Genomic DNA, 144,179 nt, shown 5'->3' on the forward strand with positions numbered 1-144,179 from the left:
AGAAACCTGAAGATAACTTTGATGTGCTGTGGGAAGGACACATAGAAAGGCCAGTGGAATGTAGTGAAGGGAGGTTGGTCTCACAATAGAGAGTCAGGGCAGGCTTCAAGAACTGATCATGTATAAGCTGAATCTCAATAAGAAAATGTAAAGTTCACTAGGCAGAAAAACATGTGCTTTCTTACCAGTGGGAATGATAAACAGAGGCGCAGAGGCTTGATGGAGTGTGGCATGTTCAGGAAATAGCCACTGACCTTTTATAACTAAATAAAAAACATCAGAGGTGAGGAAAGAAGTTGAAGATTAATATTGAAAAATATATTGGGGTCAGATTTTAAAGAGATTTGTATGAAGAGGTTGAACATAATGCTGTAGGCAAGAAGTAACCACTGAACATTTGAAATAGGCAAGTCACATGATCAAGCGCGTAGTTCAGAAAATAACTGATGTCAGGTTGATGGATGAAACAGAAAGGCAGACTAAGCCTCACCAATGTTTATTTTCATAGAAATAAACAAGAAATGGATTTCTAGATTTTGGTAATAAACTCTTCACTGGTCTTCTATCTTTGCCTCCTGTAACATAATCACAACACAGCAGCCAGAGCCGTTCTTTTGAAAACGAAATCACCTCATGTCACTTTTCTGCTCAACTCCTGTAATTGATTCTCCAAATCATTGAATCAATAGCGTACATGTTCCTATCACCTGCCTGACCTCTTTTACTACTCTTCCCCTAGTTCTCTCCATTCCAACCCCACTGACCTCCTACCTGAGCCTCATATGCACTCATTTTAGGACCTTTGCCTCCTTCCCTGCTTGCATTTAAATCTCGGCTCAAGTGTTATCTTATTGAGGACATTCCTGGCCACTCTGAAAATTGCAACCATTTATCACCACTTCAAAATCCCTTATATCCTGCCCTACTTTTATCCCCCAGAACATTTGTCACTCCTTAACATCTATAATAATAAAAGCACAATATGCTAATTAGACCAGATGTCCTTCTGGACGACCTTCCCGACGAAGTTGGGGCTGTGAGGGGAGTCCGAGTCCCAGATGCCAGAGGGAAGCTGGTGCTGGCAGCTGGGGGAAGGAAGGCCTACTCTTGCACAAATTTCGTGCATAGGGCCTCTAGTATTATATAATTTACTATTTCATTATGCTTATTGTCATTCTCCCTTGCTAGAATTTAAAGTAGGGTTCTTCTGTTTTGTTCAGTAGTGTACCCCCAAGTGCCTAGAGCATTGCCACATAGCAGGTTCTCAGTAATTAAATGTTGAAATGAATGAACCTTAAGACAGTAAGATACTGACAGAAGGATAGTTAGCTAAACAGTTTTAAGCTAAATTTCATTGGCGTTGCAGATGAGACTGGTTTAATATGGTCGCTGAGAGAGATGAAGGACTAGAATCTTACTTCTATGTCTCTAGCTCGGTTTAATCAGTGAATTTTAATATTATTAGTGTTTCTTCTCTTATTTTTAGTATGACTTTTAAAACCATGTGGAGATTATATAGATAAATTAAGCAGAAGTTTATTTTTTTAAATTCTCTTATAATCTCTAGTTATGCAAATACACATCACTATTTTAATGTCTAATAAATATTTCATAGTTTTAGCTTGTTGTGGGGGAGAGAGACTTTCAAATTTTCAACTACCTCCTTCAGCTATAATTTTATAGTTTAATTTCCCTGTTTCCCTTTCTTCTCTATGAGACCATTGTCCACTTGTTTCTGGTTACATTGAATTTCAGCTCTTGAATGACTTGCTCTGGCCATTGTCTGGTGTCCTCCAAGGGCATAAGATCATGAATGTTGTACTTTGAATAGTGTGTACCAAAGGGGAGAAAAAGAAAAAAAAATAGTAAAAACTTTTTCAGGCTTTGGCTTAATAGAGCTGTTTTTAAGTTCTAGTTTTGTTAATTTATACACAATGTCCCCTAAAACAAATTTTTTATCTCATCAATTGCTTCACTTGTAAAATGATACTGTCATACAACATTGTTGGGAGCAAAAAATAGAATGTTTTTGAAAACTGTGACGTGCAAGAGAATTGTAAGTTATAATCATCATTCTGAAGAGCATGATGGGGTCATAGACAAGGTATCAAGTAGAGAAATTCGTTAGTTGGTCTTTAGAAAGCTAGTTGGTGAAAGAAAAACTAGTTCTATATTTATTTTTCTTAGCCAAACTTGCTGCTGGGTTCTAATGTTTTTTCCTATTAGACAGTTACAGACTGAGTTGTTGCCTTTATAGTTTTGCTCCACAACTTGTTTTGGAGTATTATCTCTCAGGGACCTCTCTAAACTTCATGCTAGCACATACCAGGATATTTCCTGAGTAGAAACACTGCCAAATTAGCATCTCTGAGGGAGGTAAGTGTTTTAAAAATTAACCATTGACAAATGTTACCTTCAGAGTATTTGTCAGAATCTGATAATGTATAGTCACTAATATAGCTTTATACTATTTCTTATCAAATCTAATATTTGAGTTTTCCATCTTAATTTCATGTTTGGACATATCCATAATTGGTAATCCTTTACTTTTCTCTCATAGTTTCCATTGCTAAGGTTCTTCTGACATTACATAAGTTAAAGTCAATGACAATTTTTTTTTTCCTTTTTGTACTTAGATATTTCAATAATGGGAGAAATAAAACAGTATAGGCAAGATAGTATTTTAATCTTCAAAGAACAAAGGAATTAATGCAACACAGTCTAATGTAGTATATAGTAGGGCATTGAATTAGGTTATCAAATATTTGAATTTGGTTCTGAACTTGCCATTAGCTAATCCTAGGGTGATCATTTTACTTTGGTATGCATCAACTTGTTTATCTGAAAAATAAGAAAATAAACCACAACATTTTTCAGAATCTTTTATCTACAAGATTCTATGACTATTGCCTGATGCTGCCCTATTATTAAATGACAATTAGTGGGAAAGGGATTTAAAAAAATGCTCATCATTGAAAAAGCCAAAGATTCAGATATCATCCTGAAATGTTACAGTCATTGGAGAAGGCCATTTCCTGATTGTAACAGAATTCAAAAATATCAGCTTAGAATGGCAACTCAATTACGTTTACAGAATTCCCTTTCTAGTGAGTATAAAATCTAGTGCTAGCAATATCCAACAGCATTTCCATTGGTTTCCTTGTGAAACTACTTTAGATGAGATGTGTTGTGCTTTATATCCTTTATTTCTAATTACTTTGCCCATTCCAGTACCCCTGAATAACTCTTGACAAAACTGCAGTGCCAGTTTCACAAAACTTCAATATCTATTCCTCAAGGCTCTTCTGTTAATTCAAAACCAAAGGAAAAAAATCTGATCTCCCACTCCAGAATAACAATGCATCATATATTGATTATTTATCTGAACACCAGAGAGTTTTGAGCAAACAGGCAGTAAAAGCAATATGCTAGAGGGAGATGAGAAAAGTAACAGCCATTTTGTTTTGATGCAGATGTTATTATTTTCTCTGGAAGTGCTCCCTCACCAAAGAATGCACATGAAAGCCTTCTGGCAGAGCCCAGCTAGAGTTGACGGCAGGTACAGTAAAAAGTTTCTATGCTTATTTCCTCTTCGAAATCAAAGCAATCCACACACTAATAGCTATCAGTGTGGCTTGTGAATAAAAACATGAAGAATAACTGAGAGTGATTGTTTTCTTTTCTTTTATAAGGCCGTTATTCATTCAGGAAACAACCATGGACAATTTGCTACATGCTAGGCACAGCACTCTCTCTTGGATCTGCTCATGTGTTAGACCTGGTTTATTACTTTGCACGTTGTTCATTACGCTTACCTGAGGAGAATTACATTCCTTTGGCATCTTCACTTCAACAACTTCTGCTCTCTGTTGCTTTTGTCCCCTGGATGGTCACTCTTTATAATGTCACACTATATTGTGCTTTTTAACTTTCTTAAAACATTTATTAATTCAATCTTCCTTATTACCAACATATAAACTCTCCATGTATTTTACTAGCCTTTCTATGTGTCCTTCCCATCAAAGTTAATATCTTCAGGCATATACCCCCTGGATGACTATGAGCTTTGTGAGGGTAGCAGATAAGATCTGGCTGTTTCTACACCCATGTCTTCAGTTATAGCCCAACACATACTAGTATTAAATAATTGTGTTATTTTGTTAAATCAGTAAGTAAATAGAAATCATTTTTAACCTAAGGTATACTGCATAACAGATTACATCCTTAATAGTTATTCAAACATGAAATTGCAGACATAAACCCTTGAGAAATGCAGGATGTTGTAGTGGAAAAGATTGTTTCTGCATTGTCCAGAGCTTTACAATTAAGATGATATAATCACTTGTCCATTCCAAGAATTGATTGTAGGTTATTTCATCTCAACAAATGGCATCAATTAGAACTCACAGTTGGCAGTGAAGTCATTGCTCAGAAAGTGTATATGCTCAGTAAAACCTCCTTGATAAAAATATTTGGATTTTAAAGGTGAGTTGACCCCACAATTTATAATGAAAAATATTTTCTTCCCCCCAACATTCTGTTTAGATACATTTCAAACCAACAGCAAAGTTGAAAGAAATGTATAATACAAACACCCATCTAGCTTAATCTACTAATTATTAATATTTTACCACTTTGTCTCTCTTAATACACACACACATTTTTGCTGGACCATTTTTAAGTGAGTTTCATTAACCATGACTCTAAATACTTCTCTGTATGGTCGTAAAAAATTAGAAATAAAATAAAATGCCTAAGGATATTTTCCATATAATTATGATAACTGCATAATTATAATTCTAAAAGATTTTTAAATTGATAAAACAGTCTTATACACATCCATTAACAAGTGGACTAATGCATTTAGGGTTGATTTGTTGTTGTGTTGAGCCAGGATTTAATCAAGGATCACATGTTATAGTTAACTGTGAAAGCTCTAGTCCCTTTGTATCTAAAAATAGTGTCCTGTCTTTTTTTAATCTCCTATAATACTGAAACTGGATAATCTAAATCAACTGCTTTTATGATATAATATTTGTATCTGTTTCATGATTTAATTCAAATTAAACATTTATGGTAAGAATGCTGCATAGTTGCCATTGGATGGTGCTCAGTATATCTCACTAAGACTCTTAAAATGGAGGTTCAATCTATTTTTGGTGATGCTTGCTTTCTCCATTGTAAAGGGACATTTTGCCCATTGTAATTATTTTTTAAACTCAATTTTAAATAAAGTCTATATGACTTTACCTAGTATTTTTTTCCATTTGAGAATTTACTAATGGTTTGGAGAATTGATTAGTGAATTCTTTGTGATCTTGAGAATATAAGTATCTGGAAATATCCATTAGTCCTCTTGCACTGAGTAGATTAGTTAGTACAGTGTTCTTATTTTTCCATGATTCTATCTAGACTCCATGAATTCTTGAAGATGAAATTGTGGAATCACTTTTACCTTTTGATCAAATGTTGATCTATTGAGTTTTCATACAGTGATTATGTAGAGCTGGTTAAAAAAAAGGGGGGCCAGGATTAATTATTCATAATTCAGCAACAAAGAATAGGAAATAAATTGATATTAATACAATATTACTAATTTTAAATATACCCACTACACGATACAGAATTTTAGCATACATTTAATTCATCTGGGGAACTAAATCTCAGTAACCAGCAAATCCAGGAATTGTGTTCCAAAAATTTAGTGGTAGTAAATAGGGAATATGATTATGTTTTTTCCTGAAATACCTCTGTTTATGACTTGCTATTATTGTAATTTCTAAGTTGTTGAACTCAGACAACTTTTTAGAAAAAAAGGACATAGTTATTCCATAGGTTCTATATATGTCTTATTTCTTAAAGTATTAGGGATTAGAGGGAAATTAAAATTATTTTTTTCAAAATTATTTTGTTTGCTTGTTTGTTTTTGACTTTCTGGGTTTCATGGAGTTGTTACACATTCTTTTTCTAGGTCTACTTTAAAAGTCTGATGAGTATGTCAACATAACTGGGAAACTTACCATAATTTACCCCTCTGACCTAAAGAACAACATTTAAAAGTAGGACACAGTATTACAAATAAAGTAATACAAATACAATATTATATTTTCTGTGAACATTCAGTGCTAGGAGAAAGTGAAATGAGAATATTGCAAATAATATTTGTTCCTTAGGGGATTCTCTTTTTGGCCACAAAGATGATGAACTATTTCGATTTTCTAATTTGTGAAGACTCCCAAATGCTCCTGGGTTTGATCTTCCCTATTCCAGAGAATTATTTGGATTGGACAGGCCAAATTGACCATATATATGTCTTCATTTGATTAGCAGAATATGATTGTGGATTATAAAATTTACTTCTCCTGCTTTAAGATGGGGAATCTATTTTATTTAAATAAGAACGGAAATACTCTTTTCAACCACCTGTATTTAACCATGTTCTACAGCGGAATAATTTTCCTAGGGGACAGGGGTTATGAATGAGAAATAGCACAATGCCTATAAATCAATGTGAGGTCTGTGCTTTAATTTCATTTCTCACTATTTGACATGTGTTGATTTTAAACTAATAATTTCCAGAAATAACTAATTTGACCAAGTTTTGAGACTCTCAAGTAATCAAGGCACAACCAGAGTTTAATTTCTATAACAATTCATTATCTTGAAACAAAATGAAATGCAAAACATATTTCAGTTGCACTCGGGTGATATCTAGAGTTGACAGACCAGAAGCCCGATTTCTATTTTGTGCCTCTTCTGCATCAGTGATTTATGAGCTTGACCAAATGACCTGCCAGTCTTGGTATAAACATAAAAAAAACCTTCTAAACACTTTGTTTTCTGGAGTTTAATAAAAATAGTCAGTTGTTTGTTTGTTTTTTTGTGTTTGTTTTTTTTTTGGGGGGGGGGTTATCATATATCTTCAGTATTAGTAAGAGTAATAATAATATACATCAGCTCTACGTGTCTGTCATGCAGGGCATGGAAGGCCCAAATAGAAAACCAGCCTGGTGATAGGGTAGACTGAGAAATGAAACTCATCTGTACCAGAGAAATTGTTGGCTCCTACCCGCTATTGTATCATTCAGGTGTACATCATAAAGGTAATTCATGACTGAGCACAGATAAGTGTCATTACGTCCTGTTCTGGTAAAATTATACAGTGTAGACCTGCCTTGAGAGTTTTATCTTTTGCTCAAGTATTTTTTCTTTGAGAACCCTATTCTTGATCACTTTTCTGTGTTAAATCCTTCACTTCTTTAAGGAGCACTTTTCTTCGCTTAATGAAAATGACTTGTCGGCGGGGGCACTATAGTGTTCAGTATAAATGGGAAATTCCTCTTTAAAATTTTAAAGCTTAACATTTTAGGATCTCTATCCTATATTTATTTCCCTCAACTATACAGTTAACATCACTCATTTGTTTTTGTGCTACTAATGGGCTTTCTTTCTGAAATGTCCTTTCCTTTTTTCCTTTTTTTTCTTGCTCAAAAATACAATGTCTCTAGCTAAAGGAGAAATGGGAACATCACAAATCTGAAATATATTCCCTGGTCTTGAACTTATTCACAGGCACCTAAAATTCTCTGCAGAGGCTGAAGTTTATATATATATATATATATGTGTATATATATATATATATATATATATATATATATATATATGCATTTTAAGTGAATGAAATTTGAGCAGCTCTAGATAATTTGAACTAGTTTTTCCCAATTGTTTAATGTCCCATAAATGGACTATTACTAAAAACAATGCCATGTTCACTTATAATCTTTAAATAATGTTTGCATGAATGTTGCTTTTAATTTAAACAATGTGATATAAATTAACAATCTGGGGTCTGTACAACTTTCCACCCCTTTTGTAACATCTTTGCTATAGACATTAAAATATTTTTATGTTTTTTAGATTAGCCTTAGATAGCAATAAGGGGGCATAATTTTATTTCTCATTAAGAGAGCATGCTGATAGATTTACAATATACTTTGTGACTATGGTCCAAAACTATGAGTATTTATACTTTTCAAAGGAAATGATAGTAACTCTTTTCTGGTTCATAAGCATTAAGTTATTCAACATAGGACCAAGGACATTTTTAAAAAGTAAAAAGAATCCTCTCAATTTACCAATTGTTCTGTCATTAAAGGTCCAAACTGTTGCACACTTTTCTTGGATCATTAGGCAACCTTGTAATAATAAGCGGGGGAAAATTAAATGTCTGGAACAATTTGTTCCTTGCTGTAAGCCTACAACCATGGTATTTAAAGCTCCCCAGTGGCCAGGGTAGTTTCACAATTCCCATGTGATGTTGAGCATGCAGATGAAGGAATATGAACATATCTACAGATGGTTGCTTAGTGTATAAATTTTTCTGACTCAGTCAGGATCATGGCAGTCATTGGTAGCTATAATTATAGATCAGAATAAAATCATGCTCTACAAATTTGTTCAACCACACAACTAGAGCACATACACAGTTTTATTTAAATACTTTATTTACTGTCAGAATTTGTGATACATGTGTACTTTAACTTGCAAACACTCATAGAAATTATATATCACCATGATACTAGCACAAAACAAACAAGGGAATTTTTTAAAAATACAGAAAAGAAACACCACAAAGCAACAAAGCCGAACATTCATCTTCAAATACAATGGATTTTCAAATAAATGGATCAAATCACAAACTAGTCAGCATGGGCCTAGTGAAGGGTCCAATTAAAAATGAAGTTGATTCTTCTTTACATTTTTATAACTTTAAAATTAAAATTAACATCTAAGTTACCCTAATCAAGCCCTTATGAACCAGTTGCACTCAAAGATCTACTTCAACTTCAAGGTAACAGCTGAAAGTGTATTTGAGACAAGCGCATTTATACTTAATGAGATTCATATGAATTTTCAGCTTTTATTTGAAGAGTTTAGGAAAGCACCAACCTTGAATGCACATCTGTTCCTGTTACTACTCCTAGAAAACAATCCCTTCCTCCTATTAACTATGAGGAAGAATTATCTGGAGGGGAAAAATCATGGTAATTTACAGAGAACTCTTTATTTTTTTCTTTCCAAGGTAAGCTTTAATCCATCCTTACTCAATTAAAGTACATCCTAATAAAAATAAACTAATCTGAAGCTCTCATTCATTTACAATAAAGAGGAGGAGAGTAAGATGAGATCTGTTATTATAATTTCAAAGCCACTGGTATTCCCTTTGACAGCAAAAATACTTTGTAAAAGATTAGCCAATCTTGCTGCCCAATGTGGAGAAATGCAGGCTTCTCTCTTTCCATAATGCCTGTCTATCAATAGAGAGAGGATTGCACTATACGTCTTTCCTCACATTAGAAGCTCTACAGCATAATGTAGGCACACAAGCTGGAAGTCAGGTGGTTTCTGCAAGAATAAGTGATTGTCAGCAAAGCACTTCACCTTCTTGATTCTCAGTTATCTCATCTTTACAGTGAGAGGCTTAGGCCAGAGACAACTAAAGTGTCTGGTTCAGTTCTACTAGTTACTTGTTCTATAAAACAAGAACTGACTCCTTTTTCCATATTATTCTATCCCTTCAAACAAGCCTTACCTTAATGTTATGGATGTTTCATGCAAACTATTGTGCTGACTTTTCCACTGCACCTTTTTTAAAACCTGTTCACAATTTAATTCTTTATTTTTTTAATCTTTGTTGCTGAAAGTATTACATAGGTCCTCCTTTTTCTTCCATTAACCTCTTCCACCCCTCTCCTGTCCTACCCCTCCTACCCTCCTGCCCAGGCCCTCACCACCCCATTGTCTGTTTTAAGGCACCTGGGAAACCTCTGTAACTCACTAAAGGCTCGAAAATGTTTAGCTTTAGAGTCACTCTCTCATGTTTAGAAAGCAGCATTTTTCTGTAGGCTTTGAACTTGAAGTTGGTTTACTGTTGGGTTTGTCAAATTGGCAATGTGAACGTTTATTGTGAAGGTCATTACTAAAGTGCAAATACATTTTTCAAATAATCTGACAGGGAACTCTGTTCTGGGATTCAGTGCAGAAGGATTTGGATGAAGAGAACAGGGGATATTGCCCTCGGAGGTAAGATGCAAAGGGACACTGTTTTAGGGATAAGCAGATATCAGTGATAGCCAGAAAAGTAAGAATAGGAACACCATGTTTCAAGGTGTTGGAGGTACACACAAAATGATGATATTCCAATGGCATATATATTATCAACCTACTCTGAGGAAAACACTTTTACCTCTAGAATCAGACTAGTAAGCTTGTAGCAGGGTTTGATGGCACTACATTCTTTAGTCTGCTCATTAGAGTAGAAAACTGAAAAGTAACCCATGTACGTAAATGATTTAGCAGTCTGGATTTTCTTTCTTTCTTCCTCCCTCCCTCCTTCCCCCCCCTCCCTCCCTCCCTCCCTCCCTCTCTTCCTTCCTTCCTTCCTTCCTTCCTTCCTTCCTTCCTTCCTTCCTTCCTTCCTTCCTTCCTTCCTTCCTTCCTTCCTTCCTTCCTTTTTCTCCCTTTCTCTCTCTCTCTCTCTCTCTCTCTCTCTCTCTCTCTCTCTCTCTGTCTCTCTCTCTCTCTCTTCCTCTCTTCCTTTCTTTCTTTCCTTGGAATAAACAAAGGAAAAAGTGGTTTGATGATTGTTACCTGGCACTTGGGTTTGGTATCAGGAGTGAAACAGAGATTAGTGGAGATGATGGCAAATTACCCACCCAAAAGGGAGCTACTCGGGTCCTCAGTTTCAGTTAATGACTGCATAGGACTGCTGGCTCAGTTCTGCCATGTCTCTGAGTTTTTTACAGAAGTCTTAAATACAAACTTTTATATGCAAACCTCATTTTAAAAAGAAGAAATTAATAGATTTTAAAATACTGTGCAGGTGAAACAAACACATTTTCAGGCTGAGTTGGCCCCAAGTTCATCAGTTTTCAATTTTTCAGCTACAACTCCATCAAACTTAGTATCTATCCTTAAGTAGCCTACACTTCTCAATAAAAAGCAAGCAAAAAATATCTAATGTATAACTCATAATTTTGCCTGAAGTCACATAGTAGGCTATCTTAGCCTGATTCCCTGCATATTAGGCTACTACTCAATTTATTGTGACAGGTTTTTACTAGTTAATGTTTCTTTCAAGTAATATGTATGTGAAATTATCCTATAGAATGGAAGTTCATTTATTAATATAAATAAATGCCATACCCTCAAAAATTTAAATGTGGGTGTTTGAATATTTTGAAAAGTCTCATGGTATGTGCCTTGCCCATGTGTTGTATAACTGCTAAATCCTTAAATATGTTTGGAGGTGAATAAGTGGTGTCTTTCTAAGCCAGAGATTAGAAAGATTTAATTTTTGCTCATTTTTTTTTTCTCATCAGCCATAACTGGGAGGTATCCAGTGTGTTTGTTCCTTTGCAGATTATAAGGAAACAGCTAACTTTGAATCCAATTATGCATCTCTTTGTAGCTCTTTAAAATAAAATCACGAGAGGAAAGAAAATAGAATTTAATTAACTCATAACCCATTAATGCCATCAATGGCATGAAAAAATTCGTTACTCTTAAAACACCCCTAAACCAAGTTATTTGATTAAGAAATATTACCCTTTATTATTTATGTCCTTTCATCTCTTTTATAGAATGAATGTTACTTAAACTAACACTATAAGGCAATGATGCCCAAATGTTTTTGGTCTAGTTCTCCGTAACTGCCAGAGGCCAATTCCAGCATGTCAGCAAGGGCTGATTCATCTGGGAATGGCTAAAAGGCATTTCCCCAAACCTGAAAAGGATACATAAATTGATTGCTTGCTGCCAGACAGCTCAGGGCATCTTAATCTACATGTTATTGCCTCCTGTTGGCCAAACACTTGAACAGCTGAAGGCAATTCCCCAATCTGACAATGCTTCTGTACAAAACCCTACCCTTTGAAGTGTATATCTCCACTTTGACTTAGGACAGTTTGTGTTAATAAAAAGCAAAGGGTCCTGAGACCAGGAGAACTTGGTTTCTTCAGCCAAGCTCCTCTGCCGCCCCCCCCCCCCCCCCCCCCCCCCCCCCCGCCCAATGCCTTTCAAAATTATGTTCTGTCTCTGGACTCTTATTTAATTTACACACAGCCCCTTCTCCAGGTTTCCTGAACCCTTCTAGATGCCAGATCAAGACCACCAGTGTTAAATGGTGCCCAACGTCTGGCATTACATAACTAAAAAAAAAAAAAAAAACATACTCTTCTAGCATGTTTTTTAGTAGTTGGTGATTGATATAAGCATTAAACAATAATTATTAAAGGAGTTGTTTAATTGTAAAAAGTGCTAATTGGGAAAGATAAAGAGATTGTGATACAGATATTAACCATATCCTGGTGGAGATGGGGCTGGGAGTTGGGGTAATGAGAGGCTTCTCTGAGAAAGGGGCATTTATGTTAAACCTGGAAGAGAGGAATGCTAACCAGACTAGGCATTGGTGACAGCGCATACCTAACAACCAGGAACTAGAGGTTGCACAGGCTGAACACTTGTTCCCTAATGTGGCCCTATTCAGTATATACTCAGCCCTATCAACAGGATCCCAGTCCATTGTTACTCTGAGATTGAAAGACAAGGCCTTGAGTTACATAGATTGGGTTCAATTTTCTCATTGTGCAAACATTCAGATTGTGTAAACTCTCTGAATCCTAGTTTTCTTTTTGTAAGAAGAAAAGATAAAACCTAATTTCTTCTCCAAACTTTTTTTTCAGATTAAATTAAGTAAAATATATCAGGTGGCTCAAATATTATACACAGCAGTGTTAGTATCTCCTATTTTATTTCTCTGTAAAGATGGAAAACTGAAAAGTAAGAGATATGTTGAAATATAGCTGACAGAGTTCATAAAGTAGAGTTAGAAACTTATTAGTAGAAGGGATTTTAATCAAATATAGAGTGTGGAGATTAGATCTTTATTTAGACAATCAGACAAGTAGACAAGCAAAGTGAAAAAGAAATTTGAACTAGTTATTTGATATTAAAAAATTGTTAACTTTTATTGTGATAACTGTAATATAATTTGTTTTTTTATTTGTTCTTATTTAGAGTTGCATGCAGTCATATTTATGGATGACTTGATGTCTTGGTTGTTGGGAGAAGAGTAAGAGGTATACATGGAACAAGATTAATCATAACCTCATACCTGTTGAAGCTGGGTGATGGGTATGCAGGACTATTCTTTGCTTTTATGTAGGTTGGAAATATTTCTAATTAAATGTTTTAAAACAAAATTTTAAAATAATTCAAAATAAAATTTCTAGAAAACTAGCTTAGTAAGGAGTCATTGATTAATCCATCCAATGTACTTTCTAATAAACTGGCTGATAAAACACTTTGTTTTGTTCATGATGAGTTACTACATTTCTATTTGATAATTACAATTTTTAATGATTTAGAGCACTTAAGAAGAGTGCAGACTACATAGTAAGTGTATGCAAATGAATATGTAAGTGTTAAACAATCACTAGTCTTAATATTATAAATTCCTCTTCCTGGGTGGAAGAACTAATACTTTGATTTCTTTGATAGTCAATTATTTGCTGCTTATCTGCCTCTCTTAAGCACTTAGAGTTTATTCCAAAGATTCCCCAAGGGCTTCCTGTAGGAAAGTCATGCCTGGAGTACAATGTAGAGTTAATTAGGTGAGCCAAACAGAACACAGAAATTATATAAAGTGTAGTTAACCATGTCTACCATATGGCTAATTGTGTTTTCTTACCACATATGAAGAAATATCATATAGTAAATTTATGTTTCCATTTTACTATAATTTACAAAAGAGCCACTATGCAAATTGTTGTTAGCCTCTGTGATGTTTTATTTTATGTGTCAGCTTGACTAGGCCACAGTGCCCAAAAATGTGGTCAGACATTATTCTGGATATTTCTGTGAGGCATTCTGATTAGAATAAGGAAGTAAGAGTAAAAAAAAAAAAAAAAAAAAAAAAAAAAAAGGTATTGCCCTAGCCAGTTTTCTCAGTGGTTAGAGCATTAGCTTGCAGATTGAAGGATCACAGGTTCCATTCTAGTCAAGGGCACATACCTGGCTTGCAGGCTCAATACCCAGGCCTAGTGGGGGCATATGCAGAGGCAACCAATCAATGTGTCTCTCTCACATTGATGTTCCTCTCTCTCTGTCTCTCCCCTTCCCTTCCACTATCTCTAAAAATCAATGGAAATACATATCCTCGGGTGAGGATTAACAACCATAACAAAAAAGGTATTACTGAGTGATATTATATATTCTAAAAAGAAATCTAAATAGGAATTTATGTGGATAGTCCTAGTCACTCCGAGGAACATGATATGAGAAAGATATAATATCTACTTTGGGAAATGATACTACAAGGATCCTTTTAGATATGTCATCAGGATGAATTTTGGCAAGTGAAGACAAAAGTTTCAGTTGAAAAAATGGTCAAAACAATGTCATTGAAATAATTTTAAAAATACTTGTAGTTGATTTTAGATACTTAATGTTCCAATTGGCTGGTGAATAAAGTATATAAAAGAGAGAAGTGAGAAATAATATTGAATCAGCAGGTTCCTAAGGAGAAAGTTAACTAAGGGGTTTCAATTTTATTTTGTAAACGAGAGGCAGTAAGTTGAGTGGATGGGTAGTGGTATTTGACATTATTTGAGAAGAAAATTACATGATCAATGCTCTTCAGAATTTGGATAGGATTTTTAGAAGATTATAGGTAAATAGAGAGATGGGGTGAAGAAAATAGTTAAGTAGCCATATCATTCTAGAAGTATCTAATAATTGAAGGGTTATTTCAACATGGTAGCAATTGGTTAAAGTCAGGGTTTTGTCAGAAAAACAGAAACCTTCCTAGGTTTTACTAGGGGGAATTAAGTACAGTGGAATAGAAGCTAATAAAACTGTTGGTATGGTTGGAAAACATTTCTAAAGTTCAGAATTTCAGACAATATGATAATCACAAAGAACCCTCACCAACGATCTCAGCAACCTGGAGAACTGAAGAAGATAATTCACTAAAATGGATGGTAAATTTTCTTGTAAAACTGCAGGAAGTCATCTGCCACAGCCTTTCTGTTAGCCAGCTATTGTCAGGACAAAAATGGCTTTTCATTCTCTTCTTCTTTCCAAATATCACTCAGAGTCTGTCATTGTTAACCCTGGAATAGAACTTTGATGGCAGGGGAGCCTAAGAGACATTGGTTTCCAGCCTATGAGATGCTTGGGGGGGTTGGACATTGGAGGTGGGGGGGGGAACTGTTGTTGAGAGACCAACAGAATTATCAGCATACTGTTTCAAATTTGTTATATAGCTCTCGATATTTAGCTCAGTACACAAAGTATTAAAAAATGTAGAATGCTTGGAATGTTTACTGATTAGTCATTTTGGCACAGAAAAAACTAAGCAAAAGTTTAAAAAATAATCCATATCTGAAGGTACTTTTATTTTCTTAAAAATCCTAGATATACCAATGAAGATCATTAAGAATGGGAAGTAATGTTTTGGTAACTCAGGTTTTGTTCCATTTCTGAGCATTCATCAGAGTTTAGATACCATATTACAGGTTATTAAAAGAAACCATTCTGGATTTTGCTAACTGTAAGTAATATTTCAATTCCATCAGGATGGACCCTCTTCCAACAACTTTAGTAAAATATGTAGGAAATTAAGACTATACAAATATACTAGCAAATCTTATTCACTAACATAACAAAAATCTGACAGCTCAATCCATACCTAACTGGAATGCAAATGCAAAAACTCCTTAGACAGCAATCTAAGTTTTCAAAAAGCAAAATTGTTAAATATTTGTTTTTCATTGCCAAGATCACATTGGTCTTTAAAGCCACCTGTTGTCCATTTTCATTCAGTGTGACCTGTTCTTGGGAGTCTCCTTTAAAATGATTGACTAAGAATTATAAATACAAGAGACCTTGGGAAAAAAAGTAGTCAGGGTTTTGAACAACCATGCTTTATAATAAACACTAAATTATAATTTAGTGTTTATTATAAAGCATGGTTGTTCAAAACCAAAAATTTAATATATATAATTTATATATATTAAATTTTTGGTTTGCATACAGTATTAACTCATTTACTATGCTAAACAACGTATAATAATTTCCATTTTATACTACTATTTGTTATAGCCTTTTTAAACATTATAAACAAAACTCATTAAGTAACAGTTACAGTTGAAAAATAACTTGAATATTAACTAGACATCTATGAATGTTAGCATCAGAAAATATCTTTTTTAGTTTTAGAATATTTTCCAAATGTCTGTTTAAATTTGATCGTTACATAGCTGAATTATATAATCAAGTGACTATTCTATATCTAAATCTCAACCCTTTGAATTCATCTCTTAATGTCTATTGGATTTTATGTAGATATAATTGGATGTAAAGTAATTGAGAGGGGGGAAAAAGTAAAATAAATAATAAGTAAATAGTAAGAAGCCTGCGTACTGGAGACTGTAGTCTATACCATCACTTGACTTCTTTCTCTCTCCTCTCTCTATTTTCAATAATTCCTGCAATCTCAAGTAAGTGCAAAATGATAATATCCATTTCATTATCTATCTGAGTACATGACCCCAATTTATAACAGCATCCAAATTTGCCATCCATGTGACATTTTAAAGAGATGCAAGCCAAACATTCCTCTTCATAGGTTAATGCCAGTAGTCCATTTATACAAAGGAAGCTTTACAAATCCTCAAAGAAAACCATTAAATAAGTTCAAGGATATTACTTTGCAGCCTCCTTCAAACACTGAATTTCAATTGGCACTATTACCCCGACAATAGTTTTAAAAATGTCTTATGCAGCCCCAGAGACCTTCCAACATACTTCATAAATGAGTTAAATAATGGTTAGAATGTTTTAACTAAATAAATACCTGAGAGGTGCTTCACCCATTGGCAAGAATCCACAACCCCAGTAGCCCAGTGCAAATAAAGCCCATTCTCTCATCAATCCCCAACACTCCCTTGCTTTTCTCAGATTTTCATTAAAATGAGCACTCTTAAAATTTAAACCCTGCAGCTCTCTCCTCTAAGGTTTGCAGAAATGATTTTTTATTTATAGGAGATCAAAGAAGGTTATATTACCCCAGTCATGCTGTCACAGGGCTTTTGAAGTTTAGTTATATTTTTATGCTCCTGTTTCTGTTCTTAAAAATACTAAGTTCCCAATAACATTTTGAAACTATAGCAGAGTATATTTCTTAGGACTAAATGAATTGTTTTTCTTTTACAAAGTATAATGCCCTCATTATAGCTGCTCTCTTCCATAAATAGTCACTGAAATTATATATTTTAAGAGCACACTTAAAGTGAGTGACAATGAGAGAAAACAGAGATTCCTCCAAAGTTCTCAATGTTTCAATATTTCATTTTTCAAAGTTTGTTCAGTGATACCCAGGAACAGTCTTTCCTTATATTAGTGTGTGCATGTGTGTATGAAATAAAAGAATAAAAATATATCAATTATTATCTTCAGAAAGAATTGATCTAGTATTCATCAACACAATAAGGAACATAAGATAAATAAATAAGTTATTTCATTTAATTCTTGGGCAGAAACCCATGTGCCTGGCATCTCTAACTGATTAAAACATGTTCACATGTTGAATTGTGAAGGACAGTGCACAGTCAGTACTGACCATAGCTGTGAGGTAAGCATCTTAGTTATAGTCCTGGGGGATTCTAGTGTACTTTCTAGAAGAATGATACCTTGGTATTACTTTGACTTTCTCTTATATAAATGACAGATGTCTTGCCAAGTGGTTATCAGTCCCTGTAAGATGCACTAGAGGCAGAGGCAAAAGTTAATATCAATTGAAAATCAATGCAGTTAGCTTTTCAGAACACAGAGAAAAAACAGGCTCATTGCTTGCCTAGGTTCACTTATAAACAGTGGTTAGGAGCCAGAGGCAAAAGTTCCCGGCCTTCTCCTCAAGAATAATTTCAAAGACTTCACATTTCATTTTCTTGAAGGTGAAAAGAAGCTCCAAAAATTCAGGTATTCTTTTTAAATATAAATTTTAATTGCTATCTTCTTTCATCCAAAGAATTCGAAGAAAGAGAAAGCAAAATAAAAATCACTTACCTTCATTTGAGCCCAGTGTCAGGGAATGTTTGATAAGATTTGTGAGTAGATGGTATAGCAGCAAATTGAAATAAAAATGAAACAATCATTTCTGATTAAGGTATTAGAAACAAATTTTTAAACAACCCCATAAATCCAGCTTTTAAAAAAAGTATCCCAGTATATAAAAAAGAGGTGGTAATAATGTCTTTGTAGCTGACATAGGACTATGGACAGATCATAAAGACACATTTCCTTTCAACATAATTCTTATCACATTGGATATCTCAACATTCAACAATATACTTTAGGTAAATATATCACAGACTCATGTTTTCTATTCTATTTTTGTTTCCTCTTAGATACAACTCTATATGTCAACAGTGCTGGTAATTTCATGTTTGATGATTGAAACACAGAGTTCCCAATCTCTAAAAATCTTTCTTTGTGATCTGAAACTCATACTATGTGAGTTGATTCCTTGGATTGATATCTTGGGTCATTGACCATAAACTCCAATGCCTATAGAAGTCAGAAAGGGAATTATGATCACTGAGCACACATGTTCTGTACTAGTTATCAATTTATTGTCTCAACTCCAAATCTACCCTTCTTTAAGCTGCCTTGGCTTACTGGGCTGGTTCTCATTCACATCTCCTTGTTGCTCTGCCATCTGTGCCAGACAGCAGTGTGCAGGACACTCAATGGAAGGTATTCTCCAGCACAGCTTTTTCATGGCCTCCCATAGGGTGGCTTCCTAGTGAGTCTTGCTGGCAATCCAACAGATGACTTTCTGTTTCCAGCCCTGTTTTTAGTGCTTTGCTGAACTTCTCTCCCATACAATATGTCATAGCCACGCCCTCCTCTATAAGAAATCTAGGGGTAGAAGTGAGGGTGCTCTCTTTCAAATTTGTTTCATCCTTGGGCATTCTGTCTCAGCCATAGGGTGAGTGGCTGCTTCATATAGATGTTACCCATGTATCCTGTGGGGTTCTCTTCACCCCTTAGTAGTTTATCCCTTCTTACTAACAATTTTTATATTTAAAACTAGAGGCCCAGTGCATGAAATTCGTGCATGGGGGGGGGATGTCTCTAAGCCCAGCCTGCACCCTCTCCAATCTGGGACCCCTCGAGGGATGTCCGACTGCCCATTTAGGCCCAATTCCAGTGGGATCGGGCCTAAACAAGCAGTCGGACATCCCTATCACAATCCAGGACTGCTGGCTCCCAACTGCTCGCCTGCTTGCCTTCCTGATTGCCCCTAACTGCTTCTGCCTGCCAGCCTGATCACCCTCTAACCACTCCCCTGCCAGCCTGATTGATGCCTAACTTCTCCCCTGCCAGCCTGATGGCCCCTAACTGCCTTCCCCTACAGGCCTGGTCACCCCTAACTGCCCTCCCTTGCAGGGCTGGTCCCTCCCAACTGTCCTCCCCTGCTGGCCATTTTGTGGTGGCCATCTTGTGCCCACATGGGGGCAGCCATCTTGTGTGTTGGAGTGATGGTCAATCTGCATATTACTCTTTTATTAGATAGGATAGAGGCCTGGTACATGGGTGGGGGCCAGCTGGTTTGCCCTGAAGGGTGTCCCGGATCAGGGTGGGGGTTCCCTTGGGGCGTGGGGCAGCCTGGGCGAGGGGCCTGTGGTGGTTTGCAGGCTGGCCATGCCCCCCGGCGACCTAAGCAGAGGCCCTGGGATCTGGGATTTATTTATCTTCTATAATTGAAACTTTGTAGCATTGAGTGGAGGCCTGGGCCAGCAAGGGCAGGTGGAAAGCTTGAATTCCTCCATTGCCAGGGAAACCCAAGTCTCCCTCCTGCTCTCTGTGGCTGCAGCCATCTTGGTTGGGTTTATTTGCACATTCCCTCCTGATTGACTGGTGGGCGTGGCTGGTGGGTATATGGGAGGTATGGTCAATTTGCATATTACTCTTTTATAAGGTAACTAGTGTGGTTTCTCTCTCCTGATTTAACCCTGAATGAACAAACCTATAGCCTCCATGTAACTCTTACTTGCTAGAATATATGTCATTAGATGTTCAGAATTTCACAGAAGCTGGGATGTTGTCTGCAAAATATTTTAATCATGTATATTAGTAAATCAGTTAAAAGTCTCCATGTGGACAAACTATTCTGTAGATTTGATATTTTCCTAATCCAACTACAGGTAAATGGGGAAGCAGATAGGTGGAGGTAGAGTCATGGGATAGGAAAAGCTTTGGTAATGGTTTCAGAGAATCAAAATAATACCCCATAAGAACAGTCCATTAAAGTAGAGAGTCTGGGAAGATTGGACTTTTAAGATGGTTTTGGGATCAAGTTAGAGAGAAAGAAGATTTCCTACACACACGCACATGCACACGTGTACACACACACACACACACAATTATTACCATTTAAAATATCAGGAAGGAGTTTTACAAAATGTGTACATGCACACACATACACACACTAGTAAAACATATAAAGAATTGAAGTTAAGTTACTTGGGGCCTGAATTACCCTTGGAAATGGAAATTTCTCATTTCTCTTTAAATATGACAAAAATCTTAAGGCTACTTACTTTTTAAAGGGCAAATTGGCACCTTTTTTTGCGATTGGGAAAGTCTGTAAGGCAGAAAAAGTACAAGCAATTTAAAAAGTATATGAATTATTTTTGAACTATTTCAAATAAATGTGATACGATTTGCCACTTTACGGTGATCTAATTGTGTATTCAGGAATGCAAGCCAATTTCAGGGGATTGTTCTATCTTTAGAACTCTCCTCCTTCACATGAAAAACTGAGAACAAAAGGGACAGCCAGGTGAAGAGTGTCTGCTAATCTAGATACTGGCTACTCAACCTTGGCATAAGGGTTAACTAAGGAAGACAATGTTTGAACACTTTAGCTTACAGAAGCAAAGGGTCAGTGTATCTTTATTTTTCATCGATAAGCAGCTGGGCAGAAAATTAGCTAATTGAACTCCAACTGTCTCTATCTTTTCTCATTAGGTTTTTGAGGAAACATAACATTTTTGCAACATATATATGCTCCTTTGGCCTTTTAAAAGTGCATCAATTATCATAATGCAGAGGTATGATGAAAAATATTGTATGTCATGTCTGGAGGTTTGGGTATTTTCTCCTAACGCTTGATTTATATTGATCTCGCCCAAACATAACCTAGCTAAGCTTCTAAGAAAAATGCTATTTTTATGATATAATATGAACATCATCAATAGTCATTTGTAAAACAGTTTTAAAAAGGTTAAGCACGTGTCTAAGCCTTATTATAGAAAAGGCAACATGAAGCATATAACCTTTAAAAAGACAAGGTCCCTGCATTCAAAGAGTCTCTGCTGACTGGGGTTGCCTAATACATATCTGACAAATTTTAATTCTTATAAGATTGTGGTAGGTATTATAATAGAGGAATAATCAAACCGTTAAGCACCTGGGTGGCAAAGATGATTAATTCTTCTCAAGGATGCAAAGGAAATGAATTGTGATGTGAAAAGTGATTAGGTTTTCCCCTCAATATGTAGTTGGTAGCAACAATTACCCAGTCAAAGAAAATTGTCTGAGAAAAATGTACAATATTTGGAGATAAGCCAATAGTGTAGTTGAGTTAGAACATGAGGTATTGGGGCAGGGGGTGGGGGGGATGGGGGATGCTACAAAAAAAGTGAAGGGATTGATTCTTTGCTAAAGAATTCAAATTTTATTGTCTGTAAAGTGTTACTGCCAAAATGTTTCCAGTATGGTTACATATTCATGTCTGTGTTTTAAAAGAATTATACCAGCCATATAAGGAGGGTATTTTGGAAAATGCACTAGTTTCTGGGAGTTTAATGGTGGGCCTTTGGTGTAACTTAGGGCCTGAACCATAACATGAATGGTGAGGAGGAAGCATAAGAGACAATTTCCAAAGACATTTCAAAGATACATTTGAAAGGACTTAGCTGATTAGATTTAAAGGGTCAGGAGAGGTCAGAGTCAAAGATGATGGAAGGTGCTTGCCTGTGTGACTGGGAGGAGAGTGGCCCCATTACGGGAGCAAGGGAACACAGAGGAGCAGCAGTTTTAGGCCGGGGGTGGAGAGATAATGAGTCCAATTTGGAGCATCTTGGGTTTTGAGTGTCTGTGGGCCAAGCAGGCTTCATATTTTCTAAAAATAAAAGGGCTTTAGGGGCAATCATCAAAAATAATTGTAATATTAAAATATAATTTATAAATGTCACACTAATGTAAAAATATTTAGCGATGCATATCATTAGCTCACAAACCATGCTATTTCCAAGAGGCCTATGTATGCGCATTAGGTCTAAGGTGTAAAAGTCTCTCCATTAGAGAATGAGGCCCAGACAATTACATTTGATTTGACCTACCTCCTTGTACATTTTGGAGACACAAATTAAAGAAAGAAAATATTTTTGTTCTTATTTTACTAACAAATATTTGGGATCTCTTTTATCTATAGATAATTGGATTTTTTTAAAGTAGGAGTTAGACATTAAGTTATTGTGCAGATAATCAAGTGGCTTGGCTTTAACTAACGGAAATAGAATAATATATATTATTTTTAGTAAAGAATATGTCTTTTGAAATGCCTGAAATCAAACAAGGGTTCTCAGGCATTTAGTTAAATTGCTATGTTAAACCTTCTCGAATTTAGACTGTTAAATATTTGGATTAGATTGCAGGACAAAACAAACAAGACTGGTACTAAGTTTCAAATCTATTGTATATAACACTATTGAATTTTATTAAATAAAAGATACTTTAGCAATTAGAATCACATATAAGATGCTACTACGGAAGTCTGTAAGGCATACTGTCAGACTCTTAAATGTTTGGGAGTTAGATACTAGCTGTTAGTATTTTAAAGTCTGTTTTCTCACATGTTCTTAACTTCACCAAGTACAAAAATCTCTAGAATATTCTGCTAATTTTATAGAAATAGTAATCAGCAAATCATCCCAACTGATTAGTACTTTTTTCTCGTCATTAAAATTTTTTGACTCAAATTGAATGCTTGGGGAGCACCACACATCAGCATTGCTGTTACGTGCCCTCTCTTTTGACATTTCTAATGCCCTAGTTTTACCAATGCTGACTTTTAGGGCTTACCCCTTAGCTTTAGCACAATAAGCTTATCCCAGGAAATTATTTTGCTCATCCCACCACATAAGATTTATAAGAATCTAAAACTTGAACCTAAATTGGCTATGTGTAGCAATTTTCCCCTTCTTTACAAATCCAGGGATTCCTAATATGCCATCACAATTTTTATACATATTTTGGGTGGCAAATAGCAATGCACATTTCATATGCATCATCATAGTTCAGAAAGATTTTCACATATTTTTGTCATTTGATATGTTCTATGGCCACAAATGGTTACCTGAGAGGTATTATTTGACCACATCTACAGAAGAGAAAAATATATCATGATTTACTTAAAGTGATGTTGCTAGCAAATGACAGAAATAACACTGGAATTCAGAACCTTAAATTATGTTTCTTTTTCTAAAATATACTCCTCAGACTTGCAGACTTTGTAGAGTCCCCGAGTGAGGGAATAGCCTAGGAATGGTGGTAGTAGAGAAAGCTTTCTCACTGAAGGTTTGTTGTTTGTCCTTGATACTGTACTTTGAATGCTTCTCTGTCCAGTAAACTTAAGGCAAGAATTCCCAGTAAAATAGCTAAAAGATGCTGAACTCTTGGGACACACCAAAATAATATTATTTATAATATTCTTCTTGTATAAATAAGCACAGCTTCTCTGTGTAGATTGTATGGTTTACAGTCAATGCTTAAACTCATTACAAAAGAGTCTTGAACTCATTAAGAAGCCATTTCTGTCAGCAAAGAAAGTTTATCTCCGTGTCAAAGGGAAAGGGAATAATTGCTCCAGATGCATGAGATAGAGCAACTACAGGAGCACCATAGGGTGCAGAGCAGAAACTTAAAAGCTGCAAAGAAACAGGTGCATGTGGATAGCTAAGCCAGCTCCATTTGTGTGTACTAGGGTCCTGGGAATTTACGTGGGCAGAAAACTACTATCTCTCTCATTTTTTTTAATTGTTGACAATATGACAGATGCCTCCCATTTCTCTCCCCAGTTGGCTCAGCCTCCTCGCCCCGACCCTCCCCTTCACAACCATCTATTTATTTATTTATTTATTTATTCATTCATTCATTCATTCATTCATTTTTGTTCTGTTTTCCTATGTGCTCTCACTTATAATGAGAAACTACCAGGGAAAAGAAAGAGGAAACATTCTTCCTTATCAGTAGTGTTTAGTGTAAACAGACAAAGCATACTGAATAAATATTGCAGCTTAATTAAAAGGCTTTATGATAAACTCTAAAATTCCCCATGGAAGGTAGTGACAAAACTAACTTCCTTAGAAAGCTTTTAACTGGAGGAGATATGCTGCTATAAACCAAAGAATTGTGGTCTTTGCTCTTCCTTTGGTGACAGATTAGGGTCTCGCCGAGGTAAAAATGGACATGACATCCAGGGTACTACCTCTGTTGTAATTATTACCAAATCTCAGAGGCCCTTCTATATCCATGTTTGTTTTCTTTTAGTTTGTTAGAAAAACATATGTGGAGCCACATAGCCTATATTTCTGGTTTGAATTCAAATATTACCTTCATTCCTTTCTAGTTGTAAAATTTGGTCTAGTCATTTAACCTCCCTCAACTTGGTTTATTTATTTCTAAAATATCACTATAAGTGCACACACCTCATAGGGCTGTGGTGAGTATTCCATGAGATAATGAATGTAAAGCATTTACCATGGTTAGATAGTGTTGTTATTTTTAATATCATTCATTTTATTAATATCAATTTCATTCTTATTCTGTGACATCTTGGTACTAGCATAGACAATTTTTAAAAATATGTAAATTCTAATCTCTGATCTCCATGGTCATGTACTTAAAATAACACAGAATATGTGTTTTCTTGTGGCATTTCAGTTTTGTATACCAAAGTTTGCAATGCTATACAATGACTTCATGACCAAATGGTCTATTGTACTTTTATAATTCATAAACCAAATTAAAACTGATTATGGATCAATGAATGAATTCATTTATGCCTATTAATGTGTTTTGTTCACTGCTGTTTGCCTAGAGCCTAAGACAGTTCATGACATATATAGTAGACACTATAAATATTTCTTAATGATTGTATGAAATTCCAAGTGTCTTTATCTTGTACATGTGTCTTATAATACCTGTTTTACACATATAGAAACAGGTTTAATGAGGTTTATTTATTGTTTCAAGAAATTCCATCAAGTGAAAGTGAAAAGTGAATATGATACTTCTAGATTCTAAATCTATGGATTTTTCTGACATATACTTACTAGTTTGTAATACTAGGCTAGTTTAGTATTTTTAACTTCTTAATCATATATCCAAACTAAGAGTGGTTCCCAACGTCATAGATTCCTATGTGTTATACAGCAATGGTTCCATATTCATATATTATTGATGAAATAACTGAATTTAAATATTTGAGTAGAGAAAACTAAGGTTGTTAGCACCAGAGTTTGGATCTTTTCACCATATCATATTACTATCTGAGTAATATGCATTCTGTGGTTTGATGAGTATAAGTATCAAGTGGATTTAGGTTTTTAGACATGTCCACATCCAGCCTTGTTAACTGTCGTACATTTGTTCATTATTTTAGCACTTCACATCTTCAAAGACTCATGCTCTTTCCATCACCTGACCCTGCCACCCTAGGGGAGTCACTTCCCTTCATACAGTCACAGGATGGCTGTAGCAAAACCATCACATGAGTGTCACAAGAATATCCCCTGAAAAGAAGACTGTGCCATGCTCTATGTCTCTTTTAAAGAATAAAGAAATGTTTTCCTAAAGACCCCCAGAAGACTTCTTTTAATAGATTATTGCCAGAATTATGTCACACAAAGCAATAAATGGCAAGGAGAATGGGATTATCATGCTTGACTAACATCATCAGTATTTACTCCCAAGGAACACTAACTGAGATAATATAAGCAGCTTGCTCAACACTGTCCCTTAGCAGAGAATGTCAGCATGCAGCAAATGTGCAGGATTACCACTATTAGTCAAGAAACAGGATTAGGAGCATATTCTGTGGAATTAGGAAGGTATCCACCAGAAGAAATAAAACTGGTCTTGATAAAACATGGTTTTCTCTGTGGATTGTGACTAGGATAGAAGAGAAAAGAGGAGATCATTTATTTTTAATTTTATTTAATTGTACTATTGTAATTGTTTTTGTATTTCTAGGTATTAATTTTATCATATTGAAGCCATTATTCTATTATATTTAAGTACTACTGTAAATATCAGAGCCATTAATTTTAAACTTGGATATATTGTTTTATTACTGAGTCCTCTTTGTGTGCCATATTTAAAGATATTTTTATCATTTACTCAATCAAAGTATTTATTAAGGATCTCTGATGAACTAAGTATAAATAGAGACTCATAACTTCTCAAATGGGCTGCCTGTACTGTGGTGCCCATAAAGTGTGGTTTTCTAATAAACACCTACACATTTTTGTTGGAGAAAATGGCAATTTATTATACATTGTTTTATTTTACCATTGTAACACTACTTTTTGAAAAATTGACTATAGATTTCATGAAATAAACTATAAACATAAGCAATATGGAAGATTCAAATTTATCTACTTGTCCATTTGGTCTTCTTTTTGTGGCAAAAATGAATTATGTGATTTGATAAAATAATTAAAAAAGTAACCTTCAGAATTGTATTCCCAATAAAAGAAATTTTCTTAAGAATTCAAGGTGTTTTATCTATGGATATATAACTTTATACATAAATAAACTCTCTCAAGTTCACCTGTTAATGTAGCACAATGATAAAGAGCACCAGCTTGGAAGTCAGATAGGTCTATGTTCTCATTCTTATACTCTTGGCTTTTCCACTTAGACTTTACATGGTTTTGAATATGGGGCTAAATGATCTAAATCTCATTTTCCTCATCTGTAGAAAGGAATCCTAATAATCCCTTCCGAAGTAGGATTGTTGTGAGAATCAGATGGGATAATGCAGTAAATAGTTTAGTACTGAGCTTGACACTTAGTGAGAAGTCACTAAATATTAACTGTTATTATTAGTGTAGGCATTTCCTAGAAAGTAAATGATAGCTAGTGTGGTTGTTTTCATCTATATTTCAAACTGTATATTCTCATAGAAACAAAGTTCCATTGGTAGCTAGTTGTTTGGGGTTGTCCTTAAACACCAATTGTTCTAAAAAATGGACATCAGGATCATATTGGTACTATATGCCTTCATTCTTGACCCTGAAAATTACCTCATTTGGGGGAAAGGAGGAGGAAGAGGGATAACAGGAAATGGAGAAGGGTGGGGAAAAGAAAAGTTTTCCATTCCTTCCTGGTACACTATTATATAATTCTGGAGAATAGGTTGCAGTAAGTGAAACTTACTTTGCCATCCTTATACATCCTCCTTTCGTGAAGGCTCACAAAAGAAGTTTTCACATCTGCAGCATAGACATTCTCTAAAAGAATTAACATAAAGCAATTCCATAACAGCAATAGAAACCTTGGGGAGTGATAAAATAGGGAAATAGAAAGGCTTATTTATTTATTTATTTTTGCTTTATTTATCTCTAACTTGAATGTTAGCTTTCATGTGGGATATTTTTACATTGGAGACTTTCTATACCTAAATTTATAAAGTTGTATGCATGGAGTGTATTTGTATATGTTCTTATATTTCAAAAGCATTTCAAGTCCCTTGTGAGAAAGGTATCCTGAAGTCATTTTCATCCACATAGGTTATAATAGAGCTATCTTGAATATACTTAAATGGAGAAAATATATTTGCTTAGGTAGATGTTCAATTATTTTTATAAAAATTTCATGTGGAGCCTTTTCCTCTCTTAATCTGCTGGCACACAAAGGAGAAAAAAAAGAAGCATGTGACTTACAAATTGAATGCAGAGAAGAATCCATGCAAAGTAAGAATAGATATTGCAGTCTCACACAGTAACTTCCTACGTATGGAATAAATGCTGTCCTGAACCTGAATTTCTCCAGATTGAACCTTTTGGCTTTCATTCTATTTATTGGACTGAATGTTCATTTGCCAGGAGGTGGGGGAAAGACCATAAAGAAAACAGATATTTGCTGAAGTTGTCAGTTCCTTGTTCGTTACTCAATCTACTTCCTATTGTTCTTCCTCCCCAGATGGATACCTTTGCCATAATGCTCCATAAGGAGACTGCAGACTCTTCTCAAGGAGGCTCTATAAGAGGACCCAGCCAATTTAGGATGAAGATTATGTCTTGCCCTGGCCCTGTATTCCTCTTTTTAACCATCAACCCAATTCCCATCTGCTGCTGTATTTCCAGAGATCAAGAGACACTTTTTTCCTTCCCCTTCCCCATGCATGCCTTCATTTACTTCATATATTGTCAGGGATGGAGGTGGGTATAATACTCACCCAGCTGAAAATTACCTAGAAACTGCTAATTGAGGATCAGAAAGAGGACAAAGCATATTGTGCTAGTGGGCATCTTAGAGTCTTTCTGTTTCCTCTGAAGATTGTTCATTTGGCCCTAGGAACTATTCCACAAAGCAGAGTAATGCATGCCCTAAACTACAGTCTTGATTTATAAATCCAAAATATTATACACAAGGTCATGGAACAAAAATCCTGCATGGACATATAAAATACTTTGGCTTTATCTATTTTAAAAAAATAACCTTTCTCTCATAGACAGCTGGAATTTCTATCAGTTATACTTAACGAAGGTATTTTGTATGCAATTGCCACATTACCCCACTCAAGTAAGAGACACCATCAATTCATTCTGTAGCCTCCAGTTGTTTCTGTCTCAAAAATAGGACCCTAGGCTGCTTTCCTCCCTTTTAACAAGTATTTGTTAATTTTTATAATTTGCACAGTTTAAAGAACAGCAGTTCTGTTTGTGTAAATCACAAGATTTAATTAGAGAAGAAGAATCCAAATGGTGCAAATAAAAGTCTGTGCCTAATAAAATATTAATTGCCTCTAAAAATACAACGGTGCTCTAGTATTCTATTACACTCCAGCGGAAAGTGCTGCCAGCCACAGAGCTCAGTGCCACAGCTCGCCTGCGCTCCTGGCAGCCTCGGAGAATAGTTTGTGACCCTGAAAGGCTGGGGGGACAACTGCCTTTGTTGCATCACTGATGAGGGTGCCTTTAGTCTTGTTTCTGCTGGGGTGTGGGACACGTGCTGTATGCTCATCGTACAGCCTTCTCATCTTTGTACTCTTTTGCCCCTTTTCCTACAAATTTCTGAAATCTGAGAGACTGTGAAGAATTTCATGTCTCAGGTTTTTTTGCTAGGTAAGAATCTATTTTGGGGAAAGTGAATTAAAGGGAATGAAACGTTTGATTAGGAGTTGTTTTAGTCTTGCCATTAAGGGTCTGTGCCACTCACGGGTCCTGTGACCTCAGGTACATAGCTTCTCCTCATGGGACCTCTGATCCTTAATCTATAGGATAAAGAAGGGGAAGAGCTCAAGGTCCCTTTGATTTTTAATCATTCTATTATTCTAGTTAGTATCTTTTTGCAAATCAATTTTTTAAGAGAAGGTCAGTGTAGAACAAAATAAATGATACATTATTTGTTAATTACATGTATTTCCTAGAGTGTAAGATAATATATGTAAGATCTAAAGTAATATTTTATAATTTTCAATAGGGTTTTATAGTTTCAAAGGTCTGTATCATGTATATTATTATTTGATTATAAAACTTGTTCTAAGAATGTCTTAAGACCAAGTAGTATTCTGTAGGAATTTATAAATCTTGATGCTGAACATGTATTGTTAGGATTGTTATTAGTATGAGTAGATTTACTTTTCATAAAGAGAGAAAATAAACATAGAATTTAAATTAAAAATTGAAGTCCATATTAGATTCCTATGTCATATAATGTTTATTTTAATTTCTACCATCTTGGGGAAGGTTAGACTTATATGGTGACCAGTGGTGCCTTGAAATAAATGCCTTCTCGTGTTGACATGGCGTGTGTAGGGGGGATGGGGATCCATTTGACCTCAGTCTCTGCTTGAGCTCCTCAAAGTGAAGCTGACTGATTCATCCCCAGGCCCCACTGCATCCTCCCACTTAGAGTGCTAGGGGAGAACTCCCACTCAGGGAAGAGACCTACCAGAAGTAAAAGCAGAGGAAACTCACACCAGATTCTTGTCCTTCTGTCTTCAAGAAGAACTTAAAAGCAAAGATCACCAGTATGTGAGGAAAACAAGCAACATGGAAGAGAAATACCAAATGATCAAACAAAAATTTTTTCTGTAACTGTTTATAACACTAACAGTTTTAGAGATTTCTTAGTTATATTCTCAGAGATATCTAAGAAGTTATCAGGCTACTGAAAAGGATAAAAGAACACAAAAAGCTCTTACATTAAAAATATAAAATGAGAAATGAAAATAAACCAACAGAACAAGAAAACATTAATAGTGAATATTCATATAGCACGTGTGCAGGCCCCATTTCATATAACTTATGTGTATCTTATTATCCAATTCTCACAACAGCACTAGGAAGGGTATACTTTTATTGCCTTTTATAGATGAGAAACCTGAAGTACACATTGACTAAGTAACTAACACATATTTCTCAGAGACTAAGTGGCAGAACTGAGATATAAGCCTAAGTAATCTGCCTCCAAAGGCCTGGCAATTATGCATTCAACTCTATTTCTTCCCCAAAGACAAGAAAATAAAGAAAACATGATTTTAAATTGTTACAGAGGGAGGGAAAAGCAAAATGTCATCTAAAGGTTAGTAAAAACCAGAAAGGCATCAGCCTTCCTTTCAACTATATTATACTCCAGAAAGCAATAAGGTACTTACATTCTGAGATTAAATAATTTTTAATCAAGATTTTATATTAAACCTAGCAATCAACCATCAGTGAGGACAGATTAAAGGCCTTTTATGACATTCAAGGACTAGGGAAATTGATGTCTCCAAAAACCTCACTCAGGAAGTATCTGGAGGTGTGCACCTTCAAAATGGAGAAGGAAAACCAAAAAAATGCACAGGTTCAAGGAGACATCTAACACAACTCAGGGGGAGGAGAGGAAGAAAGAAAGGAATTCCTGGGAGGCTACTATGCAGCAGTCTATGAAATAAATTAGTTCCAATGGGAGTAGGAAGTAAGAGGCTCTGGATAGTGATATGCAGGAAAGATAAAAACTGGAGAGAACAAAAAGTTGGAGTTGTTCTGGAAAAAGTGAAAGTATCTACACTAATAAAAGAGAAAAGTGCTAATTGACTGTACCTCTGCTACGCCCACAGCCAATCAGGAGTGACATGCAAATTAAGTCAAAAAAGATGGAGGGTAAATTTGCATATTCAGGAGGGATGGGCTGCGCCTGACACTGCCTGCGGGGTCCAGGCCACCATCGAGGCCCAGGCAGGCCAGGCTGGCAGCGTCTGAGGCCACCCGCAGGGTCCAGTCCACTATGGGGGACTGGGCAGGCCAGGCAGGCTGCATCCACCCACTGGGTGGAGGCCGCCATCAGTAACCGGGCAGGCAGGTCGGGAGAGCAGCGCCTGACGCTGCCCATGGGGTCCAGGCAGCCATTGGGGTCGGGCAGGCCTGGCGGGCAGTGCCTGACGCCATCTGTGGGGTCCAGACAGCCATCGGGGACCGGGCATGCTGGGCAGGCTGCACCTGACCCCTTTTTGAGGTCCAGGCTGCCATTGGTAAACAGGCAGGTGGGGATGCAGCGCCTGACGCCTCCCACGGGGTTCAGGCCACCATTGATAAACGAGCAGGCCTGGCGGGCAGCACCTGGCGGGCAGCACCTGCCGCTGCCTGCAGGGTCCAGGCAGCCATCGGGCTGGGGCAGTCCTGGCGGGCTGTAGCTGATGCTGCCACGGGGTCCAGGCCGCCATTGGTAAACGGGCAGGCCTGGCGGGCAGCACCTGACGCCGCCTGCAGGGTCCAGGCTGCCATCTGGGACCTGGGTAGGTGGGCGTGGCCAGGGTCTCTGGGATCACTGTCTGCCCCCGGGCTGCCTGTGGACACAGCTGGCGCAGGCTGGGGTTGAACATTTTAATGAAAATGGGATGCCTGTGCCCTGGCCCACCGCGCCCCATCCCTGGCGAGGAGAGGGCAGTGGGCAGTTAGCAGGCACCAGGGCTTGGAAGGGACTGGGAGTAACCTGCAGGCGCGCTACCAGGAAGAGGTGTTGAACCATGATGACACAGAGGGCTGGCTGATGGAGGCGCGCAAAGGTGCAGATGAGTCGGCTCCCGCTGGCGCTGAGCTTGAAAAGCGCATCGACAGCCTGATGGACTAAATCGCCTTTCTGAAGGTGCATGAAAAGGAGATCGCTGAGCTGCAGGCGCAGATCCAGTATGCTCAGATCTCCGTGGAGATGGACATGTTATCCAAGTCCGACCTCTCTGCCATGCTCAAGGACATCCGCGCCCAGTACGAGAAGCTGGCTGCCAAGAACATGCAGAATGCAGAAGAATGGTACAAGAGCTGCTTCACCATGCTGACCGAGAGCAATGCCAAGAACACCTACAGGGTGTGTGCCGCCAAAGAGGAGGTGTCTGAAAGCCGCTGCCTGCTCAAGGCCAAGACCCTGGAGATCAAAGCAAGCCGGGCATGAACTAAGCTCTGGGAAAGCAGCTGCGAGAGCTGGAGGATAAGCAGAACTCCGATGTTAGTGCTATGCAGGACAAAATCAACAAATCAGAAAATGAGTTGACAACTACAAAGAGTGAAATGGCATGATATTTAAAAGAATACCAGGACCTCCTCAATGTGGCTTTGGACATTGACTTTGCAGCTTACAGGAAACTCTTGGAAGGTGAGGAGACCCAGCTCAGTTTCACCAGCATGGGAAGCATAGCCAGCAGCTACTCCCAGAGATCCCAAGTCTTTGGTCAATCTGCCTACGATGGTTTACAGACCAGCTCCTACTTGATGTCTGCTCACTCCTTCCCTTCTTAATACACCAGACACGTTCAAGAGGAGCAGATTGAGGTGGAGGAGACCATTGAGGCTGCAAAAGCCGAGGAACCTAAGGATAAACTCCCCTCTGAAGGAGAAGCTGAAGAGGAGGAGGAGAAGGAAGTGGCTGAGGAAGAAGGAGAGGAAGAGGAAGAAGGTGCCAAGGAAGAATTTGAGGATGCAAAGGAGGAAGAAGAAGGAGATGAAGGTGAAGGAGAAGATGCCCAAGAAGCTGAGGATGAGAAGAAAGATGAAGGTGCTGGGGAGGAGCAAGCAACCAAGAAAAGATTGAGCCCCCCTTTCCTTAATTATTTCGGGAATAATCCTCCTGAAACCAGGTGGTCAACCCCGTCACCAACAAAGCAGTTGAGTTCCCGATACTATATGAATTAAGTCAATATATATAACATTCTGAGGTGACTCAGGTTGGACATTAAATGTTGTGCTATGACTTTTCTCCTTATGCAGAGTATCTGTTTGCTTGCAGAGTGGCTTCCTGGCTTGCTGCCAGCCTGTGCATGGTCCATGCTTATGAGTTCAGGATCTATGACAATGTGAATAATTCAGATGTTTACAATAAAAACACATGAATACATGAATTCACTGATGTTAATGTTAAACTTCATGGAAAAAATAGTCCTTTGAATCTTTGGTGGTTAGAAATTAAAGACCTCAACTCATGTGCAATAAACAGTAAATAAAGTTACACTGAATGACAAAAAAAAAAAAAAAATACATTAGGGGCCAGGAAACGTTCAAAGAACTGGGGAACCATTCCCAAATCAGAAAGGGAAGTCACAGGGTGTATATCAGGGGTGGGCAAACTTTTTGACTCGAGGGCTACAATGGGTTCTTAAACTGGACCGGAGGGCCGGAGCAAAAGTGTGGATGGAGTGTTTGTGTGAACTAATATAAATTCAAAGTAAACATCATTACATAAAAGGGTACGGTCTTTTTTTTTATTTCAATAGTTTTATTCATTTCAAACATTTTAACAAGAAGAATGTAAACACTAATTATTATAATTTGAAACTTCAAAAAAATGGAGGAATCATAGCACAATAACATACCTTATATTGAAGATGGCAAAGGCAAAATAAAATTGCCTAACAAAGGAAAGGTACAAAAGCCTTTCAAATTAAACTTAAATATAATAAAATAATTTAAAACTAAAAGAAATAGAAAAGAACAAAATGTGTAAACAGTAAATTAAACATTTTCTTTAGTGCCACTTCCAAATTATGCCCGGGACGTAGATGTAGATGGCAATGTAGATTGGGTTGAAAGATTTTTGGTCTTTAAAACATCAATTTCAGTGGGAACAGTGTTGTTGGTCTCCTTTTTAGCTAATGCTCTGATACTGTGCTCTCCAGGGGCGTGTCTCCCTACATCATCACGATAACATGTCTATGCATTCCCAGGGTGATGTTGGGGGATGCGTCCGTGGGCATTACAAGGAGCCTCTGGAAGACTGAGAGGTTGTTCCTTCTACTGAATGGGCAGATATAAATCCGCCCACTCAGAAGAAGGAGCTGCGGCCGTGTTTCCCCGACTTTGCCATGTTAACACTGCTGCTGGTGAAGGAGCGGAGGGGAGAGCAAGAGAACCCTCCGCTCTTTTGGCTCCGCAGGCCAGATAGAACAGCCGAATGGGCCGGATCCGGCCCGCGGGCCATAGTTTTCCCAAGGCTGTTGTATATTATTGCTATGAATACAGTATTTCCTATTACTTACAACATATACAATGTAATGTATTAGATGCCTTCCTATTGCATGAAGTATGTATTCTCATAGAGTAATACTGGTACATATGTTATAGTTATGGCAATATGTCATATCCTATCCATATTAATAAAAGGGTAATATGCTAATTAGACCATGAGACCTTCCAGAAGTCCTTCCAGCCAAAGCCATGGTGGCGGGGCTGAGGCAGAGGCGGTTAGGGGTGATCAGGCCAGGAGGAGAGGGCATTGGGGGTGATCAGGCTAGCGGGGGGGGGCAGTTGGGGGAGAGCAGGCCAGCAGAGGGGACCAGTTGGGGGCAATCAGGCCAGCAGGCAGAGTGATTAGGGGAGATCAAGCAGGCTGGCAGGTGAGCGGTTAAGAGTCAGCAGTCCCAGATTGTGAGGGGGTTGTCTGACTGCCAGTTTAGGCCTGATCCCATAGGGGTCTCAGATTGGAGAGGATGCAGGCTGGGCTGAGAGACACTTCCCCACCCCCCTGTGCACGAATTTCATGCACCGGGCCACTAGTGATGGTATAAAATGCTATAGAGTAAAAATCATTGTAGCAGTTGTCAGAATAGCAGAAATAAGTCCACTGTGTCTGAAAGATAAACTAAATTCTTAGAAATAGAAGGAGTATAAGATAACACAATACATTTGATGATATTCAGAACATTTGATTTAGAACCACCCAGGAGTGATGGAACTGGGCCCACTCATCCCAGCACCACTGCTGAGGCCAGCACTGGGAAACATATACAGAGTTATCACTGAGTTATCATTCATACTGATTCTCAAATGTAGTGTCAATTGGTATCCACAGAAGACTTCCACCTGGTTACAGTTTAGATTGTAAATATGACCTGCATTGATGGCATGGATATTGCCATGTAGCTGAGAAAGGATGAAATAAAACAGAGGATTAGGAAAAGCTGAGGAAAATGTAGAAGTAGACACTTACCTGACAAAATGGAAACTCAAGATACTTTTCAAAGTTATTAAAAGTAGAAACTGGGGTTTAAAAGTTAACTAATCAGAGAATTTAAAATAAAACTGATTCTGTGTTAATCACAAAAGGAAGAGGAAGAGGAAAGTGCGAGTGAACTAAATCTTCATGTGTCACAAGAGCAAGTAGATACTGTCCAGTTTGGTGTTTACAGATATAAGTGCTATAAGGTCAAAAAAACATTCCCTGAAAGACTAAAGGGAGTGGAACTAAAGGTGGTAAGGGAGGTAATTGGAATCATTACTTTTCACCATAGTTTCTGTACTCTCTGTTACCCTGTAGATATATTATTTTAAAGTATTATAATATTTTGAGAAAAACTATGCTAATTTTAATTTTCTAGCTTTCCAAATTTAAGGACTTTTTAGTGGGTCAATATGTTATCAAGGTTAAAAATAGGACAGGAAGTATGTTTGCATCAATATAACCTTAGAAGGTCCTGTTCCTTTAAGAGTTGTCACCAAACCCCAAGGATAAATTCCCAAAGTGACCAATGATGAAGGGACAAGCATTTATTTATGATTTGAGTCAATACGTTATCATTTTTATAATATTTGAATAATCACAGTAAGAAGATCCATGTATATTAGAATAAATGAAAAGGCGAGGTTTTTTTTTAATCTTTTAAAAATTACCAGGTATAAATAAAAGGCTAAACGTTTACAATTGAAGGCATTTATTTCTTTTAGTCTTGAGTGTGTGCTAACAAAGAATTAGAAGACACAGATCTTGACTAATTATAGTGTGATATTGGCCAAAGTACTCTACCATTTTTGTGATTCATTTTTCTCATTCATATAAAACAAAAACAAAAATAAAGAAAAGGAAGGAAGAGGAAAAAGAAGAGGGAAAAAGAGAAGGAGAAAAGGCAGGCAGGAAGGAAAGAGTGAAAGAAGGAAGGATTTTGACTGGTTGATTCTAAAAAAGATGTTTTACTTTGAACGGAGGGGATAGTATAGTTGTAGAGATAGGTGGAAAACTTAGAAAGTTTCGAGCCTGAGGGTGTGTGTGTATGTATATATATATATATATATATATATATATATATATATATATAGTCATAGATCTTTAGGAAATAGGGAGTCCCTAAAGGCTCAAGGAGTAGATGGAAGGATTAAACCAGTTACTAATTGCAGCCAAGAGAAACAAAGCGAAGAATGCTTGAATGCACTGGTAATTTACTGATTCATCAAAACTCTACTAAACTCCAAGCTACAACCAAAGTACTTTGCTGGAAGCTTTATGGATTCTAAAAGACATATAAGATATAAGTCCTGATTTAAAGACATTTACACCTAGATAAGGAGATAAGGCATGCTTCCTGCAAGTTTAAACTTATGAGAATACAAATACATCTGCCAAATATATTGCAGGCTGTACAGTTGTGGCTTTCAGAACAAAGACCACTTTCATCTGCTGTAATGAGAGTAGATTTTACAGGGTGTAAGGAGCTTGAGAAAAAGTTTACGATGAGGCAAAAGAGAAGTTAGGTAGAGATAATAATTTATCCTACCTTCAGAATTTCAAAATTTCACATGAGGTTGACTGAGACACTATTGAAACTTTATAGTAACCAGCCTCTCTCTCTCTCTCTCTCTCTCTCTCTCTCTCTCTCTCTCTCTCTCTCTCTCTCTCTCTCTCTCTGGCTAACTAAGACAATGAACTTGAGTGGGAAGGTAATGGCCTTAATGTTATATTTCAGGAAAAGCTGAGTCACTTTGTTTAACTGGGAAGTAGTACTGGATTTTCGTCACTGGAGACTTTTTTTCAGTCTTATGACCTACTGCTAGTGTCCAGAAGTGGTTGGGTTTTCCAAATCTATAAGGCTCTTCTAGACCTCTGGCCCTCCCTTTTCACCATCTCCTTCCTGGATAGCTTGTTAAAGCTAGGCACTAGTGACCCACACCCTGGCTCTTTTCAATACTTCTTCTAGAGCTACTTGCTCAACAGGTAAAATATGCTTTTAAGTTATCATAGACAGATATTGTTACTGCACAACAAGTATCTGTAGTCTTCCAGTCTCGAATATCAGTTGTAGTACAACTCGCTGCTGACTGCTCTTTTGTTTTGGCAGCTCTACCTTGCAATGACACTCTCTGTAATAAATTTGTCCACATTGGGCATATCTCTTTTCCAACCGTCAGGAAGAATCGCATGTGGTCATGTCTAAATATACTGCATATCCTTTCTGCTACATTGCTAGGGTTAGAACGATCACATAGTCATCCCTAAGGATGAGGAGGTTGGGAAGCCAAGCCTAGCTGTGTGCCCAGGAGGAAGGGAATCCACTTAATGATCCACCCGCCAATACCTGGCATAAAGGAAGACAGTGCTGTGATGGACTGACATTGCCTGTCACAGGTGAAGGTTTGGCATGGGAGTTTTTGTGTTGTGTATTTTCCATCCTGTCATCATCTATGCCATTAGAGATCATTGTTAGCTAATATTTTTAAAGGTTTATAAATAGTTCTATTTTTTTCTTCAAATATATGTTTGTTTCAATAGATTAGTCTCCATCTGTTCTTAATAACCTTCCTTAATAACACATTCCAAAAACTTTTGGCTCAAAATGACAGTTTAAAATTTAAAACAGGCACAAGAGCATCTTCTATTAAAAAAAAAAAAAAAGCCATTTCAGACTATCCCTCACTTTAATATTCTGCTGTCTGTTCTCTAATTCCACAGTGCCCAAATATTTCAGAAGCAATATAATCTTCAGTTTATTTCAAATTTCTAAGCTTTCCCTAGGGCTTCTGTGTCTCCAGGGGGCAGGGGTAACTAGGAACTTTGGTTTGATGCTCTCCACTTGGTTAGAGTTCACAGAGGGGAGAAATTGCCCTGTGTAGGGACTGCACTCCCAATACTTGTCGTTGACTATAAAATAACTCGGGCCTCCAGGGCTAATGGTAACATTAGAATCACTTGAGTCTCAGGTAAGAACATTGTAATTAAAAAGGAAATAGAGTTTGAAATATAGCTGAACTTTATTATATAAAAGCACAGCATAGCATTTCCCTCTTAACCTTGGAGCCAAGTCTCTGAAGGTGCTGGAGTTCTTGCTACTCAGAAAATACCTTGATGAGGAAAGGGAGTGAAGCGGGGAGGGGGTTGTTAAATAGACCACTGTCAGAGTTCTGCCCTGAATTCTATTAGATAATTAAAGTTTGCTTGACACCTATTTCAAGTTTCTCTACTTTTGTTTCGTCTTAGCTCGATTTTCCTCTCATCAATTCCTGGGTGAGAAGATATTGGCCTCAGTTCCTTCAGGGATGCGAAGTCATCCTTCCTCTAACCTACTGAATTCTCCCCAGTTCCCTCATCTGAAGTGGAGCCAAGTTGGCAGAGCCAGCATCTTTAGTTTCTGTTTTATTTTTATACCTAAAATGGCCTGGCCTAGTAGCCGTGTTTCCTTATCCCTTCTTTGTGACAGATTAAAATAAACACACTGCATCTGATAAAGGTCACAGAGCAGGCCACAGTGCACCCCAAACCTTTCCGACTACCCATGCAGTTAAAAATCCAGTTAAGACCCTTAGCCTCCTCCTTAAATCCTGAAGGGCTTAGGGGCCCAGCCTCCTCAGAAAGAGCCTCCCTTTCTATTTTCATTCCCTGCTTGCTCTCAGCAGTTGTTTATTTCTAAGATTAAATTGAAAAGACCTCAACAAAGTCAGTTTGGAAATGAAAACCCAAGAGTATAGACCTCTCACTTCTCACCTGAGTCTTGCTATAATAATTCACACCATGACACACAAAGCTTTCTTATCAACAGGCTCACTAGCTTGGCATCCCAAGTCTGCCAGTGCCTGCTCCCACCCCCCACCTCCACATTCACATGATTTAAATAGAGTAGAGCCCAGGAAAAATTCATTGACCCTTGTTGCATTATACTTACATGTTTCTCTGATCTCAGAGCTATGCTGAGTGTTGAGCAATATCATCATTTTAATAAACACCACACAGTTCCCTGTAGGATGCGTGCAATTGGAAATGGCAGGGACCTTCAATGTATCTGCCTATTAGCCCCTTTGACAAGAGAGATCGCACACCTGCCACAGGTGCTCAGGTGCTCAGGTGCTCAGTAAGGATGAGTGCTCACCTGAGATCTCCTTTGCATTGGTGGTTTGCATTTCTCTTTGTGGAACTTCTGTCCCTCTAGTTACCTCACCTCTATGCCAAAACTCACTGGGCCAGAACCACTTGTTCTTTGTTTTTATGCACATGGTGTTAAGGGAGTAAGAAACAGGGAGGCATATTTACACTTTAGGGAGTCAATCTTGGAAGAGTACACTGCTGCTGAATGCCTGTGACTGCTAATGGAGGGTTTCCTTTCACTCAGATGGTCTGGGAGCTGGTGAATCACAGATGTGGCTCAGACCCTTGACTCTATTGTGGCATCTATCCTCTCCATGCTATTATTTGGTGGCTAATACATAGAGCAATCCCTTTGCAGAACATGTACATGTAGGGAAATTTTATGAAGCACTGAAAGGAGTTTCAAGTCTTCTCGGGAAGTCCACAGGGTTCAGTGAAAATAGAATCTAATCAACCTGTAAAAATTGAAATCCCATACCTATTGCATGACTTGATTTGATTTGAGGTATCTTCTTTTTTATCCCCAAGCAATAAAATGAGTTGACTGTATCTCCAGTTGCATTCTCTGCATCTGTGCCTGCTTTTCTCAGGCTCCTCCTCTCCATCCTTTGCCTTCTTCTTCCAGGCTTCTGGTTCTGAAAACTTCCTAACGTCTCGTTGACTCCCGTATCATGACTGTGGCGATCAGGGCTTTTCTGCTAACTGAAAATGGAAGGAAAGCAGTTCTTTTTGCTTCTCTCCTATTTATGAGAGGCACTTCTTTGCCCATCCTTTTTCATATTCTTTTTATCCTGAGTCTCATAATTTCCCTCCTCATCCTCAGGGTTTTATGAGGACTTTGTGAATAACCATTTCTTAATCAATCAAAATTGAATCAGAGCAATTTCAGAATTCCATATGGTGTTTGTGCAACAGCCCCCTGTGCTCACAACACACCAGACTATATGGAAATTTATGTTTAAGTAAATTTTCTTCCATTAAATGTTTCAAGATAGGAACACCTGTAATATGGAGAATTGACTGTGGTTGGTTGATTAAGGGAAGTAACCAAAGCCACATGGATTTCATCTTGAGAAGAGTGTTTTGAAGAAGAGAGTGACACTATATACTAAGAATACAGAAGACACCGAGTTTGGAGGGGTGACGTATATCATGATTCAAATGTGGAAGTAGCTGTTAAAGATACTGTGGAGGAAATATAAGCTTTTTTATAATATTCATCTCAGTTTCTAATGCAAAAAAAATATAATGCTTGCATACATTATGTTAACCCAACTTTGCAATAATTTGTAAAAATAATTATGTCATCTTCTGTAGTGTTAAACATATTCTCCCCAATACCTTTTTCTACTCCAGCACCCAAAGCATATATTTAGTATAATGTATTACAACATGTGCCTTTATGCATTAATACAAACAGTCCTTTTTTTTCAGAGAAACTCTAAGGTTGTGCATAATGCACTAGCTCATTGTAGGAATAAAATGAGAAAAAATTTTATCAGCCAACAATATATGACTACAACATGACGTTCATCAGAATTTAACCATGGGGGATCCAGACTCCCTTAACTACTCTAAAAAATTGCATGGGGATTCTAGGAAACATAGTTTAATGTCACTTTCCAGAGACAGCATGTGAATCAAGGGTGGCTTCCAGCACCATGCCTGTACACAAGTTCAATTATGAATGAGAGAACATCAGTGAACTGGCTCAGCTTCTTCTTTGCCTAGCTTCTAACGCCATCTCCCATCTGTACACTGACAATGAGCTCTGTGCTTTGTGCTGTTCAACTTTTGAGCACTAATGAGCTCACAGCCTAGGGTGGGAAAGCTGTTTTTAGTTTGATCCACTCATTCAGCAATAGAAGGATAGGTGGGGAGGGGGGTGCTTCACCCAACTCCAGAAGCATTCCTGGAGAAGAAACGTTGTTGAAGCCAGCGGACCTGACTTGATTGACATTCAGCTTTCATCTGACTTAAAATTAAGCTTTATTTTTATTCTTTCTCCTTCCCCCCTCCCTTTTTTTCTGTTTTTGTTTTCATAACCAGTAGTGGTAACTAAAAAGGGAATAGTCAAAGTGGGTTTCAGACTATGTATAGCAGAAAAGTGTATTTAGCTGTTGTTGGGTGTGTGTGTGTGTGTGTGTGTGTTGTGTGTGTCTGGCATTACATCAATAAAGAGATCCCATTTTGGAATTCTAAAATTTAAGATTACTCCTTTAAACAATTTTCCAATTTTTTACTGATCTGGTGCTTATATATCCTCACATACTTCATTGCTCCTATAATATGAGGAGAGATATTAAGAGGCAATTTCAACATTGCATATCTCTGTTTTAATTACAACATATTGCATGGGAGACATTAATTTCAAATGATTTCCTTTTTTGCTCAGTCCTGACTGTTTCTCATCCCTCAGCAAATATTCACTTAAATGGTGTAAGCCATCTGTAGTTTATAAAACACCTTTAAGCTATTGTTTTAAAGTTTCATACCTTTTAATGTTTTCCTATTTCTTTCCAGCTGATATCAACATATACCCTGCCAAAACCAATCTTTGGAGTATACTCACATACTCATATTGAACATGGGATCCAGAAAGTTTGCAGATAATAAGCAGAGTGAACATCTGTGAGGGCTAATTTTTAATATTTAGGGAGAGTTCATTTTTGTGTTGTAATCCTTATGAGTTTAGTCGTTGAAGACACTCTGCAGTGTGAGTCCTTGCGGTGGATTCCATCATGGGAGAGGTTTGAGGCTTGAGAACTAAACTTTTTATTAATTGGGATTTCAGTTGTGTAAAAGAATATTACTTGTAAGAATTTGATTACAGTACAATGTATCTATGGAAAAGAATTGATCACATAGATTTTTAAGTTGTCACATGTCAAAAGCATTAACGAAAAATTTTTCTCCCTTGGAGAGAAATGTCCAAAAACAAAACAAATTTATTTTTAGTTTTAAAGCAATTAATTTTGTTACTATGAATGAGATGTCTTAATGCTTGGCTAACCCTTTGGAAAGAGAAAAAAATATTTAATAACTGTGAAATTAGACAGTATCTTTACTGGTGTATTCTACTCTTTGTAAAGTGTTATTGCCTGGAAACAATTAGTCACAGGCTCAAGATTCATATCAATGCATTTTGTGGCCAAAAACCTGGTCTGAGATTTTGTTTTTAAAGAAAGTATTTTAATATAGTTTCTAACCCCTTTCTCCAAGGAGTTAGTTCTCTTAAAGTCACATAGGTTGAAATGGCTGCCACAGGAAGATGACAACATTATACACATTGTTACAATGGACTGACAAATAAATTAGCAATAAAGCTTAGATATAGAAACCTGAAAAATATCTTAGTGATCATGTATGTTCACTGTTTATTAAACTAAACCCTGAATAAGTTAATTTTTAGAAAGCTTTCCTGTTGATGCAAACTAGTTTGGAGCAGATTCAGGATTAAAATCCAGCCCTCATTTAGTACCCAGAGATATGTAGATCTCGAAAGTAATCTTGAAAAATGGTCCAAATGGGTAGAAATATTAATCTGCAATGACTCTTCATACCGCCAAGGAATCTTCATTTTTTCCAGGCCTCTCATGCACATAATTACTTTTGAGAGATCCATCATGCATGAGTTGTTTAAATTGGTAGGCAGAATCACTTTGTGCCTGGGAACAATATTTCTAGAAAGAGGGGCTTCAGGCTTTTTATTATGTTATTCCCTTCTACTATTCTTTTATGCCTCACAATTTTCTTTTAGATCCTGAAATCTGGTACTGAAAATAATTTATCTTAAAGCAGAAGCAGCAGCCATCTCCTTTTATCTAGTAGCAGTGGGAAAATAATTGAAAGGAATTGGAAGATGGCCATAGTGCCATAATTTTGTTTTGTGCGCGTTAAGCTTTCTAAATATATTTGACCGATTCTTAATTGATCAGAATGATGATATAAATTTCCAGTGCAAATTTTTCTTTGTGACACATACAAAAACTAAAGTTTATTTCTTGTTAAATTTGGAGGTAATGCTTCTGCTGAAAGTATTAATGAAACATAGATAACAGAATTCCTCAGCACAGAAGCGCTGTGTTGTCCAGAAAATTCTCTAGAAAAATAAATTTGACAAGCAAATAAGTATCTTACCTCATGGGATTGTAGGTTTCCTGAAAACCACAATGAAAAGTAATTTTAAGTGTTTATATGTACAGGTTTGATGTAAACAAGAGTGTGCAAAGAATAGTTCTGTCAAATAAAGAAATCTAGGTGAATAAAAATCAATGTTATAAACTCTAATGTAATCAAGTAACCCGAGGCTACCTGTGGATCTAGGAAGTAGGGACCATTGTCTCTGCATTGCCAATAGCCTCTCAATGGTTGCCTCATGCCCCTAGTTAATAAACTACTGTTGAAGTAATGAATTGATTAGCTAGTTAGTTATTCAGTAAAAGGAGGCTGCTTTTTATTAAAATTCTGGGGTCTGGGAACAAGCCTGGAACTGAGGTATGTGCCCTTGACCAGACTTGAACCTGGGACCCTTCAGTCTGTGCACCAACCACTAAGCCAAACCAGCTAGGGCAGTGGCTTAAATTTGCATTTTAGTTTATCTCTATCATTTTTGTCCCAATGTGTTTCAATTCTGTAACTCCTCAACAACTCTTTTCTAAATGTCCATATTATAAAGATGTCAAAACAGCCATTGTATTGAGTCTTTATAAATGCAATCTGACCACAACAAACAGAGAAAATAGAAAGTGTTGTGTATAGACACATTTAGAACATCTATTTAATTAGTGACAAGGAAACATACAATTAACTTCAAAGGGAAGCAGCCACATAGCACACTTTGGAGGATAAAGCCCTCATAACATCTTCTGTCCTCACTGAATGCAGAGTTAAACACCCACCCACACGTACACAGCAATAGCTGTCTGTAAAATGCCATATGTGATGCTGGAAGTTTTGATGTGGGGGTGGTGGGGGAGGTGTAAGGTAAACCAACATGTGGTAGACATCAGCAAAAGCTGAGGCAGTCAGAAATGCATGTCTTATCCGCAAGTCCTATGGTATAAACAGCAATAACATTAACAATTACTTGAAGAAACATAAAAGAATCTTTCCATAGACACAGAACAAAAGTGTGTTCAACCAAATGTATTTCTGTGATGTCTGGAAAGGCAAGGCTGTTTAGTAGTACTGTAATTATCACAAGTATCATTTTCCTGGGAGTAAGAAGGCTTTGTTTTCTTAGGTTATTGTAAAGTGCACATTAGTGAGTAAAGACGGTCCCCTTGGGTAAACACCAATCTCATCTTGTGTGTGTAAACATAGACTTAGGCATTTTAAAAAGTTCATTTATTATCCAGTTAAATAGGGAGTTTGTTGTTCCTGTGAGTACAGCAAAGAGAAGTATGCATTTGTTATCAGGGAAGTTCTGGATAAATAGAAAGAGCAGTATAGAAATGCTCAATTTGCCACATCTATTTAGTAGCAGCTTCTGAAAAGCATGCCTAGTATAAGTCAGACTAGAAGTGTCATGGTTGTCTTATGAAGAAACTGCATTTGATCTTTGGCTTCAAGACTTTTGCCTACACAAAAAAAAAGAGAAGCATCAATACTGCATTAGAAGTGGGGTTTGACCTTGAAAAAGTGTAATGCTTTGGAGCAATTCATCTAACTTACTTATATTTAAAAAGAATGAGCTATAGAACTTTATTACAATCATCTTGTGTCAAAAGGTCATGACCTGGATGGCTAGAGATAGCTCCTGAGGAAATAGGATCAGAAGAAGGGGAAAACAGGAAAAGACTATTTATGCCAGAAAATGGTATATGAACTTGAAAGGAAAAGTGAAGAATGAGAGAAAAAGAATTGAAATACCATACTAAAGTCATGAAAGACAAACTTTCAGATGAAAGAAATGTAGAGTTGAAAATAAAAATAAAATTCTCACTTTCTATTCTTTGCATTTCTTTGAAATTCAGAGCACTACTCTGGTGGACAAGAATATTAACAATTGGAATGCAAATTGAGTTGGTATAATAAGTATCAAAACTCTCATTTTAGTAATCAGAGCTGGAGTCACAGAGGAGAGCCCTGCTTGAAGCCCATTAACACATCATAATAACAACCACCTGATGTAATGAAAACAAATGAATTCCAAAGAAATAGAAAATGTAAGATTGGGTCATTATCTCACAAGCTAATGAGGAACAGACTTTACCTGATGTCTTGAGTTCCAAGGGAAATTTTCAGTCCACTGAGAGCACTTTACACCAGGAAATATTTCATTCTGTTTTGGAATTTCTCCTTGAAACATGTTACAGGACTATTTTCTTGCCTTCAGCCTTCTAGTTTTAGTTTAGCTAAACTGAAATCTCTGTCTGTTGCTCATTACTTGTGATTTTACAGAAAATGAGAATGTGAGGGAGCTGGGAGGGAAAGTTTAAGATGTTAGTGTTCTAACTCAAAATTCTCAAGTGATAAAGAGAAAGAGAAATACTAAAAGGGGCCCATTTAAGCTTATTGATCACATTCCCACCTTTTATTTTAGAGTTTAATCATTGCTACTGACAACCATTCCCAGCACAGTGTTTTGGAAAGGGATGCATGCATGCTTTAAAATGTATGTGACTTTTGATAACTTGGGATTCTAATCCCTAATATGGGGTAATAGCAATAATTCATGCTGTAATTCCACATTTGTTGTAAAGATAGAATTGTGTGACTTCCTATACATGTTTTTGTCTAGGTCCCAGCACCATAGGTAGCTTAGCTCATTCACATCATGATACGGGATTTGGGACTGGAACACGCGGCATTCCCCTGGGCAGGATGGCTTCTCCAGATTCTTTGTCTGTTGGAGTCGAAGAATGAAACCACGGATGGAAGATGGTATAGCAAAGGTGGAAATTTACTGAAGAACAAGTACAGACTCCCACATGGGGAGGGGAAAAGAATCTCACATCACAGACTCCCTCATGGGGAGGGGGAAAGAGTCCCACCAAGTTCCTCCTTCCATGGTTTATAAAGGCTACATACAAGTCTCTGTGTACTGATATCCCCTCTGATTGGTCAATATTCCCTTTGATTTGGTCACTATAGCAACTCCTGAACTCAAAGGTCAAACTTCACAAGGAACATGTGAGGCCCTCCTTCATTGTTCTCCTATTCCCTTTGGGCTTTCTTCCTCCTTCTTTATTTTATAAATATGGTCCTTTTGTTACTTCCTGTTCCCTTGTCTTATGGAAATGTAACTGCTCCCTCTCCCAACTTCTCTGTTTTAGGGAAATGTAACTTCTGCCTCTCCCTTGTCTTATGGAAATGTACCTTTTTGCAACTCTGTGACCCTGTGTTTTACCAATGGACCCCCTCAATTTAAAAAAATTCCCTAAACCTGCCTTCTTCACCCCCCAAAATTCCCATTTCAATAGCAACCACTTCAAAGGGCCCCCTACCTTCTCTCCTGGCTTCCTTCTTCCTTTCAATCCAGCCCACCCTCACTACCATGGTGACGATATCTTCCTCTTATTGCAATTTAGAGTTTGTCTTCTTTCCTCCTCTTCATTTTTCTCAACCATTTCTCAGCTAAAGGAAAATTCTCAAATATATCACATATTCTCATTATTTTTTAATCTGAAATATAGGCAAAACAGACTACATGTAATACAGATTTTCTTCCCATCCAGTTGCAATTCCACTCTTTTCTTCTGTATAATTAATTTTGTTTTAACATTCCCAGTGCCTAGATTAGTGCCTGGAATCTAGTAGATGTGCAAAAGTTTGGATAATAAATTGAAAATAAATAAACTTAGAAGCTCTCAAATACTGTATGGTTGTTAGCTATCTTATTCAAATAGCAGATCTTCTTTTGGTTCATTAGTATTTCTATCCAATCCTGACACCCTGGAATGTCACAAGCTCATAGTTCTGACTGATATGAAGTCAAATTCTAAATATTCCATTTATTTAGTTTATGCCATTGGACTACTTATGCAACCTCTCTCAAGCTTAGTTTTCTAGTCTATAAAATGGAGATAGCAATACCTACACAACAAGTGATAATGCCCATCTCACAGAGATACTGTCAGAACTGCTAGTGAAGTAGTTGGCTCACAGTTGGCACTCAACCCACCTTCTTTGTCTTCCTAGATTAGCCTAGGGATAAATTGGGAGACCATAAAATCTTTTCACATGGCTTGCTAAATATATACTGTTCGGTCAGAGGAATTCCAGAAGCCAATGCATGCAACCGATGGTGACGCAGCTCATGGTCCTCTGCCCTCACTGAACACCTGTATAAAAAAAGTGCCTCAGCTCCTGCCCAATGCCCCTTCTCTGGCCCTACCCTCAGGACCAGTGAACCTCGCCTGGGAGTGCAAGATTAAACTTCCTTTTGACTGGCCTGGACTCTCTGTCTTTGTTCCCTGCACCACGAACTTCACATATACTATGTATTGAAAGGTAAAGAATTTTGTTTACTTTATCTGGGCAAATCCTGAACTTCTCCAGAGATTAAAAAGCAACAATAGAAAATGGAGCTTCAGGAAAAAAAGCAAACCCTAACTGAAAGAGTAAAGTTTTTTTTTTTTTTTTTTTTACAGCTGTCCGTTTTATCTTAACTCTCCAAGGTCTTCCCCCTCCGCCAGTGATGGGAACAAGACCCTTAAACCTGTCCCAGGAAACAGCCCCAAGCTAAGAGCAGACAGAGCAAATAGTGCTCTGACAGATAAGAAAAGCAGGACATGAGATTACGGGATGGGACTGTTGACTGAAAACTTAGGCCCTGTCATTAAACATGTTATTAAGGAGCCCTGTTGGAATTTCCTGGCGGCTTTGTCCTCTCTTCTTCCTCACATGTGTAACCCCCCTGATGTATGGTTTTTGCCTATATATACTTGTAAGACTTTCTGCTCGGGGTTCGACTCCTCTGCTCCCGTGTGAGTTATGAGTTGAGCCCCAGCGTGCTGGAATAAAGCCTCTTGCTGTTTGCATCAAGTGACGCCTCCTGCGGATGATTGGGGTTGCCGTCGATCCGTGGGATAGAGTAAGGGTCTCCCTCTGGGGGTCTTACAGTATTTTGTTGTATGGTTGTATTCTGGACTAACCTTCCTGTACCAAATCCTACATGAAGGCAACTGCAAAATGAGACTTAAAGCTACAAAACAAAGATGCCAACCTATTTCAAAGCATTCCATATTAGCTTACCACAATGTAATATATATATATATGTGTGTGTGTGTGTGTGTGTGTGTGTGTGTGTGTGTGTGTGTGTGTATCCTGACCATTGACTGTTCAGAAATCCTTTGTTTTTCAAATGCACCAAAAATAATTTGTTAAAGAGCTATTGATATTTTAATGTTAATAAATAACACAAAATAATCTCAGAGTTTGAAGATACCTTAAATGTAGGAAGACCATACATCCCTCTTTGCTTGGGATTGATGCAGTTTATGCCTGTTTTTCTGGCACAATTGTTAATAACACCCCTTATTACTCTGGTCCCAGCTTGGATGATAAATTATAGGGTCATCCTACCTAAATATATTTGTTCAAACTCTATCTCATGCTTGAGATCTTTCTGCAGTATTCCTATCACATGGTTATCAGTTGGCTTGAACTATTTTTTTCTGACAGGGAACTTACTACCTCCTGAGGCAGCCTAATACTTTGTGGTTTAGTTTGATAGATCTTCCTTAAAATAAGCCAAATTAAGTCTGTTTTTTGCTTCTACCCACTGGTTCTCACTATACCCTAGGGTTCTACAGAACAAGTCTAACACTTCTCCCACATGACAGTCCCTCAGATACTTGAAGACAGCAATCATGTTCTGCCTGAGGGTGTTCATTTCCTGGCTATGCATCCCCATTTCTTAATTCAAGTGTTGCTCATATAACTTGGGGTAGGATTTTCTCACCATTCTGATTGCTCTTCTCTGAATGCATTACATTTTATCTTTGTCCCTTAGTGAATTGACCAGAACACAAAATACCACTGTGGTTTGACCAATACCAAGAAGAACAGAGACTGCTGTTTTTGGGTACTATGTGTCTAGTAACAAAATCAAAAATTCAGTAGCTGTTCTTCTTACTACATGGAATTCTATGTATTTCTTATAAACGTATTTTTTAATAGCAAAGTCATGTTTTCTCCATTCCAGTTGTTGTGCAGTTGGATTTTGGCATTCAAAAACAGTGTGAATAGTGACCTTCAAGGAAATGGTGCCTTGAACAGAAATGATTGCTTGGGAGAGTACAGTTGTCAGTTCAAGTACTAATCCAGGAAGGGAAAGACTACATATTTTCTTTAAAGGTGAGAGCAGAGGAGAAGAGCCAAAGTCAATAGAAGATAAAAACAAACAAACTTTGTTTTGTAGACATTTTTAATACATGCCAATACTTATGAGTCTCTTTCCTTTTCTGGATTAATGGAAGATTAAATTTTGCAGCTCCCTGTGCCATTGAGCAGGGTTATATGACTAGTGGTGGCCAATGGGCTTTGACAAATGATGATGAGTATCACTTATAAGTTAAAACACTGAAGTAGAAGAAGAGGTATATAAATGTCCATGTTTTTGTCCACTGCCAAAAAGAATTCTGAAGCTTCATGAAGTAGAAGTGACATAATATTAACACAGCCTGAAATACTGTTACCACATGGAGGCAGCTGCCATAGAGTGTCATCAACTTTTACATTTACTAAGATCTACAATGACTGTGTACCTGTTATCAAAGGAAGTCTGAGTCTATAAACATTGAAGAACAGATTAACATGATTCATGGCTTTCATTTAATAATCACTAAGTAGGGTGCACTGTGCTGAGTACTATCCATAGATATTTTTTTCATTCCATCTTTTTTTAAAAAATAATTAAATCTTTATTGTTGGAAATATTACATATGTCTCCTTTTTCCCACCACTGACCCCTTTTAGCCTGCCTACCCCAGGCCTTCACCATCTCTTGTCTGTGTCCATGGGTTATACATATATGCATACAAGTTCTTTGGTTGATCTCTTCCCACCTACCCACCTTCCCCAACCTTCCCTCTGAGATTATGCAGTCTGTTCTTTTAACTTTCCACTGACCCCATGAGTAAGTATTGGCTCTAATACTATGCAAATGAAGAATTAAGATACTTTTCAAGGTGTTAACTTGTTTGTTTTTTAACAGGGGTATTTATGATTTCAAGCTCTGTTTTCTTACTATTTTATTTTGCTTCTCTTAGTAGTTATGTGAGTATATAATTTTGATGTCCCTATAGTCAAGTGAAATGTGATTATTTTAAGTTTAAAAGAAAAGATATTACTCATTACACTTTTCTTTTAATAAGCTTTTATGGAGCAATGATTTTAAACCAAGCAAGGTATTAGATATTAAGAGCATTAAGACAGGGCCCCTGTGCTCCCACTTCTCTCTTTACTCCCATCCTCTTTCTTTCTTTTTACTGTGGGATAATTCTCTTCCACTCTTAATATTACCTTCCAGTTAAATGAGCCCAATTAGTGTGAAGGTCTTGATTACTAATATTTTATTTGCTCTGACTCTGGGGAAGTGGAATAAGGTAACTGATTGGTCAATTGGAGAGAAATAAAATTTTCAAACTAACTTCTTCTTGGGAGGGAACCTGACTTCCACCAGCTCACTTTTCCCTCTGCTTCAAACAAGAATGCTGGGTAGAAAGTGTGTGTGTGTGTGTGTGTGTGTGTGTGTGTGTGTGTGTGTGTGTGTTTGTATAATATGCATCATCTCACATAGTTATAATTGTTTTCTTTCTGATAAAAACTTTTCAGTCTTTAATACTTACTTCTTCCTCTAATTTCAGTTGTGTGTGTCTCCCTTTTTTGATGATAGAAAACAAAAGATAAGATAAATTGGACATGCATATATAAAATATGCACACATACACACAATATACACGCAAACATTTCTACCTAGCATTGACGTTTGAAGGAGGAAAAATTCCAATGATTAATAAATATTGAAGCAACTGGTAGAAATGAAGAGCAATTGTTTTACCATAGTGTCTGCTTTCCCCTTTCTTTCTTCTTGGAATCCGAATCAAATGGTTGTCTAAGAAGCATTAGCCAGGGTTTCTGGCTCCTCCCTTCAGCCTGAAGACTCATTTCACAGTTGCTTAATAGATTCCTTACCACAATGTTTACTGCAATTCTCTCTTTCTCAGCCTTCAAAAATTTTTTCAAACAGTTTTCTAAAAATTAAATTCCTGGAATTTAAGGAACTTGAAAATCAGTCACTTCACATTATCTCTATATTTATTATGTTAAATTCCCTGAATAAAAATATACATATGTATATATACTAGGCTATGTAAAACTTAAAACTTCAGCTCTGGCAGGTAGTTGAGAAAGGGCCATGATTTATTTTACCAACAAGCTATATAATAGATGTGGCTAGACAGAAGTAAGAAAAGACACTGATAAATAGGTTTACATTTTTTATAATGACTTTCCTGTTCATTGGAAGAAGGTAGCATTTTAATAACTGAATTGAATATGAATACCAAGTTTTTGTATGAGATGTTCACGCTGAAGAATTTAAATAAGAACAGAATCATCTTTGTTTATGAAATGCAAGCTATCCATTTATCTAAATAAGTGCAATCAAAGAGTTACTATAAAAAATATTCACTATATATAAGGTGGGTATTGCTGGCCGGAGACAAATGAATAGCCAACTTAATTCTGCTCTATCATTTAAACCCATAGTATAATAAATGATAGCATTAAAGGATCGAAATAAAATATTTTTCTATAAAAGCTTTCATTTAAAAAATAATTAAATGATTCTGGAAAAGCAACTGCATGTATACTAATGGAGCTCATGGTCATTTCAGAAACCTCATGCCTCAGGCCTGGAGAAGCACCGCCCCTGATTACTAAGTTGCATCCTCGTACCAAGAGGCAAGTTGGTAAGTCATCTTCTAGGCTGAGTGGCACATGTGATAACTGAAGAGCATGCAGTCATAGAATCAAAGCAAACGTTCAAGCCCTTTCCTGCCAGACTTGCTGAAAAGAAATGGAGACTTGCTCTCTTTCTCATGTGCTCTAGGCTGACGGTTAAGGATTGCAATCATTTCAGCCAACAGAATCTTGTCAACATCCCTGAATTGATTCTTCATGGCTGTGACTCCTCTTGCTGTGTAATAGCGGGCATGCTGCAGGGCGGAGCATGGCGTGCTTGCCTCTGACAGCCGGTGTTAGAGCGCTGGCTTTCCTTCAGGAGCGGCATGACCGTCGCCGGCGCCGCGGGGAAACTGCGCTACCTCTTTATACTGGATGAAGTGTCTCAAACAGGCATTTAACGTATTCAGTATAACCGTTGCTTTTGTTGAATAGATACCAACTGCTCATTAGAAACCTATTTATTGAAGATGAGCAGCTATCTCAGAGACACGTATCATATTTATGGCTACTAAATCTCACTTCATAAGCTTCGAATATTCCATTGGGCTTTAACATGCTGTACTGAGATGACTGCATTTATTCTATTTCTTCAAATAAAAATAGTTGCTATTGAATAAGTAGAGATAATATTTTTTCCCTTTCAGGCTTACTTACACAATGTTAAAGACTACATAATAGTTAACTACTTTAATTTGTAGTGGTTAAAATTTTCAATAAATGTGTTTGTAATATTTGATGATTAATAATAAAGAGAGATTAAGTATCTTATTAAAATCAAATTAAAATCTGAGATATTTATGACATTCATTATCAAGTGTTACCCCAAATTCCTCTTAGTTCTTCACTAGCTCTCCACTGGGAAGAAGCTGAAACTCAGTTACCAGGAAAAGAATTATTTAATTTGCACCAGAACAAAGTCTATTTGATCAGTCATTCAGCTGGCAAATTGGCAGCTAGGATTCTCACACAAAAAACAATGACTGAGAAAGTTTTTGTCTTTTTTAAATATGCTTTACTTTCTTGTTCAAGAAGCTGACAGTAATTGTACATGCCTCCACTATACTGCTGAATAATTGAATGAGGTCTTTTCTAGGATGCAGCACTGGTATTTTATTATTATTATTACTAGAGGCTCGGTGCATGAAATTTGTGCATGGGTAGGGTCCCTAGGCCCGGCCGGCAATCAGGGCCGATTTGTGGGGCAACCGGCAGGGCAATTGGAGGGGCCCTCGCTGGCACCCGCCTTGGCTGGCCTGACACTGCCTGCTAGCTGGCCCTGCCCCCCACTGCCACTGCCGGTTGGGGCCTGTGGGCTGGGGGCAGCTCCTGCATTGAGTATCTGCCCCATAGTGGTCCGTACGCGTCATAGCAACAGGTCACTCTGCTGGTTGGTTGATTTGCATATTAGGCTTTTATTATATAGGATTATTTTGCACTGCTGCTTATGAGATGAGGATAGCCTCTCTGTACTAAGGTTGATGGGGATTTTAATATGGCAGCTGACATTTCCAGGTCTTACATCATGAAAAGAGGCTACCTAAAATGTGGCATTTCCTATACCTACCTGAAGGCTATACATTGAGACATCTATGATTTGTTTTCTAATGATTCTTGCATTTACTGATTGGAAAGAAAAATGTCAGAGTTATATTTCCATGTGTGTGTTTTTTTACCTATCTTGCTGGCTTCTGATTTAGAGATTTAGAACAGAGTTGAAAAATAAGTAATACAATTTATAAACATAGAATATATAAATCCCGGCCATTGAAAACCATGTCATTCTTTGAATATGTGACTTGACTGATTACATCCACTTGCTTTATTAGTGTGTATAAAAAATAGTGAAAAATATTTTAACATAAAAATAAGTTACTGTCTCATGCCAAATGCATCTTTGATACTGCCAGAGAAACACATTAAGAGAGCTAATTTCTTTTAATTGAATATTTATTCCCTACTTGGCACAAATCCATCTACTAATAGGTTCAATAATTACATGAATACATGTGTTAAATTTACATGAACAGCTCCATTGTTGGGGGAAAAATTGAACAAGTATCCACAAGATTCTGTCTCATTTAATACTTTATGGTAATTTTGAAGAAATATCAGTAAGAGATAGTGAAACAATAACATACCTATCTATTAACGATGAGATTTTATACAAATGGATTTAAGATTTTGAGTAAATGAAGGGCGTGAATGAGGTTAGAAGTCCTTTTTATGTTTGGGGCAAATGTAAGTTCTGAAATAAAGAGATGGAAAATATAGAGGGTGAAAATTTACTAGAGAAGTGCATGTGTAACTCAAAGTTTGACATGTCATCTGATAAAATGGATCATATTTTCTCTCTCTATCTGAACCAGATGGCCCCTCCTTAATTAAAATGAATGCATGGTTCCAAAGAGTTCATTGCAGTCTCCCAAGGCCCAGCTGTGCCACAAATGATTCTCACTTCTGGGAGAATATGTTGTCCTCCTGCTATTACAGGAACCTTCAGAAAACCTTCACAGTAACTCTGTCTCCTTCTTCTTCTTAGTCTAATTATCTTTCAGAAATAATCAGAATTGTAATTTAAAGATTACACTACATAATTAACCACACCCGTTGGCAGAGAGTGAGAAATAGTGGCTCTAGGCAAGCATCAAAATTAATACGTGCAATCGGGAATACATCTTGTTGCGTAGGATTGTCATCTGGCTAGTATGCAGACAGGAGCCGAGCTGAGCAGCCGGGGCCTCCTCTGACCAAGCTGCTGCCTTGGGTAAGGTTTAGGAAATCTCAGGTACAGTCAGCTTTCTCTTGCTTTCTTTCTGACGCTTTGTTTTTCTGTTTCTCTAGGTGAAATTTTACTGCAGCTCCCCAATGACCACCTCTTTCATTCTCTTGCAAGTCTCTAGTTCCTTTTAAGTGTGAACTGTTGTAGGTATTTCATTGCTCTTATTGTTTCTGTCTCAGCTTCATGGCCAGTTGGGAAGGGTTCTCAGTCTGGCTGTCTCCCAGGCATAGTCTAGAAAGGTGGCTTAACGGTGAACTCTGGGCCTTCAAGCACTGGAGAGGAGAAAAGAAGGAGGAGGGAATGACACATAAACTGTAATTAGGCCTCCATGGGCCACAGGACCAAGAGTCGTCTTACTACTGCTAAGTTGTGAGATGGAGTTGAACAGAAAAGAACAGGTACCCCAGCACAGCAAGGAGCCTCTCTCTGGTTTTCAGCAAAAATTGGACTTAAGATTTCTGTGATAGTGTTGGTCTTCAATATCATTCAGGTGAAAGGAATTTATTAGGGTTAAGCCAAAACGATGCCTCCCAATCAGTCATCACCAGTGGGATGAGCCCTCTGAAATCAATGCTGAAGGGGGAGACACGTCATTCCTTCTTAATCTCTTAAGAGAGCAAAATGTAATGTCAGGCTCCAGCCCAGTTTTCTAGAAGAAGCAAAAGAAATCAGCTGAAGTATATATAAGCTGAATAAAATAGGAAAATAAAGCCAGAAAAGAAACCAAAAATTAGTGATGCTTTGACAATCAAGTGAAAACTCTGGTTGGCTACATTGTTAAATTTGTGAACTTTATAATAACCTTTGCCCACATTTCCAGTTTCCCTGCTGGTGCAGCATGCTCACTTTGCTGCTCGCTGTCCTTTTCGGTTGTTGTTGTTGTTATTTTGTTATTCCCTTGTGTTCCATTGTTGTTGTTTTCTTAAGGAAGGGCATAATGTAATGGATCCATTTGCCGGATTTTTTAATTGGGTCCATTGCTTCTGCTGCCATGAAAGGAGTGCCGAATGCTGGCATTTTCCATCAGAGTCCTGTGCACCTTTATTGAAAGTGAAAGAAATAGCACTTTTTTTAATAAAGTCTTCCCCTTAATGGCCTTGGTAGGTAAATTAGAAAACATGGCTACAGTTGGTGTTTCTTGATTGGGTCCATTTTTCTTGCCCTGAGGATGTAAATGCTAGCTAGCATTGTTCAATTAGATGCCACCTTTTGCCTTAAATATTAAGTTTTTTTTATGTAGATTTCACTTTAAACTGCCTACAAACATGGATGCCTGTGTCTGTCTGTACCTTAGTCTGCTTTTGAATATAAGTGGCACTAAATATCTCTTTTCTTCCAGTATTTTCTCAAAATTAAGATTTATTTGTTTAGTACATGGAAAACACTCATTTATCCTTGTGTGTGTTTTTTTTTAAATAGAAACAATTATAACAGATGACTTCTTTTTCCAGTATTTAGCAACCAATTTTACAGACAATTAAATTACTCTAACAAGAAGATTAATCAACTTTTAATGTAAAACTGTATTGTTGATTTCATTGTATATGCATTTTATGCTGCTATCAAATATGACAACTAGAAGTTTATGTATATTAAAATACCTATACCCACTTGTACCCATGGCCATTAAACAATTAACCCACTTTTCACGGGTAATCAACCCACAATAATTTGGTTTGGGTGTTCATTACCCAGATTAATTCAAATAAAAAAGACACAGTGAGGCAGAAATTGGATAAGTGGATACTATGTAATCCCAACTGTCTTAATTTTCCATAGGGATGTCTGAATTGGATTTTGACAAAATACCTCTCTTTATCACAGCACCCCCAATCAAATACAATGTGATTTTTTTCCTATTTCTTAAAATAAGTTATTATTTCATAAATTGTGTGGAGTTAGTAGTCTTGAAAATTCTGAGGTTATAAAAATCTGTAACCCCCAAAAGACCCACAATTAAAAATATTTTTATTTATATATGTTTATATATGTAATATGCAAAGCAATAAATCTAAATCACCTTTTGGAGACTTCTTAGAATTATAATTAATCAATTTTAGATTCTTAGCAAAATTATGAATTCCAGCAGGAATGCTCAATTCTTTAGATTTTTTTAAAATCTTGTTCTGGTTACAACCCCGAGATATTGTCTATTAATGACCAAAAGAACTTAAAGGAAAATATATGTCATTTCAGGTTATTAGGTCTATAATTTAACTACTTTCAAAAGGCCAACACATCTGCATCCCCTAATAATAATATTTAGGAAGATTTAGTTTTTACCTATATTTGATCTATCCATATGTAAATCTATAATTAAAAATTATCTAAATGTCTAAGACTATGTAATGCAAACATTTAAAACAATGTTTACGAATACTATTTAATAACATGAACAATGTTTATATGTTATACCAGTGGTTTTCAACCCTGGCTGCACTTTACAATCAACTAGGGAGCCCTTAAAAAAATAAATATGACTAACTCCACCTCTAGGGGTTCTAATTTAATTGGCCTTGAGTGGGATCTGAGCATGAGTGTACTTTAAAATGTCAGCAAATTGTTATTTTCCATAACAACTAGAATGCCGAGTTGTAAATATTATAATAAATTAAGGTAAAAAATCTTCTAAATCTTGTTGGGAGTGAAAAGGAGCTATAGAAAGAAATTATTTCAAATGATATGTTCTGTTTAAGTGATATAAGTTTGGATGATATTTATTTTTTATCTCAATATGTTTACATGCTTTGTATATTTTTTGACAAGCTTATATTTATTTTAAATGATACTAAAGGCAAATAATATTCAAAATATACATTTTAGAAAGCAAAGTCTTAGAGATATGAACTTAGGACAGATTTAAATATACTGACATAAAGATTTATTAGATGCTATACTCTTCCTTCCACAGACGCACAAAAGCAAACACAGTCTGTTATATGTAGAGGATGTATTCACAGATGGAAATGTGATGCCACGCTTTGAAGACCTGAACTGTACGTATTCACATGTCTTCTGGTCTGGATATAAGAACCAATATACAAGTGAATGTGACATGGATAAGTAGAAAAACACTGGTGGGTCAGCAAGTAAGTGATTTTTCAAGACCAAGCTGCTCTACCTACAGCAAAAGTCACCTTCTAAGACAGGAAGCAATCCCAGAAAAACATTTTCTGGAAAATGTGAGGAAGTGTCTCAGGATAGCACTCAACTAACTCTTTTTTCTCCCACCTGAAATTAAAGACATTTAGAAAGCCTTTTCCATAACTGTAATACAAACACATAAATATTTGGCACGTGGCACTGATATTATGTTCTATAACCACAATGAAGTCTTCCAGGTTTTGTTTAATAATTTAAAAAGTAAAGCCTTTATGCTATTGTTGATGCAGAATTTTTGGATTGGAACCCGGATTCTTTGTCTGACGGAGTCGAAGAATGAATCCACGGACAGAAGGTGGTATAGCAAAGGTGGAGATTTATTGAAGAACAAGTACAGACTCCCATATGGGGAGAGGGAAAGAGAGCCTTTATGCTATTGTGAAGGTTAATTTTATGTGTCCCTTGACTGAGCCATGGAGTGCCCAGACATTTGGGCAAACATTACTCTGGGTGTGTCTGTGAGGTAAGGGTGTTTCTGGACGAGATTAACTTTAGGTAGACTGAGTACAGCACATTGCCCTCAGTCATGTAGGCGGGCCTCTTCCAATACACTGAACACCTGACTAGAACAAAAAGGCTGAGTAAGAGGAAACTCCTACTGCCTAGAATCTTTGAAATGTGATACAGGTCTTTTCAGGTTTTGGAGATCAAACTGAAATGTCTACTCCCCTGAGTGTGGAGCCTGCCAGTTGCTGAAGGTAACCTTACAACATGAAAATATTTTATTTCCACTAATTTTTTGTTGTTGTTCCTTTTCAAATCTGCTTGAACATTTAAATAGTCTCTGATGTCTTGCTCATGTTTTGGAGCCCACCGGTGTATTTCTTTGAATATGTTTGTACACTCTTTATGTTTTGTATTTTAGGATTCTAATATCTGAAGTCCTTGGGGATCTAAATCTAATATTTATTCTGTCTTCTCATAATATTTTCCTCACTCATGGTGGCTCATTTCTGTGTGTATTCGATGTTTTTTCTTTCTATTATGAGCCCATATTTACCAGGACATAATCTGTGCATATTCCAAGAAGCCTAAATTGAGAGGCTTCCCTTTTAGGTGGAATTTTGTTTGTTTGAATTGCATGAACAGCTTAATTTTCATTCAGTTTCTTGTCTTGGAGTTTCTTAGACGGCAGTTGTTCTCTGGTCACCATAATAAATAGACTCACGTGAGGTTAGACTACAGTCCTAATTCTCGAAGTAGGCAATTACTGTTATTATTATGGTTTCCTTGGCAGAGACAGACAGGCTTATTCTTTGGTTCTTGTTGCTGTAGACAAGAGGATATATTAGTAACCACACCTTTACTGAGAATGAGGCTGTAGTGAGGTATCCAACTTTATGTGGAGGGGAGAGTGATCCTCCTTTTCATCTTCTTCACCTTTGGGAGAGCAAAGGCTCATCTGCTTTTTTCCAAGTGGTGCCCTTGTACACAAAGCATGTACAACCTCAGACTCTCATTAATATTCTTTAAATGTAAATTTGCTTTTTTTGTGTGCACAGAAACATAACACTTCTGTTCTGCTTATGATCTCTTCAGTTTGCATGTCTTTCTCTAGATTTTTGCTAAGCCATACTTCCAGATATCTTACTTGTAGAGTTATTTTTACTGAGCTGAACATCAGAAATTTTTATTTGTTTTTATTAATTCTCATCTTATTACGTTAAACTCACTGTCTCAGATGATTGGGTTCTGTTAAGAATTTGATGTCTAACTTATTTGTGATGTCTCCCATCTTTAAGCATTTTCAGTTAGTCAACATTTTATATCCCCCAATTTTTCCTCAGTTAAATTTCATGAATATATATAAAAATATAATATTTTAGTTTCAAATTTCAAGTTGCTACTACCAAAGATATTTCTAAAGCCTTTGCATGTACTTTCTTTTATCTATAGAATATTAAAGTTAAAGTCTAACTTAAGCCAATGTGAAGGTTTATGTGTCAGAAAATAAATGTAAAGAAATAAGATATGCATATAAATGTAAACATTGCAGTATGGATTAAAATGCAAATTCACTTTAAATTTTATAGCTACCACAAACATGTGCTGGGTTGGCTGGTTAAAACTTTATCTAATAACTTATAACATATATTTAAAATATCTTTGAAAAATATAACAACATTGAGCATGAGAATTGCAAAAAATTTGCTACATCTCTAATAATCTTTGTCAAAACATTCTTTTCTCTTATAACCTTAATTAAGTTGGTCATCAATTTTAGTATATAAATTATAGAAGAAATTTAAATCAAAACACAATTTGTTTTAATTACATACATGAAAATAATTTTTAAGGAAGAGATTATTTTATTCATTTTTCAATTTCCCCAGTATTTATTATCTATTATATTTTTTACACTATTCTAAGTTCTGGAGATACAGCAGTCTCTGTCCTCAAGGGCCTAGTGGGGACGTAGATAATAAATAATCACCAAATTAAATAAATAATACACATTAATAATCTGTTAAATAAATAGGTAATGACTTTGAGGTCAGGAGCTATAGTTTAAATTGGTTTGTCAAGTAAGGCTTCACTGGAAAAAAAATGACAAGCTGAGACATGAAGTAGGTGAGAGAGTGCATCTTTGTATGTGAGAAAACAAAAGATACAAAAGCCTTAAGGCATGAGAGACTATGGAATATTCCAGGGTATGTGTTATAGGCTGAGCAATGGGGAGATGTTTAAAATATGTAGTTTCAATGGAAAATGGTCAAATTTTGGTTATAATTTGAAGGTAAAAATAAACAGGATTCATTGTCAGATTGGATTTACTGTGTGAATGAAGGAAGAATCAATGATAACACCAATGTTTTTTCATCTGAGCATTTATTGGGATTGGAAAAGCTGGAAGGCAATCATGCTTGTTGAGGAAAGATAAAGAGTTTTAGACTTGCCAAGTTTGGCATGCCTATTGACAATCAAGTATGAACTTCAAATGGGCAGGATATCTGAGTGTGGGGTTCAAGTGACCCAGGTATTTATTGCTGCACAGCAAACTACACAAAACTTAGTGGCTAAAAACAATAATTTAGTGTTATTTCTCATGATTCTTTATATTAACTGGGCTCAGCTAAGTGGTGCTTGTTTTGAGTGTCCTTATGTGGTTGCAATCAAATGGATGCTGGGTCTGGAACCATTTGAAGGACTGAACTAGCATGTGAAAAACCCACTCACATGGTGTGCTGTTGTTGCTAGCTATTACTAGGAACTCATTAAGGACTGTACATAGTACCTACTCATGGTCTTTCCTTGTGGCTTTGGCTTACATGATGACCAAGTTCCAAGAAAGTGATCCCAGGAACAAGCATTCTAGTGGCCCAAATGCAAACTGCAAGGCTTCTTTGACCCAACCTTGGAAATTATATAGCCTCAGTTCTCTGTATCCTGCTGGTCAAGAGTAAGTCACAGGTTCAGCTTAGATTCAAGGAGTGGGGACTATATAAAAATGAGATGCAGCTAATGGCAGGCCAGTTTTAGAAATTAAGTATTACAAATGAATATACAGCTTTGGGCATTATAAATCATATAGATGGTGTTCAAAGCAATGCGATTTAATGAAACAAATAACAAGGTGAGTATAGAGAAAAAGAAGAAAATTATAAACTGTTCCCCAGGGCATTCTAAGATTTAGAGTTTGGGAGAGGAAGAAGAAGAATCAAAGAATATAAGAAAGGCCAGAGAAATAGGAAAAAACAACAGAAGAGTGTAGTGACCTAAATGCCAAAGGAACAAAGAAGAAGCTACCAATTATAGCAGATGCTACTGATAATCCCAGATGAGAAATGAGAATTGGTTACTCCAACATGACTGTCATTGACACAGTTCACTAGAGTCCTTTGATGTATAAAAGTTTTTATTTATGGTAAAGTCGAATTTATCTAAATTTTTCTTTTATTGCTTGTACTTTAGGTGCCCTGGCTAAGAATCCATTGCCAAATTTAAAGTAATGAAAATTTATCTCCTATTTTCTTATAAGAGCTTTATAGCTTCAGTTCTTATATTTAGGTTGTTGACTCAATTTACCTGTTAGATCAATTAAGGATAATAAAAATAAAAGTATTTATTTTATCATACTTATTTCCTCTTAATGCTCTTCACTTCTTTATTATGAGAAGTTGAAAATCTTCAGACCCAAGATTCTGACCTATATTATTTTCTTTCCCTTTAAATAACTTTTAACATTTCTTGCAAGGCTAGTCTGCTGGCAACAAATTTCCCTCAATTTTTGTCTGAGAATCATTTAAAAAAAAATATATATATATATATATATTTATTATTGATTTCAGAGAGGAAGAGAGAGATAGAAACATCAATGATGAAAGAGAATCATTGATTGGCTGCCTCCTGCACACTCTCTACTGGGGATAGAGCCAGCAACCTGGGCATGTGCCCTTGATCAGAATCGAACCTGGGACTCTTCAGTCCATAGGCTGACGCTCTATCCACTGAGCCAAACCAGCTAGGGCTGGGAGTCTTTATTTCTCCTTTATCTTTAAAGAATAATTTTGCAAGGTGCAGAATTCTAAGGTTTTTTTTTCCTCTCTCAACATTTAAAATATTTTATTTTACTCTCTTCTTACTTTCATGGTTTCTGAGAAATCAGACGTAATTCTTTGTTCTTCTATCAGTAAAATGAATTTCCCCTCCTCTACTTTTTGTTTTATCTTTAATTTTCTATAATTTTAAATTATATGCCTATGTTTGATATATATATATATATATATATATATATATATATATATATATATATATATATATGTATTTATCCTGATTGGTGTTCTCTGAGCTTTCTGGGTCTATGGTTTGGTGTCTGACATTAATTTGGGAAAATTTTGGTCATTATTGTTTCAAATAGTTCTTCTGTTCCTTTCTCTCTTTCCTCTCCTTCATTCCAATTATATCATTCACAGCTGTCCCACAGTCCTTAAATAGTCTGGGGTGTGTGTTTTTCCTGTCTTTATTCTCTAAGCTTTTGGATTTTGAGGATTCTATTGAATAGCCTCTAGCTCAGAGATTCTTTCCTCAGCTGTGCCTCGTCTGCTAATGAGCCAATCAAAGGCATTCTTTATGTCTGTTTTTTTTCTTTTTATCTCTAGTATCTTTTCAGTTCTTTCATGTTCTTCACTTTATCCATTATCCCCTGTGGCATATAGTATTAGTTGTTTTAAATTCTCAGTCTGATAATTCACACATCCCTACCATATCTGGTTCCGATTATTGTTTTGCCTATTCAAATTGCATTTTGTTGCCTTACCAGACATGATGTACTGAATAACAAGAATTGTTATCAATAGGCCTTTAGTAATGTGAGGGTGAGAAAGCATTCTATAACCCTCTGATTAGGTCTCAGTCTTTTAGTGAGGCTATGCCCAATGGCCTGTGAATTTCCTAAGTGTTTCTCAGTTGTTTTCTCCCCACTCAAGTGGAACAGCATTGTTGAGCCAGCTGGAGTTGGGCATTTCATTTCCCCTGGTCAATGAGTCTTTAACAGTGCCCAGCAGGGTGCTCTAGGACAGTGGTCGGCAAACTGTGGCTCCCAAGCCACATGCAGCTCCTGAGCCGCCGTTTGCCACTCTGTTGACTAATGAGTTTGCCGACCACTGGGATAGGGGCTTAATCACAAGGAACAACAACAGCCTGTAATTATTGGAATCGAGAGTCTCAGTGGTCGGCAAACTCATTAGTCAACAGAGTGGCAAACCGTGGCTCAAGAGCTGCAGTTTGCCCACCACTGCTCTAGGGCATTTCAAATGGTTTCTTTTCCCTTTCCCCTGCCAGAAGCTTCAGGAGACTTTTCTCCAACATTTATTGTGGGAATATTGTGAGCTCCTGGAGATACATCTCATGATGTTGTAAGTCTCTCTGGAGTTTTTAACTCTCAGGATTGTTCCCACTGAGCCTCCAGCAATTTGTCAATTACAGTTCAGACAATACTTCCCTGGCACTGATTCCCACTGATAAGGAATTTTTGGGCTGGAACCCGGATTCTTTGTCTGCCGGAGTCAGAAAATGAATCCACGGACAGAGGGTAGTATAGCAAAGGTGGAGATTTATTGAAGAACAAGTACAGACTCCCATGCCTGGAGAGGGAAAGAGTCCCACAGAATGGACTCCCATGTGGGGAGGGGGAAAGGGTCCCAATGAGTTCCTTTTCCCTATGGCTTATAAAGGCTGCAGAGCCTGGTGCCTTGATATCTCTTCTGATTGGTCACTATTCCCTTAGACTGGTTACTATAGTAACCCTAGGCTCAAAGGTCCAAACTCACACAGGACATGTGAGGTTCTCCCCATTCCTTCCTTATTGTTTTCCTATTCCCTTCGGGCTTTCTTCCTCTCCTTCTGGATGAAGGGCTTCCTTCTCTTTATTTTGTAAATATAGACCTTCTGCTGTTCCCAGCTCCTTCATTCTAGAAAATGTACCTGTTGCAGCTTTTCAGCTTCCCTATTCTATGGAAATACACCTTCTGCTGCTCTGCAGCCCTGTGCTTCCTCCATGGTCCCCTTAATTTACAAAATTTCCTAAAACCTGTCTTTTTCATCCCCCAAAATTCCTGATTCACCATGGTGGCTTCCATTCCTGAGTCTCTACTCAGGTAAGCTGGGACTCCCTGTATTCGTCTGCTTCTCAAATTGAAATAGGAATTTGGGGTGTAAAATAGGACAGGTTTAGGAAATTTTAGAAATTTTTGGAAATTTGGCGGTGGCCACAGAGCTGGAGCGAGCAGGAGGCTTGTGTTGCCCCCAGCGATGGAGGAAGCCAAGCTTCCTGCCTGCCCTGGCCGGCCCTGGCCTCTGTTCAAAGCTACAAAGTTTCAATTGTAGAAGATAAATAAATCCCAGATACTTGCTTCCAGCTGGCCCTGGCCTTTGCTCAAAGAGGTGCTGAAAAAAAAAAGAGAAAAAGGAAGGGCTGGGAGCTTGGGTTGCCTGGGGGCATGGCCAGCCTGCAAACAGCCATCAGCCCCTCACCCAGCCAGTCCAGGCACCACAGTGGGGACCCCCATCCTGAAGGAGCTGTGGCCAGCCTGCAAACAGCCATCAGCCCCTCACCCAGGCTGGCCAGGCACCCCAGCAGGGACCCCCACCCTGAAGGGGGTGTGGCCAGCCTGAAAAGAGCCCTAAGCCCCTCACCCAGGCTAGCCATGCCCCCCAGCGGGGACCCTCACCCCATGGGGACATGGCTGGCCTGCAAACGACCACAGGCCCCTCGCCCAGGCAGCCCCATGCCCCAAGGGAACCCCCACCCTGATCCAGGACACCCTTCAGGGCAAACCAGCCAGCCCCCACCTGTGCACCAGGCTTCTATCCTATCTAATAAAAGAGTAATATGCAAATTGACCGTACCTCTGCTATACCCACAAGCCATGCCCACCAGCCAATCAGGGGAGAGTATGCAAATTAACCCAACCAAGATGGCTGCGGCCATGGAGCGAGCAGGAGGCTTGGGTTTCCCCAGTGATGGAGGAAGCCAAGCTTCCAGCATACCCTGGCCTGCCCAGGCCTCCACTGAAGACTACAAAGTTTCAATTATAGAAGATAAATAAATCCCAACAAAAATGGTTGCATCCACGAATCGAACAGGAGGCTTGGGTTTCCCCGGTGATGGAGGAAGCCAAGCTTCCTGCACACCCTGGCTGGCCCAGGCCTCTGCTGAAGGCTACAAAGTTTCAATTATAGAAGATAAATAAATCCCAACAAAAATGGTTGCATCCACGAATCGAACAGGAGGCTTGGGTTTCCCCAGTGATGGAGGAAGCCAAGCTTCCAGCATACCCTGGCCTGCCCAGGCCTCCACTGAAGACTACAAAGTTTCAATTATAGAAGATAAATAAATCCCAACAAAAATGGTTGCATCCACGAATCGAACAGGAGGCTTGGGTTTCCCCAGTGATGGAGGAAGCCAAGCTTCCTGCACACCCTGGCTGGCCCAGGCCTCTGCTGAAGGCTACAAAATTTCAATTATAGAAGATAAATAAATCCCCCCAAAATGGTGGCAGCCACGGAGCTGGAGAGAGCAGGAGGCTAGGGTTGCCCTTGGTGTTGGAGGAAGTGAAGCTCCCGCAGCCCTGGCCTGACTTGGCCTCCGCTTAAGGCTACAAAGTTTCAATTATAGAAGATAAATAAATCCCAGATACCAGGGCCTCCGCTTGGGTAGCCGGGGCACATGGCCGGCCTGCAAACCACCACAGGCCCCTTGGCCAGGCCACCCCATGTCCCAAGGGAACCCCCACCCTGATCCGGGACACCCTTCAGGGCAAACCAGCTGCCTGCCCCCCCTGCACCAGGCCTCTATCCCATCTAATAAAAGAGTAATATGCAAATTGACCATCACTCCAACACACAAGATGGCTGCCCCCATGTGGTCAAAGATGGCTGCCCCCATGTGGACACAAGATGGCCAGCAGTGGAGGGGAGTTGGAAGGGATCAGGACTGCAAGGGAGGGCAGTTGTGGGCGATCAGGCCAGCAGGGGAGGGCAGTTGGGAGGGACCAGGCCTGCAAGGGAGGGCAGTTGGGGGTGATCAAGCCTGCAGGGGAGGGCAGTTAGGGGTGATCAGGCTGACAGAGGAGGGAAGTTGGGGGCAACCAGGCCTGAAGGGAAGGGCAGCTGGGGGCGGGACCAAGGCCTGCAGGGGAGAGCAGTTGGGGGCAACCAGGCCTGCAGGGGAGGGCAGTTGCAGGGGACCTGGTCTGCAAGGGAGGGTAGTTGTGGGTGATCAAGCCAGCAGGGCAGGGCAGTTGGGAGGGACCAGGCCTGCAAGGGAGGGCAGTTGGGGGTGACTTGGCCAGCAGGGAAGGGCAGTTGGGGGGGACCCAGTCCTGCATTGGAGAGCAGTTGGGGGGAGTCAGACCTGCAGGGGAGGGCAGTTAGGGGTGACCAAGCCTGCAGGGAAGGGCAGTTAGGGGCAAACAGGCTAGCAGGGGAGTGGTTAGGGGGTGATCAGGCTGGCAGACAGAAGCAGTTAGGGGCAATCAGGAAGGCAGACAGGTGAGCAGTTGAGAGCCAGCAGTCCTGGATTGTAAGAGGGATGTCCGACTGCCCGTTTAGGCCCGATCCCTGGTAGGATCGGGCCTAAATGGGCAGTCAGACATCCCTTGAGGGGTTCCAGATTAGAGAGGGTGCAGGCTGGGCTGAGGGACACACACCCCTGTGCACGAATTTTGTGCACCGGGCCTCTAGTCTATACTAATAAAAGTGTAATATGCTAATTAGACTGGGAGACCTTCCAGGAGACCTTCCGGACGTTCTTTGAACAAAGCCATGGTGGCAGGGCCAAGGTAGAGGCAGTTAAAGGCCAAGAGGGGAGGGCAGTTGTGGGTGATCAGGCTGTTTAGGGGCGGGGCCATTGGGGGTAAGCAGACCAGCAGGGGGGCCAGTTGGGGGCAAGCAGGCCATCAGTGGGGGTCAGTTGGGGGTGATCAGAAAAGTGGGGGGGGCAGTTTGGAGTGAGCAGGCCAGCAGGGGTGCAGTTGAGGGTGAGCAGGCTGGCGGGGGGCCATTTGGTGGAGAGCAGGCCGGCGGCAGGGGGCAGTTGGGGGCGAGTAGGCTGGCAGGCAGAGTGGTTAGGGGCAATCAGGCAGGCAGACAGTTCAACGGTTAGGAGCCAGCAGTCCTGGATTCTGAGAGGGATTTCTAACTGCTGATTTAGGCCCGATCCCTGTAAACCACAGTAGGACAGCCTTTGAGGGGTCCCAGATTGGAGAGGGTGCAGGCCAGGCTGAGGACCACCTCCCCATGCACAAATTTCATGCACCAGGCCACTAGTTCTTTAATAAATCTCCACCTTTGCTATACCACTTTCTGTCCATGGACTCATTCTTCAATTCTGGCAGACAAAGAATCCGGGTTCCAGTCCAAAAATTCCGTTTGGAAACCTTGAGGGCAGCAGTTTGCCCTGCAATGTCTCTCTTGTTTGAATAAGAAAGAGATGATTTTTTTCTTGTTAGGATGTAGTGGTGACTTCCAAGTTCCTTACATGTAGAACTCGGAACTGGATTTTAAAAAGTATATTGTTAAGAGATGCTAAAGGTCTAAAACTCATTACACATGTTTGCAACAATGATGCAACTCTATGTTCTAGTTTAGTAGTGTTTGTGAAATAACCTGTAATATTAACTTTATTAAAATTATTATTTTTTTACTGTTAATCCATTTATTAATTCACTTTTCTATTCTCCATAGTATGTAATAAGTAGATATAATCAATGAAATCAGTGATTTGCATTCTGAACAGATGTGTTATATGCAATTTAGAATATTAACAGGTAAATAAAATAATTTTAAATAGTGGTAATGTGGGACAAAAATGATGTATAGATTTTTTTTCATTTCTAGAAAATTTGGATTCCTGTGGCACTTTTATTCATTTTGTAAGGATATTGTACTGGTGACTTTTAATATATATATTTCATTGATTTTTTTTAATCATGCTGGTCAGTAGAGGATGCAGTCCATAAGAGGGTGATGTTAGTTTGTGTGTGGGAATGTTTGTTATCTGATAATATGTCTATAACCTTAGAAGAAGATGGAAATAAATAAATAAATAAATAAATAAATAAATAAATAAATAAATAATATACATAGTCTTGGTTCAATACAAATTTAACAAATTTTTGAAAAGTTGATATAAAAATTTTAAAAAATAATAGGATTTAAAAGAAGATTTTGGCCCTGGCTGGGTGACTGGAGTTGATTGTAGCATCGTCCTGTACACCAAAAAGGTTGCTAATTTGATTCTAGTCAGAGCACATACCTCGGTTGCAGGTTTGATCCCTGGTCAGAGCACATACAGAAGGCAACTGACCAAAGTTTCTCTCTCTCTCTCTCTTTAAAAAATCAATTAGAGAAAAACAAAACAAAACATCCTTGTGTGAGGATAGAAATAAGAGATTTTAATAGAGAAGAAGATGCAAGATATGTTCTTTACTTTTACTTTGGTGGATCAGAAGAACAAACTTTTCTTTTTTTTTTTTTTTTTTTTTAAATATATTTTATTGATTTTTTACAGAGAGGAAGGGAGAGGGATAGAGAGTTAGAAACATCGATGAGAGAGAAACATCAATCAGCTGCCTCCTGCACACCCCCCACCGGGGACATGCCCGCAACCAAGGTACATGCCCTTGACCGGAATCGAACCCGGGACCTTTCAGTCCGCAGGCCGACGCTCTATCCACTGAGCCAAACCGGTTTCGGCACAAACTTTTCTTTATCTATATAATCACTGAGTACTTTTTAGAATTAGACAAACTTAGCTAATATACAATGAATTTACATTAAACGCAAATTTTCTGAAAGCCAATAATTTGCCTATATGCGGGTAATAAAAGTAGGATTCTAAGAGATGTGATAAATAGAAGAGGCAGCCACCCCTTTCAAGTTGATCATAATGCAACTCAAACAGCATGCAATGACTAATTTGAATTACTAAAAAAACAAGTGAAATCAATCATTTTAGAAAAGTAATATTATTGAAGCAATGTAATAAATAATGTTTCCAAGGCCACTCTGTCTTTTTGTGCCTATATACAGTTATTTTATTATGGAACACCTCTAGAAGTAAAAGCTTATGACTAATTCCATGTACAATACTTTATAGATGTTACAAAAATTTAGATTAAAAAAATAAACACAGCTTCTTTTTCTTTTTTGTTTATTTAATATAAAATTACCAAGGTCAGGTTTGATATATACTTATTTTCCAAGTAGTTGAAAGAAATTAATTTTTATTCTATAGGGCTGGTTAGGGGAGATTAAAATGGTCAAAAAAATACAAAGATAAAGTGATGGTATAAGTAGTGAAAAATAAGCATGCTCATTGTTAAGCATGATATGACACAAATGAAAGCTCTTGCCAATCCAAGCCATCCTTGCATTTAAAACTAAATAGGTTTATTCCTAGGTCCAAAATACATAAAAAACTCAAACTCAACACTAAACAAACAAATAATTACATTAAAAAATGGGCAGAGGATCTGAATAAGTACCTTTCCCAAGAAGACTTACAAGTGGCCAACAGATAAATGAAAAGATGTTCAACTTCACTAGCAATTAGGAAAAGGATACCACCTCAAACCTGTTAGAGTGGCTATTAACAACAGGACAAGTAATAACAAGTATTGGAGAGGTTGTGGAAAAATGGAAACCTTATTTACTGCTGGTGGGAATGTAGACAGGTACAGTTACTATGAAAACAATCTGGTGGTTCCTCAAAAAATTAAGAATAGAGTTATCATATGACCCAGCAAACTCTCTCCTGGGTATCTACCCAAAAAACTCAAAAACATGTATTGCAAATATAATATGCACCCCTGTGTTCATGGCAGCATTATTCACAGTGGCCAAGACATGGAGAAGACCAAAGTGTCCTTTGACAGAGGATTGGGTAAAGAAGATGTGGAACATATACAAAGTGTCTCAAAAAAATGTACACACACTTTGAATAATTATAAAGGTCATGTTTATTAAAATGCACTTCATTTTCAAAATGTAATAGAATCTATGGACATTGTGTGTGTACATTTTTATGGGATACCCTACATATATGGAGCACTGCTCAGCCATAAGAAAAGACAGAATACTGCCATTTGCAACATAGATGGACCTTGAGAATATTATGCTAAGTGAAATAAATCAGTCAGTAAAAGCTAAGAACCATATGATTTCACCCATGTATGGGACATAAAATTGAAACTCATGGGCACAAACAGCAGTGTGGTCATTACCAGAGAAGAGGGGTTGGGAGAGGGGGCAGTGGAAGGGCCTAACATATGGTGATGGAAGATGGTTTGACTTTGGGTGGTGGGCACACAATGCAATATACTGTTACAGAAGACCAAAGAAAACCAAGGATGCTTTAAAGAAGAGGAGGGACACTGTTTAATACACCAGCGGACTCAGGGAACAGCCTTCCAAATCTGAGTGAAGAAACATGCATGGGGCTTTTCTTTATATCTCCCTGTGGTCTTTGTCCCACAAACATGGATTATGCTTCCGGTCCTTTTAGCAGGCCTTTCAAGAAGGCCCCCAGGTGTTGGGGATCTCCAGGCCTTATCTGATGGTCTGGCCTGGCACCAGCGTTAATAACCCTCCCTCTGGGGCATTGCACTGTTCACAGTAACAGGTTCTGCAAGACCAGTATCTGGGAAGGAGGTAATGACTTAATTATAGGTTATCAAGAATGTATACTGAGCTTGCTGGCATGGATTCAGATCACTATGCCCCAAATATCAGGGTTACATTGAAATTAGCCCTTTTTAGCCTTCTCAATACAGACCATAGATCATAGAAATGCACACTTGAAACCTACATGATCCTATTAACAAATGTCACCCCAATAAATGTAATAAAAATGTAAAACAAAAAACTAAATAGAAAAGGAAAGCTGGGATGTTATGCTGGTTTAAAAGTAGGTATTAGACAGTGATCCCACTTCTAGGAATATATCCCAAGAAGCTAGAAACATCAATCAGAAAGGATATAGGCACCCCTATATTCATAGCAGCACAATTCACCAGAGATAAGATTTGGAAACAACCTAAGTGCCCATCAGCAGATAAGTGGATTAAAAAACTGTGGTACATCTACACAATGGAATACTATGCTGCACTAAAAGAGAAGGAATTCTTACCATTTGCAAAATCATGGATGGAACTGGAGAGCATTATGCTAAGTGAAATAAGCCAGTCAGAGAAAGATAAATATCACATGATCTCACTCATTTACAGAATATAATAAACAACATAAACTGATAAACAAAAACAGATCCACAGACAGAGAAGCATTGATCAGACTGTCAAACCTCAGAGGGAAGGTAGGGGAGGTTGGGGGTAAGTGGGAGAGATCAACCAAAGGACTTGTATGCATGCATATAAGCCTAACCAATGAACACAGCCAACAGGGGGGTGAAGGCATGAGTGAGGGGGGGGAGGTTAGGGAGTAATGGAGGAATGAGGACACATATGTAACACCTCAATCAATCAATCAATCAATCAATTAATCAATAAAAATAAAAGTAGGTATTAGAAAAACAGATGCAAACATTTTCACAGAATGAATCAGAGATTATCTCTTTTTTCAGGAAGTTTAAACCCAGATAAGATAAGGATGAATACTAATAATTTAAGTAGGAGAAAGACACATAATTTGTATCTTTGTTGGGTTTTCTAGAGTCTGAGCCTGCCTAAAGCAGTGAGTTGGGCTCCTGAATTTATTGAAGTAGTGGTCTTTAAGAAAAACATGCAGGGAAGTGAGGGAAGAAAAAAGAAGAGGAAACAGCTGACAAGAATGTAGTCTCAAGGAAATTCTGTCATGAGACAGATCAAAGGAATGTTCTGGAATGTAAATGGCATTGTAGAAGTGTTCTGTGGCCAAGTGTTCTGTGGACATGGTACCCCATGTCATCAGGCATTAGCTGCCTCCCTGGGGTTGGGGCCGTAGCCTCCTGGGAGAAGCAGTTGAAGTGGAATCTCCTCTGTTAGCCAAGGCAGGGATTCAGATATCCCAGAGTCTAATTTCAGTTGAGAGATCTATCTGTCAAAGACTTGATGAAATATGGCCTTGGTTTTCCTACATAACTAGAGCTTGCAACTGAAGTTCACCCATTTTTACTACTCTGCAGAATTACTTGTGGGAAATACTAGAATTCTTTGGTCATGACTTTTTTATGCAGTATCCAGTAAAAAAAATTCAAATAACTCACTTCTCAGAATAGCTTATTGTGTTAACTCTATTATCTGTATTAGGAAAGGTTACATTTTGTTTATTCAGAAGCTATAAAATGTTTTAAATGTTCTTGATGAATTGCTTAAGATAGTTTTGCCTGCAGGAGGTAAATCAATCCCTAGAGATAGAAAATCAGTTTTTACTCACAGGAATCTTTGCCATGATGGTCATAAATAAGATTCTTAGGGGCAATGATCTCCATTATCAGACGGATGTTATACAATGAAGAGTACCTAATTCCTTTTCCAGTCCAGTATGATGCAGGGGCCTTAAATGTGGAGAAAGCAGAAGTCTATTGAGTGGGCAGCATAAAGGTTCATTTGAAAAGGTGTGGACTGGCAGTGAGCCAAACATTGCACAAAATCTCAGGTATCAGGAGAGGTCAGTGGTGAAAACCATAGAAGCTGAAGTTGGATCAAGAGACTGGGACTCTCCCACCTTGAAAACTGCCCCCATTCCCTCTCCAGCCAATGGTCTAACAGTTCAGAGCACATCGCCACATCCACCTGAAAAGCCAGCATGGTCTTAATACAAAACCAGAAGCAAATATTTGAGTAGAGCCTCATCTTTTGTCTTCTCATTATAAAAGCAAGGAAGCTTGTTTATCTGCTGTGAATCACTTTCCTCTTCTTTAAAATCATCGAATTGTACCTTATAAATACAGCTGATTCGAGATAGACCAGACACACCATTCAGCATGGGGATAAAAGAACCAGCTTTGGAACATGACAGATTTTAAATCCTACTTCACAACTTCATAGATACATTAATTTGGGCAAGATGCTTAATTTTTCTAAACCTCAGTTTTTAGTTAGTTTGGAATTTCAAACTTCACTAAGCTTGATCCAGCAAATATTAACTGTATGTATTGTTGTATGTTAACATTTATACATTAAATATAATTATAATTATTCTTTGCCTATAATATAAAGAATGGTCTTTGCCATACCCAATACATTTGCTAAATAATTCTTTTTTTTTTCTTACTGAAAGACAGTGGTATCTTTGTAATACTTGTTTCCTTACATATACAAATTTTATTCCTGGATGTTCTTTTATGTTGACACTAGTGGCCCGGTGCACGAAATTCGTGCACATTAAAAGGGGATTAATTAGAGGAAATAATTTAATATTGCTATTTGCCCTTTCTCTATAATAGAAGTGTCAGAGATGAAAGAAAATTAGTAAAATGTATATGAAAACCTTCCTTCTGTCAGAGTCTGGGCACACCATGGGACCCAGAGTCAAGTCCCCGCCCACCCACATGCGCCTCAAAATCTTGTGAGACCCAGACCCAGCCGCCCCCCCCGCCATTGGGGTAGATCCAGACCTGGCTAGTCCCACCCTTGTCAAGCCCCGCTGGGCAGGGAACATAGCCTCAGGTCCCCTGGCCCGGCACCATGATGGGGGGCATGGCCTGAGGTCCCCAGCCCAGACTGGGGTTGGGGGATGTGACTTGAGGTCCCCTGTCAAGCCCCACAGGTGGGAGGGGGGAACAGCCTCAGGTCCCAAAAGCAGGGGGGTGCAGCCTCAGGTCCCCCCCTGGGTGGGGGAGTGGCTTGAGTTCCCCCGACCCAGCACTGGGGGTGCACCTTGAGGTCCCCTGTCAAGCCCCACCAGGTGGGGGGGCGTGGCCTGGGGGAGCAGCCTTAGGTCCCCTAGCCCAGCACCAGGACGGGAAGTGCACCTTGAGGTCCCCTGTCAAGTCCTGCCTGCCTGAGGTCCCCTGTAAAGACCCACGGGGGTGGGGGAGGGTGTAGCCTCAGGTCCCTGCTGATTGCTTGTTAAGGCTCCTTATGGGAACTTGGCCTCAGCTGTGGGTGTAGCCATCTTTGTGATGGAGTGATGGTTAATTAGCATATTCCCTCTTTATTAGATAGGATACTTTTATTCCTTTGTCAATACCATACTGGTTTTATTAGAGTAAATTTATAGTAAGTTTTACTATTGGGTAAGACACATATATTTGTACAGTTATTTCTTATTATAATCTTATATTTTTCACAGATTGTTTTCTTTCAATTTAACTCTGAAATTAATTAAAATAATTGTACTGATATTCTACATTAACTTCAATTTGGATAATAATTGGAATATATGTTAATATAATTAGACTTTTTCTGCTAAACTCCAGAACTGTGTATAAACATCTATATTACCATTTAAAAATTTTAAGTTGACAATTCACACGTAATATGTCTAATATCAAGCCTTTTGCAGTCTTTGCCTTCCCAATTAAGGGTAAATCTATGTGCACTTAAACCAGAAACTTCAATGTTATTCTTAGCTTCACTCTTTTTTTCATACCAATGATCCAGTATCAGGGCTTTAGCTTTCAAATACGTCTAGGATACAGTTACTTCTCACAAGTTCTGTGGCTACAACCTAGCACATGTCATCTTTATTTCTCACCTGGACATCTGTAGGAACCTCACAACTGCTTCTGCCCTGGCATCCTTAGTATGGTCTGTAGGGCGAGGAGAGTTATCCTGTTTAAAAGTTACATCATGTCCCTTACCTTCCTACAGCCCTCAAGTAGCTTCCTATCCTAGTCAGAGTAAAAAACAAAATACTTGCAGTAATGTTGTGGCAGAATAAGAAGAAGCTAGGAAAATTCCTGGGCAAGTGGAATAGGAAAACTATCATAAGAAAATTAAAGAAAGTAAAAGAATATTAACAACTTAAAGTTAGCTTGTGAATCACAAGACCTTATCTTTCCCCAACCACAGACATTTGAAAGCAAATGGTTTATACTCCCCGTCCCTAACCAGAGAATATACATAGCTTAAATCATTCTGGGAAAATAGAGAACAAAGACCTGATTAATGCCACTTGTCCCAGCAAAACCCGAAGAGCGGATGAAGTCAGGGGAACAAAAAACAAAAACCCCATTAGAGCCAGGCAGACCCAAGATAAAAGTAAACAGTAAAACAGGTGAAATAATAATCCAAAGCTTCCCTATATGCTCATATCGATCATATCGATATATTAGTATATGAACATTCTGCTGAAACCCTCCCCTAAGATTCTGACCCACAGGGAGAAAAACAATATATCAAAAGCCCTCAGGACAAAGACTTTGCACAAGCTAGCTCTAGAGCACACCCATGCCCCTTCTTGGGCATGAACTTTTTACTTCCTCGTAAATTCTAAAGGTCCCCATTAGACTTGCAACCAGGGCAGCAGCGAGCAGTGGCAGCTCATCCCGGCCTCAACCCCTGATCCTGTCTCCAAGGCCTCCTTTTCAGTGACTTTACAGTGAGCTAAAAGCAGCCCTCTGGCTCACTTCTATCCGGGTTGTGTTTACTTCCCAGTGAGCTAACAGCAGCCCAGCCTTGGCTCACTCCTTTCCTATAAAGTTTCTAGGGAGCCAAAGCAGAGCACCACCGAAGCTGTCTCCTATTGTTTTTTCTACCGTGTTGATTCACTGTCCCCAGCCTTAATAAACGCACTCTCAAAATCACCTCGATTCATATTGTGAAATCTTTCCTACACAAAATCAAGAACCTACACACTACAGGCAGGCCTGAGGCAGACCCTGGTCAGGTCCCTGTCAGGGAACAATATGACCTGGTTCTTGTTCACTAACTCATCTTTTCCTTCGATCACTCACTTCACTTTTATTAGTCTTCTTACACACTTTGAACTTAGAGACATTGTCCTTTTCCTCTCTACCCGGAAGTTTCCATACTCAGGTGCCGCATGGCTTGCTCTCCTACCTTCTTCAGGTTTGTATTCAAATGTACTGTCCCATTGAAGACATTTTCAACCATCCTATGAGAAATTGCTATCTATCTCTATAACAGTTTTTATTTGCTTTCCTCCTTTATTTTTCTCCATAGCATTTTACCACTGATTAACATACATTTTGTTTTATTTTGTTAAATGTATTCTACCTCTGTTATTACTTCATTCTCTTTTACTAAATAGTTATTAATAAAAATGACTATTTATTGAATTAATGAATGATAAAACACATACAAAAATTAGAATTTTTACTGATAATAAGTCTTGCCCTGCAGGAACACAACAGGTTTTTAAATTTAAAAAAAAAAAATTGCCTAACCGGTTTGGCTCAGTGGATAGAGCGTCGGCCTGTGGACTGAAGGGTCCCAGGTTCGATTCCGGTCAAGGGCATGTACCTGGGTTGCAGGCACATCCCCAGTAGGGGGCGTGCAGGAGGCAGCTGATCGATGTCTCTCTCTCATCGATGTTTCTAACTTTCTATCCCTCTCTCTTCCTCTCTGTAAAAAATCAATAAAATATATTAAAAAAAATTTTAAATTTTTCAATGTCTGTCTCATTTCATGTTCTTCAATACATCTTACAGTTCTCTTTAAATGAGTCCAACCTCTTTCTTAAATACTTTGCTCCAATATTATTTTAGTTTCATCATAGTTGTAAATGGGTCACTTTTCACTGTGACTCTAGCTAGTTAAAAAATACTAATTTTATATTGATTGGATCTAGCCAGAATACCAAATTTATTGTATTAATTCTATTGGTTTGTAACTGGACTATAAGATTATGGAATTATAGCATTTCACTCATGGGCTATACCTACTATTTCATGGCCTCCTAATGTTTCAGATGAAAATCTAGTGTTAATTTGATTTCCATATTGCATATAATCCCCTTCTCTACCTTCCATCCCTCTCTCCAAAGGGTTAGGTTTTTTTTTCTTTTTAATGTGAAATTTATACATTTTTATTAATCCTGCCTAGAAGTTTGTAAATCATTTCCTTATTCAGAATGGAACCCTTCAGCTCAGGACATTTTTCTTCTATTATTGTCTAATTATTAGTTTATTTTAACTAATTCCTTTTGTCTCCTTCAGACACTCTTATTTTCTGTATCTCCAGATCTCTGTCTTTCTTATCTTTTATCTTTTCCCATTTCTTTCTATTATTGCCCTCTGTTGTCAAATTTTATTTTCTATTTGATCTTTAAGATCAATAGCTCTTTTTTGGCAGTGATCGTTCTAATTTCCAGTTTCTTTACTGACTTTTTATATTTAAAAATTATAGGATATGTGTTTCAGAAAACATTCTGTGCTCTAATTGCTTGTTCATGCCTCTTAGCAATTTTTATGTGTTTTTTTCATACTCTCCACTACATCCATATCAGTTGCTGTCAACTAGTCTATATTAACATTTGATCTTCCTCAGTGATTTAAAGTGATACATTGCTTTCTTCTCTTCTTTGTAGGAGTCTACAAAGTAATAGCTGAGTTTTAGAAGAAAGGCACAGACATGTCTGCTTTGTGCCTTAGTTGACAACAAACTGGAGAGTCTTACCTTTCTGCAGAGGAATGGGGACAGAAACCTATGTTACTGGAATCATAGTCCATTCCCAAACAGTGGGATTCAGATTAATGTAATCTACCCTGAAATTACCCTTCAGGGCAGGGTGTGTCCTCCCAGGATCATTAGCAGTAAGCAAGCTACCCTTTCTCCAGGGATTTCACAGGCTTTTGCTATTTGAATTTGCCCAAAGATCTGCTAAATTCCATGGTTGATCTTGGCTTAAAGAATGGCAAGTTCTCTTCCCAGCTCCTGCTTGCTGACTCTCACTGATACAAGAATGAGGTGTTTCACTTGCCTTTTTCCAGGAGATCCTAGGAGAAGCTGTAGCTAGCTGGTGTGTTCTCAAAACTTATCAACACACTTTCTCTGGTGCTTATATGACTAGAAAAAAGAGATGGAAAGGGGAGTTCAGAGACCATCATCTCAATTTGCCAGATTCCCAGGTGCTCAAATTCTCTGAGACTATCAGGTTTCAAGCACATATAACAATTCACAGATATGTTCATGTAAACAACCACTAGTGACCTCTATATCATATTTACCACATTTATTGTGAAAGGACAAGAATACTTCCCAAAGATTCTTAGACATAAAGGCAGCTTCACACCTTTCTTTCTGCTAGCTGCAGAAACTTTGTGGAGATAGTAGTTACTTTCTGTAGTTTTCTTGTTTCTTTGACTCTTTGGTGAGTCTTTGGGGCAAGGGGAATAAAAAAATTGTGATAATTTATTGAAAAAATTGACTTAAACAGGGAAGGATGTCTTATCTTTGTGTCATATAACATCTCACGTGGTTCTTGAATGCTGCTAACCATAGCTAGATGTACAATTTCCAATAAGTAAACTATAATCTAGCCAATGTTGTGGGAGTTGTACATGCCAACTGAGGGTCGTATATGGTTTTACCTGTCAAGAGCTGCAAAGTAAACGTGCATTGTTACTTTACTGAAGTGCATCTAATTTAAGTTTCTTATTCTGTTCTTTACTGTGGCATTTATCAGAACTTAAACCCACACCATTTCCCTACTGAGTCATTTTCAATGCTTGAGGATGTGCTTTCAAGCAGTAATGCATCAATACCTGTGGTTGCACATTCTATCAGGAAAAAGAATGCCTTTTACTTTCCCTCCAGAGTTGTCAGAAGGCCTGATACTGAAGAGTTTATCTCAGAAAACGTAGCTTTAGTCCTGCTACCAGTAGGGAATGGAAAAAGCCCTTCCATTCACACTCAATGTCATCTCAATGATGCTCATGTTGTTGCTGTTCGTAACTGCAGTAAACATACTTCATCGACTTATCTTTGCGTATTTTGAAAGATAAATTAATCACTTATATGTGATATGACAAGTTAGATATCATATTCTGTTAAAAATAAGTCATATTTATTTATCATATTCTCAGAAACCAAAGGTGCTTTTTTTCATTTTGGCAAAAATTTCTTCTAAGTTTCTCAAGAAATACGCTATTTTATATAATGACTTACATAGTTCAGAGCCACAATTTTATTATGCATTATTGTATGTCTATAATTGACAAGCAAGTAATACATGCTTGGTTTGATTCAATCAACTTAATCCCATTGTGGTCCCATACATTTTTTAAATTTTATATTCTCTGTCTTTTGGACTAGAAATACTTTCCCTCAATTATACTTTCTAAGCCAGAAATACTTTCGCTCAATCTTTCTTTGTAAGCAACATTTAAAAACAAACTACTTTGGTAAACCTTCTGCATGTCTCAGCCAGATGCTGAGATCAGATGCATAGCCACAAATTCAGTTTCTTATACTCCACATGCAATGTGTTTATTATAGTAATTTACACTATATATTTCGTGGTCGTCAAATGTCAGTGAATCCTTTTTAGTAGATTAAATGCTTTTCCTATATTTAGTAGATTTGTAACAATGCTTCTGCTAAGAAAGTATGCTATAGTCAATGAATTTATTTTAATAAACAAAAATATAATCTTATTATTTTACATTATCTGGTAACTAATGATTATCAGCCTAACTGAATAAATATTATTTCACATCATAACCCCCACCCCCTCCATATTAAATGTGAGCTCTAGAATTTGGTGAACAGAATTTCATTAGGTTTTGTGTCCATTTTCTACAGCACTTCTAATAGTATCAGTTTAGTTTTGGTTCAAACAATGCATGTAATTTTCCTTAGTAAGGAAACAAATACAGTTAATCTCCATTATTCACAGATTTCTTATTTGTGAATTTGTCTACTAACTAATTTTTATTTGTAACTTTCAAAGCAATACTCCAGGACTTTCAGATCATTTGCATATATATGCTGAGTGGCCACAATTTTGAGTCATATGACCACACATGCTTCTAGCTGAGATTGAAGAAGGTGAGGCTCTGCCTTCTTATTTCAGGTCTTATATTGTGAACAAGCTTTCATTTTGTAGTCTACTAAGTGCCACTCGATTGCTTTTTTGTGTGTGCATGTGTGTGTGTGTGTGTGTGTGTGTGTGAGTGTGTTTGATTTTACTGTTTAAAATGGCCCCTGAGCCGAGGGCTGAAGTGTTGTCTAGCATTCCTAAGTACAAGAAGATTGTAATGTGCCTTCTTGGGGAAAATATATATGTTACATAGCTTTGTTTAGGCATGACTAAAAGTGCTGTTGACCATGAGTTCAATGTTAATGAATCAAGATGGTACATCCGGAAAAGAGGAAATTCACCAATCTGTATATGGGAATGCTCCAGAAAGTGCTAAAGTAACATTTATAGTGTCTGATGAAACTATGAAAAAGATGGGAAAGTGGATAAATTTGTAGTTTTGACTGATTTTTAAAAAGTGTAGTGCACAGCATTGTTATCAGGCCAAAAGCCAAAGGAATTTATGGTCATGTTAGCCAGCATCAAGGAAATGGTAAACCATTCTGTACTTATCCTGGCTGGCTCACATATTTCAAAAGGTGATATGACACGAAAAATGCTAAATGTATAGGTGAGGCAGGTTTTGCTGATCAAGAAACTATGGAAGAATTTAGAATATACTGACTAAGTGTATATCCTATCTAATAAAATAGTAATATGCAAATTAACCAGCACTCCACTATACCCACAAGCCACACCAACCAGCCAATCAGGAACGAGTATGCAAATTAACCCAACCAAGATGGATGCGGCCAAGGAGAGAGCAGGAGGGAGGCTTGGGTTTCCCCAGTGATGGAGGAAGCCAAGCTTTCCGCACACCCTGGCCGGCCCACTCCAAAGTTTCAATTATAGAAGGTAAATAAATCCCAAAAAATGGCGGCAGCCATGGAGCTGGAGAAAGCAGGAGGCTAGGGATGGAGGAAGCCAAGCTTCTGAAGCCCTGGCCTGCCTTGGCTTCTGCTACAAAGTTTCAATTATTCAAGATAAATAAATCCCAACAGAAATGGCTGCCACCACGGAGCAAGCAGAAGGCTTGGCTCCACTCCACGCTACAAAGTTTCTTTTTTTTTTTTTTTTTTTTTTAAATATATTTTATTGATTTTTTACAGAGAGGAAGGAAGAAGGATAGATAGTCAGAAACATCGATGAGAGAGGAACATCGATCAGCTGCCTCTTGCACACCTCCTACTGGGGATGTGCCCGCAACCAAGTTACATGCCCTTAACCGGAATCGAACCCGGGACCTTTCAGTCCGCAGGCCGACGCTCTATCCACTGAGCCAAACCGGTTTTGGCCAAAGTTTCAATTGTAGAAGATAAATAAACCCCAGATACCAGGGTCTCTGCTTGGGTCACCGGGGGGCGTGGCCAGCCTGCAAACCACCACAGGCCCCTCGCCCAGGCTGCCCCATGCCCCAAGGGAACCCCCACCCTGATTCGGGACACCCTTCATGGCAAACCAGCTGGCCCCCACCCATGCACCAGGCCTCTATCCTATCTAATAAAAGAGTAATATGCAGATTGACCATCACTCCAACACACAAGATGGCTGCCCCCATGTGGTTAAGATAGCTGCCCCCATGTGGACACAAGATGGCCACCACAAGATGGCCAGCAGGGGAGGGCAGTTGGGAGGGACCAGGCCTGCAAGGGAGGGTAGTTGTGGGAAATCAGGCCAGCAGGGAAAGGCAGTTGGAGGGACCAGGCTTGCAAGGGAGGGCAGTTGGGGCCGATCAAGCCTGCAGGGGAAGGCAGTTAGGGGTGACCAGGCCGTCAGAGGAGGGAAGTTGGGGGTGACTGGGCCTGCAGGGGAGGGCAGTTAGGGGGGACCCAGGCCTGCAGGGGAGAGCATTTGGGGGGACCAGGCCTGCAGGGGAGGGCAGTTAGGGGTGACCAGGCTTGCAGGGGAGGGCAGTTAGGAGTGACCAGGCTTGCAGGGGAGGGCAGTTAGGCGTGACCAGGCCTGCAGGGGAGGGCAGTTAGGGCCAAGCAGGCTGGCAGGGGAGCAGTTAGGCATCAATCAGGCTGGCAGGGGAGTGGTTAGGGGGTGATCAGATTGGCAGGCAGAAGCAGTTAGGGGCAATCAGGAAGGCAGGTAGGCAAGCAGTTGGGAGCCAGCAGTCCTGGATTGTGAGAGGGATGTCTGACTGCCCGTTTAGGGACCCCTCGAGGGATGTCCACTGGGATTGGGCCTAAGCGGGCAGTCGGACATCCCTCAAGGGGTCCCAGATTGGAGAGGGTGCAGGCTGGGCTGAGGGACACCCCTCCACCCCGTGCACAAATTTCATGCACCGGGCCTCTAGTATTTAGAATATACCTACTAAGTGTTATATAGTGATGAGACTGTCTCATTTTATAAGCACGTTGGCAAATGACCTATATAACACAGATGGTGTTTTTGTTGATGAAATGTTGTTATCAGAGGCTTGCAGGCACCTAAACCTACATTTCCCCTTAGAGAAATAGTTTAGTTATCACTAATTTTGTGTTTGTGGCGACATTAGAGTACATAAATACCATGGATGATGAAAATTGACTACAAATGAGTAACTATATTCCACTGTGCTCAAATGTTATATAGAAATTTAAATACAAAACTACTACTCCTTATCATCATAAATAACCATGTAACTTAAGTTAAAATCTCTTCTGTTTTTAATGACTACATTATATATTACTTAGCTCATTTGGGAGAAGCAGCATTACATATACTATATTGGTATCTGACCAGTAAGATCAAGGAAGCTACTAAAAAAGTTTTTATTCTGAGAGGAAGCATCACCACAATGATATATACTTCTACATCAGTCAGGTTCTTCTGGATTAGCTGCAGTAACAAACAATCCAAACATTTAAAAGACTTATCAAACATCACCACTGCAGTAAAGAAAAATGAAACATAGTATGCCACTTGCCAATTCTTAAAACTCTGTCACATGTCTCGAAGCCCATGTTATTTCTTCTTACATTTTTCATTTTTTGCTAAAGAAAATCACATGATTATTCCTATGAACAAAAGAACAGAACGTTTGGTGAACAGTAAAATAGTATATTATGCTACCATAACAATCGTGGTAAAAAAGCAAAAAACAAAAACAAACCAAAAGACTAGCAACATGAAAAGGATTGCAATATCACTTCATAATGTGTACCTTATCATCTATTTCTCTATGTGTTTTGCCATTTTCTGAATGCCTGTTATACATGCCACCAGCTATGTTGACTCAGATTCTTCTCTTTTTATTAATTTTTATTTGTTATGAGAGAGAGAGAGAGAGAGAGAGAGAGAGAGAGAGAGAGAGGCATTGATCTGTTGCTTTACTTATTTATGCATTCATTGGTTACTTCTTGTATGTGTCCTGACCAGGGATAAACCCACAACCTTGATGTATTGGGACAATGCTCTAATCAACTGAACTACCTAGCCAGGGCACAAATTCCTTTCTTAAATACTAACATTAATTACTGTGCAAGTCTAGTTATTATAATGATAAGGGTTAGATAGCTAGCTTAATTAGGCAGACAGGAAGGGGGAGTCCAGGGAGGATGGAGACATTTCTGGCCTGAGCAATTAAAGCAACCATAAGGTAGATCAAAAGCAGCCCTGACCTGAGCAGCTGGGAGAGCCACAGGGGTAATAAAACATCTCTGGCCAGGAAAACTGAGAGAGAGCCATAAAGGAGATCAAAAGCAACTCCAACATGAACAGATAAGATGGAGAAATGCGGATGTAGGGGTTGGAACTGATTGCAAGGCTGAAATGCCAGGGTGGGAGAGACACAATAAGGGAAAGGGTGGTATCTAGAATATATAATACCTCAGGCAAAGAGAGCAGCTGCCACCCTCCTTAGGAGACCCCCTGACTCTCTGTGCCAGGAGAGTCAGAGTCTTAGTGAGAAACTTAGAATTAGAGTTTTAGAGGTAGCATCTGCTTGCGATAAAGTTTCTATACTTCTCACCTACCACCTTTTGTCCATGGCTTCATTTTTTGAATCTGTCTGGATAAGAACCCTGGAAAGAAATCACTCTTATATATTTTAAGACAGTAAAATCATGACTCATCAAACATGAAATGAAAACCTATCAATGATTTTATTTAGTAATTTTAGTAATTTTCCATCTACTGATCTCCACCCTGCTCGGTGGCTATAAATTCCCACATGTTCTTGTTTTCAGGTTGAACCTGATCTCTCTTCCTTACCACAAAACCCCTCCCACTGTAGTAATGCCCTGAATACCTATCACAATAGTCCCCCTTCAATAAAATCTGTCTTACTTATTATATTACATTATTACTTAGAGATAACAAGCAATAAACTATTCAGCTTGCATACATAGGGCTGAGATTACCAAGAGTAAAAGAGAACAGCCTCTAACTCATAAAACTATTGTGTTCCAGGAACTACTTTGTAAAGTAGTTCTTGGAATGAAGAATGCATTTTCCAATGCAATCAATATACTAAATGGTAGTTAAGTTCCTAAATGAAACTCCCAAAATATATTTGTTCTAAAATGTAAGTGAAATATGAGTTTTTTCATAAAACCATTAGACTCTTTTTTTGTTATTTGATTATTATGCTTATGACTTACTCATATGAACAACTGGTGCTTGGAGATACAAGGCTAAATTTGAAACTGTTTAGGAAGTATGTGAAAACATGTTGGCAAATTAATATTAAAAATTAAAGAAGTTTCAGAGATGTTAGAAGTTGAAAACATCTAAGTTTACTTTTATCTAATTTTAGAAGTTAATTTAAAATATTTATTAAACAACCATGTGCCTGCTTATGGTAGGTGTGAGCAGTCCTAAATAAGAATACTAATTTCCTGCTCTTAAGGAGCCCAAATCTAGTTATAACTCCTGCTTTCTCCAAAAAGATGTATTATGAATTCTACTCTTTGGCTTTTGCCTCAAGATGTTTCATAGTGTATAACTGTCTGAAGAGAGGACAGGGGAGAAAGGGAGAAGCAGAATAAAGGTCTGTGGTGTGTATGTGACTTTGTGTGGCTGTGTGTTAAAGATGTGAGAGTTGGTCTAGACAGGAAAGAAAGAAAAGGGGTTATATCAGTTTCCTCAGGCTGCAATAACAAATTACCACAAATTTGATGGCATAAGTAAAACCTAGCAATTTTATCAGAGTTTTGGAGGCCATCAGTCTGAAATGAAGGTGTTGGCAGGCACACACTCCCTCCAAGAGATCTAGGGGAGATTTCATCTTTGTCTCTTCCAGCTTCTGGTGTCTGGTATTCTTTGACTAGTGACCGCACCACTCCAATCACTGTCTTTGTCTTTGCTATACTTCTCTCCTCCTCTACTGTGTCTGATAAGGACACTTGTCATTGGATTTAGGGCCAACTCCTAGAATCCAGGCGGATTTCATCTCAAGATCCTTAATTGCATCTGCAAAGACTTTTTTTTTTTTTTTAAACTAGCATGACATTTATAGGTCCCAGATGTTAGGATATGGACATATCTTTTAGAGGAGCCACAATCTAACCCACTACAGGAGTTAAAATAGGGTTCTTTTGTATATGAGGAGACAATTGTAATGAATCAATAAATTAAGTTCAGGAAAGAAAAAAAAGAAAGAGAGAGAGAAAGCAATCCAGGAAAAGGACTTTGGGAAAAAAGGGGGGCTATGAGAGGATGAGCAGTCTCTTCTCTATAGCTTTTACTTTGTGTTACAATTGGATAAGAATGCTGGTTGAGTTTCAAAGGAGTTAAAATGAGGTTTCAAAGGATGGGTAGTGTTTTTGGGGGATGGATATAAAAAGACATGAACATGTGTCTAGTAGGCTCTTTATCTGAATTGGAATGTATGTTTATAAATCAGGGGTTTGCTCTTCACGGAGTATCCTTGAAATAAAATTTAAAAAAACCCCACATTTTTCAAATTAGCTAATTACCAATCAGAATAATCTATAGAGCTTACTAGTAAAACCAGAATCCTCAGATCATCACCTATTGGTTCAGTTGGTTTAGGAGTTAATAATACAGACATGAGAATCAGAAAATAATGATAAAATGTAGGCAAAAGGGTAGTTTGATAGAGTTTAGTCCTGCTAATTGCCTAAGAGTAATTTAAAATTTAGCTGTATTTTCATAGCATTTTTTGAAGGTTCTGAGTTGTGCATTTCATAGTAGTAAGCAAGTATCAGGTTGTTTTATATATAACAGCACTAACTCAATCAAGTGGTTTTAACAAAGGCAGCTAAATTACATTTCTGAATTAAAACACCCCACATATTTTCAGGGAATTTTTTGGTAGACCTTATGTTATTAGGAAACTTGGAATATGTGTCAGCTTTTAGAGGCATGCTATATTCAAGTTTCCTTAGGAAGAAAAGCACACACTAAAGAAGCACATATCCTTTTGCTATGTCCTTCTTTTTCCTCTAACATTGACATTAGCAGCTTCAGCCACAACACAGGCGTTTGCAACTACCCAGCAGGCCCTATCTTCAGTTTACATTACACTTGACTCAGAAATGTACAAAACCAGTGTGTTTTCACAGGTTTTTGCCATATAATGGTCATCATCTTTCAAAAATGTGCAATCTGCAGGCAAATATGTGGTTGATTTTAATTGAAACAGATTGAATATTAGTTCCATAAAAATAAACATGTGCACATAATATTGTATTAGCATTTGCCTCAATTTGTACGATATGATATGAAACACTTTCTTCTTTAGAATTTGACAAAGCACCTAGGGCTACATTTTGAAACTTCAAGGTACTGCTAACCCTCCATAGACACCAGCCCACAGCAGGAAAACTATCCTCAAAAGGAAGGTTTGGAAAGTACACAGATGAACAAGTTGTTGAAAGTAGATGGAATTCTTGATAGAATACTTCTGTGGTCTCTTAAAAGAAGACCAGATTTGTGTTTCTCTAATTAACACCCACTATGTCTAGTTGCATCTGTGATGTATGAATTGCCCAAAGGCTTCCACTATGAACTATAAATCATATTTTTTCCTCTTGTTTCAAATTATTCAGAGTAGACTGAGGGGGATGCATCTCTGCAACACCCTTGCCACTGGACTGTGTTATAGATGTTTGCACCAACAGTAGCTGACCTACAGTTGGGAGAAGAAATTTGAGACAGAGCTTGGCAGCCAACCCAACTATATCTGCAATGGGGAGAATTTGAAGGATCAGAGACCAAAAAAAAAAAAGAATGACATTTGCACTGTCTCATAGGATTGTGGAATGGGATTCCCTCCATTGAAATGCATTTTAAGGACACTGAAACGGAATATATTTGGATTCTGGTCCTCCTAGAGTTGGCAGCTATGCAGTATCCTATCTTAAAAAAGAGTAATATGCAGCCAAAACCGGTTTGGCTCAGTGGATAGAGCATCGGCCTGCGGACTGAAGGGTCCCGGGTTCGATTCCGGTCAAGGGCATGTACCTTGGTTGCGGGCACATCCCCAGTGGGAGGTGTGCAGGAGGCAGCTGATCGATGTTTCTCTCTCATCGATGTTTCTAGCTCTCTATCTCTCTCCCTTCCTCTCTGTGAAATATCAATAAAATATATTAAAAAAAAAGAGTAATATGCAAATCAACCATCACTCCACTACACCCACAAAGCCACGCCCACCAGCCAATCAGGAGCGAGTATGCAAATTAACCCAACCAAGATGGCTGCAGCCACAGAGAGAGCAGGAGGCTTGGGTTTCCCCAGCAATGGAGGAAGCCAAGCTTTCCGCCTGCCCTGGCCTGCCTTGGCCTCTGCTTAGGCTACAAAGTTTCAATTATAGAAGATAAATAAATACCAACAAAAATGGCTGTTGCCACGGAGCAAGCAGGAGGCTTGGCTCTGCTGAAGGCTACAAAGTTTCAATTATAGAAGATAAATAAATCCCAGATACCAGGGCCTCCCTCCGCTTGGGTTGTCAGGAGTGTGGCCAGCCTGCAAACCGCCCCATGCCCCAAGGGATCCCCCGCCCTGATCTGGGACACCCTTCAGGGCAAACCAGCTGGCCCCCACCCATGCACCAGGCCTCTAGCCTATCTAATCCTATCTAATAAAAGAGTAATATGCAAATTGACCATCATTCCAAGACACAAGATGGCCGCCCCCATGTGGTCAAAGATGGCTGCCCCCATGTGTACACAAGATAGTCTGCAGGGGACGGAAGTTGTGGGCAGTTAGGGGTGACCAGGCTAGCAGAGGAGGGCAGTTGGGGGGACCAGGACTGCAAGGGAGGGCAGTTGGGGGGGACCAGGCCTACAGGAGAGGGCAGTTGGAGTGACCAGGCCTGCAGTAGGGGGCAGTTGGGGGAGACCAGGCCTGCAGGGGTGGGCAGTGGTGGGCGATCAGGCCAGCAGGGAGGGCAGTTAGGGGTGACTGGGACAGCAGAGGAGGGCAGTTGGGAGACACTAGGCCAGCAGGGGAGGGCAGTTGGGGGAGACCAGGCTGGCAAGGGAGGGCAGTTAGGGGTGACCAGGACTGCAGGGGAGGGCAGTTAGGGGCAATTGGGCCAGTCAGGGAGTGGTTAGGCGTTGATCAGGCTGGCAGGGGACTGGTTAGGGTGTGATCAGGCTGGCAGGCAGAAGTGTTTAGGGGCAATCAGGCAGAGGCAGGTGAGCGGTTGGGTGGATGGTGTGATCAGGCCTAAACGGGTGGTCGGACATCTCTCGAGGGGTCCCAGATTGGAGAGGGTGCAGACTGGGCTGAGGGACACACACCCCCCTGCACAAATTTCGTGCACCGGTCCTCTAGTTACATATAAAGACCTATTGACTTACCACGGCTTTAGTAGAACAGTAAGAAGGTTTGCATTTGTATATGTATGGTTGTACATACATCCCTACATGTAGGTGTTTATTTCATAAGAAGATAATGAAAATGTAAATGGGAAAATAAATGACATGTAAAAAAACAGAGAAGAAATAGAAGAGGGGGCATGAGACCAAAAAAAAAAAAAAAAAAAAAGAGAGAGAGAGAGAGAGAGAGAGGAAAAGAAAATCCTGCATATTTACCCATTTCTCACCTTTTGCCATAAAATTGAACCTAAATTCCAGTGATTGATGTCCTCTTGATAACTGAATCTTGGAGATGTACTTTGAAAGACTTGGATGTTAATCTGAAACTAACTCAAGCCTTTCGAGTTAAAAAATTGTATTGGAAATCTTTTAAGAGCAGGCTTTCTCATAAGATTTCCATTACTTCTATTCTTACTGATAAGCCACAGGTATCAGAGAAGCATCCATTTGTGTGCTATCTTTGGATCCTTCACTGCAAGAGAAGATGTACAGGGGGAACAAGATGGGGTTTGCTTTGAATCAAGTTTCAGAGGAAAGTTTCAATCAATTCAAGTTTTGTCTGAAGCCACTCTATAATAACAGCTTAAAGTCTTTATTAGATACTCCTATGATGTTACCTTCAGTGTAATATGCCAACTCCAAGTGAGAGACATATCTATATGTGATATCTTTATTAATACTAAAGAGCATTTTTATATCTGCTGGCTCTGAGATAGATTTGAACTTTTCAAGTGGAGATGCTTGTTGGGGGAAAAAATTGTATAATAAGGGAAAATGCATAAGTGTTTAATCCCACAATATCTTAGGAGACATGTGCATAAGCCTCTTTTAATAAACATATATGTACTTTCTTATGACATGCCTGAGAAATGCATATTCTTTTTTTTCCCTTCTGGACATGACTCTGCCAGGGATATTAATTTGCTATCATCAGAGGAGCTTTATTTGGCCACTAATATGATATAAACACCTTAAAACTAAGTTATGTCAATGGATTGTTTTTTCCCCCACTCCATGTCCCAGTGCCACAACTGCTTAGTAAAACTGCATGACAAGGAAGCCAATTTATCTTTTGTCTGCCAACAGAAAAATTGCCATCAGAGGGGGGAAAAAAGGACTGACAATAGCCTTTATTTTAACCCAATTGCATCCTCATGGAGACCCCAATTAATTGGATTAAACTCCATTCCTGAGAATTATCAATACACTCTAAATACAAATTTACACTACCAATAAAAAATGAGAAACAATTGCCAAAGTTTCTAATTCCGAAATAAAAGGGAACATTTCCTCCAGTCAATTCCTACATTTTAGTCTCTAAATAAAAATATCGCTAAGGAAATCTCTTCCTCGGAATGATGTACTCCCTATGGCATGGCATAATGAGCCTGGTTATGTTACAGAAACTAACAAGCTGATTGAGAATTTAGGTTCATTAAGCATGGATAGCAGAGATTTTCTAAAAGTCCCTTATACAAAAATAATGTTCAGATGCACAAGATAACTTCCTTTGTGTTTTCTTTGGGAGAAATGAAACTTGGAGTGCAGTCAGCATTTATACACAGTGTCTGTTTGTGTCTCTTTTATTTCAAAGACTGCTTTGCTTCTCCAAACTGGTGCTCTACAGATATAAATGAAAAAATAGAGTATGTAGTTTTATGTTTTTCTTAAGGTCAAAATCTAAGACATTGACCTTCAACTACAATACTTAAGAGGTGGTACATTATATTGTAAAAGCTATGACATACTTGTGGTTATGCAATAGTAGGGAAGAGCTATATTTATGTGCTAAGAGCAGGATATGTAGTAAGAGAGGCATTAAGATTTCTTCACTATATTGTCCACCATGTCGAAGAAGTAATATATTGAAATAAAATAAAAGCAATACCATCTGTCCTTAATTGTTGTCATTGTGTATTTACATTATTTACATCATTTTAGTTAACATCACAGCTAATTTTATGCACCATTTTCATGGAAAAAATAAGCAGATATAAAAAATGAATTGTTTAGTCTGTTCCTGTTGATGCTATTGATTACACATCAAAATGACAATATAGAGCTTTCAATTTATCATACCAGTATTAGTTAAATATAAATATGCTAGTGTCATCTACACACATGCACCCACATACACACACACGCACACACACACACAAAGACAGATTTACTCTTACTGTACATTGTGTTAGGCCAGAAGGTTCATGGATACAATCCCTGAGATAATAAAAATAACTGATTAAAGAGAAACAAAAAGTTTGAGCTCAATCTTTTAACAAGTATTCAATGAGAACCTTAAATGTGCCTGGCATGTTCTAAGTAGTACAGTTATGGTAGTAAATAAAAATAAAAAATAAAAAACAGACCCCAGACCCTGTTTTTATGGAACTCATATAGTAGTGGGGGAAAATGACTATATACTAGAAAACTGAATAAAATACACAGTATGTTGTGTAGTATGAGGCATATATTATCAGGATAAATAGAAAATAAACAGAGGGGCTAGCCATTAAAACTTTAGATAAGATGGTCAGGAAGACTTCAGACAGTGGTATGTTAGTTTCCAACTGCTGCTATAACAAAATAGCACAAACTAAGTGGCTTAAAACAATACAAATTTATTCTTAAAATTTTAGAGATGAGTAGTAAAAAATCTAAGTGTTGGGAAGGCTTTGTTCCTTCTTTGCTTTCATGGGAGAATTGGTTTTCTTATCTTTTCCAGCTTCTAGAAGCTGCCTGCATTCCTTGGCTTGTATCCCCTTCCTCTCATTCTCTAACTCATACTTCTGCAGTCTCATGTCCTATTACTTACTCTGCTCTGCATGACTTGCCCTGATAAGGATACTATGATTAGACTGGACCTACCTGAATAACCCAGGATGTCTCTCCAGCTCAAGATTCCCTAGTTTAATTACACCTGCAAAATTGCTATTTCCATGTAAGGTAAAATACTGACAGGTTCTGGGGATTAGGACATCGACATCTTGGTAAAAGGTCATTATTCAATCTACCATGGAAGGTAAAATTTGAGTAAACATGAAAGAATGAATGACCTAGCCATACAATATATTTAGGAGAAGAATTGTCTAGGAAGTGTGAAAAATAAACTCAAAGTACTTAAAGGAGTATTCTTTATATATCTACAGAATAGAAAGAAAGCCATGAGGGAGCATAGTGAGGTCATATAGGTGACAATATTGTAAAGAGGGACATAGAACATCTAGGATGTGACTGTAAGTCACATAAGAACTTTGCCTTTCTTTTTTTTTTTAATATATTTTATTGATTTTTTACAGAGAGGAAGGGAGAGGGATAGAGAGTTAGAAACATCGATGGGAGAGAAACATCGATCAGCTGCCTCCTGCACACCTCCCACTGGGGATGTGCCCGCAACCAAGGTACATGCCCTTGACCGGAATTGAACCTGGGACCCTTGAGTCTATAGGCCGGCGCTCTATCCACTGAGCCAAACCAGACAGGACAGAACTTTGCCTTTCACGCTGAATGATATAAAGTGTTGAGAAAAGAGTGATATCTGTATTAGGTTTAGCAGGATTACTCTGTTATGCTGAGGTGGATGGTCTGAAAAAAGGCATAGCAGGAGCAGGAGTCTAATCAAAAAGACATTTTAATTAATTCAGGTGAAAAATTATAGTAGTCTAGGCAGGGATGATGGCAGTGAGTATAAGGAGATATGATCATATTATGGATGAATTTTGAAGGTAGGACTAACAGATTTGGCTTAGAAGTAAGAGAATGAGAAGCATCAGTATGACATGATGGTTTGGGGCCTGAGAAACTGAAAGACAACAGCTGTCATTAACTAAATTGGAGCATGCTATGGATACATCCAGTTTTGAAAGGAAACTTACTTTGGGAAAAGCTGAATTTGAAATTCTTATTGGTCATATGGGATGAAATTCAGTTTAGAGAAATAATCCTATACACTGAGTGGCCAGATTATTATGATCTCAGAATGCATAATAATCTGGCTACTCAGTGTATATTAAAAGGCTAATATGCAAATTGTCACATTGACCAAATGTTCTACCAGGAGTTCAACCAGGGAGCAGGGCCTGTAGGCCAACTACCAGCAGTACCTCCCCCCAGCCAGCCTCCCCTCGATTGCCTTCCCCCTAATCGGGGGCAGGGCCAGCCCACCAACTGCCTGCAGCCCCTCTCCCCAGCTGGCCCTGGCCTGATTGGGGCAGACTGGCTGGACCCCACCCATGCACAAATTCATACACTGGGCCTCTAGTATCCTATATAATAAAAGGCTAATATGCAAATTGTCCCCTTGACCAGGAGTTTGACCAGCAGGCAGGCCAGCCTACTGCCCATGTCCCCTCCCCCTGGCCAGGCTGGCCAAACCCCACCCATGCATGAATTCATGCACCAGGCCTCTAATCCTATATAATAAAAGGGTAATATGCAAATAGACCGAATGGCAGAACAACCAAATAACCAATCAGAGGTATGCTAATGATATGCTAAGGCTGCTCAACCGCTTGCTATGACATTCACTGACCACCAGGAGGCAGACAGTCAACTGGTCAACCAGTTGCTATGATGTGCACTGACCACCAGGGGGCAGATGCTCTGGTAGGTTAGCTTGCTGCTGGGGTTTGGCTGATCACAACAGAGAGACGGGCTGGACACTCTGTGGAGCCCTCCTGCGGTACCTCCCCAGCCTAACTGTGCACTGGTGGGGTCCCTCAGCCTGGCCTGCACCATCTCGCAATCCGGGACCCATCGGGGGATGTTAGAGAGCCAGTTTCAGCCAGGTCCCACAGGCCACTCCCCTTGGGAGGGTGCCAGATACAGGGCTCATGGCTGGCGATTGGGATTGATTAGGCGCGAGCCCACGGTAGGCACAGCAGTGCTGGGATGAGTGGGAGTGGCAGGTAGGAGCTGCAGGCAGCGTTGGACTGTGAGTTTTGGCCTGATCCCTGCAGGCCACCCAGAGGGACCCCACCCATGCACGAATTCGTGCACCGGGCCTCTAGTAGATATATAAATTCAGACATTATAACATATATAATGGAATTAAACCCAAGAGATTGGATGAAATCACCTAGGGCCATGGTCAGCAAACTGCAGCTCGCAAGCCACATGCGGCTCTTTGGCCCCTTGAGTGTGGCTCTTCCACAAAATACCATGGCCTGGGCAAGTCTATTTTGAAGAAGTGGCATTAGAAGAAGTTTAAGTTTAAAAAATTTGGCTCTCAAAAGAAATTTCAATCGTTGTACTGCTGATATTTGGCTCTGTTGACTAATGAGTTTGCCGACCACTGACCTAGGGAGTAGATGTAGTGATAAAAGAAAAAATGTTCAAATTTTCAGCCTTAAAGCCTTAGGACATTCTAACATTTAGATGCCTAGGAAGGGCTGGCTTCAGAGACTTGACATCTGTGTGATTCCACAGGGACTCTTATGTAGGTGGGGCTCAAGCTTGTTTTAAAGTTTTGTTCTTGCTGTGTCATTCTAAATTTTTGACCAATAGCCACAACATTTTCTTTTTGCTCTGGGCTCTGCAAATTACATAGCTGGTTCAGGTTGAGGAGATATAAAGGAACCAGCAAAGAAGACAATGTGACCAGTTAGGTAAAATGACAATCAGAAAATGTGGGGTGCTGGGAGCAAGATAAAAATAAATTTCTTGGAAGACAGAGTGATACATCTTGTAAATGGTTCCTGACAAGTCAAGTAAGGTAAAGACTGAGAAATGATTACTAAGGTTACCAATGAGCAAGTCTTTGGTCTTTGAGAAGAACAATTTGGTAGAGTGGTAAGGGGAAATTCTGATTGTAGTGGATTTATTTTTCCAATTCTAAATTAAACAATTTGGAGAGATATAGATAACTCGGTCAAAGAACTTTACTCTTTAGAACTATAGAAACTAAAGAGTAGAATAGTCCTGAGAGAAAGAGAGAGAGGAAGAGGAAGACAGAGAGACAACAACATGGTTATATGTTAATCATATTGAGGAAGAAGAGGGGAAAGGTTATGAAGCAGGAGAACAAGAGAGAATGATTACTGAAACAATGTTTGTTTGTTTGTTTGTTTTTTTTTTAATTTTTATTTTTTTAATTGTTTGAAGTATTACAAATAGTAGTACATATGTCTCCTTTTTTTTTTTCCTTCCCCATTGACCTTCCCCCGCCTCCCCTTCCCCCCAGTACATGCCTTTACCCGCCCCCTCCCCCCAGTTTTTTTTTATCCATTGGTTATGCTTTTTTTATCCTTCGGTTGATCTCTTACAGCCCCCCCCCCCCCCCCGCAACCTCCTCTGCCTTCCCACTGTAGTTTGACAGTCTGTTCAATGCTTCTTTGCTTCTGTATCTATTTTTCCCCCATTTCATTCCTTTAAAAAATCTTGCCTCTGCAGACTAGAAATAAACATATAATAACAAAAAATGTTTGAGTCCCAATTTCCATGTCCAACAGTTCTGAGTCCCCATTTCAATGTCAAACAGTTCCTTATGTGTACATGTCAGCAATGATATCTGGATGGTGGGCACATGGTGGCAATGCAGGTCCGACCCTCTCTGGTTTGGTCCTAGGCAACTTGCTGCGTCACACAGCTGCTGAGTGCTATCGTGGCAAGGCATCGTCAGCGTCTTCCATCTCTGGACTGTTTCTCCTCTTGTCTTCGTGGTTGGAGCAGACTTGTCAATTCTTCTCTGTTGCAGGAATCCACATGGTCTTGGAGTTGTTTTCTGAAAATATACAAACATATTCTCGACCAAAAGTTAATAAAAGAATCTTTTCTATATAATTGATTTGGGATCCTTTTTATTTTTGCCCAAACGATTTTCCTTTGTCTTATTTAGACACCATGTGTGTTTTTCATGGGTGTCTTGCTGTTAGCATTACAAATGAAAACTAATTTTGTAAAGTAAAAGTTTTCTAGATGTAATTTACTTATAGGATATTTTTCCTTACATGATATTACCCTTCTATCTCCCCTTTTTTGATTAATGGAGGCTTTTGTAACTTTTATAATGCAGTCTTGATGACTTTAAATTTTAATTTTTTGACAAAAATATGACTGCTTTTGTTTCATTGCATGTTCAGGAATTTTACCATGCGATGAACTACCAATAGAAATTTTAGTTACCACATTAGGAACAGCTTTTTGTCCAGTACAATTAAATTTTCTTGAATATTCACTTATTTCAATTAGCCTATTTAAATTAATCTGAAAACTTGATTATTATTTTACTGTCAAATGTAATACTCTACCAACAATCTTAATTTACCCTGTAAATATTAGTGGAAAGGATTATTTGCATTCTTGAGTAGGCCCTGAGCATTCCTGGTGCTAGGCTGGATTTAGATATAGGGCAGCTGCTGTCGGCCAAGTCTCTGTCTGTCACCTGTGTCCCGATCTGAGCTGGGCGTGGGAAGCAAAGCAGCCATGGGGGCAGGAGACGTCCCTCAGACGGGGTGAAGGTTCAGGCCCCTGCCAGGTTGGGGGGGTGAGGGTCTGTGCCCCACCTCTGTTGATCCCCAAGTTCTCTCCTGATGGCCCCTCTGCGACTGTGCCTGTCTTAGGTTGTTCCTTCCCTGAGGAATCTTACCCGTCTCTGGCTAACCAGTCATCCTCCGGGGCCAAGCAGGGTGATGTGAGGTTCAGTTCTGTCTCCTTGGTAGCCTATGCCCCCGTGGCCTCCACGCCCAGCACCTGCCTTGGGATCCCCTGGCCTACTGGTGGGGCCCCAGAACTGATCACATATCTTGGGGAACTCAGGTTTCTTCTCCAGGGAAGGCCCAGCTCACACGATTGGGCGAGAGACAGATCCATGGTACCAGCCACCATGAGGCTTCATGCTCAGCATGAACAGAAAGCTCAGGCAACAGCTGTGGGCAATTGGATTGTGAGAAGAGGGTCCCTCTTGGCACAAAAGGCAAGAGGGGCCAATATAGAATGCTCAAGTGCCTTCCCAACGCCTTAATTCCTTCTGAAAGGGATTATATCCTTATCCTTTCATGTCCTTTTTTTTTTTTTTTTTTTTTTTTTAAATTGCTGCCAAACATTCCAAGAATTAGTTTGTAAGTTTATTTGGGATAATTGTACAATATGCTGTTGTAAAATATCTAAAATTTTAATAACATTGTAGAATAATATCATGTAAGGATATTCTTTGCTCTAGGCCATGGCTATTAAATTTCAAACTGGCTGTCAATTTCTTTCTGTAACCTTATATAAATTTTGTCAGGAAGGCAAAAAAAAATTATTCCCCCATAACCCCCCACCCCCTACTTATGTCCCACCCCCTTGTTGTCTGTGTCCACTGATTAGGCTCATATGCATGCACACAAGTCCCTTGGTTGATCTCTCCCCCTTACCCCCACCCTCCCCTACCTTCCCTGAGGTATGACGTGCTGATCTACGTTTCTCAGTCTCTGGATCTGTTCTTGCTCATCAGTTTATGCCATTCATTATATTCCACAAATGAGTGAGATCATGTGATACTTATCTTTCTCTGCCTGGCTTATTTCACTTAACATAATACTCTCCATCTCCATCCATGTTGTTGCAAATGGTAGGAACTCCTTCTTCTTTACCGCAGCGTAGTATTCCATTGTGTAGATATACCACAGTTTTTTAATCCACTCATCTGCTGACGGGCATTTAGGCTGTTTCCAAATCTTTGCTATGGTGAATTGTGCTGCTATGAACATAGGGGTGCATATATCCTTTCTGATTCGTGTTTCTAGTTTCTTGGGATATATTCCTAGGAGTGGGATCACTGGGTCAAAAGGGAGTTCCATTTTCAGTTTTTCGAGGAAACTCCAAACTGTTCTCCACAGTGGCTGCACCAGTCTGCATTCCCACCAGCAGTGCACGAGGGTTCCTTTTTCTCCACATCCGCGCCAGCACTTGTCATTTGTTGATTTGTTGATAATAGCCATTCTGACAGGTGTGAGATGGTATAGCATTGTTGTTTTGATTTGCATCTCTCTGATGATTAGCGACTTTGAGCAGGTTTTCATATGTCTCTTGGCCTTCCTTCTGTCTTCTTTCGAAAGTGTCTATTTAGATCAGTTGCCCATTTTTTGATTGGGTTGTTTATCTTCTTTTTGCTGAGTTGCATGAGTTCCCTGTAAATGTTGGAGATTAAACCCTTATCGTTGATATCATTGGCAAATATGTTCTCCCATGCAGTGGGCTTTCTTGTTGTTTTATTGATGGTTTCCTTTGCTGTGCAAAAGCTTTTTATTTTGATGTAGTCCCATTTGTTTATTTTCTCTTTGGCTTCCATTGCCCTAGGAGCAGTATCAGTGAAGAAGTTCCTTCGGCATATGTCTGAGATTTTTCTGCCTGTGGATTCCTCTAGTATTTTTATGGTTTCCTATCTTATGTTTAAGTCCTTTATCCATTTTGAGTTTATTTTTGTGTATGGTGTAAGTTGGTGATCTAGCTTCATTTTTTTGCATGTGTCTGTCCAATTTTCCCAACACCATTTGTTGAAGAGACTGTCTTGACTCCATTGTATGTTCGTGCCTCCTTTGTCAATTATTAATTGAGCATAGTGATTTGGGTCAATTTCTGGGTTCTCTATTCTATTCCATTGATCTATATGTCTGTTCTTGTGCCAGTACCAGGCTGTTTTAAGAACAGTGGCTTTGTAATACAGCTTGATATCTGGTGTTGAGATCCCACCTACTCTGTTCTTCTTTCTCAGGATTGCTGCAGCTATTCGGGGTCTTTTTTTATTCCAGATAAATTTTTGGAAAGTACGTTCTAGGTCTGTGAAATATGTCTTTGGTATTTTAATGGGCATTGCATTGAATTTATAGATTGCTTTGGGTAGTATGGACATTTTGATGATGTTGATTCTACCAATCCATGAACATGGTATGTTCTTCCATCTGTTTATGTCTTCCTCTATCTCTTTTTTCAGTGTCCTGTAGTTTTCCACATATAGGTCTTTTACCTCCTTAGTTAAGTTTATTCCTAGGTATCTTAATTTTTTTGGTGCGATGGTAAATGGGATTGCTTTTTTAGTCTCTCTTTCTGTAAGATCATTATTGGTATATAGAAATGCCATAGATTTCTTGGCGTTACTTTTGTATCCTGCTACATTGCCGAATTCATTTATTAAGTCTAGTAATTTTTTGATGGAATCTTTAGGGTTTTCTATGTACAATATCATGTCATCTGCGAATAAGGACAGTTTTACTTCTTCTTTTCCAATTTGGATGCCTTTTATTTCTTCTTCTTGTCTGATTGCAATGGCTAGTACTTCCAGCACTATATTGAACAGGAGTGGTGAGAGTGGGCATCCCTGTCTTGTTCCTGTTCTTAGGGGAAATGGTTTTAGTTTTTGCCCATTGAGTATGATGTTGGCTGTGGGTTTGTCATATATGGCTTTTATTATGTTCAGGTATGATCCTTCTATTCCCACCTTGCTGAGAGTTTTTATCAAGAAAGGGTGTTGGATTTTGTCAAATGCTTTTTCTGCATCAATTGATATGACTATGTGGTTTTTATCTCTCAATTTGTTTATGTGATGTATCACGTTCATTGATTTGCGAATATTGTACCATCCTTTTATCCCCAGGATAAATCCTACTTGGTCATGGTGTATGATCTTTCTGATGTACTGTTGGATTCGATTTGCTAGAATTTTGTTGAGGATTTTGGCATCTATATTCATGAGGGAAATTGGCCTGTAATTCTCTTTCATTGTGTTATCTTTATCTGGTTTTGGTATTAGGGTGATACTGGCTTCATAGAAGGAGCTTGGAAGTGTTCCTTCCTCTTGAATTTTCTGAAATAGTCTGAGGAGGATAGGTTTTAGTTCTTCCTTGAATGTTTGGTAAAACTCCCCTGTGAAGCCATCTGGCCCCAGGCTTTTGTTTGCTGGGAGCTTTTTGATGACTGCTTCAATTTCTTCCATAGTTATCGGCCTATTGAGATTTTTAGAATCTTCCTGAGTGAGTTTTGGAAGGTTGTATTTTTCTAGGAATGTGTCCATTTCCTCCAGGTTGTCTAGTTTGTTAGAATAGAGTTGTTCAGAGGAAAACCAAGATGGCGGCATAGGTAAACACCTAAACTGCTGCCTCGCACAACAATTTCAAAACTACAACTAAAAGACAGAACGGACACCATCCAGAACCACAGGAAAGCTGACTGAGTGAAAATTCTACAACTAGAAGGATAGAGAAAAGCTCACAGAGAATTGGAGGTACGGCAAAGGGTCTTTGTGCGCGGAGAGGAAGGGCGGCTGAGAGCCTGGCTGACTTTCTCTGGCGGAAGGGGGAAGGGAGCCCCCAACCACACTGAACCCCAGTTCTGACTGCACTGAACCCCTGTTCCGGGCGAGCCCCTGGGGACCCACGCTCTTGTGGGGGGAGTCTGGACCCTCAGGCGGACACTCGGGAGCCGGGGAAGGCGGAGGACTGAAAGTCCTCTCACGCCAGTGCACACAAAGGCTGCGGAGGCTGCCACAGGCTTTCCCTAGCGGAAGGGAGTGAGAGGCTCCTGACGAACTGAAACTCAGTTCTGACTGAAGTGAGCCCCAGTTCTGACTGCAGTGAACCCCAGTTCCAGGCGAGCCCCTGGGGACCCACACTCTTGTGGGGGGAGTCTGGACTCTCGGGCGGAGAATCGGGAGCCGGGAAGGCAGAGGACTGAAGGCACACACGTGCGCGCAAGGGCAACGCTGACGGGAAGCCAAGACTGAGACCCCACCCCATCCAAGCTGAGCACAGAGGCTATTGCAATTTGGCAAGTCTAATCCTATAAGGCTGTCTCCAGCACCGGACTTCTCCCAGCATAGACACAGCTGATCCTTACAGCCAACTGGCCTGGAGGTCAATTCTTCCCAGTGATACCAACAACAATAAAGACTTAATTACAACAAGGCTGTACACACAGTCCACAAAGGTGTGCACCAAGAGTGTCCACCTCAGGTTAACTGGGGAGGCAGACCCACTGGGCCAAATTGGAAACCTAGCACACAAATCTACCAACTCAGGGAAGCAGTGAAAATGCGGCGTCTAAGAATCAGATCACAAACAAAAGAAATGGAGGAAAACAAACGACTGGATATAGAATTCAAAACCACGGTTATAAGGCTTTTTAAGAATATCCTAGAAAAGGCCGATAAATATAACGAGACCCTCAAAGAGATGAAAAAGGACCAACTAGAAATTAAACATACACTGACTGAAATAAAAAATATTATACAGAGACCCAAAAACAGACAAGAGGAACACAAAAATCAAGTCAAAGAATTGAAATACAAAGAAGCAAAAAACACTCAACCGAAAAAGCAAAAAGCAAAAAAAAAAATCCAAAAAGTTGAAGATAATGTAAGAAGACTCTGGGACAACTTCAAGCGTACCAACATCAGAATTATAGGGGTGCCAGAAGAAGAGAGAGAGCAAGATACTGAAAACCTATTTGAAGAAATAATGACCGAAAACTTCCCCCACCTGGTGAAAGAAATAGACTTACAAGTCCAGGAAGCCCACAGAACCCCAAACAAAAGGAATCCAAAGAGGACTACACGAAGACACATCATAATTAAAATGCCAAGAGCAAAAGACAAAGAGAGAATATTAAAAGCAGCAAGAGAAAAACAGTTAGTTACCTACAAGGGAGCACCCATACGACTGTCAGCTGACTTTTCAATAGAAACTATGCAGGCCAGACGGGAGTGGCAAGAAATTTTCAATGTGATGAATAGCAAGAACCTACAACCAAGATTACTCTATCCAGCAAAGCTATCATTCAGAATTGAAGGGCAGATAAAGAGTTTCACAGACAAGAAAAAGCTAAAGGAGTTCATCACCACCAAACCAGTATTATATGAAATGCTGAAAGGTATTCTTAAAGAAGAGGAAGAAGAAAAAAGGAAAGATAAAAATTATGAACAACAAATACATATCTATCAACAAATGAACCTAAAGATCAAGTGAATTAAAAACCTGAGGAACAGAATAATCTGGTGAATATAATAGAATCAGGGGCATAGAAAGGGAGTGGACTGATAATTCTCAGGGGGAAAGGGGTTTGGGGGGGGTTCATAAAGAGACTGGACAAAAATCATACACCTATGGATGAGGACAGTGGGGGGTAGGTAAGGGCAGAAGGTGGGGTGGGAAATGGGTGGAGGGGAGCTATGGGGGAAAAAAGGAGAAATAATTGTAATAATCTGAATAAAGATTTATTTAATAAAAAAAAATAAATTATGAAAAAAAAAAAAAGAATAGAGTTGTTCATAGTATTTTTTAACAATCCTTTGTATTTCTGTGGGGTCTGTTGTTATTTCACCTCTTTTATTTCTGATTTTGTTTATTTGGGTCCTCTCTCTTTGCTTCTTGGTAAGCCTGGCTAGAGGTTCATCAATCTTGTTTATCCTTTCAAAGAACCAGCTCCTGGTTTTGTTGATCTTTTGTATTGTTTTTTTGGTCTCTATGTCATTCATTTCTGCTCTGATCTTTATTATGTCCTTCCTTCTGCTCACTGTGGGCTTTTCTTGTTGCTCTCTTTCTAATTCTTTGAGTCGTTGAGTTAGATCATTCATTAGCATTTTTTCTTGTTTTTTGAGGTAGGCCTGTAGAGCTATAAACTTCCCTCTCAGGACTGCTTTCATTGTGTCCCATAGCAATTGCATTGTTGTGTTTTTATTGTCATTAGTCTCCAGGATGTTTTTAATTTCTTCTTTGTTCTCGTTGCTCACCCAGTCATTGTTTAATAGCATGCTATTCAGCTTCCAAGTGTTTGAATTTTTTGGAATGTTTTTATTATAGTTTATTTCTAATAGTATGCCATTGTGGTCTGAGAAAATGCTTGATATGATTTCAATCTTTTTAAATTTGGGGAGACTTTGCTTGTGACCCAGTATGTGGTCTATTTTTGAAAATGTCCCATGAGCACTTGAGAAGAACATATATTCCGTGGCTTTGGGGTGAAATGCTCTGAAGATGTCAATTAGGTCCATTTGATCTAGTGCATCATTTAGAATTGTTGTTTCTTTGCTGATTTTTTGTCTAGAGGATTTATCCAGTGATGTCAGTGGTGTATTAAAGTCTCCTACTATGATTGTATTGTTGTCAATCTCTCCCTTGATGTCTTCCAGGAGATTTTTTGTGTATTTGGGCGCTCCTGCATTGGGTGCATATATGTTTTCCAGAGTTATATCTTCTTGTTGAATTGCTCCCTTTAGTATTATGTAGTGGCCTTCCTTATCTCTTGTTATGGCCTTTACTTTGAGGTCTATTTTATCAGATATAAGTATCGCAACCCCAGCTTTTTTCTCATTTCCATTTGCCTGAAAAATGTTTTTCCATCCCTTCACTCTCAGTCTGTGTGAATCCTTTGCTCTGAGGTGGGTCTCTTGTAGACAGCAAATGTATGGGTCATGTTTTCTTATCCATTCAGCTACCCTATGTCTTTTGATTGGTGCATTTAATCCATTTACGTTTAATGTTATTATTGACAAGTACATGTTTGTTGTCATATTTTTCCTTAGTGTTTGTGTTTCTTTTTGCCTTTCTCTTTCTTCTTTTTACAGCAGTCCCTTTAACATTTCTTGCATTGCTGGCTTGGTAGTGATAAACTCTCTTAGCCCTTTTTTGTCTGTGAAGCTCCTGATTCCACCTTCAATTTTGAATGATAGCCTTGCTGGGTATAGTATTCTTGGATTCAGACCCTTGCTTTGCATCACTTTGTATATTTCATTCCATTCCCTTCTGGCCTGGTGTGTTTCTGTTGAGAAATCAGTTGATATTCTAATAGGAGATCCCTTGTAGGTAACTTTCTGTCTCTCTCTGGCAGCCTTTAAGATTCTTACTTTGTCATTGGTGTTCGCCAATTTAATTATGATGTGTCTTGGTGTCAGTCTTTTGGGGTTCAACTTGTTTGGGACTCTATGTACTTCTTGGACTTGCATAGTGTTTTTCTTGCCAATATCAGGGAAGTTTTCTGTCATTATTTCTTCAAACAGGTTTTCTATTCCTTGCTTCTCTTCCTCTCCTTCTGGTATCCCTATTATTCTAATATTGTTTCGTTTTGTGTTGTCCCACAGCTCCCTTAGGCTCTCCTCTTGCTTTTTAAGTCTTCTTTCCAGTTGCTGCTGTGTTTGTGTGTTTTTTCCTACCTTGTCTTCTAATTCGCTGATGCGGTCCTCAGCCTCTTCTAGTCTACTGTTTAAGCCTTCTAATGTGTTCTTTATTGCAGCTATGTCGTTCTTCATCTCCTCTTGGTTTCTTTTCATGTTGGTGACATTCTCATTCAGCTCCTTATAGTTCTCATTGAGTTGTGTGTATTTGTCATTGAGTTGTGTGTATTTGTCATCCATCCGTTTAAACATCCTTATAACCATTACTCTAAATTCTTTCTCTGTTAAGCTGCTAGCTTCAATTTCATTTAACTCCCTTTCTGGTGATTCCTCTTTTTCTTTCCTTTGGGAGTTGCTTTTGTGTCTCCCCATGTTTCCCTGTAATGTTTTAATTGTAGATCCAATTGCTTTGCTACCCAGGTTCTTTTGGTGATGGTGCTACTGGTGTAATCTCTCAGTTCTCCTGGGCTTGGTAATCTAGTGTAGCTCCCTATTTGAGCTATTTGGGTTCTCTTGATATAAGCCTGCAAGCTTGAGAGGCACAACTGCCGTGTCTAGAAGTCAGCAGCCATGGAGGGGAGTATCCCAATTTTTGCTGTCTTGCACCCTTAATTGAAATCACGCGTGCCCAGTGGGGACTCACAGTGGCACCAAGGAACTGTCTGTTGGGGTGATGTGGCTCAGGGGGCCTGCCCTCTGGACAGGTGTGACTGTGATGCCCAGAGTTCTTTAGTTATGGGGTGGGTAGACTCAGCTTTTGCTGCTGCACCTGTGGTGGATAGGTGCTTACTCCCAGTGGCGGCTCACAGGAGCACCCACAGTAAGTTCACCAGCGAGGCACACTGAAGCACTCTGAAGGGCCCTGGTGGTGTAGCCTTGTAATTGAGGTTCCTAGCTTCTAAAGATTTCTCTTTAGGGCAGATCCTATAGCCTCAGGGAGTATTCAGATTCCATGGTGTTATTCAGGGTGGGATCTGGGTGTGGCTATATTGGTTGCCTGGAGACTGGAGGGAGGGGCTATCTCTCAGGAGAAAATGGTGACCTGGGCTTAGATATGATTCAGCACCAGACTCGCTTCCACCTCTCCTGGACTGTCCGCTGCCTACACTCCCCAGATTCCACAAGCTCACCCCTTCTTCTGCACCTCTGCCACAGGTAAGTGTCTTTATCCTAAAGATCCTATGAACTAGGTTCAGTGTAGAATGGCGCAGGCCCCAGCACGAGGAGGGACCGCGTCTCTGCAAGTTCCTCTCTTGCCGGCACTGTGCGGTCCGGCAGCTCTTCAGGGCTGCCTTTGAGCTCAGATCCCAAATCCAGACTCCAAGGTCTACAATCCCCTACCTCCCGCAGTCCCGTGGACCCCCTTTTTTTTTTTTTCCCCAGTCAGACGCTTTGCCTGTCCTCAGGGACGCGGCTTGGCGCCATGTAGTTTCTCCCCAACCAACCTTCTGGGAACAGAGGTCTGGCTGATTCTACTGCCTAGATCTTTGATTTTACCTTTATCGGAGGGATCTCTGCCCTTCCCAGCTGCAAACTTGAAACAATGTTTTTAGTAGGAAAGAGAGTCTCAGAACTGGTGTACCGTAGAGGTGCTGGCCTTACCTAGGAGCAGAGATAGGTAATCTCTATCAATTTAGAAATTATAGTATACTAGAGGCCCGATGCACAAAATTTTGCAAGGGGTCTTGGCCCCCCACTGCCATGGTAGCTGCCTCTGCCTGGGCCCCCGCTGCTGCAGTTTCATCCAGAAGGTTGTCCAGAAGGACATCTGGTCTAATTAGCATATTATGCTTTTATTATTATAGATGGACCCTGACATAGATAAGAAGACAAATGTAGAGGTTGTAGTAAACCCTTATGGTGGTGTGGGGACCCTGACCAGGGTATGCTGGATGTTAAAGGCCTATGTGCCATATGCATGTACAAAGGCAATGACACAGCAGTTCTTTTGTATGCACTGTGCAGGTGCACCTTTATCTTATAGTGATACTGATGTCACTATTTGGCAAGAAGCCTCTTTTGTCTGAGTTAGTATAAAATGTGCTACTGACCAGCCAGTGGGTGGCTGCTGTGTTTGCAATGGCTGCTTGGTCTGCAATAAAGTTTGTCCCATATACCTACGGCTGCTCGAATCTTCTTCCAGTTCCTGGTGTCCAAAGAGGTCCCCTCCCTAGCAGAAGGGCTCGGACCCAGCAGGTGGTTTTAGGTTGTTTGTTTGTTTGTTTGTTTGTTTGTTTTTGGTGAAATAGGAAGGAAAAAATGAGCTGAGAATGAGGATGAGGAAAGAGATATTAGAGATTTGAAGGGAGAGATAATATGCTTAAAATAATTGGGAGGATAGAAAAGAGAAGGATCAAGGGAAATATACTGTGACTGTCAGGGAATATAAAGAGCTTACATGTGTTAAGTAATCATAAATTTAACTTTTTTCTATATGGTTGTGTACTTCATCCTTCCAATTTCAGCAATATGGGCACAAAAGAGTAGAGTCAGATCTAACAAGAGATGCTAGTTTGCCAGTAGAGTATTAAAACAATAGAGAAAGGCAAGGGAGGTGGGAGTAAAAGCAAGATCTAATAATAATGTATTATAGAATGTGACTTACATGAGAGAAAAAGAAAGCATAAAGAGGATCAGAAACTAGAAAAATGTGATAGGATCAATGGATTCAAGATGCAATTGGAATTAAGAATTGTTGGAGTTGAGATAAGAGATGAATAAGAAAGAAGGTAGTACAGGATGGGATGTTTGAAACTGAAATTGTGGAGAGTTTGCAGCTATGGATAAGAATAAGAACATTAGGATGGCCGAAACCGGTTTAGCTCAGTGGATAGAGCGTCGGCCTGCGGACTGAAGGGTCCCGGGTTTGATTCCAGTCAAGGGCATGTACCTTGGTTGCGGGCACATCCCCAGTGGGAGGTGTGCAGGAGGCAGCTGATCAATGTTTCTCTCTCATCAATGTTTCTGGCTCTCTATCCCTCTCCCTTCCTCTCTGTAAAATATCAATAAAATACATTTAAAAAAAAAAAAAAAGAACATTAGGATGAATGTGGGAGTGTGGGGCTGAAATTGGGTAGAGGCCAAGTTTATTGGAGGAGGAGAGGGCTAGGGCACTGAAAGGAAAATCTGTGTGAATATTGTGAGCACCAAGAATGGCCACTACAAAGGTAGTGTTGGAAGGTTACCAATGATCCAGGTGCTATATATGGAATGAGCATTGCTGGGACTTGGTGGATTGGCAGATAGCTACAATGTGGAGGGTAGTTTGGTCTGAAATTAGATTCAAAGAAGAGACTTTTTTTTCTTGGTAAGTGAGGGAGAATGGTCTGCAAGTAGTAATGTGGACCAAGAAGGAAAGATACGCTATCTTTAGAAATTGTGTTCTGAGAGAGAAAATATCAACCATTTGAGAGAGCTGCATAGAGAGCTGTATTTTTAGAAAATAAGATTTCAGCTAGAGAAAAATGAAAAGAATATTCACAAAAAAGATTGAGACAAATGGATTATTTTGGTAATGATTAAGTTAAAATACTCTTTCATTGAAGTGTAGTTGGCTTTAATAAAATTAAAAAGATTGAATTCATACAGGAATATTCTCCAAATACAAAAAGAATTAAATTTGAAATCAATTACTAAAAGATATTTAGAATATTCCTAAATATTTAGAAATGAAACAATACATTTATCAATAATTTTCAGAGAAATTAGAATGGATTTTTACCTAAATGAAAATAAAAACACATACTATAAAATTTTTGTGATGAAGATAAACAGGGACTAGAGGGAAATTTGTAACTTTAAAAGCTTATATGAAAATGAAGAAAGATTTTTTTTATCAATGGTATGTTTTTAATATAGAAAGATTGGAAAAGCAGAGCAAATTAAATCAAGCTAAATAGAAGGGTGATATTAATAAAGATTAGAATGACTGGAAAAGAAAATAGATAAGTTAGTAATAAAATTAATAGAAAAAGAAAATATGAATACAATGGATGTTTGCTTTTCAACAAAAACTATTAAGAAACTGATAGGCAGTTGTTTTCTTAGAAAAAATTGTACTTATATCTAAATTATTTTGTATTCAGATATACAAAGAACTTTGAAAACTCAAAAATAAGTTAAAAATATAAAATAAATAATGATTAAAATATTAAGAATATATTTCACAAAATAAAACAGATGATTAGTAGGCACATGAATTGTTCTTGATATCATTAGTAAATGAAAACCAAAATTAGATACCACCTACACATCTATTTCAGAGGCTAAAATTAAAAATACAAGACATGGAAGCAACCAAAGTATCTTGCAATAGAAGACTGGACAAAAAAGATGTGGTACATATGTACAATGGAATACTACTCAGCCATAGGAAAGGATGAAATAGTGCCATTTGCAACAACGTGGGTGGACTTTGAGAACATTATGCTAAGTGAAATAAATCAGTCAGGAAAAGCTAAGAACTATATTATTTCACTCATATGTGGGATATAAAACTAAAACTCATGAACACAAACAGCAGTGTGGTGGTTACCAGAGGAAAAGGGGTCGGGGAGCAGGGGGTCCTAATTTATGGTGATGGTGACAAGAGATTTGACTTTGGGTGGTGGGCACATGGTGCAATATACAGATCTTATAACATAGAAACCCACACCTAAAACCTATATATTCCTGTTGACCAATGTCACCCCCAATAAACTTAATAAATAAATAAACATAAATAAATAAATATGAGCACTATCAAGTGTTGGCAAGGATGGGCAATTACTGGAATTCATACATTGCTGGAGAGAGTATGAAGCTGTGCACACTTTGGAGAGCTGTTTGATTGTAGCTCATTAAGTCAAGCATACACTTAACCATATGACCAAGATATTACACTCCTAGGTATTCACCTAAGATAAATAGAAACATATATCCACAAAAAATATTTATATATAAATGTTCATAGTTTTAAAAAATCAGCACATGCCAATCAAGAAGTGAATGAATGAACAAACATGGTATATTCATACTATGCAATATTACTTAGTTAAAAAAAGGTAAATAGTGATGCATACAGCAATATGAAAGAATCACAAAAACATTCTGAGTGAAAGTAGTCAGACATATAAGAATACCTACTGTAAATTCCATTACATGAATTGTAACACAGAAAAAAATAATTTCAAATGAGAGACATCAGACCAGTGATTGTTTTTCTAGGGAAATGAGAGTTATTTGAATTTAAACAGGGTATTAAAGGACTTGCTGAAATGACAGATATTGTCTGTACATCGATTGGAACAGTGGTAGACACATTTGTACAACTCTTCAATCATTTATCTTAATAAAGTGTTTAAGATAAATTACTTGATATCTGTTATTTTAAAATGTATCAAGGAAATTAGTAGGAAAATATAAATATTTTGTTTTAAAAAGACAAAAACATCATTGTTTGTTTTGTGCCTTTTATAATTCTTGTGTTTTGGGTAATTAGAGATTAAGGCTATCATTTTAAATATCTTGTAGCCTTTTCACAATCAATGCAAAACAATTATTAAAAACATTCTATTAACTTAATAAAGCAGATTAGTTTTTAATGAAAATATGTCTTTTGATGCTAAAACATGTCTAAAGGAAATTTTACATTTTGGGAGATTACTTATTCTTTCTTGGTGGGTAATGAGCTTTAATTAAGTTTAATTACAAAGTTTATCATAATTTAAAAAATGTATATTCATCTATTTTATTTCCACACCACCACCTCCCTCTCCAGAGAAAAATAAACTTGGTTTCTGTTTCCTAGAGTAGATAGGAGAGACAATTATGATGACTGAATAAAGCATCATGTTCAAAGTATATTTCTTAATATATGGTATATTTAAATTAAGTTAAATCAAGGGGGGAATAATGGCGGCGGAATAGACAGACGTGTTCCGAGCCTTGTCCCAGAGCAGAAAGAAAGAACAGCTGAGGGTTGCACAAGGAGTGTTTGTTGGCTGGTTGGGAGACAGCTGAATTCCAGAAGGAGGTGGGGGACTGCTAAACGGGGTTCCCCTGACCTGGCAGCACCAACTGCGGCTGGGTCCCCTCCCGGAGCTGCGGGCTTGGACGCGGAGTCTGCGCCATCTTGATCCGGAAAGTGGAGCTTATCGGAAGCCTGAGAATCCATAATTGCGGCACCCAAGGAACGACTGCGAGCCCCAGAACAACGCTCCCCAATTGGCGCAAACACACGGGTTCAGAGGAGCTCTACACTCCACCACGGAAAGGTCAGATTTCACCTGGGATAAGGTGAGGTCTCTGGTCCCGGCGGGAGAGAGGAACGCGCGTTTTGCGGGAGCTGGAGGACCAGGGAAGTCTGTGCCTAGAAAAATCCGTGGCTGTAGGGGCTGGCGTGATCTGTGATTGTGGAAAGGGGTCCTCAGAGCTGCTAAGAGAAGGGCACTCTAAAAAGCAACCCATTCTGATCTGAAGTGCAGGGACACCCTAAGAATTTCAGGCAGTCCAGACTTACGTGCAGCCCCTGCGTTCCCTGGGTGCCTGGGCTTACGCGCAGTCCCGGAGTTCGCACAACTGGGCTTTTTCCTCTTGAAATTCTTGCTTCTGATTACTAAGCCCAATACATAGGATCACCCAGTTGGGGACACCCTGGGAGACTGCAGGGGAAAGTTGTTTTTCTGGAACCTGGGGATCGGAGCAGGGAGTGACCATCAGAGAGTCAGCTCTGAGGCAGCCCACTCCCACAAACCGGTAGTGAGTGCCATAGGGAAAGAAGGCTCTAACACTGCCTAGAGAGGCCATAGATAGACCCAGAAGTCAATCCAGAAACACTGCCACCCAGGGGCTGAATCACAAATTGACTCTTGTGTAATCAAAAATAAAGGAATACGAGAAATTAAGACACACCACCTGCTTAAAATCAGGACTGGCTTACAACACTGAAGAGCAGAGGATCGCAGGGAACTACAATACTGTCTGGACTGAGAAACAGGCGTGCCAAACAGAAAAACAGAGGAAGTGAATGACCTTCACTACTTCACATTTTATTTTTACCTTTTATTTTTTTTATTTTTTTCTATTTTCATTTTTTGCATCTTTTAATCAAGAAACTTTTTTTTCTTTTTTCATCACTTGATTTTACCTTTTTAATTATTACATTTTTATTTTCAATCCATATTATTACTACTGCTATTTTATCTTTTCCTATTTTTTTTTTAAAGTGTCATTTTATTTTATCTTCATTTTATTTTGGGATTAGGGTTCTACATTCTATTTTTATCTTTCCTGTAGCATCGTTTTACTCTATCTCAACTCTACCTTTAGGCCATCACTCTCTTCCTAACCTCCCCCTTTTCAGTGTCCTGTTTATCTTACCCTTTTACTGCTTTAGATTTTCCCTATTCTTTCTGTTTACCCCCTGTTAAAATTTCACCCTACTTACATATCTAATCTCCAATCCCCTGCTCCAAGTCCACATACACCTCTCCCTTCGCTGTCTGAGCTATCCATAAACTTGTCCTTCTCTCTGTCCTTTTGTTGTTGTTTGCTTGAATGTAGATTATATCAAATTTTTATGCTTTTTTGTGAGATTGTTTTGCTTATTCTTCTTTTGTTTATTTTTTTGTTTGTTTTGTGCTTCATCTTTCCCTTGCCTCACTCCATATTAGTTGGTGTTGTAGTTTGTACTAATCCCCAGGCACTTGTTGCTGGCATTTGCTGGGATTAGTGATTGTTCTATTGGAGTTTTATCCCCAATATATATAGTCTGTTCCCCTTTCTCTCTTAGTCACTTTCTTGTCTCTCTTACTTTTTTTTTTCTTTACTTTCCCTTTTCCCAATTTCATTTTCACACTCTTCTTTCTTTCTTTCTTTCTTTCTTTCTTTCTTTCTTTCTTTCTTTCTTTGTTTTTTCCTCTTCTTCTTTCTCTCCTATCACCTAATTTGCCTTTCTCTGGTGGTCACCTTTATTGGAGGTTATTAATATCGTGAATACATTCCTGTTCAGTGCCTTGTGAGTTGTACCTGGTAGTGCTGTATTTTGTGCCTTTAAATCAACCCAGGAGAGAGAGAACTACATAACCAGACACCCAGAGAAGAGAGACCATGGGGAGACAAAGAAGCAGCCTGCATATGAAAGAAAAGCAGGCATCACCAGAAAAGGAAGTAAACAAAATGGAGGCAAGCAACCTTCCAGAAAAAGAATTCAGAGAAATGGTCATAAGGTGGCTGAAAAGAATGGAAGACAAATTCGACAATATGAGCAAGAACCAAGAGGAAATGAAGAAGAACCAAGAAGAAATGAAAAATGACATCGCTGCTGTAAAGAACTCAATAGAAAGCATCAAGAGTAGACTAGAAGAAGCAGAGGACCGCATCAGTGAGCTAGAAGACAAGATGGAAAAAAATACCCAAGTAGAGCAACTTCTAGAAAAAAAAATCAAAAGGCAGGAGGAGAGTCTAAGGGAACTTTGGGAAAACACAAAACAAAACAACATCCGCATAATAGGGGTTCCAGAAGGAAAGGAAGCTGAGCAAGGAATAGAAAACCTCTTTGAAGAAATAATGACAGAAAATTTCCCTGATATAGGGAAGAAAAAACTCACACAAATCCAAGAAGCTCACAGAGTCCCAAGCAAAATGAACCCCAAAAGACCGACGCCAAGGCACATTATAATTAAATTGGCAAACACCAACGACAAAGTAAGAATCTTAAAAGCAGCAAGAGAGAGACAGAAAGTTACATACAAAGGAACCCCCATCAGACTAGCAACTGATTTCTCAACAGAAACTCATCAGGCCAGAAGGGAATGGAATGAAATATACAAAGTCATGCAAAGGAAGGGTCTGAATCCAAGAATACTGTACCCAGCAAGGCTGTCAATCAAAATTGAAGGTGAAATCAGGAGCTTCACAGACAAAAGAGGACTAAGGGAATTTATTACCACCAAACCAGCAATGTAAGAAATGCTAAAGGGTCTGCTGTAAAAAAAAAAAAAAAAAAGAAAGAAAGAAACAGGAAGCGAAGAAGTAACACAGGGGTAAAGAATAGGAATGGTGACAAATAAGTACCTATCAATAATAACTTTAAATGTAAATGGATTAAATGCCCCAATCAAAAGACATAGGGTAACGGATTGGATAAGAAAACACGACCCATATATCTGCTATCTACAAGAAAACCACCTCAGAAAAAAAGACGCACACAGACTGAGGGTGAAGGGATGGAAAAAGGTTTTCCAGGCAAATGGAACTGAAAAAAAAGCTGGGGTAGCAATACTTATTTCTGACAAATTAGATCTCAAACTGAAGGACATAACAAGAGATAAGGAAGGCCATTTCATAATACTAAAGGGAGCAATCCAACAAGAAGAAATAACTCTGGTAAACATATATGCACCCAATACAGGAGCACCCAAATACATAAAAAACCTCCTTGAGGATATCAAGGGAGAGATTGACAGCAATACAATCATAGTAGGAGACTTTAATACCCCACTATCACCATTGGACAAATCCTCTAAACAAAACATCAGCAAAGAAACATCAATCCTAAATGACTCACTAGACCAGATGGAATTAATTGACATCTTCAGAACATTTCACCCCAAAGCCACAGAATATACATTCTTCTCAAGTGCACATGGGTCATTTTCAAAGATAGACCATATGTTGGGACATAGGCAAAGTCTCTTCAAATTCAAGAAGATAGAAATCATATCAAGCATCTTCTCAGACCACAGTGGCATAAAACTGGAAATCAACTACAATAAAAACAACCCAAAGAAATCAAACACATGGAGACTAAACAGCATGCTATTAAACCATGACTGGGTTACCAGAGAGATCAAAGAAGAAATAAAAAACATCATGACAACAAATGACAATGAAAACACTACAATCCAAAATCTATGGGACACAGCGAAAGCAGTCTTGAGAGGGAAGTTCATAGCTCTACAAGCCTACTGCAAAAAACAAGAAACAGGGGTAATAAATTACCTAACCCAACAACTCAAAGAGTTAGAAAAAGAGCAACAAGAAAAGCCCAGTGTAAGCAGAAGGAAGGAAATAAAGATCAGAGCACAGATAAACGACATAGAGACCAAAGAAACAATACAAAAGATCAACAAAACCAAGAGCTGGTTCTTTGAAAGGATAAACAAGATTGATGAACCTCTAGCCAGGCTCACCAAGAAGCAAAGAGAGAGGACCCAAATAAACAAGATCAGAAATGAAAGAGGTGAAATAACAACAGATCCCGCCGAAATACAAAGGATTGTTAAAAAATACTACGAACAACTCTATTCCAACAAACTGGACAACCTGGAGGAAATGGACATATTCCTAGAAAAATATAACCTGCAAACCTCAATCAGGAAGAATCTAAACAGCTCAACATGCCAGTAACTATGGAAGAAATTGAAGCAGTCATCAAAGAGCTTCCGGCAAACAAATGCCCGGGGCCAGACGGCTTCACAGGAGAGTTCTACCAAACATTCAAGGAAGAACTAAAACCTATCCTCCTCAGACTATTCCAAAAAATTCAAGAGGAAGGAACACTTCCAAGCTCTTTCTATGAAGCCAGCATCACCCTAATACCAAAACCAGATAAAGACAACACAATGAAGCAGAATTACAGGCCAATATCCCTCATGAATGTAGATGCCAAAATCCTCAACAAAATTCTAGCAAATCGAATCCAACAGTACATCAGAAAGATCATACACCATGACCAAGTAGGGTTTATCCCAGGAATGCAAGGATGGTTCAATATCCGCAAATCAATAAATGTGATACATCACATAAACAAATTGAGAGATAAAAACCACATAGTCATATCAATTGATGCAGAAAAAGCATTTGACAAAATCCAACACCCTTTCTTGATAAAAACTCTCAACAAGGTGGGAATAGAAGGATCATACCTCAACATAATAAAAGCTATATATGATAAACCCACAGCTAACATCATACTCAATGGGCAAAAACTAAAACCATTTCCCCTAAGAACAGGAACAAGACAGGGATGCCCACTCTCACCACTCCTGTTTGACATAGTACTGGAAGTATTAGCCACTGCAATTAGACAAGAAGAAGAAATAAAAGGCATCCAAATTGGAAAAGAAGAAGTAAAGCTGTCCTTATTTGCAGATGACATGATATTGTACATAAAAGACCTGAAAGACTCCATCAAAAAACTAACAGACTTAATAAATGAATTCGGCAATGTAGCAGGATACAAAATTAACGCCAAGAAATCTATGGCATTTCTATACACCAACAGTGAACTTACAGAAAGAGAGACTAAAAAAGCAATCCCATTTTCCATCGCACCAAAAAAATTAAGATACTTAGGAATAAACCTAACCAAGGAGGTAAAAGACCTATATGCGGAAAACTACAGGACACTGAAAAAAGAGATAGAGGAAGATGTAAACAGATGGAAGAACATACCATGTTCATGGATTGGTAGAATCAACATCATTAAAATGTCCATACTACCCAAAGCAATCTATAGATTCAATGCACTCCCCATTAAAATACCAACGGCGTATTTCACAGACCTAGAAAGAACTCTCCAAAAATTCATCTGGAATAAAAAAAGACCCCGAATAGCCACAGCAATCCTGAGAAAGAAGAATAAAGTAGGAGAGATCTCAATACCAGATTTCAAGCTGTATTACAAAGCCACTGTCCTCAAAACAGCCTGGTACTGGCACAAGAACAGACATATAGATCAATGGAACAGAATAGAGAATCCAGATATTGACCTAAACCAATATGCGCATTTAATATTTGACAAAGGAGGCATGAGCATACAATGGAGTCAAGACAGTCTCTTTAATAAATGGTGTTGGGAAAATTGGACAGATACATGCAAAAAAATGAAACTAGATCACCAACTTACACCGTACACAAAAATAAACTCAAAATGGGTACAGGACTTAAATATAAGACGGGAAACCATAAAAATACTGGAGGAATCCACAGGCAGAAAAATCTCAGACATATGCCGAAGGAACTTTTTCACTGATACTGCCCCTAGGGCAATGGAAGCCAAAGAGAAAATAAACAAATGGGACTACATCAAAATAAAAAGCTTTTTCAAAAAGAAACCATCAACAAAACAACAAGAAACCCCACTGTATGGGAGAACATATTTGCAAATGTTATCACTGATAAAGGTTTAATCTCCCACATCTATAGGCAGCTTATACAACTTAATAAAAGGAAGATAAATGATCCAATAAAAAAATGGGCAACAGACCTAAATAGAATCTTTTCGAAAGAAGACAGAAGGAAGGCCATGAGACACATGAAAACATGCTCAAAGTCACTAATTATCCGAGAGATGCAAATCAAAACGACAATGCGATACCATCTCACACCTGTCTGAATGGCTATCATCAACAAATCAACAAATGACAAGTGTTGGCGAGGATGCGGAGAAAAAGGAACCCTCGTGCACTGCTGGTGGGAATGCAGACTGGTGCAGCCACTGTGGAGAACAGTATGGAGTTTCCTCAAAAAACTGAAAATGGAACTCCCATTTGACCCAGTAATCCCACTCCTGGGAATATATCCTAAGAAACTAGAAACACCAATCAGAAAGGATATATGCACCCCTATGTTCATAGCAGCACAATTCACCATAGCAAAGATTTGGAAACAGCCTAAGTGCCCGTCAGCAGATGACTGGATCAGAAAACTATGGTACATCTACACAATGGAATACTATGCTGCCATAAAAAAGAAGGAATTACTACCATTTGTAGGCACCTGGATGGAATTAGAGAACATTATGCTAAGTGAAATAAGCCAGTCAATGAAAGAAAAATACCACATGATGTCACTCATTTGGGGATAATGAAAAACATTTATAAACTGATGAACAAAAAGATAGATACAGAGGCAGTAAAGCATCAAACAGACTGTCAAATTACAGCAGTAAGGTTAGGGAGAGGTGGGGGAAATAAGAGATCAACTGAAGGACTTATATGCATGTATATAAGAGTAACCAACGGATGCAAAACATTGGGGGGTGAGGCATGTATGGGAGTGGGGTGGGGGGGGCAATGGTAAGTTATGTACACATATAATACCTTAATAAAAAAAATAAATAAAGTTAAATTAAAGAGCCTTCATTGTTCTTGAACAAGTGACACTATATAATATTGCATAATTTTTACTTATCTAAAATCATTTTTGTTTTTTAAGAAATATTTGCTATTCTAATAGCCTGCTTTTGATTTTGATTCTTAAATTTTCTATTTTTTGGTTGCACAAGACTGGCATCACCAACCAGACTCACATAGGTGAGAAAAAGATTGCAGGAATGTTTCTGGATCCATTGGGTGATAAGATGCCCTGTTTTCTTTGCTTGTATCCCACAAACTATTTCTCCCACATTATTTATTGAGGCTAATCTGTCCTTAAACAGATGAGATTATGTTTAAGTTAAGAGAAGCTCTATCTGCCCTGGTGTTTACTCTCTCCCTTTAAACCACTTCCTTTAGTCTCTAAACGTAGTTCACCCTGCAAAATATTTATTTAGTACCTTGTAGAAAACACAAATAATAAGAGCCGTATTTATATTTTTGCATATATATATATTTACTTTTAGATGTATTTATCTGTAATTATTTTAGGATTAGTGAAACTATATTTTGCATATTGCATTATGTCTCATAGAGTGTAATTGTGCAATAAATATTAATGAAAATTAAGAAAAATGAATATTGGAAATTTTCTCAATGAGAGAACAGTCATTCTATCTGAAATGAAGCGAATTTCAATTTATGGAGATAATGAGGTCTGGAAAATGGCACTTTCAAAGAGTATCATGAAAATGACATTTCAGAGAACAGGGAGAGAAAACCATGAAGAAATCTAGCAAGATTTGTAATATGACCACCCCTGGATGGAGAAATTGTACTTCACAGTTAACACAATTCATAGAGTTTTGTAAAATAGATAAGTAGTATTTTTGTCCTTGTGTCATTTACTAGTCTGAAGTACTAACAAAATTATGAGCTACTTACTACCAAGTTGAAGCAAAGAAAGAGGAGTTTTATCACTCAATGGCCCCAATTTCAGCATGACTTCAAAATCTGAATAAAATTTTATTTAGAAAAAAAAGTGTGGGAGAACCTAAAAAAAACACACATTACATTGCTCCTTTATATTTGCAAAATGAAAAACTATGTTTGAAAGTTTACTCTGTCCTTTCCTTTTATTTTTATAGAAATATAGAAATATCCTTCTAAGATTATAGTCCATTTTGTAGACTTGGCAAAAATTTGGATTACATTATTTCAATAGTTCTGGTCATTAAAGTACTAATTATAACAAGTTAAAAATACAGATACACATACATATATATTCTTCTGTATGTTACAGATAGATTGTGCTTTTGTCAGCTCATAGCTCATAGTTCTCTTTTAAGTATCAGTTATAGCAATCAGAATAGAAATTCTTTGACAGAATGAATGATCTGAATTTGTGTTTGAATTATACAATGGCCAAGTTATGTGTGTGTCCCAAATATTGCTCTTGGTGTATGTTCTTATAAAGTGACTGAAAGACCTTACCTACTAGGTAGGAGAGCATGATGTTACTGGCACATCTGACTTCTGGCTGACTCTCACAACCTCTCTGTGGAATACTGACATGTTTTCAAGGACATCTACAGACCTTTGCAGGCAACAAGCCAACCTACAAACTTCAACCTGTAAGAAACATAAAGGTGTAAGATGAAAGATATATACATTACTGAATTAGAACAAGGCTAAGATGTTGGTTAAAATTTCAGCATAAGTTTATTTCTTTTATTTTTTTTTAATATATTTTATTGATATTTTACAGAGAAGAAGGGAGAGGGATAGAGAGTTAGAAACATTGATGAGAGAGTAACATTGATCAGCTTCCTCCTGCACACTCCCCACTGGGCACGCGCCCGCAACTAAGGCACATGCCCCTGACCAGAATCGAACCCGGGACCCTTGAGTCCGCAGGCCCACGCTCTATCCACTGAGCCAAACCAGCCAGGGCAGTTTCCTTCTTATTATAGGTTATAATGCTTGTAATGCATGCTATTTGACTCCATTAACTAACACTGAGTGTTCACTACATGCCAAGCACAGTACTAAGGATTTTGCATGAACTATTTTAAGTAATACTGGTGAGAGTCCTGTCTCAATCCTTCATAAAGCCTGAAGTAACCATTTTTCTCTTCTGGTCTGTGTCTAACTTCATCCTTCTTGAGGAAAACTTCTAGTCAAAGTGAGACACAAAATGGGTATTTGTTCATTCCTGGACACATTCATGGCAATAATTGCCATGGCTAAACTCTTGCGTAGAACTTAAAACAGTGATCATGAATGCCTCTCTCATTCAGAAAAATAGAAAAGTAATTTCTGGAGTTAAGAGAACTAAATTTACCACCAAATAATGTGACAGACTTTTTCCTTAACCTTTCCAAGTTTCTGTTTTCTCACCTATAAAAGGAGATAATTTATAAATCCTATACACCTGAAGTTTTATGTGTTAAGAAATAAAGAATGTAGGTCTTCTGTTATGTACACTTCTCTATTACCTGAAATGAGAGCATAAATAGGGTTTTCTTTTTTCTTATAAATATTTCCCTTGAAAATTTTCTAAAAAATTCATATTACTATGTTGGTTTGGCCCCAAATAATAATTGGACCTTAAGCACATAGTTTCCTTGTGGTGATTGTATGTGAGGCAGGTAGAAGGATCAAGAAAGGGGCAAGTAGTTCTGAAGCGGGCAGAACCCACGTTTACATTTCATCTATATAGAGAAAAATGTGTATTACTGTCTGTAACACACTCTTCTGTGTTGTCTGATTCTAATTATATGGTAGCTATTTTACAACTCTGAAAGTGGTAGAGTGTAGTGCAAAATAATTATTGTCTATACATAGCAAATTAATACCAGCTAGTAGAGGAAAAGCCTGTTCCCCCAAGGAGATACAGTTTTGCCTCAATTCATACAATTTCAATATCCCTATCTGTAAAGGTGACTGCTCTTGGATTCTCCTTTGTATTGGTTGTTAACACCTCATCAGTTACCTCATTAATGAGTTAAAGAACATCTTTAATATGGGATTATTTTTATATCTGTATGACTTTAACTGCTCTCCCTTTTTTGGAAAATAATTTGTAACATGCAAGTCTCAATTTTGCTTTCATCTTTCCTTGGATTTGTTTGTGCTTTCATATTTAATGAGCCAGATTTCTACCCTTAGCCCCATGGCAAGTGCTATATTAGAAAACAAGGAACAGCAAACACAATGTGTAACCTGGAGACAAGAGACTGGCTGATTCAGAAATATCATTCCCTTTCCCTGTAATATTCTCATCCTCTTTTCTTCTTCTTTGCTTTATTTCTTTCTGCTTTGGGAGGTAAAATAAATGAGATGATTATTTCATTATGATGAATGATACAACATAGGTAGAGTGCCTCTCATTTATAATACAATTGATAAAGTATTTGAACTAAAAAGATTATTTTTCAATGCTATAAAGATTAAATACCTCTCCTTATCAAAATGGGAGAATGTGACATAGCACTTTGTTCTGATCAAGGTTTTTACTCTAAAAAAAACTCCGAAAGAATTCCACAGACAGAGTGTAGAGTGAGTTAGTGACTGTTCTGTGTAGACAGGAAGGGATTAAGTGTCCAAAAGTAGCTATGGTACAGGACTGCCAATGATGGGTTCAATCACCATTACCTGGATTGACAGGTGAATTCAACTGAAATATATGCTTGTCAGGTTATCTGGAAGACTTTTTTCTTCTCACCCCATTATATGCTCTGAGTAAACTTTATGTTGTGTCATTGTGATAAAATGAGGAATTACAGCTTAAAAAGCTAGCCTTAAACTCAATAATTTAAATCATATTCCACTTTATTGTAACACTCTATGTATTCTCTAACTGTAAAGAGAACTACAAAAATTACAAAATGAAAACATTCAATATTTATATTAAAAGTGGACATGGTATATTACTTTAACTGTCTCCTTTACCTTTCTTCATCTTCAGAATAATTTTATGAAAATTGTAAAATGACTATTGTGTCATGACACTTAGAAAATAGAAGTAACCAAGTTGTATCTATACAAGCAAAGTGAAGAGTTATTACAATTATCTGGACTTTTTATTCTTTTATTTACCACTTCTTATTCTATAATTGATTAAATTTGAAGGCTTTGTCACTAGGGATATAGCAGTGGATAAAAAAGACAGTTTCCATACTCATTAATCTTAAATTAACATTGAGAATTTAAATATAGTTTTTAAGTTAAAATAAATTTAAGACAAACAAAAATTTTACATATGCATACATACAAAAAAAGTTATGTGTTTTCTCAAAAATTCAAATAGCAAAACCATGTGAAGTTAGGCTTGATATTACAAAGAAAACATTTATTCTCCACTCAGATCAATGGCCAAAACAGATGATTTCCTTATATTTTTTCACTGGTATGTGTAATTTTTTCCAAACAATTTTTCACTGATGGTAGAGTCTTTAGGGTAATTTATATTCATTCTAGAATCTGTTCCAATGCACCAAATTAAAAGAGTCCAAACGTATCTTTTTTTGAATGCCTAATACAACTCTAGCTTCTTGATTGCCAAGATGAATCCAGATGTAGCATCAGTGATGTTATTGGTTGGTTTTTAAACTCCTTTTTTTCTGGCCCTTTATTGTCATCTGAGCTCAGATGTACACTTAAGAGTGATAGTCAACATAGTATTTGTAAGTATTTTGTATCAGAATGGTTTTTCAGGGAATCTAGTTTGATAATACTTGTGAGAATTAAAGTTCTGGACATTTTTCTGTGTATCCTAAATTTTCAAAAATAGACATAAAGAGTGTGTAGCTACTCTCATTCCCTTTTACCTAAAAATACAGTACCATAGAAGAGATGGATAATTTACAACAACAAGGTGCCCATATCCTCTACTGTGTTGACAGATAAAAGGGCAAAACTGCTAATACTGGACTGTAAAACCTTACCAGCTGAAGATCTGCTGTCCTATCTGCTATTTTACTCTATTTCTCCTTAATTTTATGGTACAAAAGCCAACCAATTTTTTGTATTTTTCCTACAAATTCAGATAGAGATGAGATTCCAAATATAGCTTTACTCTGTTTTATCCAGAAGAGTCAAAGTAAACATGAAATTCTAATTCTGCCATCAAGTATCTACCTCTATAGGGGATTAGGAAATTTCTGGATGACACCAGCTGCTCAAATACTTCACTATAGACCAGTGGTTCTCAAGCTTTCTAATGCAGCGACCCTTTAATACAGTTCCTCATGTTGTGGTGACTCCCAACCATAAAATAATTTTCGTTGCTACTTCATAACTGTAATTTTGCTACTGTTAATGAATCGTAATGTAAATATCTGTGTCTTCCGATGGTCGTGACCCATAGGTTGAGAACCGCTAGCAGGGTCACCTAAGACCATCAGAAAACACAGATATTTACATTATAGTTCATAACAGTAGCAAAATTACAGTTATGAAGTAGCAACGAAAATAATTTTATGTTTGGGGGTCACCACAACATGAGGAACTGTATTAAAGGGTCGCGGCATTAGAAAGGTTGAGAACCACTGCTCTAGACCCTTGTGCCACGAGAGGACATAAAAAAGCCTCACTCTATGTGTTCATATCTCTGGAAAATCAATTTTTGTTTTTCCAAAAGACTTTTTAATTGCTTTTCAGAGAGAAAGGGAGAGGGAGAAACATGGATGTGAGAGGGAAAAATTGATCAGCTGCTTCTTGTATGTCTCCTATCAGGGTTTGAGCCCACAACCCAGGCATGTGCCCTGGCCAGGAATGAAACCTGCAACCTTTTGGTGCAATGGGTGATGCCCAACCAACTGGGCAACACCAGTAAGGTCACTGAGAAATCAGTTTTAACCAAATGAATTATCTCAATCAACCATTTCAAAGTGTCATTCTGATCTTATTAATCACATGTTTAAAGTCACCCAATATCTTTTCATTGTAATTAGAATAAATCTCAAATTTCTCAGGTGATTTGACCCTTGCTTAATTCTTCGAGCTCAAGTATCATTCTGTCCCTCATTTACTAGTCTCCAGCCACACTAAGAACACATCAGAGAGTTTGCCCTTGTGGCTCTCTCTTCCGTGAAAGGTCTTTCTCCAAATTTTCACATGGCAACTTACCTCTCATCACTAAGTTTCAGTTCACTTGTTTCCTCTTCAAAAATTCTCTCTAAGGTCATGCTATCTAAAATAGCTGTACTGCCTTCCCAGCTCCACTCATGGGTCTTGGTGGGCTATGTTGTTTGCTTATATGCTGGCAGGCTTTATATATGACTTTCTTTCAAAGATATGTCTGTCGGTAACTATTGTCTATATTGTATACTCAATTCCTAGAATTCTTATCTATCACATAGCAGATGACCAATAAATAGTTGTTGTGTATATAAGTTAGTGGATTGCCTGGAGCCACTGACCTAAGTGGTCTTGATATCCTTTCAGCATGAAGCCTACTACTGAGGCTAAGGAGGAATATGCCCCCCAATGGCTCTACCTTTACATCTAATAGTTACCAGATACCTTAACTTTTTTTTTTTTAAATATATTTTATTGATTTTTCACAGAGAGGAAGGGAGAGGGATAGAGAGTCAGAAACATCGATGAGAGAGAGACATCGATCAGCTGCCTCCTGCACACTCCCCACTGGGGATGTGCCCGCAACCAAGGTACATGCCCTTGACCGGAATCAAACCTGGGACCCTTCAGTCTGCAGGCCGACGCTCTATCCACTGAGCCAAACCGGTCAGGGCCAGATACCTTAACTTTTAATGTAAATGTTCTATCATCCAAGCCAGAGAATTTCATAAGCTGTTCCACCCAAAGATTTCATCTAAGACCTTTGTAGACATCCTGATGGAGCCAAAGGTGAATAAGATTGCCTGGTTAGGGCAATATTTTTTTTTAAAATGCCCCTTCACAAAATTATGCAGATATGCTTGTCCAAGACTGAAAGCTTTAGTAATAATAGCCTTAGAGAGTATGCAGTGGAGACTCAGGGTACACTATTATAACCATTTGTCCATGTTTCTGTGGGTCTTCAAAGAAGTGATAATTAAATGGTGTTTTTTTTTCCAGCCTGATTATGAACTAGGCAGAAAATCAAAGGAACAGAAGCGTACAGACCTGAGGGGAAATTAGGGGATCGAAGTACTAGTATAAGAAGTCTCCGGGAAGGGTCTCTGGACTCATTGTTTGAAGGATCTAGAAACCTGTCTAAAGAGAAGACAGCCAGTACAACAGGTAGTATGGTCTGCAACTTCTATGACTTTAAATGAACCCAGTAAGGGACCTTCAACATCACAGCATAATGAATTGAAGAAGAGAATGCCAGGAAATAAAAATGGAATCTCTGGTAGCTACTGTTAGTTGGCATTAGGCTTATCGTGCAGGCCAGTGGTTTGCAACCAGGGGCAAATTTGAAACCACTCCAGGCAGCAGAGGGTCTGTCAATGTCTGGACACTTTTGGTTGTCACAACTTTTGCTTTTGGCACCTAGAAGGTAGAGGCCAGGGGTGCTGTTAAACATTCTGCAATGCACAGAACAGTTCCTATTATAATTATCCAGCTCAAAGTGTCAACAATTCTGAGGTTGAGAAACCCTGCTTTAAGCACTGTTCTCTTATTGGAGGTTTTAAAAATGAGGAGACATATGGAAAGGATTATTTTATTTGAGGTTCCTTGATTGCCTGTAACAAAATCACACCTAAGAAACAATATAATATAAAATAAAATAAACATATGGAATAAATCCCAGGTATTCTAGTTTACATATTACTATATGAATAAAATATACAACTGTGTAATAACAATATCACAAAGTAGTCGTTTATTGAATATCACTATACAGTGTCGAAAACAGTTAATGCTTTGAACCATTTTACATGTTTAAAAAATCTGAATAAATAAATATGAAATAATTATTTAAATATATATATTTTATTGATTTTAGAGAGGAAGAAAGAGAGATAGAGAGATAGAAACATCAAAAATGAGAGAGAATCATTGATTGGCTGCTTCCCGCACACCCCCTACTGGGGGGGATTGAGTCCACAACCCAGGTATGTGCCCTTGGCCGGAATCAAACCTGGGACCCTTTAGTCTGCAGGCTGATGCTCTATCTACTGAGCCAAACCAGCTGGGGCTGAATTAATTATTTAAAAACCCATAGTGTTATGCATTTTTAAGAGCTAAAATAACATCTAGCACAGAACAAGAGCAGTTATTTTACTGTTTCCCTAAATATGGAATAACTTAAGATATTAATAATTAGAAAATTAATAATAATTCAGTGCATTACTCTAGATGACTGGTAAGTACATAAGTGAAATTAAAATCTGAAAGCACTATAATGTTACTTTACAAAATGACATTATTTAAAACAATACAATTATAGTCCAGGGAAAACAACACTGTGAAATGTTATGCTCTATTGATTTTATTGAGAATGATCAATGCCTCTCAGGATCAAAGAGTTTATGTTGATACTGAATTTCACATTTTGTTCTTCAGTTTTTATTCTTAAACCAAAAGACTTCCAACTTCCTTTATAAAAAGTGATGCTCCTTAGGGGATCTTTACATTGCCTTTGTTGGCAATCCAACATAGAAAACTACAAAGGTGATGACATTTGCACTGGGAACCACAAAATAATTTGAATAAAAATAAAATGAATCTGAGTCCTTTCTTAAAATGAGCCAACTCAGGTTTGAAATCATCAAAACAACTTTGAGCTCCCCGTATACTTATTGTTAATTAAGAGGAGCTGTGCCTTCCTAATAGATGCCTCATGTTATCCATTTAAGAATATAAGGGCTCATGCTGAGTTCTAACATCCTTCTCCTGGAGCTACATTAAACAGAATGTTTTGTTTAATTCTAACTAATGAAGAAATGATTACTGACCTACAGACTCTCTTCTACAGTGTTTAACTTCTGCTTTTGAGACACAAAAAGCGAAGTTTGCATTATAAAATTATTACAAAGTAGATAGTATACAGTAATAAATCAATATGTATTTGTTAAATGAACAATTTGTTGAATAAAAAAATAATCTCATGTTACAGATAAGAAATCTGAGATGGAGAAATTTTTTAAATGAAATGTCCAAAGTCCCTTGGGTCTCCTTACTGCTACTCCAACATTGTCCCCTACATTGTGCAAACTTCTTGAGATTAGACTTGTTAGGTAGTCTTTAGGTCAGTTTCCAAAACCTCTTGGTCCAGATTGTGGAGTGATGTTTGTATCAGCTCCAAAATAATAATAAGAAAAAAAGCCACTTTCAATATCAATCTATTTTTATCCTTTAGTGATGGAATTCAAGTTTTTTTTTTACTTGAGCACTATTCCACCAACGTATTCCACTACATTTCTTAGTCTCTCCTACAGATAGATATGACTACATGAATAAATTCTAGCCAATATTGTGATAGTGGAAACATCATGTGAGCCTCCTAATAAGTCTCCTTTGCTGAGAGAGATTGCACTATTTTCCTTATCTCTCTCTGTAGTGTGAAATGCAAATGTCATGTTTGGTGATCATATAGTCATTTCTGTAGTCTTAGATAATACTCTAATGAGAAAGCAGCAATAAAACAGAAACCTGGGTAAGTAATGAATATAGGTTCTCCACACCAAACCCAAACTACCTAACTCCAGACATCTTTGACATGCAACAAAAATGCATTCCCAGCATGTTAAACCACTGCTTTGTGTGTGTCAGAGTGAGTGGTGAATTTCATGTAGCTGAACTAATAATTACCTCATTCAGCAATGTGAGTTTTTCCTAAAATTCTATGTATTCAATTCAAAGACTCAGTCTCTGTCAGTAGATAACTTGTTTGTTCACTTTACATTTTGGAAGTTAAAATATTGTTTTGCCTTATGAAATTATTTTCAATAATAGGCATTATGTTTTTGTTTATGTTATTTGAAAAATAAAAAGTTGGCAAACATGAAATTCTGCAAATTTGTGTTTTTATATTTTACTGAAATGAAAAATATGGGATAGAATCGATTTAGGTTACTTTCTATGTGTCAGCCTTACCTGAGCAATGAGAAATTTGGACCATCTACTTGAATTAATTGAGATTCTAAGGAGAAAGGTCAGTAATTTTAAACAATGGCTTTATGTTTATACATTTTTGCATATCTTTGCTATTGACATGATCTCAGTAATGCAGAAAAATAATATATTTACTTTATGCAATATATAAATGCCTGACCTTTTATTATTATTATTGATATTAATGATATTGATTAAGTTTCAAAGTCATACCATGAATTACAGGTCAATGGCTTATTAATTAGTGGCAGTTCAGAATGTAATGGTAAATTAAACAAATAGGGTGATGGTGGTTTAGATATCTGTTACTAGGCAATAAAAACCTTTAAATGTCATTAGAGTGAGCAATTCAATTTGCTTTGAAAGCCAATTAAGTTTTGTATGTAAAAATATAACCTCTGACAAAATTTGAATCAAATAGTAGAGTTTTTGTTCCCCATTGGTGACCCTAACATTCTACTAGTAGAATCTATTTTCTTTGCTCTGACCAATAGACATTAAGTATCTTTATGTATGTATATTTATGTTATTTGCTGAAGAAAGTGAGCATATATTATATAAATGCAATTTCTAAAAAGGAATTTCCATGGTCAAACTGCTCCACTCTATTATATAGTTTTGGCTTCCAGGGAAACACTAATAATTGCAGACTTAAAACAATATAATGTTTACCTGGCTTATGTATTGATCTACTTAAACAATGTATCTTTTAATGAAGTATGTGTAGATTTCTTCCTAAGAAATATAAAGAAATTGACAAAAAGTAAATTCAGAATCTTGACATTTTGACCTCTTTCAGATAGGATCATCTCATAACAATTTATTTTTTCCTTTATTTTAAATTATAAAAGCTATAGAAGTGTTCTATAAACATTGGCTTTATGTATAAACTAGAGGCCCGGTGCACGAAATTTATGCTGGGGGGGGTTTGTGTCCCTCAGCCCAGCCTGCACCCTCTCCAATCTGGGACACCTCGAGAGATGTCCGACTGCCTGTTTAGGCCCGATCCCAGTAGGATCGGGCCTAAACAGGCAGTCGGACATTCCTCTCACAATCCAGGACTGCTGGCTCCCAACTGCTTACCTGCCTGCCTTCCTGATTGCCTCTAAACGCTTCTGCCTGCCAGCCTGCTCACCCCCTAACCACTCCCCTGCCACCCTTATTGATGCCTAACTGCTCCCTTGCCAGCCTGTTTGCCCCTAACTGCCCTCCCCTGCAGGCCTGGTCACCCCTAACTGCCCTCCCCTGCAGGCCTGGTCACCCCTAACTGCCCTCCCCTGCAGGCCTGGTCACCCCTAACTGCCCTCCCCTGCAGGCCTGGTCACCCCTAACTGCCCTCCCCTGCAGGCCTGGTCACCCCTAACTGCCCTCCCCTGCAGGCCTGGTCACCCCTAACTGCCCTCCCCTGCAGGCTTGATCGCCCCCAACTGCCCTCCCTTGCAGGCCTGGTCCCTCCCAACTGCCCTCCCCTGCTGGCCATCTTGTGGTGGCCATCTTTGACCACATGGGGGCAGCCATCTTGTGTGTTGGAGTGATGGTCAATCTGCATATTACTCTTTTATTCGATAGGATAGAAGCCTGGTGCACTGGTGGGGGCCAGCTGGTTTGCCCTGAAGGGTGTCCCGGATCAGGGTGGGGGTTCCCTTGGGGTGTGGGGAAGCCTGGGCAGGGGCCTGTGGTGGTTTGTAGGCTGGCCACACCCCCCAGTGACCCAAGTGGAGGCCCTGGTATCTGGGATTTATTTATCTTCTATAATTGAAACTTTGCAGCCTTGAGCGGAGGCTAAGGCAGGACAGGGCTGCAGAAGCTTGGCTTCCTCCATTGCAGGGGGCAACCCAAGCCTCCTGCTCTCTCCAACTCCGTGGCTGCTGCCATTTTTGTTGGGATTTATTTATCTTCTATAATTGAAACTTTGTAGCCTTGAGTGGAGGCCTGGGCCTGCCAGGGTGGGCGGAAAGCTTGGCTTCCTCCATCACCAGGGAAACCCAAGCCTCCTGCTCGCTCTGTGGCCCCAGCCATCTTGGTTGGGTTAATTTGCATACTTGCTCTGATTGGCTGGTGGGCGTGGCTTTGTGGGTGTAGAAGAGTGATAGTTAATTATTATGTTACTATTTTATTATATAAGATATACAGTTAAACATTTAAAAAAACCCCCACAGGATTATGAGTACTTTACAATTGTGACAATATTACACATAACAGATCTCACTTATATGTTTAATAAATTTATGTGTTACCTGCTTATATTTATTCATTATATACTTGAAATATTTACCTAATTTAACTTCCTATTGGATTACTCTCATTGAGAGGAAACTTGGTTCTATTAATATTTTGCATTATGCAATTCATGCTAAATGCAAGAGTTTGAAATTGAACAATATGCCTTGGGGTTCTTATAACTCAAAATTAAGTATATCTATAACTGTGATATTTTTGTAAATTTTATGCTGTTTCAACACCCCATGATATTTAATTTTGTTATTTTAAATCTGGTATATTTGTTTATTTGGCTACTGACATTTAATATAAAAAATTTGTCTCCCATGTAACTATAAAAGTATTTTAAATATTTAATGCAAATCTGGCTAAGCTTTTGCAATATGTATTTTAGTATCTTTTTGTTTACACCTGTAAAATCTTTTCTTATAGCTGGATTATGTAGGTGTCTCTTGTAGCTCTTATTTTAGAAAGCATACCATAATATACTTAGTAAAGACTATAATGACTTCAATATATTATTTCTATTATCCTTATGATCAGTTCAACTGGTTAGCATTTCTTTAATCTTAGAATGACCATTGTATTTTGGGGGGGCCAAGAGAGCTAAGTATTTCTAAATGTCTACAATTTCCATTATACAAAAGAATATCCTCTCAGGGGATTATAAAAGCTGTCATTTCATCTCAGGGTTCCTATGACTAAACTGCTTGAGTTTGCTCCTACAATTTATGACATTACATGCACCCTCAAAGGAATTTTTGACTTATAATATCCCTTGAGATATATTATTATTCTTTATGTTATCTGTGTTTATGTCTAAAAAGGATTTTGTAACTGGCACTTAATGGAAGAGCAGATTTGCAGTTATCTCTTCAATGATTTTTAGCAATTTCAACGACAACTCTACCTTCACAAAAATGCCTTTCTACAGCAACACACGTAGTCAAAAGTCTACAAAATTTACAAAGTTTTAAATTCCAGTAGATAACCCAGAATTCTTTACTGCACCTTTCAAATTAATATGTCATAATTAAACATAATCACTGGGTAATAATTTTAATAAAAAGTATGCACTTTGAAATGAAATTTTTTTTTAAAATTATGCTGACAAAAAATGTGTGTATTGTATAGAGAGATAAAATTTTTAGATTTTTTTTTCTTCTCTGAATATTAGCCCCATTTTGTTCCTAATGAATTCCAAACCCATGTAAGGGTGATGTTAGTTACTTTTATTATTATTTTCACAGGAAAGTTAAGTACTCATTTTAGAGTTTGAAAGTAGAAAAATGTAAAAAACCGTGGTTTCTTAATCTCAGCACTACTGATATTTTGAACCAGCTAATTCTTTGTTGTGGGGGCTGTCCTATATATTGCAAGGTATTTGACAACATCCCTGGTCTCTGACTACTATATTACAGCAATACATACCAATTATGATGACAAAATATATTTCCAGATATTACCAAACATCTGTGCTGATCTCTGTTTTAGGTGGTGGTATAACATTGAACACGACAGATGTCTTCCCACCATTCCACACTCTCACAAGGCGTATTGTGCCTTCTCTTCATTTTTATTAAAACCTTCAGTGTTTCATCCTCTTTCTAGAGGCTCTTTCTTTCTTAACCTTGCTTATAGCAACCACTTAAACTCTGATTTCTTCAGTATTCTGATACCCTGCCCTCATGATATTTCACCATATAACCTTTTGAGGTACTTAGGGAAAGTGAACATTTATTAATGCTGATGAATTCAGCATTTCTTGCTTCCTTCTTATTCATAACAACACTTAGGATTTCCTTTGGGGAACATTATTTCCAGCATTTTGTAGTAGTTTTATACGTTGGGATTGACCTTCACCCTCCTTTGTCCAAGAAAGCTTGAGATTTTTAATTAATGGTTAATGAAAAGGTGCACCCTCTCACTTTCTGAATTTGGGCTAGAAATTTTGTGGTTGGTCAAAAAACTGTTGATGACTATCTTCTGAAACCATGAAAGGCAGAGCAAAGAAATGCAATTAAATCAGTCCTCAGTGACAACATTGGACCACTGAATCAGTCCAACTCTAAAGTTAGCTCTACTTCTTAAATTTCCTATTATACAAACCAACACATTCTCTCTTTTTTTAAAGCCTGGTTGATTTTCTAATACATGCTATATTAAGACTTTAAGCTTAGAATTTTTTATTTTATTTAGAATGCATAGGTATAAATGAGCAAATAATAATAATAATCCTATCTAATAAAAGAGTAATATGCAAATTAACCATCACTCTGCTACACCCACAAGCCATGCCCACCAGCCACACCCACCAGCCAATCAGGAGCAAATATGCAAATAAACCCAACCAAGATGGCTATGGCCACAGAGAGCAGGAGGGAGGCTTGGGTTTACCCGGCAATGGAGGAAGCCAAGCTTTCCACCTGCCCTTGCTGGCTTAGGCCTCCCTTCAAGGCTACAAAGTTTCAATGATAAAAGATACATAAACCCAAACAGAAATGGCAGCAGCCACAGAGCTGGAAAGAGCAGGAGGCTAGGGTTGCCCCGGGCAATGGAGGAAGCCAAGCTTTCCCCACACCCTGGCTGGCCCAGGCCTCTGCTTAAGGCTATAAAGTTTCAATTATAGAAGATACATAAATCCCCCAAAAAATGGCTGCCGCCACGGAGTGAGCAGAAGGCTTGGCTCTGCTCCAGGCTACAAAGTTTCAATTGTAGAAGATAAATAAACCCCAGATACCAGGGCCTCCACTTGGTCGCCAGGGGGCATGGCCAGCCTGCAAACCACCACAGGCCCCTCACCCAGGCCGCCTCACGCCCCAAGGGAACCCCCACCCTGATCCGGGACACCCTTCAGGGCAAACCAGCTGGTCTCCACCCGTGCACCAAGCCTCTATCCTATCTAATAAAAGAGTAATATGCAGATTGACCATCACTCCAACACACAAGATGGCTGCCCCCATGTGGTCAAAGATCCTGCCCCCGTGTGGACACAAGATGGCCACCACAAGATGGCCAGCAGGGGAGGGCAGTTGGGAGGGACCAGGCCTGCAAGGGAGGGCAGTTGGGGGCCATCAAGCCTGCAGGGGAGGGCAGTTAGGGGTGACCAAGCCGGCAGAGGAGGGAAGTTGGGGGCGACCAGGCCTGCAGGGAAAGGCAGTTGGGAGGAACCCAGGCCAGTAGGGGAGGGCAGTTAGGGGTGACCAGGCCTACAGGGGAGGGCAGTTAGGGGTGACCAGGCCTTCAGGGGAGGTCAGTTAAAGGTGACCAGGCCTGCAGGGGAGGGCAGTTAGGGGTGACCAGGCCAGCAGGGGAGGGCAGTTAGGGGTGACCAGGCCAGCAGGGGAGGGCATTAGGGGCAAACAGGCTGGCAGGGAGCAGTTAGGCATCAATCAGGCTGGCAGGGGAGTGGTTAGGGGGTGATCAGGCTGGCAGGCAGAAGTGGTTAGGGGCAATCAGGAAGGCAGGCAGGTGAGCAGTTGGTAGCCAACAGTCCTGGATTGTGAGAGGGATGTCCGAGTGCCCGCACTGTGATCAGGCCTAAACGGGCAGTCGGACATCCCTCGAGGTGTCCCAGATTGGAGAGGGTGCAGGCTGGGCTGAGGGACACCCCCCCCCCCCCAGTGCACAAATTTTGTGCACCGGGCCTCTAGTAATAATAATAATAATAATGATGATGATAAAGCTTAACAGTAACACAATTAGTGACTGGCTGACCTGAAATAAACATCCAGGAATATTTGACTGTAATTTTTTAGAATTAAGGATATGATTCCATTATAAGTACAAAGTACTATAAAATTAAAAGTGTTATAATAATAACATCAGATTTTCAGCTAATTTTTACTCTAAGTTCAAGAAATGACTACACAATTTTTTTATGCTCCTGGTACAAAAACACAAATGAGTGATAAGTGCCACAATAATGAGGGCTATGAAAATATTTTGTAAAGCTATCTGTTTAAAATTTGATATTTAAACATGGTGGGTTTTTAATAAATTTGCTTTGTGCCTCAGAATGCTATTGTTTTAAGCTGCCTATAGTATATACTGTGAAAGACTACTAGCATTAAAAATAAGTTTTTTTTAACTTTATAATAATAAGATATGATTAAGCAAAAAAGGATGCAAATAAATTATATAATAAATTCAATAACCACGACTCCTTTCTGTCCACCTCTTATCTTCTTCCAACACTTTCCTATCCCACTTCACAGATACACAGATAGCAGCAACAACAACGACAACAACACACACATACACCCCTAAAAGGATGTGATGAGCATAGTTGTGAAAGATGTTACATGATAACCCTCTTGCAGTTCAGAAGCCTGTTGGTCTTTGAGACTTTCTGGTTCCTGGAAATTTCTCTGAAATATAACCTTTGGGTTGTTCTCCCATTCAAAAGCTGAAACTTTTTTGAAGTGTGGACTTCGATCCCTTTTTTCAAAGCCCATTTTAGCACCACTTCTAGGTTTTCATTGTACACATTTTTTTCCATTGGATTATTTTAAGCAATAAAACTTCCCTTTCCCGAAGGCTCCTAACTTCCCACCATTCCACACTCTCACAAGGCTTATTGTGCCTTCTCTTCATTTTTATTAAAACCTTCAGTGTTCCATCCTCTTTCTAGAGGCTCTTTCTTAACCTTGTTTATAGCAACCACTTAAACTCCGATTTCTTCAGTATTCTGATACCCTGCCCTCATGATATTTTACCATATTGCTTGCTAAGTAACAATTTTGGAGAAGTGGACATGTCTACCAAAGGAAAACTCTCCTTTGTCACTGCTTCACTCACAAACATGTCTAACACCAAATGTGTAGATTTTCCACTTGCAGCAATTGTGACTGACACTCCCTGGAGTTAACACAAACTCCTCAGGTTAAGGGCTCAGTTCCACAAAACATTTCCTCGCATTGTATATCAATTGCAAGTCCCAAATTGTCACCTATACTTCTGACCAACTGGCAATGAATCAGGAGTTTCTGTGACTCACTCCTCCAGTTTGATACGTTGCAAAATAACTCACTGAACTCAGGAAAACCATTTAGTTACTAGATTTCCAGAGTAGTTACTAGATTATGACTCAGGAACAACCAGATGGAAGAGATGCATAGGACAAGGTATGGAGAAAGGGGCACACAGACCCTGTGCCACTCTTGGTATGCCCTCCTCCTCACACTTCGATATGTTCAGCAACCCAAAAGTTCTCTGAATCTTTGTGGTCAGAGTTTTTTATGGTGGCTTCATTACATAAGCAATATTAATTAAATCATTGGCCTTTAGTGATAAATCCAGTGTTCCAGCCCTTCTCTCCTCCCAGGACATCATGGGATGGTGGTGAAAATTCCGAACCTTCAATCACCTGGTTGATTCCCGCTGGCAATCAGCCCTGCATCCTCAGGGATTTTCCAAGAGTCACTTCATTAATATAAACTCAGGTGTGGTTGAAAGGGGCTTGTTATGAATAACAAAAGATACTCTTTTACCTTTTGTGTTCCTCAGTTGCTTCAGGATGGATACAAAACAATATTATAGCGAATTATGCATTTATCACTTAAGAAATTACTATGGTTTCAGGAGTTCTAGCCAGGAGCCAATGGTGAAGATTGAAATATATATATTTTTTATTACATCCCAATATCACATTACTGTTCCTCATTTCACCACTCTGTTTTAGATGGTTCACTGTCCAAGCCCCTGGCTTTATCTTCCCCACTGATTTCCAGGCACCCCCTAAGATTAAGTTCATTCCTATGCCTATGTCCTATTTTCCCTATTCAGACTTTTACCGATTCTCAGATATGTAGCTCTTCATTGTAAATTCATGACTAGTTGTTTGTTTATGCCCCGAGCAGGGGAAAATTTAACTACCTATATTATGAAATATTAGTATATGTTGAGATGATGTGGGAAGTCACTCTTTATATTGTTCAAGTGCTTATAAACTAAAGTCATAGAATAATTGCCAATAACATATTCTATAAATTTAATCACTTTAAGGCTATACTTAACAAGATAGCTCATTTGTTGATCTATTTTGCAGTGATACAGGGTTAGAAGTTAAGTGGTGGTTCAAAGTGGTTGGACTAGAATCATTTGTCTTAAAACTGTCCTTTTATTAAAACTGACATCCCACGCCCTGCCTCAATGCCAGCAATTAGGACTAGAAGTTTTTAGATTCAGTTCCACTATTGCTCTAGGCCAAGAATATCTAGGCTTAGTGGAAGAATTGGCAGATTTTTGTTGTGTGAAGCATTGGTAGATCTTGAGTCAGTAGATTTAGATTCAAAACTGGAGTTCTCTTCACATTAGCTATATGACTTTGGACTAAATAACTTCCAGTACCTCATTGTTCTCCTTTGATAAATGAGAATTATGTTACTTTTTCTTTCCAAAGTTATGGGTAAAAAATAATATAGAGCCGGATCCAACCGCAATGACTATCACTTGGTAGATCTGTAATTTCTTCTATGGGTTCATTCCATTTCCTACCCACCCACTCTATCACAAATTAGAATGTAAAATCATGTTTCTTTTGCCATCAATGTTTTGTATACCTCATGGGTATAACTCACTGAGTCTCTTAGAAAACATTATCTTGCATACTTTCTAATGCCTGCAGTGTGTATTTTGGTTGATTTACTGATTTCTTTTTAGTTTCTCCTTCAGTTCTATTATGAGAACTTTAGCCCTACATTTCTGCCTAGTTATTGCCATTCTTTCACTGGAGGCCAGATTCTATGCCTGGATTGCCTGACACAAAAGTGGTTTGCTGTCATGATCCATGCAAGCTTATCTAAGCTAAAACTTGGTAGATTTATCATCATACACTGCCTGCCTTGCCATCCTCCTAAAATTGTAATTCTTGAATATCTGTTTTGGGCAGATTTTTCTACACACTATTGAAAATAAACATTTGAGCTCCTGGCCTAAAATTATGCCCAACTTTCCCACCTCCTTGTTTAGAACACTCAGTATGACTTATATGTGGAGTTATTCTAGCTATGTCTGGCAAACACAAACCCTTCCTTTATTCTATATTTTCTTCAACAAAAAGATTTTCAAAACTCAAAGTGACCACTAAATCACTGTTTACAACATTCCATTCATGTTCAAAATGCTTTCAATCTTATCATGCTGACTGTACTGAAAGTTATAGAAAAATGCAAAGCACAGGAGATCTGAGATATTAATGTGCCCCTCTGGTACATTAATTTTTGTCTTATCATTCTATAATTAGATAAGTTAGCAAGTAAATGCTCCAAATGTTCACAAGCTAAATTGTTACTCACCTATTTACCTCTCTTTAACTTACCTTCAATGAAAGTTTGATACCATAGATTGCTCATATATTTCCTTCATCCATTTGACAAAAATTGTATATTTACTTCAGATTGGAAACATAATAAAAGCTTATACTTTCCCCCAAACATCTGCAAACATCTTTGACTCCAGTAATAATATCTTGATTGTTTCTGAAACCATTTTCTGACTCTATAATATATCCCTGCCATTGCTCTGTAGATTTTTGAAAATGGTGCACTTGATCTAAACACTTTCAAAACAACTGAACAGTAAGTTTAGATTCAGAGCTGCAGAGCAACTATTTTGTGTCCATCTGCACTTGCCATTTCACATCAAAGCAGAAATCTGTGAATATGCTCTATTTTGTTCCCATTATTGTCACACATAATGATTGCCCAAAAACTTTCTTCAAAGATTTTTTTTTTTGGACCATCCCTGGTTTCTTCAATATGATGACATATTGGAGATCCTGCAGTTGTTTCTAACAATTTTTTAAAACCTTATTTAAACATGACGCCTAAGAATTAAAGTATAAAGTAGAACAGCACAGTATTTTGGAACACATAAATGTGGAAGTTATAACTTAGTTCACGACTAAGAAAAATTACTATCAAGGAGAAGATGGAGATACTAAGACCTAGAGAATTTAAAAGATTGGCAAGGTCCCATCAGCCATGTTAATGCCTTTGGACTTAATCTTTAAGTAAGAGTGATAAAATGACTGACATTATCAGATTGAACACATTATCAGATTGAACAGATTGAATTATGGCTACACATTAGAGAACTGATGGGGAAGTAGTAATAACGAATGCAAGGAGACCTGTAAAAAGTTTTTATAGCTAATTCGGCCAAAAAAAAAATTAAAAAAAATTTATGGTGTCTGACCGGAAGCTCTCAGTTTCTGTAGTTTTACACACATGCTGCATTTCCCACAATCTTATTTGTACACTAGAGGCCTGGTGCACGAAATTTGTGCACGGGGTGGAGAGGTCCCTCAGCCCATCTTGTGCCTTCTCACAGTCCAGGAGCCCTCGGGGGATGTCTGACTGATGGCTTAGGCCAAGCGGGCATAAGCCGGCAGTTGGATATCCTTAGCTCTGCCACAGAGGTGGGAGTGGCTCCCACCACCATCGCTGCGCTCACCAGCTGTGAGCCCGGCTTCTGGCTGAGTGGCACTCCCCCTGTGGGAGTACACTGACCACCAGGGGGCAGCTCCTGTGTTGAGCGTCTGCCCCCTGGTGGTCAGTGCGCATCATAGCAATTGGTCATTCCGCTGTTCGGTCAATTTGCATATTAGCCTTTTATTATATAGGATTTCCTTTATTCTACTAGTCTCTCAAACTAAAGTACCCTTTCCTCTTTCATTATCAAATTTCTTTTAAAAACCAGTTGATATTCATCTGCTAACTCCTTTTTCTAATCACTTACTTTTTAGTACCATCCAATAGTCTTGTTTATACTACCAAAGTAAATTTCATTGCAACAGTCAAGGGCCACATGAAGGATGACATATGGGTTGCATAAGAAGGACATCACAGTATGTAATTGTTTTTGCTCCTCTATCATACTTTTCCTGATTTCAATTCAAATGTCAACTCAGGGTAAACATTCTTTAGCTCCCACAACTCCACTGAAGCAATTGTTGTCAAGATCAAACAATAACCTCTATATTCACAAGTTTAATGTGTTTATTTTTTTTCTTCCTCAATATTGGCTCTACTTCAGGCTATAATCTCCTCCTCTTTCATTAAATACTTAAATATTTGGTTTTATGCAAGATTTTGGTCAGAGAGCTTCTTTATGTTTATTATTGACTTTGTTAATCTTTGCTGGTCTCTGGTTATAAACGCATTTATAAACTAATAACTATAAAATTTATATCTCTAGTCTCAATAGCTTCCTTGAACTCCATCCTTATATCTCTAACTACTAACTTGGTATCACTAATTAGATTTCTGAGATAAATTCAAAATTTTCCTAATCCCAATTAATTAACAAATATTTCTTAAACCTGTACCTTTACCTGTACCCCCTTCTTAATAACCATCATCCATTCAGTCTGTTTAAGCAAAACTCCTTTATTCTTACCCTCCTATCATCCCTCTAATTTAACCTCAAAAGTGTTTTTTTCAATTTTTCCACTTTTCTCCATCTCCACTGCCTTCACCAAAGCCCAAACCACATTATTATGTGTTGCTTAGACTACAGAAATTGCCTTCTGGATAATGCCTGTGCTTTGACTTTTCCTCTCTAAAGTTGACTTTTCATACAACTTCCAGAAAAATCATTTAAAATATAATTGTTGCCCTGACTGGTGTGGCTCAGCTCAGTTGATTTGAGCATCGCCCTGTGAACCAAAGGGTTGCCGGTTCAAATCCCAGTTGGGGATCCTGATTGGGTTGTGGGTTTGATTCCAAGTTGAGGCACGTTGTTGGGGCAACCTATCAATGTCTCTCACAGCGATGTTTCTTTTTCTCCCTCTCTCTGAAATCAATTCTTTAAATGTTTTTAAAAATGACATATTGTTTTTACTTGGTTACTTCAACTTTACAATGACTTTCATTTACACTTAGGAAAACATTCAAAAGTCTCTACCATAGCCTGAAAGGTCTCATAAGGTCAAGCCCACTTCTCTGGTCTCATATCCAGACCCTTGACACTTTCACTCATGCCCTCTTCCTTCAAACATACGCAACTTAGTCCACATCCAGGCCTTTGCACTGGTTATCTCTTCTCCTGTATGCTCTTTTCATTGACTCTGTTATGATTTGTTTCAGTTTATTAAGTTTAGTTTCTTCTAAATACTTTACTAATCATCTCATGTAAAGCAGAATGCTTTCTCTACTCAAGCACTCTCAATTTATATTAACATTCATTACTAAATAAAATTATATTTTGATGTATTAGACTTTTAAAAAATCTCTATCTCAGCCACTACCAGCCTGAAGCACCAACACATTGTAAAGCTTATCGGGCCAATAATCGTACCTCTTGCATTTACTGCTCTATGCCTGGCTCAAAGTAGGAACTCAATATGCATTTGCCAATGAATAAAAAGTCACTGTAATCTTACCTAATAATAGATAATCATGTAAATTGACTGTACCTCCGCTACGCCCACAGCCAATCAGAGTGAGTATGCAAATTAACCCAACAAAGATGGAAGTTAATTTGCATATGTACCTGGGTCCCAGGAACATCCTCAGCACCCAGGTCACTCAAACCTAAAGCCTCCCGAGCCAGCGATCGGAGGGACAGGGGTCCCCTGCTCAAGCCTAAAGCCTCCTGAGCTAGTGATTGGAGGGGCGAGGGTCCCCTGCTCAAGCCTAAAGCCTCGGGCAGGGCCAGGGATCAGAGGGGGTGGGGGGGCCCTGCCCAAGCCTAAAGCCTGGGGTGGAGGCTTAGGCTTGGGCAGAGGCCAAGCCTGCCATCAGAGGGAAGAGGAAAAAAAATCAATGGAAACATATCCTCAGGTGAGGATAAAAAAAATAAAGAAATGTCATATCCTATGAAAGACACATCTTGAAAATGCCTAAAGAAAGTTGTCATTTTTACATAGTGAAGGGACTGGAGTCGGTGTTGATGAAAATACCTTGGTGGCTGCGGTGACTGGCAGTGGCTGCAGCAGCGGGGTGATGGGGCTGGCGCCTTCCCCTGATCAGTTCGGTCGCCTCCCGCAAAGGGAGGCCAGACTGCGGCTTAGGCCCGCTCCCAACAGGCTTTGGGACTTTTTATTTTCTCTTCCTAGAATGTGTTTTTCCATGAGTAGGGAAATTCTACTCATATTCTTAGAAACAACTTAAATATTTTTCCAGAGGCTTTAGGCTTGAGCAGGGGCCCCCGCCCCTCAGATCTCTGGCTTGGGAGGCTTTAGGCTTGAGTGACCTGGGTGCCGAGGATGGTCCTGGGACCCAGGTAAATATGCAAATCAACTGCTATCTTTGTTGGGTTAATTTGCATACTCACTCTGATTGGCTGTGGGCATAGCAGAGGTACAGTCAATTTACATGTTTGTTTATTATTAGGTAAGATTACAGTGACTTTTTATTCATTGGCAAATGCATATTGAGTTCCTACTTTGAGCCAGGCATAGAGCAATAAATGCAAGAGATAAAATAGGAAAGCTGTCAGTAGGACATCCCCTGAGGGCTCACAGTATGTGAGAAGGAGCAGGCTAGGCTGAGGGACTCTTCCCCAGTGCATGAATTTCATGCACCGGGCCCCTAGTATTTTTATATTTATACATTTTCTTCAGTAGACAAAAGCTATTTGAAAATAAAAAAAATAAGTACTATATTTATAATGGTGCCTGGTATGTGATAGATAATGAATAACATTTAAAAAATAAAATTAACTATACAGAATCACAGAAGACTTTCAAAAGAAAGAAATATTTAAGTTGTTTCTAAGAATATGAGTAGGATTTCCCTACTCATGGAAAAACACATTCTAGGAAGAGAAAATAAAAAGTCCCAAAGATACAAAAAACACATCTTTTGGGGAATAAGTAAGGCATTCAGAGTGCTTTGGGATTGTAATAAATATGTTTTTTAGCCACCACTCCATTGTTAATATCATTGCTCAGGTGTATGAATTCATTATTGTACATCCTAACTGCCTATAGTCTCTTTCTGCTCTAATCTGTACAACTATTGCCAGACTAATAATCCTAAAGTGAAATTCTAATTGTGTACTTTCTTACCCCCAACCGAAAAACGTTTGATGATTCCCCAATGCTAACTGAAAACATTTCCAACTCCTTTAATCTACTGAAGGCTTTCCAAAAGTTCTTGCCAACCCTACCTCCCACTCTTCCTTTTTTTGTACACTGTATTTGAGCCAAAATTGAATATTTGCATTTCTCTATGTATTTCTAGCTATTTCCAAACTTGGTGTCTCTGCTATACTTTCCCTGTGTCCAGTGCCCTTTCTACCATCTCTTCTACACAACTTCCACGTTTCACATGCGAACATCAAGATGCTGCCTATGAACTATCTAGCCAGAAATAGCTCTCATTTCACTTAACTCTCTTAAATGGGCAAGTGGTTGTGTTATCATCATAATTAGCTAGCCAACATGAAAATAGGAAGATAGCAAAGGGAACACCAGACATTATAAACACAGTCATCTGGGCCAGTGGTCGGCAAACTGCAGCTCGCGAGCCACATACAGCTCTTTGGCCCCTTGAGTGTGGCTCTTCCACAAAATACCACGGCCTGGGCGAGTCTATTTTGAAGAAGTGGCGTTAGAAGAAGTTTAAGTTTAAAAAATTTGGCTCTCAAAAGAAATTTCAATCGTTGTACTGTTGATATTTGGCTCTGTTGACTAATGAGTTTGCCAACCACTGATCTGGACAGCTTCACTAGGAAGCTGCAACTTCACACTCCCCATGGAACTACTGGTCATTCCCTGGGGGAAAGGGTCCAACAAGGGAGGAGATGGAGCATGCATTATGAAGTTGTGGTGATGTAGGGAAGTTGCTTACCTGTCAGTCTAACCTTGGCTAGGGGGTGGAACACTGCAAGTGAGTGAAATCTTGGAAGGTTAAAATCCCTAAAGAAACTTGCTCTTTCTTGTTCCTCTTGCACTCCTGTTTCTTGCTTGCTCTGTGACCTGCACTTGCCAGGGCACGTCTATAACCATGTAGTCTTAGCAGTCACATGTCCCATGGCCATGCGGACCCCACAAGCAATGTTGCAGCTGGGAACACAAGCTAACCTAGCCAACTGATGGACTGGACTTTAATATGGAGAGGAAACTATGGGCAATGGCTTTATTCTAGCTCTGCTGAAGACAAGGCTGGCTGGATTTTTTTTTCCATGGCCAGATGGAAGGGAATGGGACATTGAAAACACAGGGGTTTAATTCCACACAAGTAAATATCACTTATTCTCCTGTGTGTGTGTCAGAAACTCCTTGTCTCTGCTACACATTGCAATAACCCCACTTCCACCAGCAACAAGTGCAGATATAGAGGGTACCGCACAGATAACAATTATCCTAACTCATATTATAATTTCAGTAACCCTTTCTTAAGTTTTCTATTTTATCTGGGTTCATTATCCTATTGAATATAACATTCTTTATAATGCATTTTTGTTTTTCTTGTATTTAGTTGACATTTCAAAATAACGAATAAATTGTATAGGGATATAAAAGTATATGAATACCTGTATATTACTAAATCTAAAACAAAGTAATAACCTTATACTTGAATGTAAAATCACAAACTTTGGATAAAAAGCTGTGGAAGAGATGGAACAATGAGGAAAAAAAAGAGAATGGGAACCTTTCTTCTCAAACTCTTGCTGTGGGTTACCCACCATGATCAATGCTCTCTCTGCAAGTCCCAGAAAAACTCACTCAAGTAGGTATTCTTTAAATCCCAATTTTTCAAAAG

The sequence above is a fragment of the Plecotus auritus genome, assembly GCF_963455305.1.
Source record: "Plecotus auritus genome assembly, chromosome: 2".
NCBI classification, from domain to species: Eukaryota; Metazoa; Chordata; class Mammalia; order Chiroptera; family Vespertilionidae; genus Plecotus; species Plecotus auritus.